A 144,179-nucleotide genomic window follows, 5' to 3' on the forward strand; every position below is an offset into this window, starting at 1 on the left:
GTGGTAGGTGGAAGATGTTCTTGCGATTAAAACACACTGGAGAGGGATTTAGGTGGCCACAGACCTTGGGAATGTTACTTAATATCTTAGTTCCCTATCTGTAAGATAGGGATAATAATACTCAGTTCTCACTATTTATCTCTTGTCTTTTAGAGCGCAAGCTCTTCAGGACGAGGGTTGCCTTGAATTACCTGAGTATCAGAGAGGTAGCCGTGTTATTCTGTATCTGCAAAAACCATGAGAAGCCCTGGGGTACCTTATAGACTAACAGAATTTTTGGAGCATAAGCTTTTGTGGACAAAGACCTGCTTCATCAGGTCCATTGGAGTAGAGATTTCAGAGGCAGGTCCAATTATTCAGGCTCAAACAAAAGGAAAGCCAGAGCTGATGACGTCAATTCAGTCAGGAAGAATTTTGAATTGGATGAATGTGCAGTAATTAGACCAATTGGTTCACACACTCAGTAACAAATAATAATGGAACTAGAGAGTAGACAAGTAATATATATAAACATGGGAAACTTCTCCGAAATACTTTGTTAGAAGTTCTTGAACTGTTTAATTACTCCCCTTACCTTTATTATTGACTAATGCAGAGGTGACTGAAAGTGCTGGACATAAATGATGGTACAGGTTGAACCTCTCTAGTCTGGCATCCTCAGGATCTCACTGGTGCCAAACGAGAGAATTTGCTAGACGATGGGAGTTCAACATTGTCTTGCAGCATTACCAACACTTCCACTGTTTACTGGGCTCTTAGAAGACATTTGGGGTAAATTAGAGTTAAATAACAGTATGGAACACCAAGAGCTAAGACTGGTGGCTGTAAAAAAAACTGTATGGGACCGCAGGAAACTTGGCCACACCCATGAAAAGTGGTTATCCAGTGAACTAAAATCATGCCACATTATGGATGTTGCCAGACAGGAGAGTGCAAGATTAGAGAGGTTCTGCCTGCACTATTTAATAGCTACGTTTAATGGCACATTCTTTCTCAGTGGAAAAAGGAAATCTCAATTGTTCTCACACTTTAATATTATAGATTCAATTTGATGGAGTTGTGTAGATGCCATCCATGGGAATTTAGCAGGTGACTTACTGTGTTGAAGATGTAGAGGAGAAACTGAAACAATTATTAATAGCGTTCCTATTGTCTCAGCAAGCAAAGTGTTTTTAGGATCTCAGGCCCATGATCCTACAGGAACTGATTTAGAATCTAACAGCTAGAACCTGATGTGTAACACCAGAGTGTGGCTTGATGTGACTTTGTGTGGCAGAGCGAGAGGGGAACACGCACTTGATTTATTGGTCTTCCTGTTACCGTCTGCGGGTGACGAGATTTTGTTCTGTATGCATATGGAGGAGTCAGAGGACTGGTGTTTATATTGCCAAGACAGTGATGGAGTAATATCCCTGAAGCCTTTGTAGATAGGAGATTTTTCTGCTGACTTTGACAGAATTTGATTTCAATATCTTGAGTCTACAACAGCAACACAGTCACAACTCACATACTATAAATATTTATAGCATGCAAAGCTTTTTCTGTTTTCTTGAGTTAACTTCAGTGTAGCCTTACTGGAGAGAAAGTCACTTACAGATGCTGTTGTATTGCCTTCCCAGGAGACAGGGGCTCGAGGCAGGATGCTGGGGGATACCTTCACAAAAACGTACAGTACCTTTAAAAATGTGTGCAGGGTGGAGTGCATGAGGTTTATGAGAGAAAGTTGGGGTGGGTGGGCGGGTGTTCTGGGCAGGGTGTAGGAATGTGGAGGCTGCAGGAGTCAGAGATGAGGGTGTGGGGGGGACTCGGCCCAATGTGTGTGTGTGTGTGTGTAGGGGTGCAGAGGAAAGGGGTTGGGAGGGTGGAAGGGGGCTCAGGGCAGGGAGCTGGAGACTATGGAGGGTTATAGGAGTCAGGTGGGGGTGTGAGGAAGAGCTTAGGGCAGGGCTATAGGGGTGCTGGAATCTGGGCAGGGCTCTGGGAGGCTCAGGACAGATGGTTGGGATGTGAGGGACACAGGAATCAAGTCTGGGGGGTGTGGGAGCCCAGGGCAGGGAACAAAGTCACCTTTTAGGGATGGGAGCTGAATCCCACCCCCTGGATATGTACCAAATGCTGCTTGTTGCTTTCCTTCCGTTCACTGTCAGGGTGTAAAGGAGAAACACACAGCATGGGTTACTCACTGTTCTGCTTCCTGCCCGCTCCCACCAGTTCTGACCTCTTTCTCCCTGGCAGAGAAGTAAGGGAAGCAGCAAGCAGCACCAGTAGGAAAGGAAAGCTTCTGCCCCCTTCCACCCAACTTCACCAGCCTTCAGAAAGGGTGCCTGGGGCGATGGGGCTTGGTATATGCTTCTAAGGCACCAAGTCCAGTCTGGACTAGAGTGGGGTGTGACCCCCATTAGCCATTTTCATATGCCTGGCTGCATAGAGCAGCAGCCTGCAGGAGAGCCCCGGGAGCCCAGCTGGGGGTATGCCCCACCTCCTTCAGCCTCCAAGGGCCCCAGCTGGCCAGCTCTTTCTTTCCAGAGCACCACATCGGCCTAAGCTCACCTCTGGCCTTCACCTAGTTAAATAAATGCAATGCAAAAGGCTAACAAGAAATCAAAATTCAACTGTTCTGAGAGTTTTATTTTTATTGCCATAACACCCACACAAGCCCCAATCAAGGACTAGGTCCCGGTTATGTCTGGTGCTTCACAGACACACCTGAAAGAGGCAGTCTCTCCTCCAGAGAGTTAGTAATCTAAGCGCTGGTCCTGCAATGTGTAAGTGACCTCTTGTACCCTTTGAAGTCAATGGAGACCTGGATTTGAGTCCTTTTTTGTGATCTTAATCTTGTCATTCAGTCTCTGTCTGCTTCAGATTTCCCAGCCATAAAATGGTGACACGGATATTGATACTCCTTGGCAAAGCATGCTAGGACTGACTGTCAAAAAGCCCTATCTAATGCCAGAGCCATTAACGGAAATGGCCGGTGAGAGGTACGTACCACAGAAATGGAACGCATCTTCTCCTAGTGATTTTACACACCTGGTTGATCTAAGATGCTCAGAACCCTCTTCTAGACAGTAATAGACTTAAATAAAAATGTTCTAAATTCCACTTTCTTACAGCCATGCTTGTGTGGTATTATGTCTTTGAGATGAGTTTTTTTTTTGCATTTTTACTTAGTCTGCATTTCTGCTAAAATGCAGTTGAGAATAGAATATTGCTCCCTTGATGCCATTTTCCCCACCCACTGGAAAGCTTGGAACTCTGAACATACAATTTGCTGTATTTATGCTATTAAAGGCAGAAGATTTTTGTGCTGTGTATAGGACATTATCTATAATATCGTTTGGCTATAGTAAATATTGAAATTACTATTCTCCCATGAGGATGCCCAACATGGAGGCTTCCGTGGGCCTCCAGGTAAGGGAATATGACATCTATCCAGAGGAAAAAGTCCTCCTCTGGCACATTTTGTGAAACCACCTCATAGATGTAGGTCAGATCCTGGGTTGGTTTGTGTCAGCACAGTTCTGGGCTGTCAATTGGAGTTACACCAGCTTGGATTTTATGCACATCCATCTGTCTGCTGTGTTCTTCTAATGGCTCTCATCACCACAGAAATATTTCTGGAAGCAGTATTATGACATATGTAGAGTTGACATCTAGAAAAGCATGTTAGGTGTAGTGGAAGGTAGACACAGGTAGATACATGTGCCATGCGGATGAAGTGTAACAACCGGATCAGGGAATCAGCAAAAGCAATCTTTAGTTATTTCCCTGACTCTGTTACTGAAAGTCACTTAACCTCCCTATGTCTGCATTTCTCCATCTATAAAGTGGGCATTCTGTAAATGTCAGGCACTAAAGATAGCCAAGATATTATAACTGATTTTAGTATAACTAGTGCCTGTAGAGTGCTGAGTGGTGAATGGGTTCTGGAAGGGGGCAGTCACCAGCCACATGTCTTTGCTCCTCCCCCTCTCTTTCCCTGCTCTGCCCCTCCCCTTTTTCCTCTGGAATCACCATGCCGCTTTCGGTGAGTGCATAACAATCCCCTCTTCCCCCAGAGTGACACAGCCTGAGAGCACCCCCCACAACACATCGTCCCATGCCCGTGTATGATTGGCTTTCACATTTCCGCTATTGCACATGAGAATGCTAAAACCAGCTACATGGCAGTTCTTTGCAAATACTTGAACAGTTTGAAGAATACTTGACTACTTTTCAACATGGTAACCCTTGACTGTCAAGGCTATTGATGGCAGATGCCCATCAGGTCCTGTTATTATGTAGTGTTTGATGCTTAAGACCATTAGCACAGCTATCACTTTCCTTCTAACGTTCTGCATAGTGACGCAGAGATAGCCGTGTTAGTCTGTATTCTAACATTCTGCTATGCATAGGTTCTATTGCTGTTAATCCTTAACAGGGATGTTCACAGTTACTTTTTACATCATGTGGGTTTGCCCCCTTCCAGCCTTCTGGCCCCCACCCCCAATAGTAGTTTGCATTCAGGAGTGGGGGCACAGAAGGCTGGAGAATGGTAGTAAAGGGAGAAAACATCTTTCTTTCCTCTGCTTTATTTTATAGGGGAAATCTCATTTGGTATGCACAGCTAGTCTGAATCCCCTGCTGGACTGAGTCAGCACAGCCATCAAAAGCAGCATGTCTTTAGGAGAAGAGCTATGACGGGTGTTAATTTGTGTGGCAGGAAGGTAGATTCACTTCTTCCACATGCTGGGTTTGCTCCATAGGTCCTATTAGCAGCCCATTTGTTCTCTGTAACACTTTTATGTTTTAAAGATTATCAGATTAAAGTTTTTTCCTACTTTAGTCACATCAGTTCCTTCTATTGTACAGCAAAACAGAGACTTTGCAATCCTCATCACTGTTAACCAGATAGGATGCCAGAATTTACTCAAATAAATGCTCTTTGCTCATGCACACCTCCACGACCAACTTTCGTTGTATGATATGTACGTTGCACCCACTGAAGGATGCCTCCTGCACCGTGTAATAAGAGTGTCTGTTCCAAATTGTCCTAGTCCATTTCCAAAATGAAAAAGTAGATCTAAAGTGAGTTCAATAAATTTGGAATAAGACAGTCTAGTTCTGGAATAAGAGCATCCATACATGCTCTTAACTCCCCATGCAGAGAAGTCATAAGGGAAGTAACCACTTGAAAAAGAAGAAAAAAGTTGATTTCTATGTAAGAGATCCCTTCCTCTTGCCCTTTGTGAGGCTGTTTTCCTACCCTTATTCAAAATGCACAATCATAAAGTATGGCTCCTTACTTCTGATGAGAACATGTTCTCAGTTTAATCTCCCATTTTCCATCTCATCTCACTTGAACATCTGTTCCTATTACAGCTTTTAATCGAGAGGCAAAGCAGAAGAGACCAAGCAGAATTATAAACTCTTACTGCACTTAGGCCATATTTTTGTGCATAAGGTTTCTTTCTCAAAGAATTCTGCATTAATGCCAGTTAAACATTTTAACTGCCTTCTTGTTTGGGGAAGGTTACAGAGAGATGACTAATACTTCAAGAGCTTTTTAAAGCTTACGCCCATAGGGCAAATAACTAGAACTTTCATGGAGATGTAAAATCTTATTGAAGCAAATACTGCTGTGAACTCCCTGGTGATTTGTTCGTAGAGTTGAATAATTATGACAAACTGTAATAAACTGTAGCTTCTGTGGAATCTGAGGAGCAGATGAAAAGAGGGGAGAAAAGAACTTTTAAATGTAATCTGAAAGTTCAAACTTAGAGCAGGTCATTCTTCTTAATATAGGCCCATAACTGTAGTATCTGAGCAACTCTCTATTTTAATTTTAGTTTATGTTAAAGGAGGGAGTTAAGACCTGGTCTCCATTCTCACCACTGGCCCATTTTTCTTCTCAGGACTTAGTTGTGTCAAGCAGTTCTTGACACAGCTGAAAGCGTTGGGCTGCAAAGATAGCTTTAAGACAGTGATCTCAAGGACCTCTCGCCACCACCTGGTCTCCAACATAAAGCAGAGCTTCTCAAGGATGTAGGGGCAAACTTGCCTCCTTTCCCCCAGCTGGTGGCCTGAAATGATTATGTTTAGGAGCCATTACCATGACTTCATGCCAACAGAGGACACCCCTAAGCAGCATACATTTTTCACTGTCTGGATCACTGCCTCTTTGTGTGGATGGCCTTGTATCAAGTGCCTGGGAGTTGGGGTCACTTGAGTCAGACCCTAAGCAGCTCTTTGAAAGGGAATAGTATTTCATAATGTACAGCACCTGAGTTCAACTCCAGTGTGTTTAGGTCCCGATCCTGCCATTTTGAGTCATGATGGATAAGCCTGGCAGAATCTAGAAAAGTCATGGAGTAAGCCATTACTCAGCAAGAGTAGGTGTGGCAGAATCAGGTCCTAATTAGCAGAGTCATCTCAAATTTTAGGTTAAACTAGAAAAGAGGAGGAAAGTGCTTATCCAGATACACAGTTTTTTGTATGTTGAATTAAACAAAATGAATAATAGGGTACAGGGTAGTCAAAGCAATAGTACAAGTCTCAACAGTAACAAATGTATCCACTTAACATAAATGAGCTTCAGCACAAAAGAGAGGTTTAAAAATATCAGTGTTTGGCAAGCAGCCCTTCTCAAGGCACTAACCTCTCGGCTAATTTATGTAAGTGTTATTGAGTAACTCATTTACAGGGAATAATATGAATAGAGACATGTTTGGTTTTTTCCCCATTGGTAAATACACTGTTTTTTTCGCTTGATGAAACATACAGTAAAGACAGCCTGTCAGTCCTTTTCCAGGCCATTAAGGCAGTCACTGTATACTCTACCTATTGTGCACCTGTACCAAACATTTACCATAAGTACTCACCAGCAATTAGCTCATCTGCTGTCTCATCCAGAAAGGTTCTCACACATCTCCTAATGCTGTATTTGATATCAGTTAAAAATATGACCACATGAAGTTGGACAAGTGAAACCCAGCCTCTCAAAACCACTAGGCTACCCCTTATGCTATGTCAGGATGTAAAATTACTACTCCTCCTGTGGTCCCAAGGGGTTTAGCCATCTCTCTGCTCACATACCTCCTTGTCTTGTCCACCCTGGGGAACTCAACAACCCCCTGCCAAACCCCTGCACTGAAGCAAGTACATGTCTGACCAAATAACAAGTCCTGGAAAAAGTTCAAGGATACATTGATCTGAAAGTTTGAACCTCAAATTTCTACAAACTGAGCGTGTGTTTTGCAGCCGTTAAAATCATTTTGATGTCACCTTTTTTCTTGTTTTGTGTACATGTTCTGCAGGCAAGATGAGATTAAATTTTCTGCATTTGCTACAGAAATATGTGTCACCTCAGCAAGTGCTTACCCGCTGTATATACAGTGCAGAATAGGTCTGATATTCATGTGCCTAAAGCTGGGGTCCCAAATTCATATTTAGCCACCTGCCTGGTTTTCAAAAGTGCTCAGCTCCCAGTGACATCCTCATTTTAAAAAGAACATCTCAGTGGGCAAGGATTTAGGAGCATTTTGATCTCTCTTTTTTCTCAGCTACTGTTCATCTTTTTTTTTTTTTTTGGCTGAATGGGGGCAGGAAGTTTTGGCTCCAAATTAACATTTGGCCTTTATCATAGTCCATAGAAATGGTAAATCGTAATTCTCAGTTGTGGAGGTTTGATGCCTTCCCCATGTTATTAGGCATGATAACAGGTAAATCTCTATCTGTGGGAACAAAGTCTGGACACCGTGTATGAAGCAAGCAGGCAGGTTTCTTACGCACAGCTGGTGGAATGCCTCATTGTCCATGAAGACTCAGTGGAGCACTGTCAAGCAATTAGTTACAATTGATTATATAGGATACCAATGGGCAGAGAGAAACAATGGGATAAGCCAATAATCTAAAAGGTTACAAAGGGACTCCATCCATAGCTCACATTTTATCCACACACAGGTGGTCTGTATTAACAATTTACTTAAACAATGCAAGCATTAGATTCTAATTACATGTTCCTGGGAATAATGATGACTCTTTCCTGACAGGTATGGTCCACAGGTGCATATCTGAGAGTATAAAGGAAAAACAGTGAAAGTACAGGCAAGAGTACTTATTTGTGACATTTTGTTCTTATCTCTGAGAGTCCAGTCTGGTAACAGTGGGAGGTGTATAACAGGCAGGACAGGCAGGATGCCATATCTTATTATTGACGGCCTAGGCCCCTCTCTGAGGTCTGAAAAGGCCTTGGAACTGCTGCTGTTATTTCTTTCTTCAGACTTTTAGGCACCCTTTTGTTTACAGCCTTGCCTAAGCCTGTAATATATGATAAAAGGCAAGGACAGTAGGTTTTTCACTAACTGAATGTTTTATGAACCATATTTAGCACGGCCTTACACCAGACTGAGATTTAGGAATAATGAGAAGGGATTTTAACAGAAATAGTGACATACATTAGGAATTTGTAGCCTACACTATCCTTTCACAAACCCGGCAAACCGATTGCAAGAAGGGACCAAATAAATGAAAGGCAGGGCATGGGGAGCCTGACAGGAAGAAAAAAAGAAAGTGGGGAAGGACAACATTGGAGAAGAGAGAAACTGTCTAAATATTAATGTGAAAATACTAATCTCATCCTTACCTAGAGAAGTGGTGGAATCTGCATCCTGAGAGCTTTTAAGTCCCAGCTTGATAAAGCCCTGACTGGGGTGATTTAGTTAGGGTTGATCCTGCTTTGGGCAGGGGACTGAACTTGATGACCTGCTAAGGTCCCTTCCAGCCCTTGGATTCCATGAAAAGTAAGGGGCGGGGTGGGTGGTGTAGAAGAGGGTGGATTATACCCTGTAACAAAAGCTTTGTCTGGTAGAGAAACTTGTCTGTCGCATGTTGCAGTTCTACTCATATGAATGTGGACTAATCAAAAGGACAAAGCAGAGTTTTGCAAATATGTTTATGGTGATGGTTGTGTATCGCGTGTCCTGAATCAGAAGAGGATTAAGTTCTTATCGGGGGTATAGGCCTGCGTATGCATGGTCTAGGCAAAAAGCTCCCAAAGAAATTTGCAAGCCAATTGAAGAACAGAGATTCTAATCCAAAACTCATTCAATTCAACAGGATTCTTCCCATTGCCTTCTGTGTGCTTTGGATCAGGCCCAGGGAGAGCAAGGAATTCCATGGGGCCATGAATAGCCTACCCATCGGCGTTTGATAAATTTCAAAACAGCCTTGGGTTTTCAGAGATTTACATGCAAGGATAAAAGTTTTTGGCTGCAATGGAATAACCAGACTTTTCAAGGGCAGATGTCATCAGTGCATGTAAACGCTCAAGGACTTTAAAATAAATAAATCCCCCATTTTCTCATCATTCTGAATGTTTTTCATGCTGTTATGATTAGATAAAATTCTGTTATTGGATAATATTCCAGCTTTCAGTTCAATGCAGTTTTATTGTACAATGAAGTACATTTGAAAAACCATGTCCTTGGGTTCTTTAATGGGGTTTTTCATCTCAGTCTGCAACAGAAGTTAATAACTACTGTGAATCTCAGTCTACCATGAGTGTGGGCTGAAGAGTCTATGCTATACAGTTAAACTTAATTGGAGTATTCTTGAATAAGAACTCTCCTTTGAACAAACACAGGGAACTTCCTTTCACTGCTTGAAAAAGCTGCTTCATGCAGCTTCACGAAATTATTTTAATTTCAGTTTTTCCATGAAAAAATCATGTTTAAATGTTGAATAAAAAGAGTTCACAAAATGTTTTGAAAAATGTGTTCCTGTTATTTTCCAGCTCTGTTTCATGTTTATAGCATGAAATACAAGAGATGACTCCAGTTTCTAAAGACAGGACATACAGTGATCTTCAAATCTGAGTTTTCACAACATTCAGGGTTAGTTCCAATTCAGAGTTTCATCTCATCCATTTCTGATAGATGCCACTGATATAAAGCTTGGATTAGATTCAAACTCTCCCAAAATTCAGGTATGTTTTCACGCAGTGTTATGGGAAAGACCTATCCCCTGGTATTTAATAAAAAGTGTACAGGCATTAAATAATTATATATGTTCAGTCAAGAAGAATAGTGTCTTAGGCTATGTCTACTCTAGAGCGATCTATTGAAAGAACTTGCTGTTGGAAGGTATTTTCCAACAAAATTACTTTTGACAGATTGCGACTAGACTGCAAAGTAGATCAAAACAGCAATCTACTCTGTCAACAGAGTGTGGCTGGACGGCCCAGCTGCTCTCTCAACAGAATGGCCAACCAAAAGCACAGCAGACAGCCACACGTTATAAAAGTTTGGTGTTTGGTTGTTCCCCCTCTCACACAGCCAACCACATGGAAGAAAAAACAAGCCAACCCAAACAAAAACCAAAACAATAAAATCCGTTCTTTGTTTTGCAGAGAAATTCAAATAATGTTCTGTGAAAATTGAACATTTTTTTTCACAAGAAGAGAAACTGTGGTTATTGTTTGTGATGGAAAAGTCTACAGACATAACTAGGCATCACAGAAAGGTAAAACAGAAGACTGGTATAGATCAGTGTGACAAGAAAAACAGAGTGGAAATATTGAGTGTATGGCAACATCAACACCCACAAACATCGTGGCACAACCAATACTACGCTCGGTGAAAGAGAAAATAATGACACTGTTGTCTGTCCAAGAACATAAGAGTGACCATACCGGGTCAGAACAATGGTCCATACATCCCAATATCCTGTCCTGCAACAGTAGCAAGTGCTAGGTACTGCAGAGGGAATGAAAGGAGCAGGTAAGTATCAAGTGGTCCATCTCCTGTCACCTATTCCCAGCTTCAGACAAATGGAGATTACAGACATACAGAGCATGGTATTGCATCCTTGCCCATCTTGGCTCACAGCTATTGATGGACCTATCATCCATAAACTTATCTAGGTCCCTGTTTAAGCCCTTTATAAATTTGACCTGCATAAAATCCCCTAGCAGGGAATTCCACAGGTTGATTGTACGTTGTGTGAAGTACTTCCTTTTGTTTGTTTTTTAGCCTGCCCTGCTGCCTGTGGATTTCATTGGGTGGCCCATGGGTTTTGTGTGGTAAGAAGTAGTAAATAACATTTCCTGATTCACTTTGCCCATATCAGTTATGTTTTTAGAGCTTTTTGTTATATTCCCTTTAAGTATTCTCTTTTGCAATCTGAAAAGTCTCAGTCATTTTAATCTCTCATCATACAGAAGCCATTCCCTTTCATTACCCTTCTCTGTCTTTTCTCTAATGAGATTAATAGTCAGCAGGTTTAAAACAAACAAAAGGGAAGTATGCCTTCGCACAACATGCAGTTAACCTATGGAACTTATTTCCAGGAGGTGTTCTGAAGGCCAACTCTCTAAAGAGGTTCAGAACACAACTAAGTAAGTTCATAGAGGATAGCTCCATGATGGCTATTATCCAAGAGGGTCACAGATGCAACGTCATCCTCTGGGTGGCCCTACACTCTGCCTGCCTGAAGTTGGGACTAGTGACAGGAAATGAATCACTCAATGATTGCCTCTATTCATAGCTCTCAAGCATTTGGAACTGGCTACTGTTGGAAGACAGGATACTGGGCTCAGTGGCCTATTGGTTTTACCTAGTATAGTTGTTCTTATGTTATAGCAAATCCTTTTCCTTCAGACTTCTGCAAGGGACAGGTATAGCATATCACAGAATAAAACACACACACACACACACACACACACAAACAAAAGTTGGAAGCAAATTCTTAAGATTTTTTCCTACAAAAAACTACATGAACTAATATGCACAGAATACATAGATTTGCGAGCTTTTATTTCACAGTTGCAGTTATTATTTATTCTTATGTTTGTATTATAGTCACTGGAGTTTTTATGAAATAATCCACAGTCTAGGTTGCCAAGATGGTTTGAATCATCAACAAACACTGGCCTCTACCACTTGAGCTAAATAAAAACTATCGCAGGGCAGCGTAAGTGGGACATGAATGTCTGTATGGATTAATCATAATAAGGTGTTGCAAGACATGGTCTACGACTGACACATTTAGTTCTGGGGAGCTCTCTAATGGGTTGCTCTTTATCTCTGTGGGCTATTTTAGACCCAAATTGCAACTTCAATTGATGACTTCAGTGAAAGCTGCAACCTGTTATATGAAGCCAGAAGTTATCTCATAGTGTACTTAGGGATCCAGTAACTGATTGCACAAGTAGAAAATAAATGCTTGAGTATCTATAGGGTGACATAACTAAAGGGCCATATTCTGCACTGTTTGAAATCCTTGTGAAGGCCCATTGAGTTCTGTGGACTTGCACTTGGCACAAAATGTGGCCAAAGGAATTAGCTCTTCTCTGATCACAATGCAGTTTAGAAACAGATTTTGAACAGCACTAGGGTAACTGCATGAAACCACTTTGCATCTGTATTTAGTGTCACTGCGCCACCCTTAAGCTGATGAGGGCTTCACAATGGTACTTTAAGTGCACTCAGAGCACAGAGAGCACTTATTTAATAACACCCTTAGGAAAGGGAAGCTGCTAAGAAAGAAGTGACCTGAGGAAAAGTCAGACCATGATGAATATTTGAGGTTACAAAGTTGTGTGGTACAAGGTGAAGGTCTAGCCTGTAGGATACACCTATAAAAGTGTGAGTTGATGCATTTAGGTAAGTTGCACCGAACGCAGCAGAAGAGAGAGAGAGAAAAATTGAAAGACTGTCTGTTATTAGCCAATAGATGCTATTCAGGGTAGCAGTCAGGGTTTCAATTGATGTCCAGTGACTACAATATAACTTTGAGATTTTTTTTTTATTTCACCCATTGGATACTTCCCATTCTTCAATTTGTTCACTTCATATTGCCAAAGTACATAATTGTTCTGCAATGAAGTCTAAAAACTTGAATAGTGAGTTTCCTGGAGCTCAGAGCTGGGGTCCATCAGTAATAATCATATAGAATCTTGTGAAAAGCAGGGTGGTTTATTGGCACTAAGATGCCAACCCCTCCCCTAAAGGTTCTGTTCTTAGTGCTGCCACTGACCAATTGTGTGATTATGAGGATAGTGTCTATTTCACTTCTCCTCCTCTTCCCAATCTACCTCAGCCCAGTAGCCAGGGTTGTCTTTTATAGTATGTAGTATAGACCCTAGGGTAGCTAAAGATGCTTCCATAATGATAATTTTGCACAACATCTATTCATTTATGAGACAGGTCTGCAACCTGTGGCTCTATAATGACTTCTTCATGGCACCCAACACCATAATTGCAAAGTCAAAAACAAAAACAAAATAATTTTCAATAAATATCTAAAAGCCCAATAATGAACGACTCATATCTAAATAGTAAATGGTATGTGACCTCAAAACACTGGATAACTCTCTCTTGAATATGTGCAGTGCATTGTGGCATATGATACTGTATCTGTATTTTGACTGTGTTGCCAATAAAGTCTTGTTCACATACATTATGGATCTTGAATTACTGAGCTTTTTTAATGAATTTTAAAAAAAAAAAGTCTCTTCTTGCTGTTTCGGTCACTGATCCCTGATTTGTGCCACGTCCTAGACGATGCAATGAAATATTGGTTGATGCAAAAAGCAGAGGGTTGTTGTTTAAAGTGTGTGTTCTTTGCCAGGCCCTCTTCTTACCACTGCCGTTAAATGTCACAGACTCATGTAAATCGTTGAGAAACAGTATTACATCTGGACGTAAGAGGTGGAAATTGACTGCCGTCTCACAGGTTAATTTTGATGAATTCCACTGCAGCTGCTAGAGAGCGACTATCCTACACATTTTAGAAATGGCAGTGTAGAAATATTTAACCACTAGAGGGCAATATGCCTACATGCCTCAAAATGGCAGGAAGTTGGCTATTCTCATGTATAACTGTGTTTAATACCTTGTTTGTGGGTAGTGTTTACGCCTGCATCATTCATGTGCGCAATTCATTAGGAGCATTTAGATTAATAGCTCAATGGCTAAGTAATTTGTACACTAGCAAATCAAGTAGTTAGCCATTCCATTGTTAATGGTCCTGGCCATAATCCGTTTGGAGCAGAAGCAGACTTTTGAAGGAATGTTTAAAATCTTGGCTTTATGATTACAAAAAGCCTTTAGTGTAATGTCTTTTGTGTTTTTTTTAAACCTGCCATATTCAGGATTGTCAACTGCCTGCTGCTTTATTGTAAAGGTATACGCCACAGGCCTACTCCTGCCATAAACTTCTACTACCTTATGATTTACAAGTCCCTGAACACCTATTATGCACTCATCCAACTGTAATGAACAGAATAGCAGAGGGGAATAGCCATCCTTGAACCAAAAGAATTCTTTAGTGTTTTAGCCTAGATCTAGTAAATTTAAGGAGCGCTTTCTATTAGGATGCCACAATAATCTGACATTAAATAGAATTTGTGTTTGTGAAGAAATATTTCAAGCTATCAGATTGGAATTGATCTGCAAATGGCATGCAGTTAGTAAGCGAAATATATTGCATTCTGTCGTACAAGTTAAAGAGTAATGTGTTCTCAGCCTCATAGTACTTTACTATCAATAAATGTGTTGCGAGTTTATTAGCTCATTGGGAGATAATAAGAGTTTATGCTCTCGCACTTGGTATTCATTTTTATTGTTCTTTACCTGCTCCTCCGTGAACTGAATACTCTTTTGGATGTATATGACTGGATAGGTTTTAAGCTTTGTGTGTAGATCTGTATCTGTTGAAAGAGTACTAAGGCTATTTATTTGTCACCACTTTTTCTTCACTGTTGACTAATGATAGCTGTGTCTACACGTGCACGCTACTTCGAAGTAGCAGCACTAACTTCGAAATAGCGCCCGTCGCGGCTACACGCGTCGGGCGCTATTTCGAAGTTAACTTCGACATTAGGCGGCGAGACGTCGAAGTCGCTAACCTCATGAGGGGATCGGAATAGCACCCTACTTCGACGTTCAACGTCGAAGTAGGGACCGTGTAGACGATCCGCGTCCCGCAACGTCAAAATTGCCGGGTCCTCCATGGCGGCCATCAGCTGGGGGGTTGAGAGATGCTCTCTCTCCAGCCCCTGCGGGGCTCTATGGTCACCATGGGCAGCAGCCCTTAGCCCAGGGCTTCTGGCTGCTGCTGCGGCAGCTGGGGATCCATGCTGCAGGCACAGGGTCTGCAACCAGTTGTCGGCTCTGTGTATCTTGTGTTGTTTAGTGCAACTGTGTCTGGGAGGGGCCCTTTAAGGGAGCGGCTTGCTGTTGAGTCCGCCCTGTGACCCTGTCTGCAGCTGTGCCTGGCACCCTTATTTCGATGTGTGCTACTTTGGCGTGTAGACATACCCTCGCAGCGCCTATTTTGATGTGGTGCCGCGCAACATTGAAGTTGAACATCGACGTTGCCAGCCCTGGAGGACGTGTAGACGTTATTCATCGAAATAGCCTATTTCGATGTTGCTACATCGAAATAAGCTATTTCGATGTTGGTTTCACGTGTAGACGTAGCCGATATGTGCTATTCCTTTTAGATCATTTACTTTCTAGTTAAGACAATTGCTTGCTTGTCTGCCCTGTACTTTCTTCAGCTCAAGATTAGTGAATCTTTCTCAGATTTGGTCAGTGTTGATGAGCTGCTCCTGATAACTCTTAGTTTTACTGCACTCTCACTATCTGTTACCAACTTAGGCTTCGGCTGTGTCTGCACTAGGCAAGTAAGTCGATTGCAGATACGCAATTCTAGCTATAGCAATTGAGTAGCTAGAAGAGAAGTATCTGCGATCAACTTACCTGGCTGTCCTCACCGAAGAGGATCAACGGGAGAGTTTCTCCATTGCTCCTTTGATATGTGAGGAATACAGCAGTCTACTGCCAACCCCTGATAGCTCAATTTTGCACGTCCTTACTAGACATACAAAATCAAACCCTGAGCACATCGATCTTCTGGGGTGGGCTAGACCTAACCTTTGTCTACATTTAAAGGTGCAAAGTGCAAATAAAGCAGCTGACCGCTTCCATAGGCCCTTGGTTGAGTTGGATGGGGTGCAGGGCTCAGGTAGAAGGGGCGGGCTGAGGGCTTGTTTTTTCCCAGTGGAACATGTGGGGTTTTATATTATTATTTTATGTTTCAAGAAAAAAAATGTCAATTATGATTTTTCTTGAATTTTTTCCTGAAGAGAAACCAAGCCAAAGGGAAGTTATTTTGAAATAAAAATGAACAATGCTGAAATTTCATTTGCATATTTCCACTTCAAATGTTTTCTGACTTTTTCACTCCAAAATATTTCAACTTTCCATTCCTAGTCAGAATGGAAACTAATTCTGAAGTGTTGAAATGTCTATCAGGCAGAATGAATTGTAAGTTGCCAGCTCTGCATGGATGTTTTCAATATTTACAAAAACACTACTAATTGAGGAGAGAGCAAACCAGAGCTGCAATTTTGAACCCTGCCAATTTAGCAAAATTCAGATAGAAATCATCTCACCTTTTTCAATTGTATTGAAAAATCCAGGTATTCCTGGTACACATTCTTCAGTTATCTCATAACTCAATAAATCTATGCAAATGAGGCAGTAGTCCCTACAGACCTTAGAAACTGAGCCCCACTTGGCAGAAGGACGGATGATCTTTAAAGGGTGTTTGATTTAGGCCCTAATTATGACAAATCAGCTGCTTCTCCACTGACATTGTGAGGCTAGACCACAGTTGGTAGATTGAAGATCAAGTGTTTTTCATAACAGCCACGAGGCAGCACATGCAAGGAAGAGCTGCCAGGAGTAGGTGGGAGACTCTGGTGGACTTGTGAGTGGATGGGATGCAGACTGTAACCCTGACAGCAGCAGGGAGGTTCCCTTTGACTTTTAGGCAAATGCCATGTGGGAATGTAATTACCTGGTTTGGCTTCACACCCCGTGGGTGTGTCTACACTAGGAACTAACTTTGAAGTTAACTTTGAAGTTAGGCACTATTTTGAAGTAGCCAGCAGAAAATCTACATGTTTCCCTTACTTCTAAGTTAACTTCAAAGTAAGAGAGCCCAATTTCAAAGTCCTTACTCCATTTCCAGGAATGGAGTAGTGCCCTACTTCGAAGTTCAACTTCGAAGTAGGGTGTGTGTGTAGACACTCAACTTCTAAGTGTGTTACTTCTAAGTTGTACTTCAAAGTAAGCAGCTTCAAAGTTATTTTTCTAGTGTAGACACATCCCATGGTAAGGGACCCCCAATTCCAGTTTATGACTCTGCCTTTTTCATGCTGCTTGACTCTCGTTTTTCATGTGACCCATCACTGACCTCCCAAAAACCCAACACTGCCTGCCTCTTGGGTTTGCCATCTGGCCCATTGTGGACTCTAGCCTTCCAGTACCTTTGTTCATCTGGACTTGATGGCAGGGGGGTGCTTCCAAATTTTGATCATGCTAATATCAACTATATTGTTTGCATTCAGCCACCAAGAATTAATAAAACAGAAGACCACCTAGTTAAGAGTTTACATAAATAGTGTTTTTGGAAGCAAGGCCAAAAGGAATTATTGGAAAGGAGAAGGAGCCAACTTTCTGAGACTGAAAAAAATTAGGTGGATGGAAACCTTGAATTTTGACTCCCTTTTCTATAGGACTGTGTTGTTACATCTAAGATTGTTAGGAACGTTTGTTGATAACTGAAATTAGGAGAGATGATGACCTGCTATGGGACACTCTGAGCTAGCTGTGTATCTTGTAAAAAAACATAGCTATAAAAAGACTAGATAATTGTACTTTGCAGCAGTCCTCTTAAACTACCCTTAGACACATTTTCCTCATTCCTTACTCTATGGTGGAGAAGACACCAGTGATTTCAAATCCCCTGTAAATTACTCAACACCATCTCAGATTCTAGGCAATTATTTAAGATGTCCCAAACCTATTGGTTTTGTCTGTGCTTAAATCTACTGAATTATAGTTTTAGATAAAAGCATGGTTACTTGTATTAATCTTTCCCCAGGCAGACTAGCTGTGTTTCCATTGATTCATTCCTGATGCCACCTGGAGTGAAACAATTGAAAGTCCAATGCTTTGGGATTTGAAAACCCAAAAAACGAGACTCCTGACTCCCACTCTGACCAGTAGGTTTGACTGATCACATAAATCAGTGTAAATGAAAGCAAAACCAGATTTGCTGTGTTCTATGAATCTTCTCTTAGATTGTAGTCTGCTCTAGTTGGTCAATTAATGGGCTTGTTCTTAGCTTCATTGGCTTGTGAGTGAGTCCTGGCTAGTTTTTTGCTTGTTATGTTTTTTGGGGGATCAGGAAGTGGCAAAGGAAGAGAGTTCAGGCATGCACAGTGGGACCACCACAGTCTCATAGTACATACTAGGACGATCTAGTCACATCGAGTGTCGGGGTTCATCTGGGGAGTGGCTTGGTTTGGCATTGTTTGGAAATAGAATTAGGTTGTACTTTGGTTTACTATGAAAAGTCAGAGTACTTATTCACAACATGGAAGTCAGCAGCAACCCCTTTAGGGAAAAAAATCCATCTCAATGGTCCTTTTACCCAAGAAAAGTTTCCACATCTCAACAGGAGCCAGACTCACTATTTATTTTTGCTTTGTGTGGTGACTCATATTTTACTTACCGTCGTAATTTTGTGCTATGAAATTTGTTCCTCCTAGAAAATGTAAAGGTACATTTTATGTCATTCCCTTGTCGCAAAGACAACTTTTAGTAAGAACCTAATTCAAGAGCAGTCTGGCAAGTCTTTTATCTATTGTGCATCTTTTTTTGGTTTGGTTGGATGGCATTTGAGCTATTATGAGCTTGATTTCACATGTTAAAATAGCCAAAGTGGGGCCAGGGGTGAGGAGAATGATCCCTGACATATAAATAGGTGACATCTATAAAAATATATCTATTGGAGAAAATCAGCTATTTGAATGGGTCATTGTCATTCATAAAGACACATGGCATTTTACAGATGTTAAATAAGCCACAGGAGATAGTTCAGATTCTTATGTGCTGTAATGCCTAAAAGGCCTCAATTGTACAGTCACCTCCCTTAAGGAGGAAGGAGAGAAGATGCCACTGATTTCCAATGGGAAAAGCTGCTACATGAAAGCAATGGGATTATTAATCAGCTGGGAAAGCAATGGATTTTTACTTTAACGTGTGTGACAGTTTAATAGGGTTTTGGTGAAATCTGATCTTTCTTGGGACTTTTTCTCTAGTAATACACTTTACTCACTGTCACCGTCACTTGGAAACTATTAAGGGAATTAGAAATGTGCAGGGCCAGGCTCTGTTTTGCGTGAAGCGTTTGTCAGAGAGAATGCAACAGAGTCAATGGGCATAATTTTCTGGGGGGAGGACTCAGAAAGCCAATAAATGGAGCTGCCAGAGCAGTAGAGTACACATATCTTCATGTCATCAAGAGAGTCCTTTCTCTTTGAGCTACTGGGTCTCAAGAGGGCATTGTTGTAGTTCCGCTGTTCCTCAGAGTGATCTGACTCTGACTAATAGCAGTGGATGTTTATTCTATTGCAACACAACTTCTATCATAGGAGAGCAGGTGGGCTACTAAATACAAGTTGAGGTATTCACATGCATTGCAGCTCTTGAACAATTGAGGTTTTTACCAAATTTGACAAAAATGGCTCCTCTTGTTCTTTTGCTTGCCAACCTCTGACCTATGTTGTTTTAAATTGACTGCGGTCTAAGTTCTGACACCGTATATGTTTTGGGGGAGTCTTCTCCACCCTGGGACTCCTCATGGAGTAAGGAAACATTCATTGTGCTTAACTGAATCAAAATCAATTCTGTTGTTTGTAGAGTGTTATACAAACCTCAGAACTCTCCGTAGTGGGTTAAGTGACATGACAAACGTCTGTCATGGGCGATCAGATTTTTATTTCAGCTTCTCAGGGCAAGTTGTGGAGACAATGTAGTGTTTGGTCTTTGGGCAGTTTTTTCTAAAAAAGCTGCGTGTAGGCAATGCTGCTCTGGGTTTATACTGGTGAAAGCTATCAACCCATAAAGGACAAAAGTATCTTAGAGAGTGAGTTTGTGACTTCTTGTGGTGTGCGAGTGAGAGTTTATTCTACACAGCAGCTTGAGACTGGGGGCTTTGTTAACAGTTGTAATTTCAGATGCACGACACTCCTGATCCTGTTATGGGTGTAAATGGAAGCACAGGTCTGCACTACAAGTTTATATTAATCAGCACAGCTGCCCTGAGTCTGATGAAGATGCTCGTGGGCGGCAGATGAAGACTCAGCTAGGGAAGGCAAGCCCCAGCCATGTCCTCCCCGAGGTTCCTCCCTGAGGTTCTTCCCCTTCAGCATAGAGTGACTATCTGGCCTGTATTTGGTGAGACGGTCCCAAAGAGATGTCCCTACTTATTTTTTAAAAGGGACTGATTGTCCCATATTTGGGCCCTCCCCCCACTGACCTTTTCTGCCGGCAGTTGTGCAGGCGCAGCTGCTGACTGGGGAGTTTGTAGGTCACTTTCCTGAACCTTGGGGAAGAAGCGGGACCATGAGCGGCTGCCATGTCCCAGGGTTCCTGGAGAGCGCTAGGGGCTGCCACTTATCCAGGGCCCCTGTGTAGCACTGGTGGCTGCTGCTTCTCCAGGGCTCAGGGAGGGCCGGAGGCTGCCACCTTCTTCCCAGCTCCCTGGGGCTTTGTGGAGCTGGGAGGAGCCGCCCTACTTCAGCACCTATCCCCTGCTCCCTTCCCCCATGGAGAAAAAGCCTGCCAAATCCCAGCCTGATTCTTCCTGACCACGCAGTGCCGGGGTGCCATAATGCACTGTGGCCTCAGTCCCCCCAGGCAGATGGGGAGTGTAAGCAGTTTTGGGACGATATTGCTTTCCCTTGCCTACATGACCATGAAGACCCCATGACAATGCTCTAAGCCAACAATAGAGAGCTCTCCTGTCGGCTTAACAATGCCTCTGCTGGAAGAAGCGGTAGCTATGTTGGCATGAGGGTGGGGCATATGTCTGGGGGCATAGATTGTGCTTGCAGATGGTGGATTAAAATAGAAACCAATGGCACAGAATCCTTTTCAAAGGACCCAACACTTTCTCTGCACTACCTACTACTTCCATATAAAAGGATCCCGTGTCAGTGGTTTCTGTTTTGATATGCCTCACCTCTTTGGAGATCACAATTAAAGAGCCCCCTGACTTTAAGGAAAACCTTGGCAAATACCTTCCTTGGGAACAATGATGACTCTTTATGATTTAAATGCAAAAAGCACGTGAAGATTATTCAGAATAAAGTAAACCCTCGAGAAGCGCAATTTTGATTTGTGCTTAACTCTCATTAATGTGAGTTAAGTGCAAACCAAAACTTACCCCTCCAGCCCATGGCTCCACCCTGCTGGGAGAGTCTGATGGGTGCACAGCAGCTTGCGGTGTGGTTTCTCCCAGCTGGGAAAAACTGTACCACAAGCAGCTGTGTGCCTCCCAGCTGGGAGAAGACAGGGGCGGAGTGGCTCTCCCCCACACACAGTCCCCCCAGATGGAGGAAGCTGGCAGATGGAGCTGACAGCCATGTCGCTTCTCCCAGCCAGAAGAAGTGAGCGATTGGAACGGCAGCTGGGGGAATTGTGGGGATCTCCCCAACCACACCACCCGCCAATTTACGCAAAATTTGATTTACGCGGAGGGTGCCCAGGATGCAACCTCTGAATAAATTGAACGATTACAGTATGAAGGTTGGGGACCTGATTCTCCATATGTGTACATCTTGTATTGTCACTTGAGTTAGTGCTGAGCAAAGAGCCAACAGTCAGTCTGGTAGTATTTTGCATCCACTCCCAGTCCTTGTAAGGAAAGAATGGGGACCTGATTACAGAGTTTGATTAAAGAGTCTTGCAGTATATCAAATAGTCCATTTCTGAAGTGTGGAAGACCTTTCTGTGTGACAAGCAAAATTCAATTTTATAATGTGTCATTGGAAAAGAGCAAGCCTCATTCTTCAATGTATTGTAGGAACAGCCTAATTCTTCATAAATAAAAATGCTTTGTGCTTGCTGCTGTTTGAAGAGAATGGTAAAATTCCCATCAACTCCCATGGAAGCAGAACTAGCTTTAGAGGCAGAGTGAGTTTTAGCCATGAGCACAGTACAATAAGAGAACAAGTGAAACTGTGCTTGAAAGAAGACTTCAGATGTTAGTCTCTGCAGTGCATTTATAGAGGAGTTACAATTTGACTTCTTAGGTTTTCAGTTCTACCACTGCTTTTGAACTGTTATAAACTCCTCTCTAAGCCACAAAAAGGACCTTAAATATGGAATGCAATCATCTTTGTCATCATAATTTCAGAAGAATGCAATTTCATTTTTAACTATGGAGAAAATATTCAGGTTTTCTCTGTGTATAAAAAACAAATGGGGTAGTTTAAAACACAATGGCAACGTCTACACTATAAGCATCTACCTGTCTACTGTCAAAAGAGATGTTCCGACAAAAATTCCATCGACAGATCACATTGACACATAAAACCAGGTCAATCTTTTGATCCATTCTATCAACAAAAGAGCCCCTCGGAGCATCTACACAGCTTTTTTGTCAACAATTTCTGTTGGCAAAATGTATCTTGTGTGTCGCTGCTCCGTGAGTTTTGTCTACAAAACTCTCTAGTGTAGACAAAGCCAATGTGACTGCTAATTTCTGTGCTTTGCCAAGCCACACAAGTACATGCAAAACCTAAATTATTCCAAAAAATAACAATACTTAGACACGGCATGACAATTGTTTCTGCACAGCAAAGAGTCATGAATATGCCTAATCTTCAAAAAAAAAAAAAAAAAAAGTAGGAGTGGGCAAAAATGGTTAAATGCAAAAGATACAGAAGGATGTTTAAGTCAAATACACATCCTTCTGATCAATGGAACTACAGCCTTATTAAAGCCAATGAAAAGAGCCTAAACTCCGACAAGAGATGGAAAGATGGGATATTGGATGTATGAAGAATTTTGAATGACAATTTACCAAAGCTTAGCATTGAACAAAACTTTTCCACTGAAACATTTTCATGATTAAAAATAGTGTTTGAGTGAAATGGAAATATTTGTGAAAATCCAATTTTCACTGAAAATTTCTTTTGGCTTTTCATCAAAACTTATTTGAAAGTAAGTCTCCATTTTCACCTTTGTTTAAAGGGGTTTTTTAGCAGCAAAGGGCTCATTTTCTGATCAGATATATTAAAAACACAATTCTCACTTGCTAAATATTTTCACCTGTGTTTTAAAAAACAGTTTATTCAATCTGCAAAGAAAGTTGACAAAAATACACATTCCTCATCATCATCAATAACCGTGGGCTCAGGGCCCATTGGTGTCTGATGCCTGTCTCACTATTTCCTTCCATTTATCTTTCCTTGTCCAGTGTGGAGTGGCTTAGTTTCTGTAGACTAGCTCCACACCAATCTACTATGTCATCTATCCATTCTCTGTGGGGTCTGCCTCTCCTATTCAAACTGTCCATTATGCTGAATACCAGAGTCTTGGTTTTTCATTCATAGTTCATTCTGCAAATATGCCCAAATAGTTGTAGCTTCCATTTTATAACCTTCTGCAGCAGGTTCTCTTGTGGCTGTATCTTTCTATATAATTCCACATTGGTGACCTTCTGCAGCCATCCTATCCTCAGAATCTGTGTATAACAACTCCTTTCGAATGCCAACATTCTTTTCGAATCTTTCATTATTACCCATGTCTTTCATCCATACAACATGTTGCTGAATACATACATTCTCAAGATGCTCAGCTTCATTTTTAAGCTACTTGCTTTGCTTTTCCAGATCTTATCCATTGCCTTCAAACTTGCTCTTGCTTTCACTATGCTAGTCACTATTTCCTTCTTACAGTCAAGATCGTACATTGTGTTGCTCCCCAGATATGTGAACTTCTCGATGTTTTCTAGTTCAATATCATCAACACTGATCTTCCTTCCTATTTCCTTATCTCCAAATACCATTGTTTTTGTTTTATCGATGTTCATAATCAGTCCATACTGCTTCCCTTCTTCATTTAGCTCCTGCACCATTTTTGCTAGCTTCGCCTCATCTTCATCAATGATAACTATATGATCCGTGAACCTCAAGTTGTTAATTCTTTTCCCGTGCACAGATACCCCTTCTACATCTTCCTCGATCTTGCCCATCGCTCTCTCCAGATGTGTGATGAAGATACTTGGCGATATTGGATCTCCTTGTCTCATACCTCTACTTGTTTTAAACCAAATTCCCAACTCCCTGCATGTTCTCACCGCTGCCCCTGCATTGTCATTGATATCCTTCAACAAACGTGTCAGCCTACTATCCACTCCATATGACTCCAACACTGCGCAAGTCATTTTCTGATCTATACTGTCAAATGCCTTTTGAAAATCAACGAAGCAAATGTATATGTTCTTGTTCTTTCATCAAACTTTTTCTGCTATCAGTCTTAGTGCCAATATCTGCTGTATGGTACTTCTATCCTTTCTGATCCCACTTGCTCATCTGCTATATGTTCTTCTATCTGTGATCTTAATCTCTCAGTCAGTATCATCATCAGCACCTTGCCTAGATGACTCGTTAGGGCAATCGTTCTGTAGTCCTCGGACTCCAATGTACTTCCTTTCTTGGATACTGTCACTAGCACAGAACTTGTTCATTCCTTTGGCACCTTCCCTTCTTTCCATGCTATATTACATAGTTGGGATATTTCCTGAATCATGCTTTCTCTGACGTATTTGATCATCTCTCCCGTGATCTTATCATTTCCAAGGCTGTTGTTGTTCTTTAGTTGTTTCACTGCTTTTTCTACTTCCTCCTTCAAAATATCGGTCTCAATCTTGATGCTTGGTGGAGATCTCTCTTTCAGTCCTTCAGTCAGTCTCTCTGAGACACTCGGGTCCAACTGTGCTTTGTACAGATCGGTGCAATATCTTGTCTATTGCTACACAATCTTCCCCCTGTTCATGAACACTTTGTTCTCATCTTTGATCACCATCTGCTTTGGTTGCCATTTCCTATTAATATTCCTAATAGTCTTATACACCTCTCTAGTCTTACATTCGCCATAATACCTCTCTATATCCTCACATTGCTCCTCTAACTGTTTGTCCTTATCCTTTCTGGCTGCTTTCCTTACTTTATTGCATTTCACCCTATATTGCTGTTCTGACATCTCAGAGACATCTCTTCTGATCTTCAACGCTCTCTTCTCTTGAAGCAACTTCAGTGTCTCCTGGGTAATCCACTTCTTATTGATCTTTTCTTCTTCTGGAACAGTCTGCTCAATTGCCTTTTCTATAGCAATGGCTATCCCTGTGACCCTCTTATCTAGGTCTTTCTCTGTGGTGATATTCTTAATCTTCTCTTCGAGTGCTGCTCTGTATGCATTCCCTGTTTCTTCCTCACATAGCCTCACCACATCTCTTCTTTTCTTAAACTGTGCCTTACATTTAATTTTGAGTTTTATCTTGGTGCTTGCAATCACTAGGCTATGTTCTGAGTCTATATCTGCTCCTTGGAAAGTTCAGCACTGGTCTACTGATGTTATCTATCTTGTTCTTATCAAAATTATATCTATCATGTTCTTGGACTTCCCGTCATTCGATTGCCATGTCCACTTCCTAACGTCCTTTTGTTGGAATCTCATGTTGCAGATCACCATCTCATGCTCTGTAGCAAACTCTAGTAGTTTCTCACCTCATTTGTTTCTTTCTCCATATCCAAACCTTCCCATGACTCTCTCCTAACCTTCGATATCTGTTCCAACCTTCGCATTCCAATCTCCTCCGATGATCGACACATCTTTCTTCAGTATCTCCTCCACTGTCTTTGTCAAATCTTTATAGCCCAATCTCTTCCTCTGTAGTGTCCGACATGGGTGCATACACCTGAATGACTGAGATGTTGAACAGTTTTGCTTCGAATCTCGCTGCCATCATTCTTGCACTTACCAGTTTGTATGCTAATCATGCTCTTCTAGCTGTTTTGCTACGAAAGAATCCAACTCCTGCTTCATGCTTCATTTAGTTTCCTGACCAAATGACTTCGCAACTGCATTTCTCTCTTGATCCTGTCCAATGCATCAGTCCAACTGTATCACATCGGTATCTCTCCATCTCCTTCCGAAGCAGCTCTGATTTTCCAGTTGCCCACAGTATTTAGACATTCCGTGTTCCAATGGATAGCATATGTGTTAGTTGTAATTTTCTTTTGGTACTCACCTTATCGACCCAACCCCCATCACTCAATTGGTATTGCAGACCTCGATTATCTGGATGACGTCTGAGCCAGCATCTTTTATCATTTAGTTGTACTGGCATCAGATTTAATTCGTATTGTTGTTTGACGTTCAGCGCATCAACACACATCTGACCAACCCTCCTCCTTCTTCCAGGCTTGGGACTGGCATGGAGCTCATAAAGACTTCATGGTGGAGTTAAAATACACATTGCGAACATATAACTGATGAGTGGGAATCTTTTCAACTCACTCCCACTGTCTTTTTTTTAATATCTTTTTTCATTTCCTAATGCATCCTGGTCCAGCAAGGATGTGTCCAACATTCTGTAAAATTCCACTAGGCCAAGACCACTCAGCCTCCATCTATACTGTCATGGAAGATTAGCCCACTTTTGAGGTTTTGTTTTGTGCATGCATGATATGGCACTCTCCAAGGTCAAAGTTGACCCCGTGACTTCTTGCAGGTGGTGAGGATTAAGGAAGGTCAGTGGGGGAAATGCTCCTGTCGACCTTCTTCCATGTAGACTGCTATAACAGTTGACTGCTGATAAGTCAATTTTAGCTATGCCAGTAGCATTTGTATCAGCAGTCGACTGCTATGTCTAGTGTAGACATAGCCATAGTAAGATGTGTTTTGCAAGTACCAGAAATGCTTTCTGGAGGGACTATCTTCAGCCATCAACCTTGTTATTGGAAGACAAATGACAGATTCAGTAGGGGTTGTTATGCCGATTTCAGTAATGGAAATTGCTTTGAGTACTGCCTCAGTCAAAAAGTATTTTGTTACCTCCCCTAGCAAATAAACAGCAGATGAAAGCAAACCTGCTGTCGACAGAATTTCTGCTTCCCAGCCTGAACCAGCTGACAGGGAATCTGCCTCCAAACCCTGCTGTGGCGAAGATGAGGGAGGATGGTGGAAACCTGTTGGAGCTGGGATGGAGTTTAAATGCTGCATCCTGGCTCTATCAGGCTGGCAGGGTGAGGAGCCTGCTTTCCATGGGTACGTGTTTACTCAACAGCCCGCACATGGTTTTCATCAGATTTTCAAAACGTGTCATTGCTCACTGTCTAAGATGGTGTAGTCTGTGATGGATTTGAAACATGAGTGCACTGATCCAAGTTAGCTTGTTGTATGCACTACTATGTTGCAAACCCTCTAGCAAGACTGTAACCACCATAAATGTGATGGGATGTTCATGAGCAATCAATGCAGCTGGAAAAAGTGGGTGTGCCGTGGAACTGTTTTACTGTGCTGTGTCACTGAAAAGGTTGGGAACTGCTGCTCTAGATAGAATGATTTACTGTGTTTTCTTATTGCACCAGCCTCCAAAATAACCTGAAGCATTCTGTATGTGCTGCCTATGACTACAAATCCGTGTGCATCGAAACCACAATCTGCTACTGAGTTCATGTTCATTACACAGCACTGACTATGAAGTAGGGTGAGTCTTCCTATTTAAAATGTGGGGGGTGCAGTTTTGCTCCTTCTCAGAGCCCTATTCAGTTGCATGGAGCTGTGTAGTTTCTCCAGGGTCAATTGGATGGCTTCAGGTGCAGGATCAGATTCAGGACTGCCTGTGGCCTAAGAGTTTGCTGAATAATATTTTTATGTGGCACATCTCTCCCTTTCTCAATATCCTTTCTGGAAAAAGTAGTAAAAGGATGTGCTGGTTGCTAAATTGGTGTGTTGGGCTTGAGTCTTGGGTGGCTGTTTTGTAATGTCTGCAGTTTAACCCATAGCCTACTGACTAGTGAGGAGGCACAGGAAATGGCGAGATATCTGAGAGCCTCTGAGATTGTCTTAGTGAGATGAGGCATCACAGCACAGTGGTAACCAGCGAGTGTTGCAGACAGCAATCATTAGTCACAAGAGTTCATTCGATTGTTTGAGTTTCAAGGAAAATTCTTGTCTGGTCTGTTAAAGTTAAGAGCAAGAAGTGAAACCTGGTTGCTGCTACTACTTTCCCTCCCCTTCCCCGGCACCCACAATTGTCTTCCACGTCCAGCTGAAAATAAGCATGCTGATAGTGGTAAGATTTGTTTTGACCTTATGTTAGCAGGGTGACATATCTACAGCTGTCAATCTTATTTTCCTTGAAAGAATCTGTACTATTATAAAACATGCTGACATGTGGTTCCAGGGCTACTGGGGTTCCCCCAGCCCCAACTGCATCCCTGAGGCTGGAGCTGCCAGCAGAGCTCCATGCTCCTGCTGGCTCCCACCCCCAAGGATGCTGCAGATCCCCCAGCCTCACCTGGATCCTCATGGCTGGAGCTGCCAGGCTTCTCCTGACCTGGTCCCCATGGCTGGAGCTGCTAACGGGACTCCTTGGTGCTGGCTGGGTCCTGGCCTGCCCAGGTCCCAAGGGTTTGCATTGCCGTGTTTCTCTTGGCCCCAGCCGCATCTTCAGGGCTGGAGCTGACAGCAAGCTCCTGGCTAATAGCCACAAAGGGGCTGGCCCTGATAGTTGCTGATAAGCTTTTGTTGCATAAGTTTGATGGGACGTAACTATTGTTTAGAGCTGGAACCAAAGTCAAGCAGAGTAAAGACCTCCATTCAGATTGCATCCAGCCCAAGTACAGTACAAAAGAATCAAGTCATCTGTCCCTCTTCATATAGTCCCAGCAACTGAACGTGAGCATCCTCCACCCAAAGCATGGGGTTGCATCCCTGACCGTCTTGGCTAATAGCCATTGATAGAACTATGCTCCTGCAGCCAATTACTGTGCGTATTTTTTTTTAACCCAGATATACTTTCCACCTGAACAATATTCCTGGCAATGAGTTCCACAGGTTGACTTTGCATTACATTGTATTTCTTTTTGTTTGTTTTAAACCTGCTGCTTGTTAATCTAATTGGTGATCCACAGGTCTGTGTTATGTGAAGGGGGATGTGCCTTGCAGCTTTTAACAATGCCTTTTTTTGCCTCTAAATAGACATTAGACCCTTTTTCACCTCTTACTATTCTTTCTTTTATTTTGGGACATACATTTAATTTGAACTTCTATTATTTGTTTGTAAGTTTCCATGCAGCTTGTATGCCTTTCGTTGTTGTTACCCGTCCTTTTAATTTCCATTTCACTAGCGTCTTCATTTTTATGGAGTTCCCTTTTCTGAGTTTAATTACTACTGTGGTGGTCTTTGGCAACCCCCATTCAAGGATGTTGAATGTAACTATATTACAGTCATTATCCGTGGACAGATGAGCTAGATTCACCTCTTGGACCAGATTTTGTGGTCCATTTAGGAGGAAATAAAGACATGTTCCTTCCCTTGCGGGTTCTGCTCCAAGAAACCATCATTAATGTTGTCTGCAGACTTTATTTGTAAATCTACAATACATCTTGGTGGATTCTTCGAAATTATGGCAGAGCATTCACTGCATCGGGGGAACAATTTCTCCCTCTCTCTGAAACATAAGAGAAACATAAAGCAGATGCTTGCTGAGGTGAATGAAGAACATGGAGATACAGAAGGAAAGAACTAAATAATTTCAATCTTACTTTGTATGACACTTTTGTGAATTACGTGCTCACACATTTGTAATTAGAAGGCTGAACAGATGGTGAAGGCTTAGTTAGAAAAGAAAATATTTATTTTTAAAAGTAATGCCGCCAAGAGATTATATATTACCTCAGATTATTTTTCCCCTTCCAAATGTAGCAGAGGGTTTTCTTTATTGAAATAGTAATGTGGAACGAGCCTTGACGTCCTTTAACTAGAGTTTTTCCGCTGGAACTGAATTCAGCTGAAATGTTAGGGCTTGTCTTAAAAGGCTTTGGTGGATCCCATTGCACTACATCAGGGGTTCTCCTGTGAGCATAGATAATCCCCCTCCTTTGGAAAAGAACTCTTCTGTCAGCCTAGTGCTGCCTACTTTGGGACTTAGGTTGATTTAAGCTCAGGGCTCCGAGGTGCAGATTTGTCCCATTCCTGACCAGGGTATATTGTGTACTGGGTTTTCATGCAGAAACTGAGGTAGGTTTTACAGTGAGAGGATGTGCCTCGGGCTGGTGGCCCTCAGTGCAGATGGCTTGTTTGGAAATAGGAACCACATGGTGTGTCACATATATCATTACAGGGAAGTTTAACAGTCATTTCCAATGTAAATACTTATGTGTGGGCAACGTGGGTAACATTTTCAAAAACACCTGCATGACTTGAGAACAGGCTGGCTAAAAATTATGAGGTTTTCTTCCAAAAATAATTTTTATTTGAATCTACATTATTTTGGTATGAATGGCATTTTTATTTGCATATTATTAGTCCTTTACCCACTTTCCTTTTAGTAGTCTTAAGTTGGCTGACAAGGTTGTTTTGAATTCTTGTTTCTCTAATTAGTCTCCTAACTACTGGTAGAATTCTAGATTTTACAGAGCGATTATATCTACTAAGACACTCACTGCTTATAATGCTTATTTATGCTGGAAGAGACATAGCCAGTGCCTCATTACTATCCTTCCTGGGAGAACAATATCAACACAACAATATCGCCACAAACACAAAATAGGCCCAAGGCCCATTCTGTATATGCGGACAGTACTACTTCAACTTGTCCCATACTGGAAGTGAGTCCACACACACAGCTGTCACATGGAACATATTGTAGACATGCAAAAGCAATTTGACATACAGACACTGTAGTAATTAATGTTGACACAATTTTGCAGTGTAGATATGACCTCCTGTCTATAGGGGAAAAATACTTCACTCCACCACACAGTGTAAAATTCGGTGGTGGTTCTTTCTAATGAATGTTGTTTCCAAGCATTTTTGCATGAGAGAGAATGAAGTTTTGGGTCATGCCCCCCACCACCAGGGATTTGTCTATATAGTTCTTTTTTTTTGCGTTGAGAGGAATAGTTGTTTAGGCGGATTTCTGCACACAAACATGGGGTAGATTTTTTTCTTTCCATAGAAAAGAAAAGAACTTGCTACTTGAGCGATAGCTCCTTAGGCAGAGATCCTTTGTTTAATCACATAACAACTACAGCTTGTATAAACGTCTCCACACTAAAGGCCAGATGCTCACATACCCTAAATGAAATCAGTGGAGCTATATCCATTTAAAACAGCTGAGGAGCTCTGCTCTTCTCCCTTTTTCTCTAGTTTGCCATAAAGTTGCCCGTGGCTGCTGTATCTGAATGCCGGCGGCTCACCCGGGTATCACCAGACACCATTGCCTTGATGGGTCAGCGCTGATAGAAAAGCACGAGGGTAGTTCAGTTTCCAGGTTGCATCAGTCCGCTCTGCTGAGGCTCCCACAAGCCTACACGTCATGGGAATAACTTGTTGATTGCAAAGTGGACTGAAAAGAAGAAAATAGCTGATGAGATGATCTCTCAGTACACCTCTATTGACTTAATTGCTTCACAGATCAGTGCAGCCTACTTTATATATGGCATTATGTAACTATCCAAATTCACTTGGTCATGCTATTTTAAACCATACTGCTGCGCATTGACATAGGATTTCTTGTGTCCCTAAGGCTATCAACCAGTTAATCTACAGGCTTATTTATTGCATGGCATGATTAAAGTTATATCAGCTCCACTTAACCCTAGTCCAGCTAAACAGCTACCTTTGTTTCACTGGTGTAATTGGAGAGGCTCAGGTGAACAGAAAATATTCCCCCACCAATGGCTAGGTATCAGGGGGGGGCGGGAGGGAGGAGCTCTAATGTTTAGAACTCCCAGATGTCCCTGGCTGTGAAAAGGGGAAGAGATCAGTGTGAGCGAGTGAGCGAGAGAGAGAGTACACAGTGGTCCATATCCTCGGTGGTTATAAATCAGCATCTCTCTGCTTTGGCCAGCAATCAACAGTCACTGTTGGCCTGGGAGCAATGGCCAAGGCCATAGATGGAAGGCTTAGGGCAGTCAGCTCTGACCCCCACATTCTCCTTCTGTGTAGCTGCATATGTAGCCAGACACATTGGACTCTTGATTTAATGTTTCCCTAAAGTTTGGTTATGTTTAATATTATGCCAGAGCTTTCAAACAGCAGGATAAAAGGTGAGACCCTGGCATGTCTGAGAGGAGTTCCCTCTCAGTCATACGCTCCTGATTCCCCTCTTATATTCAATTCACTGTAATTAAATTAACTCTAAATACCTAAACTAACATTCTCAGGAGGAAAAATAAATCTACAGATAAGTCTGCCCAACCTGCATGTACTCTGATAGTTTCAAATGACTGTGAATATATGACATGGGATATGGGCAATGTTTAAAATCCAGAATACATAATCATGTCCCGACAAAAATGTAAGGTAAAATGAAATTAAGGCTGAAAGTTCAGTGAGTCATTAACAGTATTTAAAAGATAATTGAAACAATAATGCAACTATTAAAAATACACCACAAAATGCAGACAATTCTGAATGAAAATTAAATTTGTGAGAAACTCTGATATTTGGAAATTTTGAAATGAGCAGTTTAAACACCCAAACATCTTTAGCTCTGCTGAGCCTTGACAGTGTACAAACCTTCTGAGGCTTGCTCAGCCCATCCACAATTGACCATATAGTCTCTGCTATGATGTCTAACTTTCAAAGGCCTTACTCTTAACTGCGCCAACATTGTATCAACTACTGATTTCTTTATGACCCTACACGACTCCTCAGACAGATATAGTCCACATTGTTGTGATGAAATAAAGAGCAGGCTGTAGGCAATCTTCCCCTACTCATTAAGATTTCACATTCTAACAGTTATACCAGTGTAATCTGGTACTAAGCTAGCACACCTACATGGGTAACCTTTTAGGCTCAGCTAATGAAAACACAGAATGTCTAGGAGAATGAACAGAGTACTAATCTGTTGATGAATAATCACCATGTATATGTGGAATCAAAAGATTGTGAACAATTTGACATTCCTTGTACAGGTGGTGCAACTGAGGTGGTCTTTTCAAGTATGAACTGTTGACAGTGAAAGGGGGAAAACTTCTTAAAGCCCAGATGCAAAGCAGGAGAGGAGACAAGATGACAGACAGGGGAATGGTTGTGATATGAGGATCCCATGCTTTTTTCTCCAAGTGTCTACAGTTCTATGTTGCAGATTAATGTCCCCAGAAAAAAATCTGGATTTTTAACAACCTCACCTTCAGCATTGTCACCTCCACAAAGCCAGTTTTGCCCATGATAACCAGAGGTTAGGATTATCCGTACGCAGATATATTTGGTGAACTATATACCAATGTATAGCTATATAAAGGTGAACATCCTTTTTTTTTTTTTTTTTGGCATCCTTCTGAAGAAGAAGGCTGTACTTGTAATGAAAGAACTGAAATCTGAGTTTATCTTCTTTGCCTTAGTTTCCCAGCTGGAAAAGGGAAGTGAGATTCCTTCTTTTCGTTCAGGTCTTATCTCTCTAGAGTGCAAGTTCCTAGGAGTGTCTCCACATACTTGCGTAGAACCAAGCACAGTGAAGGACCTGCCTCACTGAAGGCATTATTGCAATACACACAACACAATACTTCTGTCTCATGAATATTTCATGAGATTAGGAGCAGCAGGTTAATGGAATAAAATATATATATATATATATATATTTCCCGGATTGCTCATGGGACTGATATATTTGGGAGACGTGTAGGGGAAAGATAAAGGGAAGCAAATATTTCTCATTTAAAAATAATTGCATAAAAGCACATCAGGGTCCCTAATGAAATTCTCTCCGGGGGGTGGGGGGGAAAGTCCTCTGTCTGACACTGATCAGTAGTTTAATTTTCAACTGGACAATTATTTATTTAATTTTGCAGCTGGGGTAATTGGTTTTGGCCATTCACTTATATAAGACATCTATATGTTTCAAATGAGAACCATCTTACAAAGAAATGGAACTCTCAGGATTCTTCAGTAAAAAGAAGTAAGCAGCAATTTCCTAGACTCCCTCTTGTGCTTATCCTTCTGGGTGTTATTTCAAACTAGTCAACCCATCACACAAGCACAAAAATTCCAGCAAGCCTCCAAAAGCCAACAGTACCCAAAGTTCACTGAATCCTACTGATTCGTTTCTAGGCTATTAACATTCTTGCTTTGCTTTTATTTTTCAAGATGTATTTTTAATGAACCAGGAACCATTTTAACTGTGCAAGATGATGCCGACCTTACGAATATTTACAGATTAAAACCACAGCCTTGAGAGATTCACTGTCACTTGGTCACACACTGGCCCACAAGAGAGTAAGGGCTCGATCCTGCGCTATTCAAGTTAGTGGGAGATTTTCCACAGACTTGACAGGGCCCAAGCACTGAGTTCCCCTTCCACAGTTCACCTTATGTCTGACTCCTGGGCAGACTTGCTGTGACTGTGATGATCTGCCAAATATGTGTGTACAGATGGCAGAACAAGGAGCAATGTCAGGTTTCCCCCCTGCCCAGGCCAGCTCCTGTGGACTGGAGCTGCTGTCAGGGCTCCTAACCCTAGGGGCTGCCAGCTTCCCCTGGCCAGGCCCCTGCCGTTGGATCTGCTCCAGGGCTCCACACTGGAGCCAGCTCTCAGGCCTGGACCTGCTGGGGTTCCCTTGGCCCCCAGCCACACCCCTATGGCTGGGATTGCCAGCGGGGCTCTGCACCCCACCTTGGGGCTGGCAGGGTCCCCTTCCATCTGGCGGGGGATCCCGAGGCTGGGCCTGCTGAGGTGCTGGTACAGAATACCGATCCGTACCAGCATCAAAAAAGCACTGCCCATGACTAATTCTCAGTTAACTAGGAGAGACTATTTTTCCAAGCATAATGTGAATGGGACAGATGGAAAACCTAAGGAAAAAAAAAGTTTGAAGAGATGCAATTTCTGTAACTTTTATTCATCCTCCCTATGTTGCTTAATAAAGATTCTTCTATGTCAAAACTCTTTGCAATGAGTACATGTGGGTGGCTAAGTGATTTTGAGAGGGATGAGGAGCTGTTTTTATGATTTGAGGACGGTATGTCTTCGAAATTTTGTCTGTGCTGGTGCCAAAAGAGAGGCACTAGATGAACAAGACAAAACAAAACTAACTAACTAAAAAAGCTTAATCCTGTTGCCTTGGCTCTTGCAAATCTCATACTCATCAGGGATTTTCTCTCAGGCTTTCTACACAGAAAAAGCTGTGCACAGGCTCTGTTACCCAAATTAGTATGAATGTTAGCAAGGCAGATGAACAGTACTAATGAAGACAGTGCAGTGAGAACTAGAGATATGGTCAGTTCCATACAGAGTGTCTACCACAGACCTGTTCTGATCGTCTGATTGATTTCAGTCAAATTCTTTACCATAACCGTAAGTGAATGATTCTTTAAAAAGCTGGACTGGCCACAGATGACATCTAAAAAGAGCATGTGATTGTCCCATACCTAGCACAGGGTGGGAACAATATTTTTCCCAAAAGAAATAAGTTAATTGGTTTTAACAAAAAACCCCTTGACCTTTTCAGAATTGTTTAAGCTAATACTCTACTGTTGTTGTTTTTCCCAGCAATGGAGACAATTCTTTTTTTTTCTTCATTTTAGGTTTTTTAATTAAAACAACAACAACAACAACCACTCTTAATTATTCAGGAAAACCATCTTTTTCCACAAAAAAATTCATTTGCAGGAGGGCACGATTTTCCATTGTTGAGGATGGGAACAAAACTTGAGCTCTGCAGTCACAGTGGTATATATGTTTCTGAAAAGAAGTTGGGTTCATTGTCACAGCATTAAACAGTACGAAAGAAGGTTTGATATACAGGGACCTCAACCTATTTAATGCCATGGCAAATGCATTACTGAGGGTTTGTTTTTTTTTTACATTAATGATACAGAAGTAAAGGGAAAAGAGTTAAAGCATTTGAACTGTCATGTTTTAAGTAAGGCTTTTAATTTAACAGCATCCTTTATATTCTAATGTAGCTATAGGTTTTATGTGTGTTTTTAAAAGAAACACTTCTCTGTTCCCCATCCCACTAACTAACATGGAAATATTTTGGATGGGTGTTAAAGATGGTAACAGTTGTTATTTGAAAAAAGTTGAGATAGGCTGGAGTTGTTAAATTTAGTCTTAGCTGCCAGGGAAGGAGAGCAAACATAAGTGAGAGGTGGCAGAAAAGGCCCTTGCAAAAATACAAACTGCAATTTCTATTTCCGGTGTTGACCCTCGCCTGCAACCAAGCTGCTGGAAGAGCCCAGGCACTGCATGCGACTGCATTTCTTCGTTAATCACCATGAAGGTTCCACAATATGAGAAAGACAAGGTGGGTGTGGCAGTTTCTTTTACTGGCTTCCGAACTTCTGCTGGTATGAGACAAGCTTTTGAGCTTATGCAGTGTTCTGCTTTAACTCTGGGAAAGAAACACCATGTCACAGCTAACTACAATGCGAAACAGACTGTACAAACGTACATGGCTAACACATATTTCAAAGGTCCATTCAAGGTGATGTGGGCAATTAACACCCTTCTAGTGGTAGGGGGAGAGGAGGGAAGGAGGACAGCTGGGTCGGATGGTAATGAACGATGGATTGTTCTGATAAGCCATAAATCGAGCATCTTTTTTCAGTCCATGATGATTAGTGTCTAGCAAAGTTATGACTTTATACTCCCAGGCTCTTCTTTTGGAAGTGTTGTGCACTTTTCCGTTAAAGATGAGGACTGAAAAGTCAGATACAGAGTGATCGCCTGGTGAAAATGGATGATTAACGACCTTCCTTGGGAAATTAGTTCCATTGAATGGGTTTCTGATGTCCTTGTAGGAAAGAGGTCAGCAATCCCCATCACAGGTGCCAAGAGAGGCGTGTGAGCCAATTTTCGTCAGCATAGAAGACAGGAGCTCAGCCCCATCCCTGCTCCCCCATGCAGCTGGGAGCTTGCTCAAAGCCCATGGTTTAACAAAAGACCAGCTAATGCTACCCACCTCCACCTAAGTGGTAAAGCTCTGCATCTTAATGTATTTATTCATGAAGCTGTTGTAAGAAAGTGATTTTTAAATGGTATCACCAGCACTCGGACCGTATATAGAGGCTAAAAGGTCAAATTTTAGCACTCCACCTCAGAAAGGTTCCTGACCCCTCTTGTAGGACTCGGTTGAACCCTGCACCTTGTTGCTCCAGGTCATTGTGCTGTAGAAGCGATATGATCTGTGACACTGTGGAGAATCTTATGAATTCAGTTTGAAATAAGTAATGCTCAACTAGGCCTCTCCATCAGCCTGCAGGTTCCATTTTAATTGTAGGGCTTGTTTTTACTGTTGTGCTTTTACTCCCACTTTGGCCTGGAATTCCAGTGGGTACTGGCAACTGCCTACCACAAAAGGTGTATACAAACAGAAACATCCCAAATGATAGGCTGGAGAACTGGCATATTGGTCCATGCTGCTTTAGAGCACCTGACAATCTGACCTATTTTATACAATGTGTTGGTATATAAAACCTAAGGGAATGATTTGAGCGCCTCAAAATTTGAAGGCTATCTCCGGAAAGATCATTCTGATTACTAGTGTAATGTCCAATTCAGCATTTACTGATGTCAGTAGCAAAAAAGGCCCCATTGGTTTCACTGGTGAAGATTTGAGTCAAAAAAGTAAAGGGATACCAGAGTATATAGACAGTACCCCAGTACAGTGAGGGAAAGGTTGATTGTCCAAACCCTGAAAACCAGGGCCCTTAAAAATATCTCAGGGTAAGGATTCAGTAACTGCTGCTCCCACAGTATCTGGTCCCTTGTGTAAAGGTAGAACAATGCTTATAAAGGATCGATGGTGGGGGCAGCTGGCAGGTGTTTTGGGAGTTGTGGGATACCCAGGCAGGAGAGAAACTGGTCAGCAGGGCAGTTAAAATAAAAATGTTCCTAGTTAGAAAAATGATGACTTCAGTAGGACTATGTTAAGTTGCACTTTTAGTTTTCTCCCACAATGTCTGCGTGGGGAAGTTACGGCACCACGTGCTAGTGCTGTCTGCAGTCTGCACCCCGAGGTCTGCCGACAGAGCGGGGAAAGGGGACAACTGCCCAAGGCTGGGCATTTCAAAAGGGCCCAGGGCTCACTGCTGCTGCTGTTCCAGCAGTGGCAGTGCCCCAGCCCTTCTAACCACGAGTGGACTTCCTTGAAGCATACTCTGGGCAGCTCTGAGGGCTACCTGGGGTCATGGGTGATGCAGCATGGCACGCTCCATTCTCTGCTGAGGACAGGGGAAGGCGGCGCACCATGGGCCAAGCAGAACTGTAGGCTGGCTGTCCCCAGCACCACCCTCTTCCACCTGAGGCCTCACCCCTTCTGGGAGAATGGAGCTGCATCCTCCAACTGGTGTGACTGTCAGCTCCCCAGCACACCCCTGGAGTCTTGATGGTGGGGCTGTGTTGTCAAAGCCCCAAAATACAAAGGGAATACAGGGGTATGTGGTTGTGAAACTTACCATCAGCTCAACTCTAGCATCTGCCTTCAGCAACAGCCAGTCCCTCACACATATTTTTTAATACTCCAGCTCCCTCCTTAGGGGTGGGATCTCAGGGAATTCACCCTGACCCTCCTCCCTCATCCTGTGCCTTTGATTACATTATATTTATTGGCGTAACTGCAAATATTGGCCCAAAAGTTGAAAGACATTGTTCACTTTTTAATTGATCCAAAGTCAGACAAAAACACCCATTGTCTTCAATGGGAGATATGCGAGAGAAAGGTGTGACTAACTTCTGAGGGAGCAGTTGTACCAAGTGTAGCCAACCTAAAATAAAAGGGTGCAGGACTCTGCATCAGACTTTTGGAGCTCAGGGTGGAATTTTGACTCTGAACAGGCTTCCGGCAATTATTAAAATTTAATACTGTGTCCAGTTCTGTGCATCACACTTCAGGAAAGATGTGGACAAATAGGAGAAAGTCCAAAAGAGATCAACAAAAATGATACACTGACTAGAGCTATTAAGAAACCAGAGCTATTAAGAAAGCTTGGAACAGAGTGCTTTGATTAGCCTGGAGACATCAAGACTGAGTGGGGACATAAGTCTTCAAGTACATAAAAGGTTGTTATGTTGAACTGTTGTGATAAATTGTTCGCCTTCTCCTGTGAGGACAAGAGAAGTAATGGGCTTCAATTACAGCAAGGAAGATTTCGTTTAGACATTAAGAAAAACTTCCTATCTGCATGCGTAGTTAAGCCCTGGAACAAATTACCTAGAAAGGTTGTGAAATGTGTCATTGGAGGTTTTAATAACATATTAGACAAATAACAGACAGGGATGGCCTAGATATTACTGAGCACTGCCTCAGTTCAGGGGCCTGGACTGGAGGACCCATTGAGGTCCCTTCAAGTACAACATATTTGTGATTTCTGTTCTGTCAATGGCTGCTCATATATAGCACTTCGTAAAAAGCTGTATCGTTTGTCATTGCACTGGTGGGATAGGATGACAAAGGGCTTCTTTGGGCCTGGAATCTGTTAGTTTTGTGCCAATGGTATTTACTGGGGATCATCAAATTGGATCATTTGCTACTCTCTCACAGCTTGATCCTGGATGTCAGAGTCACAACAAAGCAAAATACCATTGAAAAATACAGTTGACCTTAAAAGTGCTTGAATACAGACCACCTAGTGCTCATGTAACCCACATACCTGCACTCCAAGATCACAAAGTAAGGAAGTGACTCCAGGCAATGGTGCTCTTGTAAATGCACGGTTGTGCTAGTTGCAGCTTGGAGTGAGATAGAATGCACCAGAGGAGTTTCGCAACTGTTCCCTGTACTATGGATTGACCAGTTCTAAGAGAAAAGAGTTTGCAGTGCTGGAGGTCTTGTATTTCTTCCTTCCTAGCAAAGTACAGATGTTTGTTGTTCCTCTCTAATTTAAGTACAAAATGAGGTGGGAAAAATGAGGAATGAGAGAAAAATGTGGTTAGATTACTCTGTTTTCTGTCATTTGCTGTTCTTTTTACTTGTTCTTACTGTCAACTCAGTCTGATGTTGGCTGGAAGACAAGGAGACTTTCACACCAATTTTATTTGCATTATATGCTATTTAGAAATTAGGGAAATGCAGTAACTCAAATAAGACTAAGAGGAATTGTTATCGACCTCAGAAAGTGTAACTGTCTAGGTTGTTAAAATGCAATCCTCAAACCATGACATTATTTGGTCTGTGTTACACAAGAAGTCAAATTGTAAGGCCAGAAGGGAGAGTTATGTAATCACAATTTTTTATGTGTCATCAAGCAAAGACTGAACTTTGGTCATTTTGCAACCAAACCCATTCTTAAGAGTGCAGTAGGACCACACAGTGGCAGAAACAACACAATCACAGAACACAACTACACAATCAAAAAGCAAAACACAATGCCTGAAAGCTTACAGGTGCTGTATGTTCCTGTTTTTATTTTGTTTTATTTTTTTTTTCAGCCAAGAGTTGCAAAACTGAGTGCCATAATTTTTGGGTGCCCCTCTTGAGACATGTCACAGTGGCCAGATTTTAAGAAGGAAGAAGAGACGCAAAGCCAGCTAAGAAAGAAGAGACCAAACCCAGGTAGGGATTGAGCTGTAGGGAGAGATCCAAAGTACAAACACGGAACTACTTCTACTCCCAGGAAATAAGAGATGTGATTCTTTCTCCCTTATCTTCAGCTTCAATAACATCACTTGCTGTCCTGTTCTGCTGAGAAAGTAGCATGAGACACTCACCTCAACTAGGCAGAATGCTTCTTAGATTGTGTCCCTTAGGCCACCTGCAACTAAGGGAGCCTGTGTCTACCCCAGCTTTTAGTGTTGGTAACACAACAGTTCCACAAGTACAGGTCAAACCTCTCTAATCCAGCACTCTCATATCCAGCAACATCCATAATCCAGCATGAGTTTAGTTAGCCAGATGACCACTTATCATGGGTATGGTCCCACAAAGTTTGTTTACAGACACCAGTCTTGGTTCTCAGTGTTCTATGCTCCTAGTTAGCTCTAATTTACCCCTAGACGTCTTCAAATAGCTCAGTAAGCAGTGGAAATGATGGTAATGCTGCTAGACAATATTGACCTGCTATGGTTTGGCAAATTATCTCATTCTAGACCAGTCAGGTCCCAAGGGCGCAGGACTAGAGAGGTTCAACCTGTAGTGGCAACAGCGAGAATTACTAGCAAATTCAGAGAAATCTCCTGAAATGTGCCCTGAGGTTGAAATTCCTAACTCTGGTTCTTTAAATGGTGGAAGGCTTGGGAGATAAACAAAATTGTGGAGGTTAGTGGCCAGGCTAAAACAGATTAGAAGTAGAACTGTCATATTAGCACTTTATCATGTACTAGTTCCTTTCTCCTAGCAAAGCCAAGGCCCAACTCAGGAACATGTAGCGGGAGCAGAAAACGTCATTAGGGCTAGATACTCAATTGCTGTAAATCTGTGTCATTCACTGAAGTCAGTGGCATGCTAAAAAGTTAGACAGCCTTCTGACTCATGTAACTCTTCACATACTTTATTATTATTATTATTATTATGACATCTGACTGCAAAAAAACAAAGAAAAATATGAGACGTGTGAGCAGAAGGGTTTCTAAATTGCTGCTGTTTCATTTTATTTCATTATGCATCTTTAATGATAGTCTAGCTTCTCAGTGTCATGGATTACAGCATGCACAAAGCCATGGATTACTGTTTTATTGGCTAATTTCTTAACCCCCTAATGTGCATTTTCAATGAAAGGCATCAGAAGACAGATTTGTTAGCTTGCAGACATCTATCACGAGCTTGTAAAGCTTGTCCATTTTGTTGGAGATTGATGGCCTATGACTTCTTGTTTACAGAAAAGCAAAGCAGGCATTCATGTCCGGGCAAAGGGGACCTAGTCACAAAAATATTAATCAAAGTTAAAGCCTCATTGTGGCTGGCAGCTGTACTCCAGTTCTCCGCTGCTGCTCTTCCTTTATCGTTACTCCTGTATTATTTTACAACCTACATCAATGCACATATATCAGTGTTCCATATTTGTAATGTGTAAATTGAAAAGGAAACAACAAAGGAATTTTTAAAAGGTTACAGAGTGGAAAGGAAAGGCTTTTAAAGATTATATATGTAACGTGCTCTAGCTTTTCTTGTGAATCCTATTTTCCAGTTGCTACATTTCTGTTGCTGGTATTGAATAATATGATTAGCCTTTTGAGCAGAGATATAACTAGTAAAACTATTACAGATGCCTTACAACGTAACATTTCCTCCTTCCAAATCTGTTAATTTTTCACCCTTCCCTTCTCTGCAAAACTCAGCATTCCATTTCTACCCCATCAAAGGCCTCTCAACCCACCATGTATACCACTACATGACCACTCTGTAAATATTATTACACTTAGCATGCAACATCTTGTGTATGGACAAAATAATTAACCCTAAACAATTCAACTGTTTTCCTGATTGCAAATTGCTCTTTAGCTTCAGTAGGACATTATGGGGTGAAATAGAAGGAACAAAATCAGGCTCCATATATCTTTTGATATAACACTGGATTCTTTAGCTGCAGTGTAGTTATGCCATTAATAAAAAAGAGCATGAATTTGAAAATGAATGGTTGAGTGTTATTTTTAAAATTTGTCCCATCACTGGTTAGTTATCCAACCTGAAATTTGCATTGCACAATCATTTGCCCTGCTACATTTTTAATATTCACAGCAAAGAAACTAGGGAAACAGGCATGAATGCAGTTCAAACCAATTCAGTTAAAATGTATGGTCACTTTGATGTTGCATGGCATGTTAGTATTCAGCTGACTTTAGGTATTTTGCAGACTCAGGGCCTAGCCTGTTAACTGTATGAGCAGTTCCATTGACTTCGAGAATGGTATAAGTGATTATTAACCCTACTGAATCAGGACCTTTTGTTAGGACCAAGTAAGCAAGCTTTCTTCAGATGAAAGGAAACATGGAAATTTCCTTTATTGCGTAGGCAAGATCTGTTTTAATAACAGGTTAATGTCTTGTTTTACATTACTTAGCACTGGGTCAAAGGTTGGAGGAGTTGGCAGGCTGAAAACTCACATTTTTTGGTTTTTGCTTTCACTTTTAAGCTCCTGGAGCCATCGTGTTCCATTTTATTTTTAATGCAATAGACTGAATACAGCCTGGCAAAGGGCAGGCGCTTCCCATGCACTTAATGTCTGATCAGCAAAGAGTGCTCAAACACCGGCTGCCTGCATTCTCAAGCAGTTCCAAATATAATTTGCAATGTATTTCCCTGGGGTGCTAGCATTACTTAAATGGAATAAATGTTATAAAATACCAGCCAATGTTCCCTGATTACACAGAAGCTCTATCAAAGGATGTCTACAAAGTACCTATGGGAAAATGACTTGATATGAACTAAAACTCAGTTTGGATGAGTAGCATTGCAATAATATTACTAGTGTGTGTGTGTGTGCGCGCGTGCGCGCGCGCTGAAAGTCACTGAAGAAAACCATAAATTATGTAAATGAGGGAAACCACTTCAAATCAGAGGAACCTGGGTGCATCCCAGCAGGCCTAGCTTCAGCACCTCAGCCAGGAGTGGAAAAGGTTTTTGAGGAAGCATAAACCAAACTCACTTTCTTTTTCCCAGTTTGTGCTTTAAATAAATACTTTTAATTTTGGTCAAATGCATGATTGTTTGGTCAGATACTGCCAGAGCCAGCTTTAGGGTAAATGGGCAAACCCACATTTTGGTGCCCTTGACCCCCTATGGAGCATGGTGTTCCCCATGCTCTTGACCCCCTACTCCCTGCACCCCCATCACTCCTAGTTCCTGTCCCCCCTCCTGCACCCAGCTGGGGAAACTGACCTGACTGCACGAAGCAGCTGGTATTGCTGCTTGCTCCCCGACTCCCAGATTGCTGCTCCTTTGCCCCACACATCCACTGGAGGCAGTGAGGTGGGAACCAAGATCAACAGCAGGGCTCCTTGCCTCCAGGCCACTTTGCCCATCTTGGCCCTCTTTGTGTGGTCTTCTTAAAGTAGACAAGGAAGAGAGATTCATGGCACCAGAGCAGATTAACTGGAGAAAGACAAAGCAGAAAGTCCCACATGTAAACAATTCACTCCTCACTGCCCAAATAAACCAAACAAGCATAAAAGTATTGACACTGTGGGCAATTTATTGAACTGCATTTTGATACATTGATCATGGCTGATATATAAAGGCCTAATTGTCAAGTGGACTATATAAGTTGGTAATCAATGACAACCTACTCCTCCTGAGTAGATTACCCAGACCTTCTGCTCGGACACATAGGAGTACATAGGTGATGGAGGCCTTGTGTTTCTCCACATCCTTGCATCTGTTGAGCATAAGAATGGGAAGAGTCAAAGGGCTTTCATGTGTGGCAGCCCATCCAGAAGAAGGTAGCAATCCATTGAGGGCATGGATCAGCAAAATCAGCAAATAATTATACATCTCTGAAGTATGATCCCTTCCCTGTGCTATTTGTGTGGTGGTGTGCCTACGCATGGCCCCAACTATGTAAGAAACAAGGCACTTGAGATTGTAGTAAGTAGCTTCATTGCACCTCTTTCCCACAGGATGCTATCAGAGCCTGTGGGTGCAGGTAGCTGCAATGTTCTTTGCATTGCTACCATTCCATCCATATCTAAGATGATGAACATGGGCCACAAGTGGTGATACTGTATCAATAAGGATTTAATAACATCCAGAGACTTTAGGATATTCTATAGGACCTTATGCAGGAACATCTCAAAGTATTGTTCACCCATTAACTAAACCTACTGCAGGCTCTGTGGGGACAGGAGCCCAGATGTTCATTTTAATAACTCTGCGAACTCAGCTTGATGTCATCCAGTCCCATAGGTTTAGCCCATGAAGGAAAGAAAATATGCCCGATCTATGGCCCAATACCTGCTATTGATTTGTATCATTAGCAGTTTGGCCTCATCGTTCTAGGCATTGTACAAATGCACGAGAAGACAAGACTGTTTTAAAGATTCTAGAATCTATATTACACAAAAGGACCATGCAAAGCCAAAGCAAGGCAAGACTATGGAGCTTTGGAAAAATTAGAACTCAGTATAATATTTAATTTAGGCTTCCCTGACTCACCAGTCAGTTTTGTATGGAAAAATTAGTTGGTCATTGAATGGGTGTGGAATTACAATGCAACCCTGACTCTTTGTGCCCATTGAAGACTTAACACAATAGCACTTCCCTCTGTAGCCCTCTGCTGTGGTGGAAATGCAGGGCTATAAACAGCTTCCTCTGAATATCTGTCTGCCCCGGGGGGGGCCCTAGGCAGTTAGTGCTTCAGAGAGGAAGCATGGTAGCTAGCTGGGAGGTAGCCTTGGATGTAGGTGTCAAGGGTTCAAGTCTCAGCTCTTTCACATTCCTTGTGTGGCTTTGGGCATATCACATAGTGTAAAAGCTTCACAAGGGATTTCCTGGAGTTAGACACTTGCCTCTCTTTAAATATATGAACCTAAGTAACTGAAAAGCCTAAGATGTATTTTCAAAAAATAACTTAGGCATGTAAATGGACTCGAAGACCAATAAGTCTTAAGTTCCATTTTCAAGAGGGACAGGAAAGTAAGATCTGGATTTATGGTACTGTTGAAATTTTACCTGTGGTATCTCTGTGCATGTCTCCACATCTATTGTAGAGAGACACCCACGCATCATTATCTCACAGGTTGTTGTGAGGAGTGATACACTGAACAAATGTAAGATGCTCAGCTACTGTGAGAACGGGATGTTGCAAGATGGATAGAAGACACCATGGAGAGCTGCTGTCTGTGTGACAATGTGCTGCCTCTGTTGAGTACATTGAAGTGCCTTGGAACTGCCAGTGATGCATGCACGATAGGGGAGAAAGTTTTTTTTTATACTGTAACCTTTTCCTGGTGAGCTGTTTTAAGCAAAACTTGAGCTCTTTATGCTGCAACAGTAAATGATTGTGTCCATTTTTTATTGCAATTTTCCAGCCTGTCAGCCCTTCTAGTTAAAAATTATTTCTTGTATTGCATCATAATATTTAAACATCCCCAGGAAATATGGTCCAGCTGTGACAAAAAACCCTGAGTTCCAGATAAAAGAAAAAATATCGACCTACCATAAAGGTTTGCGGGTACCCCATCATTGTTTCAAATCAGTTGCCTGTGTTGCGGAGGTGCAGCGTGTTGAGCGCATCTCAATTTTTGTAATGTATAAGCTCCTGCAGTGGAGTAAATCATTATTGTGACCTGCTTTAGAAATATTAATGGTACCAATGATTAACTGGGCCACAAAGCACAAGAAACATGTTTGAAATAAAGAGCAAAGCCAAACCTAATATATATATATATAGAGAGAGAGGTAGAACCTTGCAGCACGTGCCATGCTACTTGGCTGTCATCAACACAAGAGTCTGGCATGTTTAGGGTTTTCTAAAGGGAGACGTGCCAGTGTCTAGGAGAGCTCACCAGAGCAGATGACTGGAGTCAGAGGTTTCAGTGCTGATGGAATGCAATGAGTTTCAGGGATGCTAACAACTCCCACCATAAGAATTTGTTTCTGATTATAAAGGCCTGCTGATGGGGCAGGGGGACAGCACAAAGAAGGCAACTGCCCTGGCACCCTGTGACTCAAAAGGGGTGCTACCACTGCTACTGTGCTATGGGCTTGCTGGCTGAAGGGCGTACCATATGGTCCAAGCAGCAATGAGGGCTGGTTGGCCAAGGCCTGTCCCTTCAGGCTATGACCCCACCACTTCTGGGGGTGCAAACCCCCCCACATCCATACCCCTTGCCCAGAGTCTCGGCAGTTCTGTTGGCTCCTCTGTAAGCATTGGCAGGTGCTCAAGCTAACCAAAGGCTTGTCAATAAACTAAAGATTGTTAGGTGAGCCCAGACACTCCAATTAAAAGCTTATTCTGGACCTTTATGTCCTAAATAGTGGTGTTCACAGCATTGTGCTCCGATCTCGTGTGGCCTGAGGGCTGTTCAACATATTTGCAAATGATCTGAAAAGACGGGGAAACAGTGCGGTGGCAAAGGGTGAAGTTGAAGACTGTCATGCAAGAGAGTTAAGTTGAAAACATCCTGCAAATTGTTGCAAAAGGGATCTCAGAAAACTAGGAGAATCTGGGGAAAAAAATGGCAGGTGACAGTCAATGTTAAAGGCAAAGCAATGCACATGACAAACTATAGTCCCAGCAAGGAACACCAAATGATGGTGCCTCAGTTAGCTGGGCCCCATCAAGAAACCCATACTGGAGTCATTTGCATAAGAATCCATCTCAGTGAGCCTGTATCACCCTAAACTCACTCTCCAGCTGCAGAAGACCTGATTGTCTCCAGTAATCAATATGCTGGATGCAACTGACTAATGTAGCTCTCCTTAAACTGCAGTCAGAGCCGTCCCAGCCAGGTGGCCACCCAAGGGCCTGTGCTTTTGAGGGCCTGGTAACAGCTGTCCTATTACAGGGTCGGCTTTGGGGGAGGTGGATTACCTGGGGCAGGGTGCAGTGGAGGGAGGTAGGGCAGGAGCAGCAAGGGGGTCACCTACCCTCCAACTCACCATGTATGTGGCGCCAGCGGGAAGCTGCTCGGGTTCACTATGCTCCAGCCTCCCTGCCCACTGAGCGCTGCTTCTCCACAACAGATTGTTTACTACTATGTGGAAAAGCACACCTGGTTGGGGAAGGGATATAGGGGTGGGGGGCAGAGCAGGGGAGAAGGGGTTGCAACATGAGGGGGACACTGGGACACTGGAGAGGGTTACCCCAGCCCTGCCCCCCCTTGGGATGGCCTTGCCTGTAGTCCACATCGGTCACATGGCCTGTGCCCTGTAAAAAAAAAGACTTTTAAAAAGAAGTAGTGCACCAACCATCTCGGCACAAGTCTTCTGCATCATGAGCTTTGGCTCACTTGCCACATGTCGCACACAGGGCGGATCTCAATGGCTTACCTAGCACTGTGTGCACCTGCATAAGCTAGAGCCCCCAAAACAAATGTTTCAGTTAGGTCTATGATGAGCACACAGGTCATTTTCAGTTGTAGCATAGTAGTTAAAAGCAAGGGCAACAGAAGGCTTCTTCATATCTGTCTCTACAGTGATACATGTCTCATAGAGCTGGAAGAGACCTTGGGAGGTCATTGAGTCCAGTCAACTGCCCTCTTGGCAGGACCAAGCACAACCCCCCCACCTTTTTTTTTTTGGCCCCAGATCCCTAAACTGCCCCATCAAGGACTGGGCTCACAACCCTAGGTTTAGCAGGCCAATGCTCAAACCACTGCGCTATCCCTCCCACCAATGAAGTGCATCACAAGCGCTGGGCAAAATACTTCATAACCCTAATCATTTTTGTTGCCCTTTTTCCCCTTTTCCATGCCAATCTACCTTATTTGAGATTTTTTTTGACTGCTTCTCCACAACAAGTGGATGTTTTCAGCGAACTATCCACAATGACTCCAAGATGTCTCTCAAGTGGCAAGAGGTAGTTTAGACCTCTGTCCTTTCAGACCTATATTTGGCATTAAGTTTTCCAATGTGCTTTACTGGCTATTTATCAAAATTAAATTTTGTCAACCATTTTGTTGCCCTGTCACCCAGATTGAGACAGCCTTTTGAAGATCTTCACACTCTGCTACAGATGCTTTTCTAAGGAATTTCTGACATACTTCTCACATAAGATTTAATCCAAACCTTCATGGTAGTTGTACTTATCAACTTGCAATGTCCTATGTCTATTACAGAAAAGGTTTCTCTTTTAACTATACGTACATAGTCCTTTTGCTACATTTCTCAAGTCAGGAAGAGAGACAGAGCCCTGAAAATGGTGCATCTGTGACAAGATAAGGCTTGATTGGTGGATGTAATTTTAGTTCTTTCGAAGAGAAGAAATTCATTCCTTTTTCTTCCCCCTTATTTCTTATTTCCAAAGAGGAATTCAACACCCTCAAAAGTCAACCAGAGAGCTCAGAGATATGCCAAGTGCACAGCCAAGTCTCTGATTCACCAAGAGGAGTTGTCACTTGAGGCTATGTCATTCAGCAAATATTAATATATGAAAACGGGTCTTTGCTGGCGTTTGTTAGTTTGGGTAGGCAGGCAGCTGTGAGCCACCTACCAAACTCTGTTATGACATGGAGATTGTCTACCTCCACTTATGCCAAGTTAAGATGAGGTATGCTTGCATATTGATTCTGTCAGTTTTTATTTTCTAATTTTCTCTAATGACCTCGGGATAGACACAAGCTGCTGCAGAGGAACAGATGGAAAAGTTACTGTCTTATAAATAACCTGCCTACCTAATACTGCACAGTCAAAAGCTTCAGTCTTGACAAAGAGTAGCAAAGTTTTCTTTTAGAATTTGTTCATGAGACACAATCTATGTAAATTGATGCATGATTTATTGGGTTTCTTTTTTTTTCCAAAGTGAAAGGAGTACTTTTGCATTTTTCTGCTGCAGTCCTCCTTTCTTGCAAGTTTTCTTTGACAGCATGGGAGGCAGTGCAGCTATTGCATGGCTCTCTGTCTTCACTATAGGAGAATGTTGATGAGCTTGACGTCAAGATTTTGGTTGATAATGTGAGAAGAGTTTTGTGCTTGTGTTTGGTTTGTGTTTGCCTGCTCGTGCCTTTAGGCCATAGCTATTTGAGGGAGACGGGAAGATGTGTTTTTAATGTGTGCTGAAATGCTAGGGAAGACAAGGCCAGTTGTGGTTTCAAGTCACATTGGCAAAGGTTTTATTCAAACCCCAGTACTAGGCTCTAGGTTTTGCCTTGCTGGTTAACATGTGTTATGTCCTCCACCTTCTTTAGGAAAATCGGCTTGTGAATATGCATAACTCAAAGATTATTTTTAAGCAATACAGGTCATGTAACATAATTTTTAAAAGTTTTAATCTGATGAATTTGCATATCTTATTTTTGTTCATGTTTCATTCTTGTATGTGAAATTAAGAATGTAAAGTGTGAATCTGGTTTTAATTCTAAATGTGCTATGCGGGCCATTAGCAAAACTTTAGGAACTTAATGTCTCAGTACACAAACCAACAACACATGAACAGTTATATTTTTCCTGTAAGCCCAACTGGTGGTTGGCCCTAGAAGGACATGTGACCATACCACCTAATACTGGAATCTATATTGAATCTGGCATTTTTCCATGGGGATGTGGATGCTGAACAAAGGGTTCCTGCCCTGGGGAGAAAGTCTATTTAAGGAATGGAAAGCAATCAGGTCTTGGTCTGAAGATGGCTTTTGAAATTACCTCCCTACCCTAAGAAGATACACATGAGGAAACCTCAAAACAAAGAACTATAGGGAAAGGGAGAAGGCAAAACTGTTGTGCTTAGATCAGAGAAAAGCAAACTCTGTCCTGAACTAAGAACAACTGTTTAGGGTAATACCTTGCATGTAACAAATCTCTTAGTGGATTTGAATTAGCTGACATTTTGTTTATTTCGGCTTAATAACTTACTGTGATCTGTTCTCACTTGCAACCACTTAAATCTTGATTTTTGTACTTAATAATAAACAAAAGTGCTTTTATTAAGCCCCATGCAAACAATTGTTACCTGGGAGGAGCATCCACTGTCAAATTCTCTCTTTCTGTGGTAAAGGGGATGAATATCTTTATGGGCTTTCTTTGTGTAAAAAGCCAGTAACCATCCTCTCCCACTCCCCAAATACACCAAGAAACCTCTTAGCTGCAGGCAGACACTCAGATAAAACAGAATATGCTTTGAGAAGGAAGTCTGGGGACTACCTGTTTAGTACACACAAAACAATCTTCTCCAAAGGACGAGCCCAAGCTGTACAAGCACCTGTACTAAGTTTCGGAAGTTCCAGGTTCACGTTTACCTGTGGGCAGTTACAACTGAGGGCTTGTCTGGGATTTCAATTGGGTCTCTGAATCTCAGGGTGCATGTCCTCAGCTAGGGGAAGTATGTAACCCATGCACCTATGTGTGGGTAACTGTCCCATGTAGTGGTACCTAGAACACGTCACAGAGAAAGAACAGATGTCTTCTACAGCCCATGCTGAGAATCAGCCCCCATTCAGCTCAAGCTGTAAGGGTGCCTACACTAACTCCAGAGGCCCCAGGTTCAAGCTGATCTTTGGGCAGTTATACAAGCTCCCCACTGCCTAGTTCAACCAGCTAAAAGCTGAGCTATACCCTGCAAGAACAACAGACATAAAACAAGCAGCCTTATCTTCACTGCTACAATGATTATTCCCCATATGCCTCCCAGTATCCATGGGCCCTGTTAGGGCCAGTAACCCTGCTGGTTTTGCTGGGAGTCTTGTGAAATCACATCCTATCGCCCAGAGACTACTGAAGACAAGAGATTTTAAGAACTAAAAAAAGCACAGCAGGGTGAAGAAAGGCTTTCTGTATGCCCTGGCCACACAACACTCTCGCAAGCATCTGGCACATCCCTGCAGACCTGGCAGTGGGGAGGGAGGTTGCTCCATGCTCTGCCCCTCAGCACCAACTCGGCATCCCCCATTGGTCAGAGCCACTTTCTGATGACCCCACTTCCTAGGGTCTGCAGATATGTTCCTGCTGCTTACAGAAGCAGTGTGGAGGAAACCCCCTCCTGCATCCAAACCCCAGCCAAAAGCCTGCACATGGCACCCAAACTCCCTCCCAGAACTTGCCCCACACCAAAAACACAGTGACCCTGAAGACAAATACCATCTAAGAGTCTGCACCCCAATCCCCTGCCCCAGGTTGGAGCCCACTCCCTACAACGAAGCTCCCTCCCAGAGTTCACACTCCGCATCCTAACCACCTGCCCCAGCCCAGAGACAGTGAGGGTGTGGGACAGCAAGCAATGGGGGGAGGGATGAAGGTGTGAGGTGGGGGTATGGCTTCAGAGAAGTGGAGGTGCACAGCATAGCGAGGATGATTGAGTTTGTGCAATTGGTTATGGCTGTCCTGTGCATTATATCCCTGCTCCACCATTGTTTCTGCAGAGCTGGCTTCCACAAATCAATTGTCTGCAATGCACAGAAAGAATTGATTTCCGCAATTCAATCCTTTACCTTCCCAGGCATTCCTGGCCCCAGACTGGTTCTACTCTGGAGGTCATGTAATAACTGTGGCATGCACCCCCATTCACACAGCCTTTTAGAGACACTAGCCTTTGCATAGAAAACTATTATAAACATGCTGGGCCTCTCACAGCCTCAGCTATCATAAACAGTCTGTACATGAACAGAAAAGCAGAATAATTATAAGCCTCTCTGACAACTGCATTTCAGCTGGTTTGGGATCTGTCTGGGTCACTCTGGAGATAAAAGAGGTGCTCAAACCATTGCTAACAGCGAGGAACAAGGGTCATTATCAGTTTTGCCCAAATGACTTAAAACTGAATCAGTGTTCTAAACAGCAATTATTTTTCAGTAACTTACTTTTGCCTTTGGCTTCCTAAAGTGGGTGTGAGGGGTTCTAAAGAGGCTGGAGAGAGAGAGAGAGAGAGAAACTGTTCAGGGCAGAACAAGGAGCAACTGTCTCAAGTTACAGCGGGAGAGGTCTAGGCTGGATATTAGGAAAATCTATTTCACTAAGAGGGTGGTGAAGCACTGAAATGTGTTACCTCGAAAGGTTAGGGAATCTCCATCCCTAGATGCTTTTAAGACCAGGCTTGACACAGCCCTAACTGATATGGTTTAGCTAGGGTTGATCCTGCTTTGGGCAGGGGGCTGGACTTGCTGGTGGCCTGTCTTTTCCAGCACTAGGATTCTATGATTCTTTGAAAAAACAAAGGAAAATGTATTTAATGCTTGGTTTTCTTCCTAGCTCCAATTTTTTACATGGAAAGGGTGATTTGTGGTAGAAATAAATGATCTAGTAATTAATTAATGTTACAGGCACTGAAAGCTCATGTCTGGGCCAGCCCTAATAATTATTTCTAGTAGTTTTCAGCAATATATCTCAAAGGTCTTTTAAAAGGTCACAATCAGTACCCTCATTATTGAGGGGATGAAACTGAGGCACAGAAACGGTGAGAAGGTGATGTGTCTAAGAGCTTGCACCAGGTGCTGCACAATCAGACTCCAGGTCTTCCATGTGACACGCCAGTGCTCTATCTACTAGGAAACACTAACCCTGACTCCTATCATACTGTCTTTCAATGGAGGATCAGCACTGAAGCTGGAAAAATGAGTTCATTTTTTAAAGTACAACCCAGCCTGAAGCGCTCCAGCAGATATTAAAGCTATTTAACAGTACATGACCATCTTCTTTGGGACAGTCCATTTCCTTCCCCATCCCAACACCCACCGGTCAGCAGTAGCTGAAGTGAATCTGGATCCCTATTCAGAACCTCCTGTGAGGTCCCTTCAGCCCCATTCCACAAAGCACTGGCCTGAGTGCCAGCCCTTATTGCATCCCTGCCCCATTACAACATCATACTTAGTCTGGTGGGGGCAAGGTCCTTATCCCAAGAGCCTTTTTCCTGGAGTGGACTGTGATAAGCTCTGCCTCACTTCTCCCCACAGGGTCCTCTCTTTGGGTGAGGGAACCACCAGAGTCTTCTGTATGTAGGAGATAGTGGTGATGGTCTCCTGGGGAGCTGAGTCCTTTGCTCAGGTACCAGACAGATGTCCAATTTTCAAATGGAAAGTCCAGGCCAAAAGGAGACCTCACAATGTCTAGTCAGAAATACTGATACTGGGTACTGAGGGCAGGCGGGCAACAGTTCATCACCTGTGCCACCTTCTTCTAAGCCTGGGCCACCTTCTGCATGCGGCAGGTCACTGCAGCTCCTCGTTCCACAGGGGAACGTGATCCTGGGTGGTGGGACAAGGGAGGGAAGAAGGATGGACAGGGTAGGTGGCATGGTCTTGAGGGGAGGAGGCAGAAAAAATGTAGGGTCTGAAGTATATATTACTGGATTGGCCATGCTAGTGGTGGAAGGCAAACATGCTTCTATTTCCTGAGGTGCAGGCAGGAGGCTTCCAACACAGCCCCGCCCCCCCACCCTTGTTCTCCCAGCCTAACTCAAGGAGGAAGCTAGAGAAGGCTAGCACTTGTGGGCCTGAGTTAGTGAAGGAGTAGGAAGACCCTCATCCCAGTAATCTTCTCCTTCAGGTCAGGTCAGCTGATGGGAGGTGGGGAGGGAGGAGGGCAAATGGGGAAGTTGCTGGGCCCAACATTTCCAAGGAGCCCTGAGCTCCGGCTGCAGCCGCTGCTAAAGTAGTGGTGGCTGGAGATCTGGGTCCCTCTGAAATGCTGTGGAGCACTGTGCTGCCACTCTTCATGCAGCTCTCAGGGAGCATGAAGCGGGGCAGGGTGACTGCCCTAAGGCTCACCCCTTCTGACTGCCCCCCACATATTGACCCCAGGCCCTCAATGGCTGCTGGCCCCACAGCGTTTGGCACACTCTGTGTACGAGGAAGTCACAAAAATATCATGTCATTCACATGTAGGGTTGGGCCAAAAGAAATTAGATGAGGGTCAACAAAAAATGCAGAGTCCTGCACTTAGGACGGAAGAATCCCAAGCACTGTTACAGGCTGGGGACCGACTGGCTTAGTAGCAGTGCAGCAGAAAAGGACCTGGGGATTACAGTGGATGAGAAGCTGGACATGAATTAACACTGTGCCCTTGTATCCACAAAGGCTAATGACATATTGGGGTGCATTAGCAGAAGCATTTCCAGCAGCTCTAGAGAAGTTATTATTCCCCTCTACTTGGCTCTGGTGAGGCCATATCTGGAGTATTGCATCCAGTTCTGGGCCCTCCAGTAGAGAAAGTATGTGGATGATTGGAGAGGGTTTAACGAAGGGCAACAAAAATTACTAGGGGGCTGGAGAACAGATGACCTCTGAGGAGAGGCTGAGAGATTTGGGCTTATTTAGTTTGCAGAAGAGAGGACTGAGGGGGTGATTTGATAGCAGCCTTCAACTTCCCAAAAGGGGGAGGGGGCGCTAAAGAGGATGGAGAAAGACTGTGCTCAATGGTGACAGCTGGCAGGACAAGAAGCAATGGTCTGAAGTTAAAGAGAAAGAGGTTTACTTTGGATATTGGGAAAACTATTGCACCAGGAGGGTGTTGAAACACTGGAATGCAGTACCAACACTATGTCTACACTAGGGGAAAACTTCAAAATGGCCGTGCTAATGAATGAATATTCAGTGCCTCATTAGCATGGTGTCGACCGCGGCACTTCGAAAGTGCCACGTTTCACTCATATTCGGCTCGTCTAAGGCGGGGGGGTCCTTTTTGAAAGGACCCTGCAAATATCGAAATCCCCTTAGTCCTATTACTTTCAAAAAGGACCCCCATGTAGATGAGCCATGTGTGAGCGAAACTTGGCACATCTTAAGTGCTGCCACCAGCAGCGTGCTAACGAGGTGATGAATATTCATTTCAGCACCTCATTAGTACTCTCTGATTTGGCCATTAGCACGGTCATTTTAAAACTTTGCCCAAGTGTAGACACGACCCAAGAGAGGTGGTGGAATCGTCATCTCTAGAGGTTTTTAAGTCCCAGCTTGACATAGTTATGGGTGGGATAAGTTAGTTAGGGTTGGTCCTGCTTTAGGCAGGGAACTGGACTTGATGACTTCATGAGGTCCCTTCCAGCCCTAGGATTCTATGTTTCTTTGTAAGTCTTCAAATCAGGCATGAGCCCACAGTTTAATCTATCCTAGTTAGCAATCAAACCCTTCCTCACTGCAAGCCTTAGTAGACTATAAAACAGCATCTTCCACTCTCCACTCTTGCTTGTCCTCTTTCATCTGCAACTTATATTCCTACATGAATGCATGCAGGCTTGCTACCTTTCATGCCTCATCAGAGGCCAAGGAAGAAGGGTAGGGGGATTCCCGAGGCAGAAAAGCCCTGTGTTACCTACATGTTAATTCATCACCACTGGCATCAGAGAGATATTGCTCGAAGAATTCTAAGGCTTTTCAGAACCCTGGGAAATCAATTTAATTTTTCACAAGATTCATAATTTTAGTGAACCCTTATATCAATGTGTGTGTGTTGGTCTAACTATAGACAATGAAAACTAGCTGCTGGCAGGCAAAGGGACTCTTGGTTGTTTCCTTCATTGAAAATAATAGCTCAGAGGAATGTGACACAGAGGAGGCTGGTGGTGTGACCTTGTCTCTGTCACTGTTTCACAGAGCTGACACTATAAAAACATGTCAATCACAATATTCTCCAGTCACAGATACTGTGATTTTTGTTTAAGGAGGCCACAGCAGGGAAAAAAAGTAATTATTCCATGTACAGGCACCAGAGCAATATTCCTATATAAGAAAAATAAAATCCAGTCCCACAAAATCCAACCACTCATATACTCTTCGGTAGCTGGAAATATCAATGGTTTATGGAGAACAACCCACTGATAAAATAGCTGTGCTAAAAAACAACCACCCAATGTTTTTGTTCATCCAAGGAGCCTACTTTTGACAGGAGATGACAAGATAAAGGAGTTCGGGAAAGAAATACATCTCAGGCATAAAAAGTATTAGGATATTGATCTTCCAGCTACCTTAGAGACAGGCTCACTTCTTAAAACAGATTCTGTCCTAAACCCACCAGCCACCATCATAAGCTTTGCCTGTTCCTGTTCAGTTCTCAAAACTAAGAGCTTCCAGACAACTTGTGCTCCCAAACCACGGTTTAGGAACCAGTGACTTACAGTACTTGGGCACTTTTAGTAACTGCCCCATTTTGCTAGGGACTGGACAAACCTAATAAGTCACGTTACTGGCTGCAGTGCATGGGTAACTGTGTGACAGTCTCTCGTCTGTGCTATGCTGACGTTCAGACTAGACTAATGGTACCATCTGGCTATAAAAATATGTATATTACCACAAGAATACAGTCTAAGCTAGACAAAACATAGAAGAAAGGTAGTTGTATTATTTCAATTGTACAACTATAGAACAATTGCCAGGCCAAGTCATTACAAAATCAGAAGTCAGATCGCCTCCCCCGGCACTGACCAAATAAAACCCAGGCATTTTTAAAGGCAATGGAGTCTTTGTTGTTGCCCTCTAGGTCTTGAGCTGTCAGCATGCACTCAGGCCACATCTCTTCTGTGCACCTATGACAGCAAAAAATGTTAATGATATTTGTGATTCTTGTGTATTACTTGTCCCCAGAAGCCAGGGCTTTAAGTGAAATATCAAATGTTGCAAGGGTCAGTCAAAATACAGGAGTTGCAAACCCTAGTGTAATGGGGTCCACCCAGTCATGAGCACCCCTCTGCGGCCACGGGTACAGCATAACGTCTTGTTTGGTTGTCTTCAAGTTTCTAAGGGCGGGCTCTGACTTGCCCTGTCCAGGGTGCTGTCAGCTTCTGTATTAGGCTTGTGGCTAGTCTTTGGCCACAGGGCCTGGGTCTTGTCAAGGTCTATGTTCAACTCCCACACAGAGCTGTCCATAGTGCTGCTGGTCTCCCATTCAGGCCATGGACCTACCAAGGTAAAGCTCCTGTGAGGAACTCCCAGACCCTAGCCCAGCAGCTTCTTTTATACTGGCCTGCTGGATCCTAACTGGCTGCCACAAAGACAACCACTCTATCCTGCTAGAGGGCCCTCTCTTCTGCTCCTCTTGCTGGGTTGGGGTGTAGAAAGACCCATGGTCTACACCATCACACAGCACAGAAAATCTAAGGCAGAGTCTATCTTTTGGCTTGAGTTCCAGCTCAGTGTTTTCATCTACACACCCAGCCCTTTTTGCCTCTTATGTACTATACTGAAGACACGATTGCTGGTCTTCTCCCCTGCCCTGCCCTCACCACTGAAAATGACAGTAGAGTCAAAAATTCAAAGTTCTGGATATGGTACCTCTGAGATCCCCTTCCCTTTCCCAGCTCCCCATCCTGTCCTATAACAAAAAGATCATCCTACGGAGATCCTTTGACAGACTCAAAGCCTTGGAGGACAGAAGAACATCATTCTAGAACTGAGATATGTTGCAAGTCATATTAACTGAATGCAGCAGGTAGCAGGGGAAAGGGGATTTTTTGACACCAGTGGAGAGCGTCAATAGGGGAAGAATCCCCTCCAATTCTGCTATTATTCCCTCAGCTTGTTGCCAAATACAAGGAACAGTTGCGTACTTTTAATTGTGTAATACTTCCAGCCAGCCAGGTAATAGGCAGAAGGAAAAATAGGGGTGTGCTGCTGCTACCAGGGTCATACAAATGAGGGTACTCAACAATGCAAATGAGGTGCTAATTTACAAAGTGCACACCTCATTTGCACATGCTTATATGATCACTGTCTCAGCAGAGGCTTCTGTTGTCATAAAACAAGCCAATTTAGGTGGGGTGCTGTCAACAAAAATCCCCCTTGTCGATAGCCTCTTATCTCTCATTTTTGTCACATATATCCCCATATATGCCATGGTTTTTGTCAACAAACCTCTCCAGTCTAGATGTAGCCTAGGACTCTATGGAAATTGGAATTATGTTGACTTATACCATCTGCAGATTGGCCCAGCAAGTCCCTTGATATTGTTTCATTTCTGGTATCGGATGTATGCAACTATAGAATCAGAATTCTGCAGACAAGACTTGTGCGAAGTTTAAAATTCCTTTTCTGCAAATAGTCTGTCATAGTCAATTAAAACATACTCATTTTGTGAATATTTACTAGAATTGTCTTGAAAAAGTAATGCAAAAGGATTGCAAATGTACAAAATATGAATTTACTTTTTCACCCAGTTAAATATTTGTAGAGTTGTTTGTTGCTGTTGTTGTGTGTCATTTTTGGTGTCATTATTTTCCCATCTTTGATTCTTAATTGAAAAGAGGGTTGCTATTTTCCCAAGGGCAGAATGAATGGCAATGTTCTGACAGATGAAAAACACGGAGAAAAAAAGTGTCAGAAAGGATTTGGTTGCCATAATTTCTTACTTTCCAATATTTGTTTATTTTTATTAATCAGTTAATAAAATCCCTTGATGCCTGAGTGGTGACTCCAGCAACGGTATTTGTTTTAATCCAACACTTTTGCAATTAGTAACAATTGAAAAGAGAAAGCTAATAATGCTTTGGACATGTCCTGAGATTAAGGATCCCATGGGTGTTCAGAAAAAATATACAACCTTTAGTATTAATCCACTTTTGCTAATTAGTATTTGAAACATTATGTAAATTGAACTTGCAGCAGAAAATCAGTCACTGCTTGGAGGGCAGGCTCAATCATGGAAGAGGTAATTAGGGGTAGAATTTCAAAATGAAATGAATCATTTGATAATTTCTTTTAAACTAGATTTTCCTCACATGGCTTTGAATCCCTGCTTGTAATTAAATGTGCTTGGCGGGTGTGTTTATTAGTTAGATAGATCTATTCATAGACAATTAGTAATAATGGTGGCAAAATTACCATTATACTCATGGCTTTTATTCTTCACTGTTCATGTTTTTGCAGCCCTAGATGAGCTGTTAATCCATCTGTCCCTATGACTGATGCCATATGTTACTCTGTGCATACACAAGAGATAGAGGGAGGATCACAGGCATATTTCAACCTATCTTGGTTTTCCAAAAAATACTTTAAAAATTGTATCAGGTTAAATGTCAATAATAATAATAATAATAATAATAATAATAATATCTCTCCAAAGCTCAGCACCTGCTAACATAATTAGTACTACAAAGAGGTCTCCAGCAGCAGATTATTCTACTAGGATTTTAAATAAAAAATTCTCTCAAGTTAAGTCTATTGATGTAAAAAAGTTTTGCTTGTTTGCTGCAATGGAACACAAAGTGTCACACTGAAAAACTTTTAACCAAAATATTACACTTATTTTCTATTTGGTCAGACCATACGCCAAAAAAAATCTACCCACTCTACGGTATATTTCAGAATACAGCTCTGAAGCAGAATCATATGTCTTCCCCACGCACGATAGAGTGATAGAATCATAGGGCCGGAAGGGACCTCAGGAGGTCATCTAGTCCAGCCCCCTACTTCAAGCAAGATCAACCCCGACTAAGTCATCCCAGCCAGGGCCTTGATATAAGACCTGGGGTGAAAATTAAAGATCGTTCAATACTTGTACGAATTTAAACTGCTCATATGTCAATTTACAATCTCCTCCATTTAATCTGCATTTAATTCTGCTTTTCACCTTGCCACTGATCTCCTAAAACACCCCTCATGACTACCAATCAAACCCGATGCAAAAAATGTCTTTTAGAGATAATTGGAGTGGCAAACATTCCAGTTCCCAAAACATGCAAAGGATTCTCCTCTTCCATATTGGTACTCAAATAACAATTTAGCTAAGTGACCATCTCAGATTTTAGGCTGTTATATTATTCATATATACAAATGGTCACCTTTCAAAGCTGTGCACCATAATAATCATGGCCATGATCCAATGAAGCCTACTTGAATACCTGCTTAACTTTAAACATGATCTGGAAGTCAATGACACTGCTAACATGCTTCAAGTTAGGCATGTGCTTAAGTGCTGGGTTACCTTTCCCTAAAATGTAAATATAATCCAAGTGTTAGATAATGGTCCTAGAGAAATGGATTTTTGGATGCTTGTGATCAAAATTCTGGATAATCACTTTCTCCCAGGCCTTATGTGTGTGTCTTTTGAGAGTAGGGTGACCTTATTTCCCTATGCCAAATACTGGACACCTGGTAAAATTGCTTGGACGTCAGCGAGTTCAGTGGAAACCAATCAGACCTATAGAGTACAAATGTTCAAAATGATACTGTTTACTGAATATCCATTAAAAAGACTGAATACATTTTTGTAACATAATAGGTCAAAAAATTAAAAATATATATTTACAAGTACATGGTCATTGGTCTTTAGAAGGGCTGTCTGTCAGTCCTGTGCCATACTCCATTCCCCTGCTAAAGGCCCACATAAAAGTTTGGGCACCAGACCCAGTGAAGGTTAATCTGACCCTGACTCTACCCCATGGGCTCCAAAGGCTTCTCCTCCACAGGGAGCACATGGGAAATACAGGCTTAAGCCCTGCCACTCCCAGATGTTTCCCCACAGTGGGGCACTGGACACAGGGGTCTCCTGCCTTGCAGTGGTGGTCCTGGGCATAGCGGCCGCAGCTTCCCAGTGGTGGCAGGATACTCCTGGGAAGAAAGCTGCAGACTGCAGGGGGTCCTCCCTGCTGTGGGTTGGCTTGCCAGCCATGGGGCACCAGGAATTCAGTCCAGCAGAGAAGGGGGATGGCTGCGGGGTGTGGGGCGTTGCCCCAAGCAATGGGGACTCCCTGGCTGCCCCAATCAATGGGGCACAGTGGGCTTAGTACCCCAGGGAGGAGGCGGGGGGGGCTCCTCCACACTAAAGACCACCTCAGCTGTTCTACACTGGGGTTCCTGGGAACTGGCTGCCTCCCTGCTGCAGGGGAGCTCCCTGGCTGCCCAGAACCACTGGCAACAGGGGCTGTCATACTGCAGAGGAGCTCCCAAGCTCCAGGGGAGTTTGTCCTGTGGGAGCTACCACCCTGTGGGGCACTCCCTGGCTGCCCCATGCCTTGTTGCACTGAGCACTGGATTGCAGCCCCATGCTGCAGGGAGCTGGGATCAGGGCTGCAGTCCCACAGGTGCTGTTCCTGGCTTCCCTGAGCTGCAGGGAGCCAGGAAAAAGGCTGCAAGCCCTGCCTTGGGGGGGAGGGTCTCCCTGGCTGGAGGAGCAGCAAAAAGGAATGTAGGGGACATACATTGTCACCGCCCCCCACACAGCATACCCTGAGTTACCTATGGCACAACCCCTGCTGGTTCCCTCTCCTGCTGCCTGCACACCTATCCAGCCAATACATGCTACATGTGCTCTCTAGCCACCTGCAGCTGCTCTGAGCTCTGGGAAGGGCAGCTCAGCAGCATGAATAAGAGATAATTAGATCATTGTTAAAATAAGTTGGGACATCTTCTCAATGCCTGAATATGGGTCTGTCCCAGCCAAAAATGGGATGAATGGTCACCTGAGTAAGGAGTGATCCATGTGCTGCCTATCCAGTAGTGAGAACTGAGACCACAGCTCAGCAGCTAAGTAGAATTGCTTTAGTGGGGACTGCTTACCATTTTCTAGGGTCTTAGATGAAATCAATATTGCCAGAGCAGTAGCTAAGGGATATTTTTCTCTTCTGTTTAACTAGAACTTTAGTACTTAGGTTCATTCACTGGGGTTTTGTTAGTACTTGTGTTTACTTGGCAGGTTATCACAGGAAAGGGGAGCGCTGTTTATTCTGATGAAAGGGCTGAGGCCAGGTCTACAGTAGAGCTTAAAGCTGATTGTAGATATACAATTCCAGCTATGGCAGTTGCAAAGCTGGAATCAACTTATCTACAATCAGCTTAGCTGGCCGTCCTCACAGACGGTGGTCAACAAGAGGAATTCTCCCATCGAATTCCCTTGCTCCTTATGATATTGAGGCATACTGGAGTTGACTGTCAACTCCAGAGAACTCAATTTTGTACATCCCTCTAGGCACATGAAATCAAACCCTGGAAAATCGACACTGACCAGGTCAATCTTCTGGGTGGTGAAGACATACCCTGAGTATGCTGTTGTGTAGAGTTTGCTGCAAGTATCAGTCGTCAACCTTTACTGCTGTGTGCCCCAGTATTTATAAACTCAGTACTCCCTTCCAACAACTATCCTATTGGCTGCAGGCTCGGTGGGACTCATTCCAATGTGCTGGTTTATCCAGGATGCTATTGACAAGTGTGAGACTGTCCATGCAATAAGTATTAATGGGAAATATTTCTCTGTTGATACAGCTAGACCTTTATGGTTTTCTAAGGTGACCACTGAAATCCACCAACTATATTCTTGGCAACATGGAGGTGACAGTTACACACATAATTAACTTCTAAGCTTCACAACATGTATTTTTCAACAGATATGTTTGGTTGTGATAAGAATGATATAATGGTGTCAGAGAAAAAAATATTTCCTGCTCTAAGACATTATGCCCTGATTAAAGGACTAAGTGAAGGGACCCATGAATTATATCATTAAAAGCTCATTGCTCAGGACTACAGAGTGTGCTCCTCCCAGCCTGTACAGAGGGGACATGAGGAGGAGGGAAGGAGCATGTGATGAGGGTAGGGGTCAGAAGGGATGGAAGCTTCGAGAGCTGGATATTAGGAGAAACTTTTTCAGTAGAAGTGGGATGAAGCACTGGAATGTGTTACCATCCCTAGAGGCTTTTAAGTCCCAGTTTGACAAAGGCTGGCTGGGATGACTTACTTATGGTTGCTCTTGCTTTGGGTGGGGGGCTGGACTCAACAACCTCCTGAGATCTCTTGCAGCCCTAGGCTTCTATGATTCTTATGCATTGCCTCTCTTTTAAGGGGATACATTTCTATTTGGGATTTGAGGTTATTTACAAGTCTGTTTTTTTTCTCTGCTTAAACTGCTTCAAGACTTTTTCATTAGTCCTATCTTAATTAACTCACAAATCTACCTGCTGTGTTAATGGATATTTAAATTTATTACTATCGTTTCGCCTACATTCTGCTATCTTCCAGAGACACAAATTTCATTGTCCAATACATTCAATATGGAAAAAAAAAAACTAAGCTCCTACCATATGGCTTACAAAAGGATTTAAAGGTCTTTAACCAATGTTTCCATTTCTTTTTCTTTGTTTTGTTAATTTTAATTCAAAGGATGATTTTAAATAACACCAAACTTCATAAAGTTACTGATTGCGAAGGCCTTTCTCTAATAAAACTGTGCATTTTAAACTTTGGTGGGAAACCTAGTGTTTCATTTAGACATTTTGCTACATTTATCCTTTAGACAGCATGTATTGGTCTGAAGTGAAGGAACTGAAAAAAAATGTCACTCTTAGTTCATACACAAATTAATGATGATTTAACATGTTTTAATGTTCAAAAATGTAACAGTATTTTAATAATCCAAAAAGTCTTCAAAAATGTTCATCATGTGAATATAAATCTACATCTCTAGCTAATACGGTAGTTTCTCCATTCCTTTTCAACACAGCACTTGAATGCATCCTTAACTGCTTTGCTGAACTGAGGCTTATGAGAGTCCTTCTCGAATTGCATCTAATGAGTCAGTGTAGTTTTCCAATGAATGCACTGCACAGCACTTCCAAGCACTTGAATATAAAGTTCAGGAATAATTAACACCAACCAAAGATTAGATGTGAGGGACCTAAATCAAGGGCATCTTGACAGAAAAAAAGAAAGACTGTAATAAAGATTGAAAAATGCCATCATGAAAGCAGCTGTTCATTAGAAAAGCAAAAGGAAGCTGTTGATAAAGAACATAACTTACTGCTCTAATCCTTCTAAAATGACCTGTATTAGGAAGAGAAAAAGATGAGGCAGAAAAAATGTTGTTGTGTACTCAAGAAAAATAAAAGCATCTATAAAATAAGACAGAAGTCTTGGAATTTTCCTGCATAATGCTGCCTCTATATTTTATGTATTAATTCCATTAATTTTGCTGATGACATCACTATACCGTGACAAGATATGATAGATTCAGAGCATCTGGCAAAAAATGCCACTTCCTCCCCATCCCCGACATTATGACATCTTTTTATAGAGCGTCAGCCTCCCCTTACAGGAAATGTAAGGCCAAATGGACACAGGATCTGGTAATTTTCATTTAATATCATTGGAATAAACTCCAGCCATATCGGCTATGGTTACATTACAGTAATGTGTCGACAGAAGTCACTCTCAGAAGAGATTTCCTGACAAAACTTTTGTTGACAGAGTGTAGCCACACACAAAAGCCAGTTGGAGGAGTGCTCAGCTTTGTCTACAGAGTGGTTGGACTGCCCAGCTGATCTCTCGATAAAACAGGCACCCAAAAGTACAGCAGACAGGGCTGCCCATTCTCCTGGATGCCCTGTCTGTCAAGAGAAGCCTCCCCCCTCCACCGCAAGTGTCCACACAGCTGTTTTGTTGACAGGACCTGTTGACAAAAGGCACGCTTCCTCACCTGTGAGAGGCAGGAGACTGTTGGTGACTGTGCTGTGTTTTGTCATGATACTGTTGACAAATCCCGTTTTGTGTGTGGTCCCTCCCCTAATTTTGTAGACAAAACTGGGGTTTTGTCATCAAAACTCATTAGCTTAATTATAGCTGCCATGTTAAAGTCTGGTATTAGTCTACTTCTGCATGACAGCCCTATTTTAAAACAAGATTTTTAAATGGATACTTTAAATGTCTCATTTCAAAATAACACATCCAGATGGAAAATTATTTTCAAAATAGCACCCAGGTGTTTCAAAAGAGCATTTCCGGGTCCATAGCACTATTTTGAAATAGTGCCATGAGAGCCCATTATGGCCTATTTCAAAATGAGGCTTACCAGATTAAAAATAATGCACCCATTATTTAAAATTAATTTCAAAATAGCACTCTCATCATTTAGATGATGCCAAAGTGATTGCAAAATAACTGCTGTTATTTCAAGATAACTTGGCTATATGGAGATAGCCTTAGCACACATATTTGCTCTGCATTACTTACAGATTGCAGCACAAGGCTTTCAACATCTTTCGCTTTTTCTTTTAAGTCATCAATATATCCAGAGGGAGAATGTTGATCCCCATTCAACTTTATGAACTGAGCTGGAATCAGAGGATGTGTTACATTTCTGAGACAATATACAATTAATTCAAACAAAGAAAGGCTATTTCTCAGAAAGCTGTGTCTTCACTATATTGTTTTCAGTGCTTTAGCTACATTGGTCCCAGGACATTAGAGAGACAAGGTGGATGAGGTTATACCTTTTGTTGTACTATTGTCTGTTAATAAAAGAGATAAACTCTCAAGATTACTTGGATTTTATTTTCACCAAGTTCACTGTTCATTCTGGCTATCAAATTGCTATTCATTGGTTAGGTGGCACTTTTTTTTCTTTTCCTTGATTGGATGATTGAATTTATTGGGTGAAATGATGTAAGAATGTAGTTAAAACTATATATATGCAAGACAACAACATATTAACCATTATCCAGTAATAAATCCAGTAATTGATTTTAAATTGATGCCTTTGTCTATTGAATAAACAAAATCTTTTACCAAGGTGTATAGTAATCACTAGATTAATAATAAATAATAATAATAATAGAATATTAATAAAAATAGCAATCAGTGCATTAGAAGCGTATTCTTTTAGAAAACAATTTTGCATGTTAATTCTTAACAAGGTCTACTGAGCTTATGTTTTTAATAAATACACTAGTCTATGAAGGAAAGAGAGCAGAAGAGACTAAAACAACACTTCTGGATGCTTGAATTATAAGATATAATAGATGTTGGAGCAGGCTTGCTAACATAGTTAGGTTATTTTCCTCTTATAGCAAGCTGTAATTGGCTGTTTGGCGACTCAGATATCTTCCAGCTATGGATATTCTGGGTTGTTGGACCAAATGAGATCCTTTATCTCCTATTCTTCATACACAGGAGAACACAGGATTATGGACTGAAAAATAGGATAGTCCCAAATTTATTGAAGCTGTATACCCACAGCCATGACCTAGGGCTTTATCAAACTTTCGGCTCAGTTTAAAAACTCTTCTTTCATTTGCCGAGGTAAATTTATAACCTCATATGAAAAGCAGAAGCGCATTGCTTTTCATTCTTGCTCATTGGGAATAATCTTTGTAGGGGACTTTTTCATTACTGAGGATAGACAGCCAAAAACACTTGATGCCCATAAACTCAACACATCTGTTTCACCATATGTACATCTCATTACAGAAGCCAAATTTCAGCAGAAAACATAACAGTAAACAACAACTGTAGTGACGTTACTTAGCTCTTATATAGAGGTCTTTATTCACAGATCTTAAAGCATTTTACAAAAGAAAGAGAGAGAGAGAGATGCAGGGTTTTTTTTTTTTATTCTTTTCACACTTTGTGAATATGTTGTATGGGGTTGGATTTTTCAAAAATTCCTAAGAGCATTAGGAGCACAGGACCCATTTGTTTTCTGTGGGGCTTTGTACTCCTAAACTAACTAGAATGTCTTCGAAATTCAGTTGTCACAGCTGAGACAACTATAGGCAGCTTACAGTGAGAGAAATTGACAACAGATTTGACCAACATGCAAAATTCAAATACATATATGAATTCAAAAATAACCACACCTCCACCTCTGACCCGTTTGGTTCAAGAGGTTTGTTTGTCTAATGATAAAAGGAAATATAATCAGTGGAATTCAAATTAGATTATACATTGCTTAAAATTGTGAGGGCTCTCCAAATGCAGCATAGAATATGGTTTTTATATTATTGCGCACTTCATGGGTAAAACCTTGCTCCCTTTAAAACTGCTGGGAATTCTGAATTGCACTTCAAATATGGGTGTAATCTTAGAAGTCAGATATTAGGCACAAACTAGCAGGAAATACAGAGAGTTTTTGTTTGATTGGTTTCAATGTCACTGAACTTCCTCTCCAGTTCCATAGGATGCGTCCGGTAGGTTAAATGATTGAGCTTAGCTTGCCATTAATGTTTTAACCCACATTTTTTCAACCTCAAAACAAAGTTGGTTTTATTTTATTTCCAGTTTGGAGCAAAATTTTAACTAAATACTGAGCTGGCCTATCCTGAGTTACTCATTTCTGTTGTAAGATACAAACAGGCAGTAGCTCTATCAGCCAGTTGTCAGGAATATTTTCTGAGGAATGTCAGGTCAAACCTGTCCCATTTTCAACGTAACTGTGCCTATGATCCTTTCTCTGTTGCCTCTCAAAGGCACCCACTAGAGCTTTCATGTTCCTAGTTGCCACCTTCTTGGGTGGTGCTCTGCATCTTTCCCTCCTAACTGGTTTGTTTTTTAAGGCTGTGTGGCGTTCTGTGATATCGCCAACAAACTGATCTACCTAAAAGCCAGTATGTGGACTTTGCTTTCTCTCCAAAGGCTATGATGGGGGTGTGTGCCAGTTATCCATACAGCTCTCTTTAAGCAAGCACATTTATTCGTAAGGCAAAAACATTACCAGGAAAACACCTGTCACAAAAACTGTGGCAGAATCTTAGCCGCTGGAAATTAGCAGATCCTTTGATTTCAATGGAAATGCATCAGTTTATGTCAACTGAAGGGCTGATCCATAGGTTCCAATACAAAACTAAAAAAAAAAAAAATCTGGTTTTGCTCATTTTGTATATGCATAGCAGTTCCATTGGGTCAGACCAATCCTACTTCAAATTACTGTCCCATTTGGAACAGGTAGCATTTCAAGTACACTTCTCACTACTGTAAATGGGTAGACGAGCAAGGTAGTGGTGAAAGATTCTGTAGGTGAAATCCCACATTTATTGGTCTCAAACTCCCATTGACCTCAACACAGTGAGGTTTCCACTCTTTATTATTTAATCAGAACTGCCTGTGGTCTAACTTTCTGCAAAACTCCTCCAAGGTCATGTTTGTTGACCTGAATCCAAAGCAATGTTTCCTCCTTTCAAATACACCAGGAATATTGTGTTTCCCCTCAAAAAGCCTGTTGCTTTGCCAGAATACACTGCTGGAGAAAAAGCAACATAAAATACTACAGTTGTCAATTAGAAAAAGCATATCTTCAGAAACTCCAGCTAACAGAGAAACTGCTAGAAGATGAAGCACTCTTCTCTTACTGCTAGTAGCTTCTGCAGAGATCATCTTGGAATCGTGTCAAGGTGCCTATGTTCTTCCTATTTAATAATTCATTGTTTTATCAAAGGATCTATTTTTCACACCTATGGCATCTTTTCAGACATTACTCTCCCCTGCTTTAGAGCATGCCTGGTAGACTGAAGAACGCTCATGCTCTATAATGAGAGGCAAGGCATTGCTTAAGGCTAAAAGGCTCATTGTGTGGAAGTGCAGAGATGACAAATTGCAGAATTTTTGTTACATGGATAAACGTGTTGGCATCCCTGTATTCCTCATTGGGGGAGGATGTTGACAGATGCTTCTAGTGCAGACATAGTCTTAAAAGTGTCGAATATAAAAAATGCAATCCAGCAGCTTGCAACCCACCTTGGTAAGATATACAGTCTTTTAGCTGTGACACTTGCCATAATATCCCCTCAGATCTGTGCAGATGGTTTGCTTTACGGATTCTTCCCTCTGCTATGAGTTTTCATTTGGTTTCTCACACTTTTTTTTTCCCCACACACCCGCTCTCAGGTTGGGATCTAATGATAGTTTCATCTAACGCATATGCATGTTAAGGAAATACCTTCAGATCAAAAGTAGCTGAAAACAGAAGGCTGTTAAGATATGTTTTTTCTTGTGTTACTGGTTTGATTTCTAGACATCTCTCTTAACCTCCCTGTTGCTGCCTTTGCCAGATGCAGTGTCATGATAAGTGATGGATCTCTTACGCCTGCAGTCTAGAGAGGCAGCTCCAGTGTCCGTTTCACCTCAGAGATGGTCTTCTCCAGACTGAAAGGTGATTTGACTCAAAATGTCTCTACTTCCTGGGAAAACAAGAATTCACACAAAACAGGTTCTCAACGGTTGGTCTTCGGACTTCCACAATTGACCTTGTTTTCCCCCTTTTACAAAACAGGGGCCACAGAGAGGCCTTTTGGAGAGGTGAGGGGGCTTAGTCCCCTAACTATAGGGCCTCAAGCTCCCACCACCACTACCTTATCCCAAGTCTTTTCTTTCATGTGCTTCATCCTCCTACCCTGCTCAAGGGTGAATCCTTAGCATGGGTGCGGGGACAAATTCTCCTGAGTGATTCTCACTGTTCACCATTAAAAACTAATGGCTTAGTCCGGATTTCAAGCAAGTTATGTGTAAGTTATTATCCCATTACCAATTCTTTGAATCATCTACTGATTATACTGTCTGCAGAAATTGGTATAAATACATATATAAAATACTCCTTCTGGGATACACACACACGTGTGTGTGTGTGTAAGAGGAAGAACATGAAAGAGAAGACGAAAGAATATGAATGGGGGTCTGAAAATAAAAAAAAAATAACAACAACAAAGAATGTCAGTCAGCTGGTGTAGTTTTTTCCTTCCTTTTTGCTTCTTTCACCTTTTGAAAAAGTTTTTTCAACAAGTTTTCTTGTGGGTGTATTTATTTTCTTTTTCCTGCCAGCAGAAACTTCAGCCTGAGGCCGTGTGAGTTCCAAGGAGAATGCCTCAGATAAGATAATTAATTGGGCAGAATATTCCCTCTCTCCCATCAGTATATATAAAATTATATGATATTTTATAATTTCATGAAGAATAATCATTATGTAAAACTGTTTCATATTTGTTACAATTTCACTTCTACTGACTGTTTAAGCTTGACAGGACCATGCCAATTTCAAAATAAGCAAGAAGCTACAAAGGTCTGCGTCAGATCAAAGGTGGGAAATTACTTATTTTTTCTCCTATCCTGATTTGCTATCTCTAACCAGTGTAGAAACTTAACATTGATCATTTATACAGTAATGTTAATGCGGAAATGGCTTTTATGGTCTAACCTTAGTTCTGAAATGTAACACCAGCAAGGGCTACTGCTGTTATAGAATGGGAATTTCAAAAGTGGCTAAATGACAAAGGCTCCCAAGGCGCAGATCAGTGATTTCAGTGGGAGTTAGATAACTAAAGAACTTTGAGGCTCTGGGTCATGTGTGCTTAAACCACTTCAGAGTTGACCCTCCCATCCCATTATATCAGCATTAAACTACCTTAGATTAAAATATTAACTATTAAAAAGCTTGTGGTTCAGCAAGTCTTTGACTCTCTGCTCAAATTTCTTTTAAAATAAAAGTACTGATGCTCTGGAGCAGATGAGCTTTCCATTTTTCTCACATCCTGGTGAGAGGACTGTGAGGAACAATGCTATTTCCATTTCGGAGTCTGCAACACTTAAGCACCTGCTTACATTTACTCATGCAAGAAATTTCAGTGACATTAGATTTGCCATACTTTACTGTTTGCCATACTTTTCTGGGAGAACAGACTCTCCCTAACAGCTACTGAAGATTAGTTGTATAGCCTGTAGCATAAAACTTCATATACTTCAGAACTTGTTCACCTAACTACCATAATTATATCTGCACTTTTATTGGTAGAAATGGCTATTCCTTTATTCCAATAATGTTTTGCATCACTGAATTACTCAGGTCGATTCTACAGTATTTAAAAGGGCTACTTTGTCATTTTGATCCCTTATAAATATGGTTATTAACATCTACTTCTCTCTTGGGCCGTGCCTACACTAGCCCCTGCCTTTCGACAGGGGGATGAAAATAAGCCACTTTGGCAGATGCTAATGAGCACCTGCATGAATATGCAGCACCTCATTAGCATAATAGTGGCCTCGCACATTTCAAAAGTGCTGCTTTCAAAACACACACTGCTCGTGTAGATGGGACTTTCAAAAGGACCTCCGGACTTTGAAAGTTCCTTCTTCCTATTTGGTTTTAGGAAAAAGGGGCTTTCAAAGTCTGGGGGGCTCCTTTTGAAAGGCCCATCTACACAAGCAACATGCATTTCAAAAGTGGCACTTTCAAAATGCGCATGGCCGCCACTATGCTAACGAGATGCTGCATATTCATGGCAGCTCCTCATTAGCGTCTGCCAAAGTGGTTCATTAGTATCCCCCTTTCAAAAGGCAGGGATTAGTGTAGCCACAGTCTTGGTCTTTCAGTTGTAGTGCCTGGCTTGGCTTTCACTATAGCCAGTGATACAGTTGACCTTCAGTTGATACAGACCAATCACAGTCCCTCCCTCCTACTCCTTTTCCAAACAAAGGGACTCCAGGGTATGCCTTCGCTACACCAAAGATCAACTGGGTCAGAGTCGATAGTCTGGGATTCGCTTTTGCATGCATAGTGGGGATACACAAAATTGAATTATGCAGGGTTGGTAGTTGACCCCTATATTCCTCAATATCGTGAGGAGTAAGGGAGGTCAGATAAGTAAATTGACTGTAGATTAGTCAATTCTAGCTATGCAATTGCCATAGCTAGACCTGCATATCTATAATCAACTTTAATGTCTGGTGTAGACCTGGCCTTAGTTTCACACATGCAACTTCCACTGAGGTCAGTGGGAAAGTCATTAAAGGGAAAATTGACCCGGAATGACTCTGAACATTTTGTGCCATAGCCTGTGATCAATTCAGTATTCCGGGGGGTTAGTGTATTTGCAAATAGAAGGGCTGAGAAATAAGTGTCAGTTATTTGAAATAAAAATGCTTGATCTACAGCTACATACAGCTACTTTATCTTTCTATCAGTAATAGGAAAACACTCCAGAATTGGACTGGGGAAGATACATAGCAGAACTTTCTAAAGTGAACGAATAAGAGAGAAAGCAACTTTAGCAATATAACCACTTAGCTATTCTAATACTGTTCCTTAATATTACATGCAACCTCATGCTGTGCTTTTGTACCATTGACATGAGATACTGTCCAAGGACACACTTTTTGTTTTTTTAATACCTGCTGAAATCTGGTATATTTCAAAGACAAAAATAAATTAAATTAAAATACAAATGGTTGTCTGGGAGTCACAAGGGTAAGTCATCTTTTTGACATGAGTGACTTAGCAGGATCTAAGCAGAAGAATAACTTCATCAGAGCCAGAGAGTTATGCAAATCTTTCCTTTTGAATTCTAACAAGGACCTTCAGAGAGCCTTCTTCATTTATCACATTGTTACATTTTTACTACATGGTAGCTGAAAAGTACAATTGCATATCATGATTTTCATATTTTCTTCTGAGTTAAACATGTTTTATTTTGCTGTCTCTCCCAACATTATACCTTTCTCTTCCTATAATACAATGCTATAAAATCAGCCTGCAAAAGCAAATCTTTAATGAGCAGCAGGAGGTTTGAAAGTGAGAAATGTGTGAAATAATGCTTTGATCTTTAATAGACGTGTAAATGAGGGTACTACCCTTGAGTAGCCTTTCTGGAACCAAACCTTTAGGGAACATCAGAATTTAATCGCCAAGGTACAGGGCTTTGTATAAGTGATTCACATCTTGAAGGAATCAGCACACACACCAAATTAGGAAACTAACACTTTTTTAAAGCAAACTTGCCCCAAATTATTCACTTGACACAAGTTTTGTTAACGCTTGTAGGCCTGGCCCAAAAAAAGTCGAGGTTTCTCATCACAAACCACTAAAAAAGATGGGATCAGCTCTAAAGCACTACCTGTGCTGCCATCGGACATGATCTCTCTTTGACCAGCATGCAGGGATAGTTGGGATGGGTGTGGAAGAGGAGGAAGGTATGAAGGATGGGTATTACCAAGGAGAGGGTTTGGATTACAGTAGCTCAAGGAATATGGAAGCAAACTCTGTTCACCTGCCAGTGGGAGCAGAGAAGCCAAGGAAGGGGCTTATCATCGGAGGGTGATAGGCTCTTGCTTTCTCGCTCACACCACCTCTCCTTTTTACACCACACTATGGCTGTGGCCACACTTGCCCCTCCTTTTGGAGGAGCCGTAGTAATGAGGCACTTCGGCAGACGCTAATGAGGCGCTTTGATGAATATAAAGCAGCTTATTAGCATAATGGCATCCATGCACGCTTCAAAAGTGCTGCTTTCAAAACGCATGCCACCGATATTGCCAGGGGCCTTTCAAAATGACCCTCCTGGTTTCTAAAGCTCCTTCCTCCCAAAACCAAAGGGGAAGAAGGGGCTTTCAAAATCAGGGGTTTGCTCTGAAAGGCACCTGGCTACATGGGCAGTGCGCATTTAGGAAGCAGCACTTTCAAAGCGTGTGCAGACGCTAGTATTCTAATGAAGCACTGCATATTCATGGCAGTGTCTCATTAACATCTGCCAAAGTGCCTCATTACCATGCCCCCTCCGAAGAAAGGAGGCTAGTGTGGCCACAGCCTATGATGGGGGGATCTTTAACCAACTGGCTTTGCTGCCATTATTTGACAGCTTCAATTTATGGCTGTCAGATAGAATCTCTCTTTGACCCATGGGCCATGTCTACACTGGCACAAATCTTCAAAATAGCCATGCTAATGGCCATTTTGAAGATTATTAAGGAGGCACTGAAATGAGCGCCGCATTAGTATCCACACGCCTCTGGCCACGGCTTTCAAACGTTCGCAGCTCAGCGTGGCGACATGGGGGGTCCTTTTTGAAAGGACCCCACACATTTCAAAATTCCTTATTCCCCTCAGCTGAAGGGAACAAGGGAATTTTGAAATGTGCAGGGGCCTTTCGAAAAGGACCCCCATGCAGCTGCGCCGTAGGTGTTCGAAAGCGGTGCTTTCAAAGCACTGCAGCCGGAAGCGTGAGCATGCTGATGAGGCACTGAATATTCAATTCAGCGTCTCATTGGTAATCTTCAAAATGGCCATTACCATGGTTATTTCAAAGATTCGTGGCAGTGTAGCAACGGCCATGCTGTGTAGTTCAGTCCCATTAAGGATCACTCAGTCAGGGATGAACTCCAGACAGTGTGCTTGGATTTTTCTACTTGGCTGCAAAGGTGCCCTGCCTCCCCACCACATCATCTCCATGTGCCCTCGTGACAAGATGGACAAGCTCTGTTCTTATTTACAGAGTTACATGGATCTGAGTGAAGCACCCAGGCAGACATGGGGGACTATGAGAACCAAACATGACTAATCACCACCACTGCTTGAGAAGAGTTACAGAGGTTTAGCCCTATCGTCATCTCAGCAGAATCATAGAACACCAGAACAGGAAAGACCTGGAGAGGGCATCGAGTCTGGTCCCTGTGCCCTCATGGCAGGACCAAGCACCATCTAGACCCTCTGTCTCTGAGAGATGCATTGCTGACTGGGCTGTTAAAAGTCTATTCTGAAGTGCAACAGGACTAAAGCAGGCTCCCTGCCTACTATTGCTCCTGGAGGCAGAGGCATGTTTCCCCTCTGGCTCCTACACACAGGGGCAGCCAGAGGGCTCCACACACAGAATCACAGGGCTGGAAGGGACCTCAGGAGGTCATCTAGTCCAGTCCCCTGCTTCAAGCAGGATCAACCCCCACTAAGTCATCCCAGCCAGGACCTTGTCCAGTCAGGACTTAAAAACCTCAAGGGATGGAGAATTCACCACCTCTCTAGGCAGTGCATTCCAATGCTTCACCACCCTCCTGGTGAAGTAGTTTCTCCTAATATCTAATCTACGCCTCTCCCTCTTCAACTTCAGACCATTACTCCTTGTTCTGCCATCTGACACCACTGAGAACAGCTTCTCACCCTCCTTTTTAGAGCTCCCCTTCAGGAAGTTGAAGGCTGCTATTAAATCACCCCTAAGTCTTCTCTTCTGTAAACTAAACAAGCCCAAATCCCTCAGCCTATCCTCATAGGTCTTGTGCTCCAGACCCTTGTGCCGAATAAAGAAGAATAACTACTTCTCTAGGGCCGTGTCTACACGTGCACGCTACTTCAAAGTAGCGGTGCCAACTTCGAAATAGTGCCCGTCACGGCTACACGTGTTGGGCGCTATTTCGAAGTTGAAATCGACGTTAGGTGGCGAGATGTCGAAGTCGCTAACCCCATGATGGGATGGGAATAGCGCCCTACTTCGAAGTTGAACGTCGAAGTACGGCACGTGTAGACGATCTGCGTCCCGCACCATCGAAATAGTGGGGTCCGCCATGGCGACCATCAGCTGAGGGGTTGAGAGACGCTCTCTCTCCAGCCCCTGCGGGGCTCTATGGTCATCGTGTGCAGCAGCCCTTAGCCCAGGGCTTCTGGCTGCTGCTGCCGCAGCTGGGGATCCATACTGCATGCACAGGGTCTGCAATCAGTTGTCGGCTCTGTGGATCTTGTGTTGTTTAGTGCAACTGTGTCTGGGAGGGGCCCTTTAAGGGAGCGGCTTGCTGTTGATTCTGCCCTGTGACCCTGTCTGCAGCTGTTCCTGGCACCCTTATTTCGATGTGTGCTACTTTGGCGTGTAGACGTTCCCTCGCAGCGCCTATTTCGATGTGGTGCTGCCCAACGTCGAAGTTGAACGTCGACGTTGCCAGCCCTGGAGGACGTGTAGACGTTATTCATCGAAATAGACTATTTCGATGTTGCTACATCGAAATAAGCTATTTCGATGTAGTGTGCACGTGTAGACGTAGCCTAGGTCTGCTCAAAATGCTCCTCCTAATGCACCCTAGTATGTCGTTAGCTTCTTGGCTACAAGGACACACTGTTTACTCATATCCAGCCTTTCATCCACCATAACCCCTAGGTCCCTTTCCATCATACTGCTGCTGAGCCAGTCGGTCCCCAGCCTGTAACAGTGCTTGGGATTCTTCTGTCCCCAGGTGCAGGATTCTACACTTCTCCTTATTGAACCGCATCAAATTTCTTTTGTCCCAGTCCTCCAATTTATTCAGGTCCCTCTGGATTCTCTCTCTACCCTCCAATGAATCTACCTCTGCCCCGAGTTTTGTGTCATCCGCAAACTTGCTGAGGGTGCAATTCAGGCCCTCATCCAGGTCATTAATAAAGATGTTGAATAACACCGGCCCCAGAACCTTGCAGCACTCCACTTGAAACAGACTGCCATCCAGATATGAGCCATTGACCACCACCCAGCTTTCTATCCATCTTATAGTCCAAGGATCCAATCCATATTTCCTTAACTTATGGACAAGAATGTTGTGGGAGACCGTATCAGAAGCCTTGCTGAAGTCAAGGTATATCACACCCACTGACGTCCCCATGTCCACAGAGCTTGTTACCTCGTCATAGAAGCTAATCAGATTGGTGTCCCTACCCCAAGAACTGGCTTTGCCACCCCCTTTGGCTGGGAACTGTGGCCGATGGGAGAGTGAGAGGGATAGATCAGTGGTTTGAGAATTGGCTATGTAAACTCAGGGTTGTGAGCTCAGTCCTTGAGGGATCCTTTGAGAGTCTGGGGAATCAGTTAAAAAAAACCTTCCAAGAATGGTGACAGGTCCTGCCATGAAGGCGGGGGATGGGACTTGATGGTCTCCTGAGGTCCCTTCCAGACCCTATGAGGTATATCTCCATATTATCTACTGAGTGGAGGTGGTGCCTGGGGAGGGGGGTGGGAATGCACACAGCCTCTGTGTAGGAGCTTGAAGAGTGATGAGATGCCTGAGATGGACACTACCTAAAACCTGAGTACAGCTCCTTATCCCAACTTCATGCCCAAACCCTGATTCCCCTCCCACTTTTTAAACCCTTCAGTCCTTGTCTAGAGCACCTTACTGCACCCCTAAACTCTTCCATCCCCCACCACACTCTGAAAACTGCAACCCCAGGCCAGAGCCTCTTCATCTTCCCACACTCTCAGCCCAGAGTTCCCTCCCATAAACCAAAGCCCACATCTCTAGCCCCAGCCCAGAGCTCCATCATGTATGCCAAACCCTTGTCCCTGGCCCTACCCACAGCTAGATACCTCAACCTCTAGAGCTATTCTGGAGAAAATGAGGGAGGGAGGGCAGAGTGAAGTGACAGAGGGAGAGTTGGAATGAGCAGTGGGCAGGGTCTCAGAAACAGGGAGGGAAGGCTCTCAGAGGAGGTGGGGGTTGTGGCCATTTTTTTGTACAAGTAGAAAGTTGGCAACCCTGATTCAGCAGCAGGGCTCACTGAAAAAAGATCCTAGGCTAGCATTGGTCACTCCCTTGGCCAGGTGTTTTGCTACCTTCAATTATGGAGAGGCACATGCAAGACACAAAGTAATTTCAAGCTCCATTGCAAACACGGCCAAAAAAATCAATGGTCTATAAAGGTTAAGGACAAAACAACTAGGGAAAGAAATTTTATTTCAATATATAAAACAATCAATAGAAGAGGTAGAAACTATTTTAAAATGACTTGACAATGCAGTTTCAAATACACATTTCTTTCACCTAGTTTTTGTAAAATAGGGTAGATGGCTAAGAATTCCTTCCTTTCCTTGTATAAATTGCAATGACGTCCTTCCCAATCTACCCGAGACACCTAAAGACATACAATTACCCCACTCTCCTTAAAAGATAATGAGAGTCTCAATCAGGTACTTTTGTACACATTTCAGAACTCTAAAGGGCTGATTCTTTTCAGTTGACAAAAATATACTTTCATTTTTGTCCTTGCATATGGCGTCTTTCTTAGCACAAATGGTTTGTCTTACACAAGATTTAATTTCAGAAATAACAATCTACCTTTGATGCCCACCCATTAAATATTTGCAATGGGTTTCTGCTTCAAGCAGCATGTTTTGAATAATAGCCTTTTCAGAAATCTGTGTTAGCACCAGAAATTCCCTGGAAGTTTAAGAATGGTTAAGTAAGCTATGTGTGATTATATGGAGAGTGAAAGATTGATTGGATGTTGGTATGGGAGTAATTCTTGAAATTGAAAGTAAAAGGAAGTAGTTACTGAGGATACAAAAAAACTGCAACAACATGATAGTGAAGGAAATGGAGGTGAGTTGAATCTAAGGGAGTTAGAAGTCTGTCCAATATACAAAGCATCTGGGCATTGTTGCCACATGTATATTGTATGCTATGCGGGCTTTGTTGCAGGGAAAGGTTCCAGGTTCCTCAATTACAACATGCAAGAGATACATTTCCTGGACACTACAGTACTAATCAAGGATGGCCTGATCAGTACCACACTGTACTGAAAACCTACTGATCGCTATACTTATCTACACCCTTGCAGTTTCCATCCTGCACATGTGACTAGATCCATTATTTACAGTCAAGCTCTTAGGTACAATCACATTTGATCCAACTGACAGAGACCAAAAACTACAAGAACTTTACCAAATATTCATAAACCTGAATTACCCACCAGGAGAAGTAAAAAAACAAATCAACAGGGCCAGACAAATACCCAGAGACCAGCTACTCCAAGATCGGCCAAGAACAGAACACCACTGGTCATCACCTACAGCCCCCAACTCAGACCATTGCAACAAATTATTAAAGACCTACAACCTATCCTTAATCAGGATGCCACACTCCAGAAGGCCCGCGGTGACATGCCTGTTCTCTCCTACAGACAACCTCCCAACCTCATGAGGATCCTCACTAACAGCCACAGTGTATACCCCAGGAATACCAGTCCTGGAACCTTTCCCTGTAACAAAGCCCGCTGCCAGCTTTGTCCACATATCTTCTCTGGAAATACCATCACTGGACCTAATCAGGTTACTCACAGAATCACGGGCACTTTCTCATGCTCCTCTACTAACATCATATATGCCATCATGTGCCAACAATGCCCGGATGCTTTGTATATTGGACAGACTTCTAACTTCCTTAGAGAAAGGGTCAATGGGCACAAAACAGACATCAAAACACTCCAGATCCACAAACCAGTTAGACAACATTTTAATGGAATGGGGCATTCTGTCAATGACCTAAAGGTATGTGTGTTACTGAAGAAGAATTATTGCACCATTCTGGAAAGGGAAACAGCTGAGCTGGCTTTTACATTCAAATTCGACACATTAACACATGGTTTAAATCGTGATGGGAACTTTCTGAGTCACTATAGGGGCTTGCCTGCATACTTGGCTCAATCTAATTCTTGACCTTCCCTCCCACCCCCCACTCTCTGATTTGCTCACCTTGATTATCTTTTTCTGATTTGTCCCCCTTGCTTACTGTTTTTGGTTCTCTGTGCCTTAAATATTGAGTCTGTTCTGGTCTGGCTATGGTCTGAAGAAGTGGGTCTGTCCCACGAAAGCTCGCTTAATAAACTATTTTGCTAGTCTTTAAAGTGCTACTTGACTGCTTTTTGTTTTGATAGTGTATAGACTAGCATGGCTTCCTCTCTGTTACTATTCACCATATTTAAGGTTTTTGTTACCATTTCTCTCCTTTCCTTATCTATGTCTAGCTGCTAGCTTGATGGGCACTGGTGTTGTGGTCCCCTAGCTCCCACTGGAAATTGTCTTTTTTTTTAATCTTAACTTTCTATCTAGAATCTCTTCTTTGTCTAGTCTCTATTTCACTCTGTCCTTTAGATTCAACTCACCTCCATTTCCTTCACTATCATGTTGTTGCAGTTTTTTTTGTATCCTCAGTAACTACTTCCTTTTAGTTTCAATTTCAAGAATTACTCCCATACCAACATCCAATCAATCTTTCACTCTCCATATAATCACACATAGCTTACTTAACCATTCTTAAACTTCCAGGGAATTTCTGGTGCTAACACGGATTTCTGAAAAGGCTATTATTCAAAACATGCTGCTTGAAGCAGAAACCCATTGCAAATATTTAATGGGTGGGCGTCAAAGGTAGATTGTTATTTCTGAAATTAAATCTTGTGTGAGACAAACCACGTGTGCTAAGAAAGACACCATATACAAGGACAAAAATGAAAGTATATTTTTGTCAACTGAAAAGAATCAGCGCTTTAGAATTCTGATCAAACCTAGCACCAGCAGGGTTTATCGCATGCTCTTAAACAGGATACAGATCTCAAGATAGTGAATTCATTTGGGAGAAATGGGGAAAATATTCATTAATGGTCATAGGTGTGTTTTAAAGCACAGGTGAGGTACAGTTTTCTAATGAGATAGAAGAGCTGTTTCCAGTTCTGCTATAGTTCAAAAATACTAATGGTTTCAGCATGAGTAGAATAGGAGCTATACTGAATGAAAAATGTGGAGTCCATCCTTCAGTCCTTAGCTGGGAATGTAGATTCTATAGTGATGAAGGTTTTAAAAGGATACAAGGTAAGACATTAGTCAAAGATCCTATTGACTTCAACACAAATTGTTTCCTTCACTAGAGTTTCGCCTCACAAAGGTCTGCATGAAGTTAAAGTCTGTTTGCAAATTCCCTCTATGTATAAATTTTTCACCTCCACTGTATCTCATCCTCCTTTTTACTTATCTAGCTATGACCACATTGATACAGGATTGCTTAAAATGGAGAGAAGTCCCCTGCATTTTGAACTTACCTGTCAACAAGGTGAGGAAGACAAGAGGTGCAGGAGGAAGGAGAGACTGGCATCCACCCATAGTCAATAGCCCTCTGCTGTACCTGGAAACATCTGTCCTCACTGTAATAGAAATTGTGGTTCAAGAACAGGCCTTATCAGCCACCTGAGGAACCACAACACCCATGGAAGATGATCATACTCAGGAACGAGTGAACATCCATCATCATCATCAGGAATATATTAATCAAGGTACTTAAGCATATGCCAAACTACAAGCAAGTGAGCTGGTCCCACTGAAGTCAAGCAGGTACTGTTAAGTATCTTGCTGCATTAAAGCACTAGGGCTGTGTCCACACTACAAGAACATAAGAACGGCCATACTAGGTCAGACCAAATGTCCATCCAGCTCAGTAGCCTGTCTGCTGACAGTAGCCAGTGTCTGGTTCCCCAGAGGGGGTGGACTGAAGACAATGATTAAGCGATTTGTCTCCTGTCATCCATCTCTAGCCTCTGATAATCAGAGGCCAGGGACACCATTCCTACCCTTGGCTAATAGCCTTTTATGGACCTAACCTCCATGAGTTTATCTATCTCTTTCTTAAATTCTGTTCTTAAATACAAAAATAACTTTGAAGTTGCTTACTTAGACATACAACTTCGAAGTAAGAAACTTCCAAGTACAGTGTCTACACACACCCTACTTCAAAGTTAAACTTTGAAGTAGGGCACTATTCCATTCTGGGAATTTGTGGGAAGTTAACTTCAAAGTAAGAGAAAATGTGTGTAGACTGTCTGCTGGTCACTTCAAAATAGTGCCTAACTTCGAAGTTAACTTCGAAGTTAGTGCCTAGTGTAGGTGCTCCCTAGGAGTTCATCCAAAGCCCACTCATTCAATGAAAGACTTATTGACCTCCATGGGCTTAGGATAAGAACCTTAATAAACAGAGCATAGCTCCTGTCTTGATCACTGTATTGTTTTCTGTACCATATAACATGAAGCTTGTCTCCTTTGTATCCTCCAGTTAGCCATGGTGGAATCCTAACATTGCTCCTTTCTAATACAATCCTTTCGTAACATGTCTCACTGTCTACAGCCTGTGCTAAGAACATTGCAGTGTTAACGTTATAAAGAGGTGAGTTGCTGCTGTTGTTATTGCAGAACTCCAAATTTTACCTGCTTTTCTTGTCAATTCACATCAAACATTAATGGAATGTCCCCTGCCTGCCCCCCAACAAGTCCCCCAATACACATTTAAAAGAAAAATCAGATCAATGTAATGAACCTGGAATTCCTGAGCAATTTAATCAAAACAAAAATAGAAATACACTTAAATTTTAACTTTCCTTAGGATGATTGTTGGGGTCTTAAGTTGAGTTAGGGCCATGGCGCCAGACAGAATATCCCAGATTTTTAGTTAGGTGATCACTGTTGTGTACAGCACTTCTAGGTGTTACACCAAATGCTTGCTGTGCAAATTTGTGAGCACACTGGGTTGGTTTGATGCCTTTTCCCCTCTAAGGTGTGTGTAACACTGACAGACCTGGGTTGCTGGCACCAGAGATAGAACCTGTGAGCCTACCATCTAAAGCCCTGGACTCTACCATGTGAGCTAAAGGCCAACTGGCTCTCAGCTGAGGCTGTAGAGCAGAGACTTCACACACCCCAGATGAGGTCTCAGTGCCTCTGGGTACTGCATGTGCATGAATACTTCTCTCATATATGTGGGCACCTGCACTGGTGGTACGAGAACGTAGCTGTGCAATTTTGTGCACTTCATTTTTAAAGCCTAACCTTAATTTTCTCTGCTGGGGAGGTCCAGCTTGGATACAGGCCATTAAAGCTCCTCTGTGTGGCAGCACTCCTGCTTTAATCGTGCTGTATCAGATCCCCAGCCAGCGTACATCACCACAGTGTTCAGCTGATTAACACCAGCTGAAGATTTGCCTTTTTTTCTGAAATAACCATTTCTAGGCTTTAAAAAGGCACTTCACATCCCAAGCCCTCAGTACTCTTGCAGTCCTTGGTCTCTCTCTTTTGAAATTAACAAAGGTACCTCTTAGGAGTATGGTGGTGTCCACATTATCCATTAATACATTTGCTAATATCATTCAACCATTTCATTCAGGTTATTAGAGAGTAACTATGGCTGCTTTCAAAAAAGCAGTGAAGGTTTCTGCCTCACGTTGCCAGGCATTTGAGCTCTCCCATTTTTTGCCTCAAAGGAAAACAACAAGCTAAATCTTTCTCCCCCTCCACTTTTACATATGCTTTAATAAAAGGAACAAAATATTTTCTTCCAGATTCCAGACTTTGCCTCATATTTATAGTCTCTGCAACAGGGTGGCAACAAAAATAATGACAGGTGCAAACTAGAGATGTCAACTACCAAACCCATGAATAAAGCACAATATGGGTTAGTGCCCTAATGCACTAAGAGGACAGAGTCTGAAAGAAATCTTTCAATATACGGCAGGTGCAGGCAAGATCCAGCCCATGGGCCACATCCAGCCCACCCCTGCACCCAGAGCAGCGATAGTCAAAGTGGGCAAACACTCCTTGTGGCTTTGTGTGCGGCAGACGAGGGCAGGAGAGGCTTTGTGTGCTGCCTCCACCCATAGCAAAATTTTTCAGTTCCAGTTAGCTGGTTTCTGGCCAGTGGGAGCTGAGAGATTTTGCCAAGGAAAGGGACCACATACAAAGACTTCCCCACAGCACAGAGAGACACGTGGAGTAGTCTACTGCAACTAGCAAGCCTGGAAACTTGCCTGAGAGTGTTGCTGGCTGTGAGCTGCTTTAGGAAAAAGTCTGCCTATGGAAGCCCAGCCCCACTGCCTATATCCCTCCCAGACCCTGCAACCCCTCCTACACCCCTCCCTCAGGCCTGAATCCTTAGTGCATCCATGTCCCCTTCTGGATCTCTGCGCTAATCCTCCGCTCCAGGTCACAACCCCCTCTTTCACCAAAACTCCTTCTCAAACCTCCTCCCCGACGCTGCCCCATGCTCCCTTGAACACTGAACCTGCATCCCAGACCCCACACACCTTCCATGGAAAAATGTGGCCCTTGACCACTTACCAAAATCTTGGATTGGTGCCCCCAGCAAAAATTATTGCCCACCCCGAGATAAGGCATCTCTGTGCAACTAGATATTCCTATGAATTCACCGCTTCTTCATGCATATTGAAGTCCAATTATCCTGCAATAAAAAATCCTGACACCAAAGTGCTGAGTGAGGCTGCACAGATTTAGATAACGTGGGTTTGTACGTGCATTTGAAGCTCATGCTTTTTGAAATAATTCATTAGGTAGACTGGAAGAAAGTAAAGGGATTTTCCCATGCAATTTCTGTCCTTAACATTTGGATTCTAATATATACATTTTTCATGCTGCCATCTGGGACAGACAACTTCATGCTGTCTTTCAAATCTTAATGGTATAGAAAGCATATACCCTAGCAGTTCTTTAAAAGGTCATGATATAACAAAGGAATTTGTACTCCATTAAGTCCAATGGAACCAATTACTGGGGTTAGACTGGCATATAGCATATGTCAAAGACACCCATAGCGGTCATATTTTCAATTTCTCATTACAGAGTGGTTAGAAAAATGGTTATGGGACCCTTATACCCCCATTCAGTCATAGATCAGTGCCAGCACCACTAAAGACCTAAAGGGTGAACAAGTCCTTGGTTTGGTTGTGAAACTCGGCTTGTATAACATTTTCCAGGAATGTGTGGGAACCTCAGTGATCCATACAGATTTTGTTCTCTCAACATATTGTTATGAGCTGGGTGATAACCACAATGTTTGACTGATAAGATTGAGAAGTCTTGCCAAAATAGCGTGCCTGGGCTGCGTCTACACGTGCACGCTACTTCGAAGTAGCGGCAGTAACTTCGAAATAGCGCCCGTCACGTCTACACGTGTTGGGCGCTATTTCGAAGTTGAAATCGACGTTAGGCGGCGAGACGTCGAAGTCGCTAACCCCATGAGCGGATGGGAATAGCGCCCTACTTCGACGTTCAACATCGAAGTAGGGACGTGTAGACGATCCGCGTCCTGCAACATCGAAATAGCGGGGTCCTCCATGGCGGCCATCAGCTGGGGGGTTGAGAGATACTCTCTCTCCAGCCCTTGCGGGGCTCTGTGGTCACCGTGGGCAGCAGCCCTTAGCCCAGGGCTTCTGGCTGCTGCTGCTGCAGCTGGGGGTCCGTGCTGCATATACAGGGTCTGCAACTAGTTGTTGGCTCTGTGTATCTTTCACTGTTTAATGAAAGTGTGTCTGGGAGGGGCCCTTTAAGGGAGCGGCTTGCTGTTGAGTCCGCCCCGTGACCCTGTCTGCAGCTGTGCCTGGCTCCCTTATTTCGATGTGTGCTACTTTGCCGTGTAGACGTTCCCTCGTTGTGCCTATTTCGATGTTGGGCTGAGCAACGTCGAAGTTGAACATCGACGTTGCCAGCCCTGGAGGACGTGTAGACGTTATTCATCGAAATAGCCTATTTCGATGTCGCAACATCGAAATAAGCTATTTCGAAGTTGGGTGCACGTGTAGACGTAGCCCTGGTGTTTCAAAAACCATTTCAACATACCGAGCGCATATCTTAGATGCAGCATTACTATACTGGGATACCTCAGTATCCTGAAATAACTCCACAGTGTAAACATAAACACAGACGCTATTAGAGATGGAACATAGCCCTAGCTCCATTCTGCCTGGTGACCTGAAGCTAGCCAGCATTGCTGTGGGCAGTGTCAGCTCATTGAAGAGATTAATCTTTTGGGAGTATATCTCCTGGGGATCTCATGACGAGTAGTTGACTATGAGCTTAAAGCTTTTCCTAGAGTAATGGTGTGGGAAGAGCAGTTGTACCGTCTGCTGACTCCCCCTCTACTCACAGGCCTCCCCTGCCTCCACAGTAGTGAATCATACAGTGTCTGTTTGCATCTGAAAAACTGTTGCCCCCCTTTTTCGACCTGTCCAGTGAGTCAGAATTCAGAACTTTGGGGACTAAAGCAGAAATTGAGGGTGGTTTGTAAACAGACAAGATGACATCAAAGATAAATGCCACGAAATGTTCAAACCAACAGTATTTCAGATGCAAACACACACTCAAAGTCACATTTAAGGCACTTTGGTCTGCAATTAGGGTCAAATCAGCTTTAAAAGTATTCTTGAGTGCAAATACTCATCAGATTATATTTATTGGAACAGTCAGAATTTTTTAAAAACATAATTGACAGAAAAATTAGCTTTCCCCATTTTAAATCAAGATTGTCATCTTTTCGTCACTCTCAAGCCATCTCTAATATTTGTACTTAAACAATCCACCAGGCAGATGACATTTTAAAATACAATCACTAGCTTCATTATAAGCCATCTCAACAACAAACATTTGTTTTTCCCTCTGCACTTTCTTCCGTCTACACATTATATTTGGCTCAAAGAGTATGCCTGAATCTCTGCCGGCATTAACGACAATGCTGAAACAGAAAATACATTTGAAAGCTATGTACATTTGACCAGGGAGATTAGAAATATATTAACAAAGGGGAAAACATAGCTACAGAACAGATGGGCACACAGGGTTAGGACAAAGATTTACTTTCAAATTTCTAATAATGAGCAGAATGCTACAAATATATGTGACAATATTTTCAGGGCTGTCACTCATGGTGTGTTCTCATCTACTGAGTGAATGGAGGAGGTAAATGAGTGACCAGTAAATAGAGTTATGTGAATTTTGCCTTTTTTTCAGTATGGAGAGAGGGTTTGAATAACACCAAAATGTTTAGCGAATTTCATGTCAGTTTAGCTGAATTGTTTCTGACAAGAATTACTGAAGAATAATCAAAATGTTTTGTTTTGAGCTTTTTTTTTAAAGAAACATTTCACGGGTTTGCCCAGTTCAGAATGACCTTCATTTCACATATTATTATTTTAAAATTAAAAATGTCTAGAAATCAAAACAAGATATTTTGTTCAACCTGCAATTTTGTTTTATCAGTTGCTTAAATTTCAAAAGTTGGAGTTTTGATTGAACTCAAAACAATTTGTCAAAATTGCCAGCAAACCTCCTCTGCCCTCAAAAAAATCTCATATTTGCACAGCTCTACTACCAAGACTGGAAGGAACTGGCAAGAGTTTTCATAGAAAGTTTTGCCAATGATCATCAGTCCTAATCAATAATATGGTAGACCAGGCCTGGGACAACACCTTTTTCTCCTCCCCCTGCCCCGACCTTCCCCGACATGGGCACATAAGCTAGGCTTCAGAAACGTATTTTTCATTTGTGAAATGATGGAGAATTTGAACGCTTGTCTCCAGAAAAGTGGTCTTCTACAATGTTAAGCACAAGATCACTTTTTGAGTTTGTCAATCCAGGATCCACCTCAAACCCAAATATCCTTGCCCTGTCTCCTTCCCGTCCTCTTCTCCAAGAGATGGGGGTATATGGGAGATGGGAGGAAGCTCCCAGGAAGCAGCTCCAAGGCAAAGGGCAGACACAGCACAGAACTGGGGTGAGAGGCAGCTGAAATGCCACCACTGGGTAGCCTCCCAGCCAAACCAGTCTTTATCACCTGCCAGAGGCACCAGGATATGCCAGTAGATCTCTGTCTGCTGGCTGATGACCACTGCCCTAGAAGTTCATAAAAGGGTAAGACACTAAACCAGCAGTTCTGTGGGTCAGAATGTTGTAATGGGGTCACCAAGGTAAGCATTAGATTTGCTGGAACTCACAGCTGAAGCTCAAGATCCACCTGCATCTGTGGCACTTGGGTGTGGGCTCTTACCCCGTCCCCTGGGGTCAAGTATTAACTGTGTTATCAGATGAGGGGTTGTGATGCAATGACGTTTGGCAAACTAGTGTGCCACACAGGCAAAGTGGGACCAAAGTAAACAACTAGAAAATGAGAGATTATGGGCTTTCGGGGCCATGGACCCTGCATGTAGAAATCAAACATGCCATTGCATCAAGCAAAGAGAATTAGCATCTGTTAATTATAGTACTGGATGGGTGTGTGTGTTCGTGTAGGTGCAAGTGTGAAATCCTGCCCCTTACCAAAGCCAATTGCAAAGCTCCTACCAAATTCCATAGAAACATGCTTGATTGGTTTTCCACACACTTTTCCAGCTCTCTGGATACGATGGACATTTCATTGACCTGAATGGAGTTACCCAGATTTACTCTGGCATGAATGAAAACACAGTTGGGCTCATTCCCATCACAATTTGGGATCCAGCTACTCTGAGGTATTGTTTATTTTGATGGTGAATGAAGACAGAGGTAGCGATTCCTAAAAGCTTTGGGAACATGGAGCTGGTCCCTCAGAACACGTTTAGTCCCCCAGTCCTTTACAAAGGTACATCAATGACTGGAGGCAGCCTTGTGTGGGGACATACTGGATTTATATACACACAAAGGACAAGAAAGGTAGTGTTGCTACACAGGATCAATTCAGGAGCAAATAACTATAGCCAATTAGATGCACTGTTTAACGCTGAAATGAAGCAGTTCTTTAGATGAGACTGGATGCCCTGATTAAAGTAGAAGACTCTTTGCTGAACTGTGTTTATTTGGTTTAAACACAGTACGACATGCATGTATTGTGACCAAATCACCCTTGGACCAATTTATCCTGAACCAATCTACAGCAGTGTTCTAAATGAACTGAGGAAGCATGATTCCTTATCCCAATAGGACAGGATTTTAAGGCAAAATGCTAATATCAGATACCAGGGGATGATGATTGGGTACATAGTTTGAATGAAGTATTTAGGGGAATGAATATGTGAGTGGGACCCTCGCAAATCTCTCAGGCTGAGAGCAGTGATCTGTTCCTGTGTTTTGTTTTGCATCTTGTATCTTCTCAGCTGGGGTATAGTTTTGGGGAAAAAATTACGGAACACCCCACTAACAGCAAACAAATTCCTCCAGCCAGAAGCAGGCTTAAATCTCAGATGAAAAAAAAATGTATTTTTAGTCATTAGTAGAAATGAGTGAGGTGTAACCACCACCTCAGCTGTGGAGACAATGGACAAATGGCTGGCTCTGTGAATTTACACGTATCTGGAAAAATCCAGGTCCCAAAGCAAGCACCAGCACACTAAGATATTGGGTGACCTGCTGTGTCCTGGTATTTGGAGGAGTTTTATTAATTTTTTTAAAAAAAGCTGTGGAGGGAAATAATCCTGTTTCAATATGTTTGATGCAAAAACTATTGAATTTTCCATCAACCACAATACTGACATTTAAATAGCAGGGACCATTTCAGTAATACAAACATATGGAAATACACAACATTTGCTCAAACTAAACAAGTTCTGGTGTCATTTCTCATTTTAACAATACTTTTCAACATCTGTAACGTCTCCGTTAGTCTTGTACTTAGCACTGAAATAATACAGTAAGGGACAAAATAGAAATGCATAGACACAGAGAAATCTCAAACTCTTGAACTGATTGAACACCATCTAAGACATCCTAATAAAATCTACATACAAAAAAACTGGAACTACCTTGTATCTTATTATGACCCTCCACAATCTGTACACCCATTTAAAATATCTAAGGCAGAATATACTCTCTCTCTCTCTTTATATATATATGTAACAAATAACAAGCAAACAAGCTTTCTGGTAGCACCTTAAACACTAACAAATTTATTGGAGAAGGAGCTTTGTGGGTAAGTCTACAGGTTGGGGGAGACCTGTTATACTCCCCCAAGGTATCGCCCCCACCCTGACAGTTGGCAGGCTGCAGGCAGGTGGGGGCCCTGATTCCTGGGGTCCACTGGAGGCCAAGGGCAGTCCCCAGATCTATACACACTCCTCAACGACCTGCAGGTCATATGAGGGGTGAGGGTGCTGGCGGCTGGAGGCAGCCCCTGAAGACTAGCTGCAGGGTGGAGGGTGCAGCTGGAGGCCAGGGCCAGCCCGGAGGAGCACTGCTCCCTCCAACAGCCAACATCCGGGCAGTGCCGCCTTGGTGTCGTGGGAGGAGCCAGTGGACAGGGCATTCTGCCCCAGCTGCCTCATAGAAGCTGCTGCCACAGCAGTGCCACCCTGTCACCAGCAGCCCCAGCAACCCCCCACCCCACCTCCCAGCTCCTGTCCTGAGCCGCCTACCCTCTCATGTGCATTGGCTTCTGCATCTCCAACCCCTACCCTGAGCCCCCCCATCTCCTGCCTTGAGTCCCCCCCATGCCTCCCAATCTTCTGCCCTAAGCCACCCACCCCTCCTTGCCCCTAAACCCTCACTGCAGCCTTCATTTTCCTTGACTTCAGAAAAATCCAGCCATTGAAAACAAAGCAGGTACCGCTTTCATTTTACAAAAATTACTTCAGTTAACAATCCACGCAACACCGAATACATGTGCTAGTGCAGACTACGTCTGAATGAAATCCAGTGCAGCCAGTGTATTTACTTGCAATTCAGACCACCATAGACTAGCTAAGAGCAGAAGGTGGCCTCTTCGTGCCAATTTAGACTGAGGGCTTGTTCACACACCAACCTTTAGCCTACAGAACATTTAAAACTGATTCTGTTAATCTGGCAGAAAAAAACATATGGACCCGCTAAACACAATATAAATCTGGCTTATGTGGTGTTAGTTGTGAATATTTGGAGTCAATATTCAGGCTGAAGAACATATGGTAAGGAGGAAAGAGTGTGTATAAAGGGGATATGAACATCCTGTAGCGTTAATCCCAACCAGTTTTCTGAGTCTCTGTCATCCCTAGTGTTTATCCCATTTAACTTAAATTGATTAGACAGCGCTTGCATTGAACTGAGCCAAGTCACTCTGGAACTGACATAACAGTATTCCTAATAATTAACAAAAACACCTATGTACAAGTTTTACACTAGTTTAACGAAGTCAATTAAAATAATTAAATGAGTACAACTTCTGTGTGGAGGCAAGGCCCTACTTATCAAGGGCACAGAGCTGCAAACCTTATTGATAGCTAGCTAAGGGTGGCCCCATAGTTGTGGTACCCAAATGCAAAGCAATTGGAATGGGCCCAGCGGGTCAGGAAGACCCCAGCTTCAGTGAGGTCATTCCTCTAGCATCTTTGGTATGCCAAGGCACAAGTCTCTAGAACTTGCTGAGCTGATGTGTAGGTGCCTGTAGATTAGTCTACTCATCTAGAGCAACCTCAAGTCTCAGGGATAGACTCAGGTTGGTGCCACTGCACTAAAAATATATGTTTAGCCATCGAGGCTCAGACTTTTAGGGCTAGGAATGGGATTGGCCCTGAGAGCCTCAGCTGAAATGGCTGTTTTTAGTGTTGTATTATGAGTCAGAGTCTGTCGTCTCAGGCTCTGAGACTCACTGCTGTGGGCTTCTGCTCAATGTATGGATGTACCCTGTGCAACTACTGGCTCTGCTCTTTTCCCCATAAACATACACAACAGTGCTGGATCCTCAGCGATTATCAGTGGGCACAACAACATTGAAGGGTCAGAGCTGATGAGCTGCATCCATTGGCATCAGCTGATCAGATCCTTCTCATCACTACACAAGGAGTATATAAAACTCCAAACAAACTTACTGAGGAAAAGCACTCACAACCAAAAACCTACTCCGGCCTTAACCATACGCAAAGAGAAACAAAACCAAAACACTGCTGAGAAAGGAAAGCCACCCTGGACTCAAAGCATGAGCACTTTGCTTCGATTGTATTCAATACATCATTTCAGCTCCCTCGTGCTTTAATTATATTTCACAATTACCCACCCTCACTCCAACCTGTCCTTTCCCAACACTGTAACAGAAGATAACAAAGTACATATGTATTCTGACTGGAATTTTCCAGTAGGCCTAAGGAAGATTGCTCCCATATCCCCATTGCCTTCCAGTACAGCTAGCACCTAATGCTTAGCCATAACTGAAAATCTCAACCTCTGCTTTTTTATAATATATGGAGTCATTTTCATCAGCTGCACACCTATTATTTGTGTGCTACAGGTGGGTATTCTGTGACACTAGTGGTTGTTTGAAAAAAATGAAAGTATCTTCTATCCTTATGTTATTTTGTGACTGTTAGATGGACAACCACTCTGCTGTCATTTCAGAAAAATATATTTACACGTGACACTGCCAATGGATAATGGCTAAACACCAGTCTGCACTGACTGCTGCTTGCGATTCAACATGCAATGCTTAAACTGAGGTGGAACACATCTGTTGTGCTCAGAAATCTATTAATAGGACATGCATTTCAGTGGCATCTTGGGAAAACACTGACAGTACCCAGAGGCTAAAATGGAGGAGCAGCAGCCAAAAGTATCATTTCGCACACAGTACTAATTGTCTTTGCTGAGGGTTTGTTTTAGATTTTAATTAAGAGGAAATTCTCTGATGAGGAAATTGCTCTGGTTTCACACTGCTAGTTTTTAAGCCAGACGTATATTAATGCAAACCAAACCCTATTGCTATATAATGGAGTAACTGTACATATCTCGGGTTGGATGTCTACAGAAATGGATGCTTTTGTAAGAGACTGCTATAATACACAAGTTACAGGACTCACTGGATAAATGCCATGGCCTGAATTCTGCATGAGGACAGACTGGATGAACACAATGTTTTTTCTCACATAAAACTATATGAATAAGTGCTCTAGATATTTGCCAGATTTTTTTTTTTACACACGCCTTAAAATCTGCTTTGGCTTCATGTAAAGGAGGAGTAAATCCGGGACGGGTGGTGGGTCGAAAGTGATCCAGAATTTGCTCACAAACAGGAACCACTAAAAGCGGTACTGAAGGCACGTAGTGGTCGCTGAGAGTCAGGGTTTCAGAATCTGGCCCTAAAGGTGGAAACTCCCATAGGGCTCATCTCCCCCCAACATCTAGAACTAGACTGAGGGCTTGTCCATCCTTAAAGCACTGCACTGCTGCAGTTGTGCCACTGTGGCATTATAGTGAAGATGCTACCTAAGCTGAAGTAGGTCTACTAGCCTAATATACTAGTGGAGGCCAGGCCTGAGCCTTTGGAGCTGTCCTGAGGACATGTATAATTTCCTATGGCCCAGGTGCAACTACAGAATGCAACTCAGAATCTCAGTTCCTTCCTTTTTTCTCTGCGTAGATCAGTAAGTAACTTATTTCCCATCTCAGGGGTGGACAGTTACACTGGTTGGTAAATAGGGTGGGTACAGAGCTAGATCTCTTTTCCACTCCCAATCCTCTCTCTGTACATTTGCTTATACTGGCAGTATCTGAATATCAGAAGTGCCACAACAGATCTGGACCCAGGATCTGGATAGGCTGAATACGGGAGCTGGGAGGTAGGTCTCAAACCCTATGCTCCCCTGCACAGCCAGGACATAAATGATTCCTGTGAAATACACCAAAGTGACGAGAGTTATTCAGGGGCAAGAAGGGATAGAGTACCACACCGTGAGCACTTTTCATTGGTATTGATGACCCACGAGGCCTGTAAAAGGGAAGAGACGGTGATCTACAGGTTGACATATTCTTCGTATAGTTATTTTACTTGTTTTCTGTTTAGAGTTAATTTGCATCAGCTTTCACAAGGGGCACTACGAAAGGGTTGACTCAGCCAGAGAACCAGCCAGGCGACCGCAAATAGACATTTCCTTTTTCTTTTATCCTCCAAACTGGATTTTAATGTGATGCACTGGCATACTGAAAATTAAACAGTTTCGCCCAGGAAAGTTCCATGTTGAGGCAGGCACATGCCCTCTGGAGTTTTGCAACTATCATAACCGTGGTAGGAGACGAATCAAATTTCCCTTGTCTTACCTTGTAGGACAGAAGAATGGGCAGGTCTGCAAACACTAAAATATACCCAGTCTGTGCAAGGCTGCAAATGAAAATCAGACAGAAAAGAAAGCTTTAAAAGTCTCCAACACTGAGTGCTCTACATAGGCAGAGGAGAGAGAAATGCTGCATCTCGAGAGTCAGAGAATGGCAAGAAGAAAATACAGGCTATTGAATCAGACGTGCCTGCTGACTGGTAGCCAGCAGCTAAAACACTGTATGTGAGTGCCAAACTTGACAGAGCATAGCAGTTGCACTCTGAACATTGGCTGATAATTATCTTTTGCTGATGGGTAAAGATCAGTGCTGACATGACTCTCTAACTGAGTAGTCAGAGGCATGGTAGGGCCTGGGGCATCCCCCACAGGGGCTGATGTGCAAGACCCAGTTCTGTTCCAGCCCCTGCCCGAGTCACAGCTCGCGGTTCAACCTGAAAAAAAAAATGTCCAGATATTTTTCAGTGCCAGTGATCCAAAAACTCCCTCCTTCACTCAGCTCCATTTATGTGCTGTCTACCAGTCAGTCATGACCTCTTCTGTCCTGTTCTAGGGGGAAAGTGCATTGGGAGTCGCAATACTTTTCTTTAATCTGTTCACTTGGCAGAATAGCATCAACAAGATGCTTAAGTGCCATGGGGTGAGAACTAACAAGACAAGAACTCGTCACTGTTGTCGCCAGATTGTTGTTTAACAATTCTACAGGCGACCTTCATGGGCTCACCAATGCAGTGAAATATAGAGCAAAGGGAAATTAAAACACTCAAGTACCTGGCAGAGAAGGGCCATGCTCAGGTCTGTATTCTGCTTTACACAAGATTTCTGAAAACCAGTTTCGGGTGTTAGATTAAAATCACTGTTGGAGCATTGCTCCACACACTGAGAGCTGGGGGATGCGGGAGAGCATGATCTCAGCTGTGCTGAGGGCTGGCTGCTCATTGCCCCGCCCCTTCCACATGAGGCCACACCCCTTCCAGAAACACAGATCCACACCCTTTTGCTCCGGTGTCCGGGGGAGCTGTTGGCTCCCCTGCCTGGAGTTGTGTGTTGTAGAAAAATCTCAGATAAAAAAGGAGCAATGGGCAAATCTGATTTGAGATCTTAGAGGCAGAGGCAGTACATTATGTACAAGACTAGAGAACCCCTCACCTTTTCTTACAGTACTGATGAGACCCTATGTAGGAGCCAGGTATTCAGCTAGTATAAACTGGCATAGCTACATAGCAGACTTCTATACAACTATGCTAATTTACACCAAGTCCTGGTTCCCAAACAATCTGTACAGAGTTATTTGGACTTCAGTGCCAGGAAGCTGCATTAAACAAACTGGGGTAAGTTCAGAGAAGATGGGATGGGAGTTTTCTTGGGTGGGCTACACAGGAGGCACTACAATTGAAGAAATGGGAAAATTCAATGGAAGTGATGGAAGCCTTTCAGGTTAGCCTTTAACTGTACTGGACAAAACAAGGAACTATATTCTGTGGGATAAGCCAGCCTCAAACTAGCCCACCTAACCTCAAAGTGGTGTTAAATGGACAAGACAATGCGTGTTGATACTGGGGCACTTGCTCTTCTTTCATTAATAAAGTGAGACCTAGCACATTGATTACCTAGTACAGTTTATTTTTAACTGAAGGTGAAAAAGCATTATTCTGCTAACCTCAGCAATATTTTAAAGCAGTCACTCAAGACTCTTGGTAATAAACCTCACTGAAGATTGAACCATTTTGAAAAGCACTTTAATCTCCTGGATGAAAAACCTATAATTTCCTAGATAAAAAAAAAAAACTGATAGATGTGCAAATGATGATAGTTTCCTTAATATGCTCAGTTATATCAGGACTCCTTACTTCTCTCCAAATCCTTTTGAATTGTTTCTCACTCTGGGACAGTATGATAAAAAGTAGCCGCTTGGCTTTGTGGAAGATCAAATAAATATACAAACACAACACACACACATACAGCAAAAAGGCATTTTGCAGCTGAATTTAAATTAGTTGATTGCTGGTGCAGAAACATTTGAGGTGTCGTGTTATTTTGCTCATCCTATTTGAAATTTAATGTGACAGGAGCTATCTTAACTGCTTTGCATGCTCATAAATAGTTTGTGTTTTCTTTATTCCTTTTGCAAAAGGCTACAGATACAGTCTCTAATGAGAAAATTATATAAAACAGTTGCTCTCAGGTGCTTTTTCTGATATGTTAGCTGAGTTCACTGATCACGTTGAATGCCATCTAGCTTGATATTATTATGTAGACACCTCAAAATATTTTGAATTGATATTCTCAATTGGAAGGGGAAAGAGAGGCAAAAATTCACATAAATTATTATGCAAATTTATATTTCAAAGTCTCCCCATGGGCTATTACCAAGAAAAAAAGATTCATGGAAAGATTAACTGTTCACAAAACTTATTTCTTAAAAAATCGGTATAATTGGCTCTCTCTCATAAAATCACTTCAGGATAGTGTTGCTAGGAGTATTAGTTTTTAAGCAGAAGGAATGAAAACCCCAATATCATACACATTTTTTTTTCTTATTCACCTGTTTTCCTGTAAGGTTGTCATCTCTATTACGGCAGTGTAAAATTACACGTTAAATTCTTGCGACGCAACAAGTCCAGATGGGCATAATAGTAGCTGGAGTGAAATAGTAAAAAATGTGATTGCTGCCCCACCTGTTGATTTATTTCATTTTCTTTTGCTGTTGAAATTTTCATTACCATATGCCTGGGCTAAATTCTGTCAAGCTGGTAAGTGTGATACTGTAACAACAAGGAACTGTCGTTTGCTTCTCCTGATAAATGTTAATGAAGAAGTGGGTCTGCCCCATGAAAGTTCATCACCTAATAAATTATTTTTTAGTCTTTAAAGTGCTACGTGACTGCTTTTTGTTTTGATAGAATACAGACTAACATGGCTATCTCTCTCTCCTTAATTTAAATGTACTCCTTACCAAAGGAACAAGCCTGCATGTGTTGATCTGATTTATCCTTTTATTTCCATTTTCAAACTTAGCTGCAGTTGGGTTGCTGGATCAGTCTTTTCATTGCTTGCTGATCCACATCCCCTCCACCTAGTCCCTGGTGAGACAATGTGTATACCAGAATCGTAACTCCTGAAAACTGGTAACTCTTCCTGCCCTTCTGAGTACAACCTGAAAACAGAAGAGAAATCTAGTCAGTCACTAGCACCACGATCTAGCACTTCAAAAGAGAAGACCCAGGACCCGGTTACCACATTCCCTTTATAGGTGCTACCCCATCCATCTGGTTCTCCAGAACCTGGACAATGTGGTTTCTGATGTCTCTCCTGAGCTCAGTAAGAATACTTCTGCTTTCTATTACTCTAATTCTCTTCTTCTATCATAAGACAGTTTAATTCAGAGCTCTCTTTCTCCTAAATGAGTTTCCTGCCCTAAGTACTCTAATTTCAGGGCACCAGTCACTAGTGTTTCACACCCCAGTTTTCATTTGGAAAACCTCCTCTGGAAGGCAAATGGCAGGAGGTTGTTTTTCAGAAGCTGTGTGTTACATGGGCCATTGGGAGTATTTTTAAAGGCACTGAGCCTTCATCCTCAGCTCCACGCCAGGCAGTAACAACCCTTTAGGAAGCACATTAAACTCTGCCATTGGGGACCAGGAGTTTGCTGGATGTTAAAATATTACGGATAACACAGGGGATCCCTTCACTGCCAGCAGTTCTCCTCTCCCTGAAGCCCTCAGCAGCCAGGCTTCTGGAGTACCACCCACGCAGCCTGCTCTGCACTCCTCACCCAGGGTCAGCAGCTCCCAGTCACTCAAGCCCCACCCTGTGCTGCCTCCCCATACTCCAGCCATCCGTCCCGCCGCACTTCCCACTGGAGTTAAGCAGCTCTCAAAAGTCCAGGTCCCGACCTGTGCTGCCATGCGGGGGGCTGGCATGCAGTGGACGGACACTCTCCATTTCCCCTTACCCCTCATCACTGGCGGCAGTTGCTGAGTAGCCTCGGAGCCTCCTCAGCCCAGGCCCAGGGATGGATGGGGAGCTGCGAATGCAGCAGCCTCATCTTGGCTCCCCACCCATGCCCCAGCACCAGGCCCTTCTGAAGAAGGGGAAATGGTATCAATGGCTTGGGTGGGACTAGATCCCCTCCCTCCCCAGAAAAAGAAACTTAGACACTGGGACAGCGCCTGGTGGCAGTTATTGTTAATGCCGGTTATTTGAGAGTACTGGTTGACTGAATACTGGTTAAAACAGAGTTTACTGTAGACAACCCTTCAGAAGGCAGTGAACCTCGACCTATCTGAGTTAAGGCCAGGAGTGATACGAAGAAAGTTGCAGCACATTTGCTATGCAGAGCCTCTTAGGTCCCAGTCTCATCTGTGCCCGTGGACCCTTGTGGTTAATGTGGCTCCATGAGGTCATAAGTGTCTGCTTCCAAGTTCCACGTGTAGGATCCAGTTGTTAGGCTCTCTAGGAAAGAGTCCATTGTTTTGCATGGCTTCTCGCACAATGAAGTTCTGATCTTCTCTGGGGTTTCTGTGTGCTACCATAGATAAACTCAACTTTTCTTTTAAAAAGCTTCTCAGACAAAATCCCATGAACATATGAAACCTACCTACTTGCTGCCAACTTTCCAATAGTCCCCTTAACTCTATTTACTTATCACCATCAGTAATATCATTTGCAGTTCAGCAGCAACTAGAGGGCCCAAATCGGGGATTTCCACCACACTCTGCTGGACACGGTGCATGAATGAAGACAGGACAAGCCTTGTCCTAAAAGTCTGCATACTAAGTAAAGGGACACCTCTCTTCCAGTCATGCGCCAGCTGGCTTGGAGAAAATGGTGCTGCCTCCAAAATGACAGCAAATCAAGGGTGCTTTCATAGCAACATAATGCACCCATATCCCAGTCAGTGAAGTGCCTTCCATGTCATCCCGTCCCTGCAGTCGTCCTTGTTGGGAACAAGAGTTATAGGAACAGAAGAGGATTCTTAGTTTTCACAAGCAGATCCTGAGCATTCATGTGGAACCACATTGCAACTGAAGTCCTCACAGTTGCTGACATATATGAGAATGGGAAGTTGGGAATGGGAAAATGTGGGGCAACGTTAACTCTTGTGGATGCTGACAACTCAACTCATAAAGAGGAAGAACCAACCAAAAGTCCTCCTTTTTGAGTTCTGGGTGGATTCAAGGTCCTCTGTGTTACAGTCAGTCTGTAATCCCAGCAGCACTACATCAAAACACATAATCGATCTTTAGTACCTGGCAAGCTGGAGTGCTGTAGGCATAACTTGCCTCACAGTAGGTCTATGTGTAGAGGTGCCCGAAGTTTATCTGGGATTCTTCCGTAAGCAATATCCAAGGCCACATGAAAAGTCTTGAATTAAAGTTGAATACAAAAGACCCCAGGGAGATACACACTTCAAAGACAAATATAAGCAGTAGTCCCCCAAAATGTATTTTCGATGCAAAACCTAAGTTGCCTTAGCAACAAGCATTTTCATGTCAAAGATGGCCTCTCCCAACACTTAGCCACTATAGATCATTTATCCCATTATCTTTAAATGTTATGGGCTAACTAAAGACAATTATTATTATTTTGTTCCTACATTTGCATATATTTATAGCTTTTGATGATGCCAACAATCCTAGCTATACCAGAGGCTAGTGTACATTTTTAATTACTGCAGTTAAGCTAATACATCTAGATATAAATGGAAATGTGTTAGAAAGCCGTTTGAAGCATATTAATTTTTTTGTAACTTCAACTGAATCTAAAAGTTTTCCTAGTGGCCTCATAAGAACTGTACATCCTGTTACTGTTTAAAAATGCATCACAGTTAGCTAAAAGCCATCTATGCTATTTGTTAAATAAAATAATTATTCATTTCTCCTTAAAGATAATGCTATTTTAATTACAATAGCTAATAAATATTGACTTTCAGATGACTCACTGCAAGGTTTGTCTATTTGAATATCAAATATAATCATTCCCTATCAGTTAAAATATTTTATTCAGCCACATCCACAGTCCCTAGGGTATTATTTTTTTATCTTTGGTGGATTAGGTGTGCTGCCTCTTGACTAGAGATTCCTCCAGAATTTTACCTTCACTGACATCTGTGATTTTCATTGTGGCCAGAATATGCAGCATAGCTAACAATTCAGAGATTCTATACAGGCATATGGTCATTAAAAGTCACAGAATTGCTTCAATATACGTAGGCTACGTCTACACTAGGGGGAAACTTCAAAATGGCCATGCTAATGGCCAACTCGGAGAATACTAATGAGGCGCTGAAATGAATATTCTGCACTTCATTAGCATGCTGCTGGCTGCAGCACTTCAAAAGCGATGCATGTCACCCACCCACAGCTTGTCTACATGGGGGGTCCTTTTCCAAAGAACCCTACAAACGCTGAAATCCCCTTATTCCTATCAGCTGAATAAGGGAATTTTGACGTTTGCAGGGTCCTTTTGAAAAGGACTCCCATGTAGATGAGCTGCGTGCAAGCGAAACACGGCACTTTCAACTGCAGCCAGCAGTGTGCTAATGAGGTGGTGAATATTCATTTCAGTGCCTCATTAGTATTCTCCAATTTGACCATTAGCATGGCCATTTTGAGGTTTTCCCCTAGTGTAGACGTAACTATAGTGTCTTTTGTGCTGTCTACAGTGATGCTACTCTAGTGCCACTATGCCATTAATGTTCTGCCATCACTTTACTATTTACATTGCTCTTGAAAACCACAATAATGTTTGTGGTGGTTAAGGACCCAGAAGATCAGCAGGGGTCCTCCTAAGAAGCCCTGCTCTCCTTTACATTTCTTATCCTCTCCAACAGGCTTCTGTACATTACCATTCTTGATGTCTGATTTATGTCCATTTATTCTTTTACGTAGAGACTGTCCAGTTTGGCCAATGTAAATTGCAGTGGGGCATTGCTGGCACATGATGGCATATATTATATTAGTAGTTGTGCAGGTAAAGGAGCCCTGATGGTATGGTTGATGTTAGGTCCTGTGGGAGACCACTTCAATCTCCCTGGACACTCAGTAGCAGATTTAAGGGGGGCAGGCCTGAAACAAAGAAATTTCAAAAAATCAAATGGAGAGAGAAATCTCTGAGCTGCAATTTATTTGTAAATTTCACTCAATTAACCAAGGATTCAACAGAGACTGGGAGTGGCTCGCACCTTGCAAAGGAGCGTCTCTGCCCTAGGTGTTAACATCTCCACATTAGACTGACTATCCCTCCATCTTCTCTGACCTGTTTTTTCCTCTCTTCATACATACTACTGATCATGGGCCTTTTCCACCCTGACTGAATAGACCTTGTCAGCTCCGGCCTTCCCTTTTACTGGGAACCCACTCTTTAAATCCCCCTCTGAAACCACCTCACCCCCCACTCATGCATCTGAGGAAGCGGGTCTTTGCCCGCGAAAGCTTATGCTCCAAAATATCTGTTAATCTATAAGGAGCCACAGGACTTCTCGTTGCCTCCAGCTGAACATCAAAGCACTGTTTTTCCTCAGCTGCAGTCATACTGCTCATGGTGAATAACGAATGTAACCAATTACATTGTTTGTATCAGCACAGATACAACTGACAAAACAAAAGCTGAAGAATCTGAAAACCAACAGTTCAGGTAAATCTAAACCTTTTGTTTATATGTCAGCTAGTTTTATTTTAGAATTTTGTGCAAAATGGCAAATGAAATTTAATGTGGGTAAGTGTAAGGTAATGCATGTTGGAAAAAATAACCCAAATTACACGTACTACATGATGGGGTCAAATTTAGCTACGACAGATCAGGAAAGGGATCTTGGAGTTATAGTGGATAGTTCTCTGAAGACATCCACGCAGTGTGCAGCGGCAGTTAGTAAGGCAAATAGGATGTTAGGAATTATTAAAAAAGGGATCGATAATAAGACAAAAGATATCATACTTCCCCTATATAAAACTATGGTACGCCCACATCTCGAGTACTGCGTGCAGATGTGGTCTCCTCACCTCAAAAAAGATATATTGGCATTAGAAAAGGTTCAGAAAAGGGCAACTAAGATGATTAGGGGCTTGGAAAGGGTCCCATATGGGGAGAGGCTAGAGAGACTGGGACTTTTCAGTTTGGAAAAGAGGCGATTGAGGGGCGATATGATAGAGGTATATAAAATCATGAATGGTGTGGAGAAAGTGAATATAGAAAAATTATTTACCTTTTCCCATAATACAAGAACTAGGGGACACCAAATGAAATTGATGGGTAGTAGGTTCAAAACTAATAAAAGGAAATTTTTCTTCACACAGCGCACAGTCAACCTGTGGAACTCCTTGCCCGAGGAGGCTGTGAAGGCCAGGACTCTATTAGGGTTTAAAAAAGAGCTTGATAAATTTTTGCAGGTCAGGTCCATAAATGGCTATTAGCCAGGGATAAAGTATGGTGCCCTAGCCTTCATAACAAGGGCAGGAGATGGATGGCAGGAGATAAATCACTTGTCTTCTGTTCTCCTTCTCTGGGGCACCTGGCATTGGCCACCGTCGGCAGATGGGATGCTGGGCTTGATGGACCTTTGGTCTGACCCAGTATGGCCATTCTTATGTTCTTATGTTCTTATGTAATTTACCCTCATTTCAAAACTGTCATTTTTTACCATGAAAAAAACAAACAAACAGAATTTATAAATTAGAAAAGGTCAAGATTGGACATGCCAAAAATAGATTTTTTTCAGTAAAATTTCAAATTAATAACCAACCATCCCCCCTATAGCTGGCTTCTTTTCTCTGGCTGTGAAAGATACTCAACAACCCTTTCCCCATTGGTCATTAAAGGAAAACATTTCAAATATTCCCCTCTTTTCTGTTAACCAGCATGCTTACACAACCCTAGGTATTATTATAACTGAGTATGCATTGGGTCCGATTCTCCAGCATGTTGCAGCTGTTTTGACAGTAAGAAAAGACTGTAAACCTGGCATAACAATCTCTTAAAATGGGCTTTCAGCTGTTTTATATTGTTGGTATGGGAACAAGTAGTTGATGCAGTCTTACTGCCTCTAGTTTCCGTTCTGGGCACTTTGTGTCTTTGGCAGTGCTTTATATACAGCTAATTTAATTTCCCTATCCCAGTCTGTTAGCCCCAGTTCTGCAAAGAACTTTTCCATGTACTTAATTGTATCTCTGTGCTGTCTAGCAAAATACATTTCTTAACCTCAAGCGCATACATACATCTTGAACTCAGTGCGATCTACTTCACGTCAAGCACATGAACAAATAATTTGCTAAATTGGGCTCTTACTCAGTTCACACTATTATCTAGCTTGTGTTTTGTTTTTCCCAACATACAGACCCTAGGATTCTTATATTTACATTTCCATTGGCATCAACATACTTCAGTGTAACTTCCCGGAAAAATGTGTTTCCCCCACAGTAGAAAATATTAAAATTGTCAGAAAAAGTAAAAATATTAAACATTTTCTTCATAAATTAAGATGGTTGAAGTTGGAAATTCTGTCTTAGTGTCTTAGTGGTATCAATGCCTCATTCTTCTTTGTGATCTAGACTCTCTGATCCATCTATACCCCTAATGATACACCAGGGACTCCCCTACTGGTATGAGGAAGCTGTGCATCAGGGGAATTCACAGAGTTGTAGTGTATCTTAAGAGACAACACTTAGACAAGAAGGTTGGACTATAGAGTAAAATGATAATATACTGCATCCGTTTTTCAACTCCTACAAGGCATGGTATATGCATTGCCAAAGAGAAATATTTCAACTTGGGGGCTTTGGTTTTGTTTCAATGAAAACTAAAATTTTCCAAAGAAAGCCAGCCACTTTTTCTTAAACTTTCATCTTGTCAGAAACTGAACTCTGTTGAACCCAATTCCAAGAGACAATAGTCTTCCAGCACTATATTTTACTCTTCTCTTTTAATGTCTTTGTAGATTTTCTGAGTTCAGATACCTGCAGCCTCAGGCTCATACTTTGCCAATTATCTTATAATAAAACACAACCATTCCTACTCAATGCGATGCATCAGCTGTAGGTGAGTGAATAAAGCTATTTTCCTCCAGTACCAATTGACATTAAAATTAGACTGAGGCCAAATTTGGATGCCTGTTATTCTGCTTTTCGCAGTGAGTTTAGCTCTCAGAAATGGTGCCCAAATGACAGCATGGCAACACAAAAAGCTTTGTTATCCTCTCATCAGAGGCAGCAGCATAAGTGGGAATATAAGCTCCTTCACAGTGCCCCATCCTCTACCATACCCTTTTTATAGAATTATGTAATTTTGTCCTTGGGCTCTTAGAGACTGAAAAAACAAGGTTAGACAATGCAATGGATTATTCTGCAAAACTAGAGCCACCAAATCAGACCGTCTTCAATTACAATGACTGCTTCTCCATCTGCACTTAATCCTTTTGTTTGATAGCTATTGGTGCATTAATGCCCTAGCTGCTCTTGTACGATCCAGGAATTTCTGTCCTCTAATTATGTTACAATGCAGATCCTGTATGTTCTTCTGACGATGAGAAGCACAGCAGATTCAAAATATACAGTATTAAGACTATTATACAGTATCTACACTTAAAAACTCAACAATTACCCTAATTAAATGGCATTCCTTTGGTAGCTGCAGCATTACCCTTGACCCTTCCCACATGTCATATGTATGACAATTAACAAGTTCTTATGGGTGACTGCAGTATTATCACTTGACAAATCAGTGGGACTATAGAACAAATATCAGAGACTTGTCAGCGATGAGCTACATGGTGCCTGGTCCTGTGGTGAAGACAGCGGATTGAACCGCTGTACTCCAGCACTCTGCTCTGGCAACATCCATAGTCCAGCATGATTTTTATTAGCCAGATGCCCAAGCACCATGGTTGTAGCCAAGTTTCCCATGGTCCCATAGGCTATGTCTACACTTGCCCAACTCTTCAACATGGCCATGCAAATGGCCATTTTGAAGATTACTAATGAGGCGCTGAAATGCACAGTCAGCACCTCATTAGCATGCTGCCAGCTGCGGCTCTTTGAGATTGCTGCTTTTCGCTGCCACGTGGCTCGTCCAGACAGGAGTCCTTTTCGAAAGGACCCCACCAACTTCGAAATCCCCTTATTCCTATCAGTAGATAGGACGAGCTGCGGGGCAGCCATTTGCCATTTGCATGCCCATTTGCATGGCCATTTGTATGCCATTTGCATGCCCATTTCAAAGATTTGGGCTAGTATAGAGACAGCCATAAAGTTTGCTTACAGCTACCAGTCCTGGTACTCAGTATTCTGTGTCATTTAGCTCCAATTTACCCTTGAATGCAGTCTAAGAGCACGGTAAAGTAGTGGAAGTGTTGATAATGCTGCTAGATAATATTGACCTCCTGATCAGGTCCCAAGGGTGCTGAATTAGAGAGGTTCAACCTGTGTTTTAAAACGCATGTCAGTGAATCAGAGTCCAAGTCTACCAACTCAGACTTCTGCTACTGTTCTAAAATAGCTGTGTAACCACTGCGTTCCAGCTCTGAGGCCGGGAGAGAGAAGTGGGCTCCAAACTGAGATACAACATCTACACTGCTGTTTTAAACATATGAGGCTTGGTGTACACTAGACCTTAAAGTCGACTGCAGATAAGCAATTCTAGCTATAGCAATTGCATAGCCAGAATCAACATCTCTGCAATGGACTTAGCTGTCTGACCTCATTGATGGAGGTCAATGAGAGAGTTTCTCCCATCAACCTCTCTTATTCCTCATGATGGTGAGGAATACAGGGGTCAAATTGGCAACCCCAGAAAGACCAATTTTTTGCATCCCTACCAGAAGTGTAAAACTGAACACCAGAAGATCAGCCCTGACCCAGTCAATCTTCCCAGAATTGTAGACTTTGAGGCTTTGAGACTCACTCGTATGGAGTTTAAAACATAATGTAGACATACCTATTGGTAATATATATATGTGTGTGTGTGTGTGTACACACACATTGTTAGCTGGAGGTCTCCATTATATGTACGACAGCACCCAAGCACATTAAAAAATGGTACATTTGAAAATGAAGCAACTTTTTAAATTCAAGCATTAGGGTGTCTCACATTAAAACTGGTTCTTTCAGTTTTAATTTGGCTTTCTGATGCACATGAATTCTGATATGGTGTTTCATTAAATTCTCATACTATTTTTTTTCCCCACTGTATCACTGCATCATTCTGCGCACATGTTCTGGGATTTGCTTTTTCAAGAAACAATGCACTAACAGAATATATATGTTGTTTCCCCACATCATACCTTAATTTTTATTTTTTACAGTTGCTTGTATTTGGATAGTTCAAGTCATTCAATATTAATGATCTGATAAGTATTGTACACATTTTCTGCAGAAGAGATGACAATTGTGCTCATTAGATATTCATTCCCTCATGTAACAATCTCGCCAATTTATGAGTAGGCACAAAGACACGCTGGCAAAGTGGCATGAATGTAATATAGCTGAGAAGAGATGAAAGGATATTCTGCTACTAACCCAGCTCTTATCTCTTCTAAGAAAAAAAAAAAGCATGCCTTGTTTCTATGACATTATAGGATAATGTTTTGACTGGTTTGAGTTAAGAAGTATTTAGGACTCAGGATACAAAAGGAGGCAACACAAAGGCTCTTGAATATGGACACAATTTGATATTTAAATATTTACAACAGAAATTCAGAAATATAAGTGCCAGTGTGACTGGCCGCCATATTTTCCTGTCCTGCTGAGGTGCTCTGGCTTAAAATGTGGCCTTGAGTAGCCTCCGGCATTCATGTTAATGTGAACCAATCAGGAAAATAGCTGGGGATGTTACCAGGGGCCTTGCAAAACACAAAATCCTATAAAATTTATTATGAAGCCTTTGCAGAGCACTAAAGTAAGAGTTATGGGATAGAGACATTTCCTGTTAATGAACCTTTCCCCTTGAAGTCCATTTTATACTGTCTGTCAGCTGAAAAAACAGAGCTATAACTGAAATGCTGGCTAACATCTGGGTTGTAGGAAAGAGAAAAACTAGCATTCAATGTAAGAGGCATATACATTCCCTTAACAGAGGAGGAAGTACAGTATGGTGCCTCAAAATGGAAAGTCTGTCATTCACGTAAGTCTCCCCAAAACTAAGAGACTTTATTCAGATGTATTGAAGTATTCCTCGTGGCCTATGTAACGGGTCTAACAGCATTAATAGACTGTGAGCACAATTTATTAAAGTGAACAATAACAATCAAGAATGGTAAAGTAGAACCACCAAGTAGAAGATCATAAGGTAAAAGTAAGACAAATATACAAGAACAACTCTGATAGTATGTGGCATAATTTAATAAACTTTTTTTTTAATTTAGATGACTGTATATTTATTAGTCCATTGGGTTGCTCTTTTATTTATTTATTTAACTCTTTCAGTCACGCTGGTCAGATTATTTAACATTTTTTTCTAACCATGGCATTAAACACTGAAATTCTGGATGACAATTTTGATCTGCTCATTTCTATTGGATTCATTAGCAGGACAGATGAACATTTCCAAATAGACATTTCTTCCATCTTTATTCTTCATTCTGTGATGGCTTTCCAATGAATGACACTATGGGAAGAGGCCATACCCAGCTTCTAACCTTTTGTGTGTTTTAAGATGAAAAAAATCATATCTCTTGCTCTGGTTAGTAACAATTTACATAGGAAGGATGAATGATGTTTAATCTGGAGAATTTATTCTTCCCAGCAGTTCTGGATTGTCCTAGACAAGTAACCTCCAGCAATAGCTGTAGTAGGTTAAATCTTCAACAATTATAAATTAACATTACTCCATTAACAGGGTCTGACTTGAGCAGCTGCTGGTTGTTTTCTTTTAAGATTCCACACATCTGTTGTGATATTTACAAGGACAGCAATCTTGAATCTTTAGTTTGTTGAAAAACGAGATACAGTGCTTATTTTTTTCTTCATGATCACTTTTTAATCTAGTGTTGGAACTTTTAATCCAATCACTTTTATTCCAGCCTTGGCCGTAATATAATAATCAGCTCAGACGCGCCATTAGGAACATAATAGCTAACACAGATTTTCTCCAAAGTGTCCATTTACTTGCCGAATGATGCATTTCAACCCATTGAACTGAATCACAAAATTCATAATTCACTTAAACAGATTTAAATTCATTAAAATGAATGTCATTTACTGCTGATAAAATTAATATGAACTGGGGAAAATTAACAGATGTTAAAACATGTATAAGAGACAGACAGATGCAGCAAACATTTATTCCTTTTCTGTTTGTTTTCCACCAGAAAGAACAGATTTTCATATTGTGAGAAAAGAAACTAAAACTTTACTACTACCACCTTTGGTTCTCTGTGCCTTAAATAGTGAGTCTGTTCTGGTCTGGCTATGAAGTGGGTCTGTTCTGGTCTGAAGAAGTGGGTCTGTCCCACGAAAGCTCACCTAATAAATTATTTTGTTAGTGTTTAAAGTGCTATTTGACCGCTTTTTTGTTTTGATGCCTGTTAGGGTACGCGTACCACCAGTTGAGAAACACGGTCCTAATGTAATCTGAGGTCTTGAAACAAATGCCATTCAACTTTCCAGGTTACTTTACCCTTTTCAGGTGTCAGATTTGTTTTGCAGATCACCAAGTTCCACCTCACTTAAAAAAAACTTATTTACAAAAACATGCAAAAATATCCCAGAAGACTACAACTGAAAACTTGCTGACTTTCTACCATCTTATCATCAAATAAATAAATTGGAATAGAAGTATTGTACTTACATTTCAGCATAAGGCATATGAAGGAGCAGAGACAAGTCACTGTCTGAATGAATTTTTAGATTGTACTGACTTTACTACTGTTTTTTATGTTGCTTGTTGTAGACTAGGCCAGGGTCACCAGTCTTTCCGAGATGGAATGCTGAAATTTGACCTTTTGACCTCTATGTACGGTCTGAGTGTCAGTGATACTTTTTAAAGTCACTAATAGTCCTACTTACAACAGCTTCATTAATAAATAAATGAAGATGCGGAGCTTTACCATTTAGGTGGTGGTTGGTAGCATTAGCTGGTCTTTTGTTAATCCACAGGTGGATTGGCTTTGAACATGCTCTCAGCCACATGGGGGAGGTTGGGCAGGGCTGAGCTCCCTCCTCATGTGCTGATAAAAACTGGCTCGCCTGCCACTCTTGCTACCCATGTTGGTGGTTGCTGACCCTTGTACTAGGCAAATATCTAGATGAGTTAATGTACCCCTGGTTGAGAAACACTGACTTAGAGGCTCCCTATCAAGAATCAGCGTCATACCATTTTAGACACACATGCAACTCATAAGGGAATTCGTAAAAGATTTGTCTTGGCCCCAAAGCATTTACCATCTATGCCTAAAATACAAGAGAATGAGTGGACACTGGGGGTAGGGAGGGGCATAGAAAGATAATGTAATAAGCAGCAATCTCACCACAGCAAGCGCTTAACCCCTTGTCAAGTACGCTGTAGGTAGAATGGCATTTAGAAGCTAAATGTGGATTTTTCATAGTGACTCCCTTCCAGGAAGAGGGGGCAGCAAGGATCATGAGTAACTTGACTGAAATATAGAAGATGCTCTGCTTGTGTGGGGAGAGAAACAGGCACCAGTGTTTTAAGAGCCTTCGCTTCCCCATAGAGAAATTTAAAAGGAGTGCAACAAGGAAAAGCATGAAGAGAGAGATAGATGGAGATGCATATTTTGTAGAACTGGAAGAGACCTTGGGAGGCCAGTTGCCTACCCTCTTGGCAAGACCAAGCACCCCTGCCTCTTTCATTTGTGGCTCCAGCTCCCTAAATGGCCTCCACAAGGATTGAGAGCACAGCCCAGGGTTTAGCAAGCCAGTCCTCAAACTGCTGAGCCATTCCTCCCCCTATTCCTGCATGCTTGTACATCTCCTCATATGATGGGATCCTGACCAGCTTAAGACCACTGAGGATAGGTGGAAACAGAAATTACACTCCGCAGGTGACTAGTCCCAGCAGGGGAAGGGCGGCAAGGACCACCACCCAGAGGGGCAAGGAGGGGGCATCCAATTTTGCAATTAAAATTTCGTCAGGGGCACAGCCCCTCCTAAGTGCTAGCATGAATAACCTATGTTAAATTCCCCCAGGCTGGCCGGGGCAGCTGACACAGGGCTAAGAGGCTGTAAATCTGTGGTGAGCAGCACCAACAGGCTCAACAGGTTCCAGGGTGGTGGGGCTCAGCTGTGTGCTTCAGAAGGGGGGCAGAAGAGGGGCAGAGCAGAAAGGGCGGAGCCGGGGCAATTAGCTCTCAGTGCCTCCTGGACAAAGTGCTAACCCCCACTACCACCACCACCACAACACACACTCTCTCTCTCTCTCACCTACGCGCAGCTGAAACAGCACAGTCGCAGCACTTCACGGGGGCTCGGCCCCTTAGCCACCAGTGCCAAAAGAACAGTGTGGCAGCCAGCGAAAAGGCCGGGCCCCTGTGGGATAGACATTCAGTCTTAGCCTGAGGCCTGAAGTCTTTGACCCTCCCCTCCTCACAGGGTTCCTGAGTCTGGTCTCCCACCTGAACCCAAATACTTACAGCAGTTGTAGCAGCAGAGACCAGCTAGGCCCATAGACACAACAAGCAGCCAAAAATCAAAGTGCCTGGTGCTAACAGCTAAGCTGCAAGCTCCTCTCCCTCAGCTTGAGCGACTAAGCCCACCCAGCTCTGGCACATAGCTATTTTTAGCACTGTAGCACGCGCTCAAGCCAGCAGAGCTCAGCTCGGAGACCCGCTGTGGCAGACTGCTGCTTGCTATGCAGGCACACCTTAAAGATTTTAGTCATAGCTATGATAATACCTTTTATATCCTCCCTCCTGCCTCCAACAGCTGGCACACACTGTGCTCTGGAGAAGGACACAGGCACCACTTTGTACTCCCAATCTACGTTTCAGCAAAGCGTCAGATCTTCTTCACCCCCTGCCGTGGCTGGGGGGAAACAGGCAGTTGTTCGTATGTATCTGTCAGAGTGAGAGAGCTGTCTAACGGCACTAGCTGCAAGTGATGCTTCCCTCTACTAAGCATCTTCCCTGCTAACAGATGGTAAGAGAAAAAGGGACAGGATAGGTAGAACCACCTGCTGCTAATTCCTTAGTGCGTCACAGCTTGAAAGCAGCTGCTGTTCTCTGCCTTTTCACAGGCCATTGGCTAAAGGAGAAGCACATATATGTGGTGGGGACGGGGAGGGGAGAGCATCTGTTATGTAGTGGCGGCCTCTTCCAGGTTCCAAGCCAGGAGTCACACTCCGCTGTGCCTCTGAAGGTGTGACTTTGATGGATAGTTCCCCAAGCACATAAGACAAGGCAGAAGGATGACTAACTGGGAGCATAGCAACCTGAGACACTGGTAGGAATGGCAGCCCATATGAAGAGCAGTGGGCAAATGTGTTATACAGTTTTCCCTTTCTCATTACGTTGGCTCTTTCTGAGGATGCAAGGAGATGGACCTTATCCAAGGTAAGCGGGACAGAAACCAAAACTAAAATTATCAAATTATCAGTTTCTCGTTCAGGTTGCTGCAGCAGGACCCTGGTTTTCAATGCAGTAGTTATTTTATTGGAAAGCAGCAACATGAAATTGTTTCCAATTTGCTATGGCACAAAAGCTTTTGTAAAGCACAAAACGTAAATAACTATTACTTCTTTGCTAGTCTAACATGCGAGGAGACTCACCACCAGTGTATTGGAAGTAATGAGTTGATAAACACACTCAGAGCAGGAGGATGTTAAAAAAAATGCAAACAGCCAATAAATAACTTTAAAAACAGGGGAATTACAATCTCAGTAGGTCTTGGACAGGTTAATAAGGGTAGGAGAAGGCCATGGGGGAGAGGGATCACAGCCTCTGGCTATCTGGAATCCACTGGGTCAAACAGAATAGGGGGTGGGCAAACTAAGGAAAGAGAAGATGCCAGAGCTGAGCTGGGGCACAGAGTGATGCCAATCAGAATAGCAGAAGCAGTGCAGAGAGCAGCTCCTGTTCTGGGCTGTGAGCTGCAGCCACCAAGCCAGAGAAACAGCCCAGAGAGCAAAGTGGGGCTGGGAGTGGGGCTGCAGCTACAGAGCCAGAGGAGAAAGAGCAGCAGAGAGTGGGGAGCTGGGGTTGGAGCAGTCTGGGGCTGGGTGAGCAACTGGGCAGCAAGGGGGGGCTCTGGGCAGATGGCCCAGTGCAGAGGGACATCCCCAGCCAAAGGTCCTTGCAGCCAAAATGGAGGGAGATCATAACCCTGATGGGGGGAAGTGGGGCCTATGCTGGGATGAAGGGTCCCACCACCCACAGCATGAGGGTATGTGGCCACTGCCAAAGCAAGTGTCTGACCCACAGCATCCCAGCATAGGCAAAGGCTGCACAGGAGGCCTGGGACGTATGAGGCACTGACGGACCTGCCTAAATCTCCAGAGGTGTTATTTGTGACGTTCCCTGCCACAGAGCAGGGGGATATATTTCCCTTTTAAAAGCGTCGCCATGTTTCTTTTTTTTTTTCTTTTATAAAATCAATTGCTGGCTAATAAATTGCACTTACCCATATGTGCGTTTCCCAAAATATGAGGGAGGTGGCATGTATATGACATGTTTCAGGCTCATCTTCACTTATGAGAAACACAAATGGTCAGGACTGGACCTTGAGTTTATGCCTCATTTCCGACATAGCAAATCCAGCACATAGTTCATGCAGGGGCCAGAATTCAGAAGGGATGGACTGAGAGATTAGGTAAAATAACATAGGCCAAGCAACACTGAATAGTCTAGCGCAAGTTGTTTTATGGCTGCATTTATAACTAATTTATTTGAACAGAGGCAGCAAAGGCTACCTCTCCCTGCACCCCACCCCTCCAAAAAACCCTCTTCAAAATAATAAAGCAAAAAATCCTACCACTCACTGGCTCCAATAGAACAGCTGCTGGAGCTGGCTGGCTGGGCGCACCTGGTCATGCGGCCAAGGGCGCCTACAGGGTGCATGCTTGTCCATGGGCATCTGGCCCCGCGCATGGATCCAGCACCCTGCGGGTGGGGTGTCTGGCTGCATATGCAGCTTCAGATGCCCGGCCATGGCATTCCTGGCCCTGCGCCAGCTCCAGCAGAGCGGCAGTGGGGTGCCTGGCCCCCATGCCGACTCCCTGGCCCTGCGCTGGCTCCAGCAGCCCACTGGCAGGGTCTGCCCACGCATGCAGCTTGAGATGCCCTGTCATGGGGTGCCTGGCCCCGCACCGAGTCAAGCTGCCTGGCAGTGCGGTGCCTGGCTCCACACACAGCTCCAGCAGAGGGGAACCTGGCCACACATGGCTCCTGCCTGGCCATGCACAGCTCCAGCAGCCCAGCAGAGAGTGCAGTAGCCTGGGCAGTTTCCCAGTTCCCACGAATAGCAGGAAGCTGGGAGCCAGGTGCAGGTTGCACAGCTTTGTGGGATAGATAGGGGATACCTCTGGAGGCCAATAAATTTGATTTTAGGACATGGCACTTCCACCCTGGCCTTTAATTGAACTTCTGAATTCAAGCTTAATGCTATACCTGGCAGGTAACTACAGTTTTGTAATGCTGAGATTAGTGCACCCCAGATCAAACTAATGGCATTTTCAGAGAAGATGGTCAGCTGGTACTATCAAACTAACTGCCTTCAATTTGAATTTATTGCATAGTGTAGATACAGCCAAAGAGATTTGTGTTGCCATATTACGCATTTATACCTGGCTGATTCACATCCCCAGGATGTGGAATGGTTCCTCTCGGTTTGACCAAAGAAATGTAATTTATTGGCCACAGGGCTGGTCTAAAGCACTGGGAAGGCAGTCAAATCCATGCCCTACTGGTAGGAAGCATAAACATGCCTTACAGCCATCTTTATTCCTTCAGATGTGGGGCGTGGGAACTCAGTGTAACTGAGAATGTGTCCCTTAATCATAAAGGATGGTACTTTTCCAAGCTACAACATTATCTTTTGGGGCATTATTTTCCTGAACTTTCCTGCTGAGGCTAACACTGTGAGTTATTTGAACTGAAATTCTACAAATCCTGTTAATTCTACACATGAAGTAACATAGCTTTTTCACAAAATGCCTCTATAACATTGTTAAATCTTTTAGCTAACATATATCCCCATGTATAGAGTGAGAGAAAGAGAAAAGATACAGATATACATACACAGATAGTGTTGAAATCAGCCTTAGAATAGAATAAGATTTACACTTTGGTGGGATTTGAAAAGAATGTGGATAAATCCTTTATTTATGGGACAAATACAGACTGATTACAATGATAGTCTCCAGGGAGTAAACAGTTAACTTCTCCATTCAGATGAGAGTGTCCCGGCAGCAGGACCAGAACTGTTGCCTCGTCTGTCAACAGCTCCTAAGAAAAACACATGTCCGCTGTTGGCTTCTGGGGAAAAGGAAGGAACCAGCACTGGAAGACAGGCAGCCAGATGGTTCTTGGAGAGGGAGTGGGCTTACAAAAACAACATGGAACAGGGCGTCATCGCAAAATACTTTTGTTCCAACAGAATATGGGCTTGATGCCAAAGGCACTTGGTGAGATTCTGGTGCCTGTATTGGGTCTCTTCTGGCCTGAAAAGTCTATGAATCCATATCAGGGTGGCCAATCAGTTAGAGACAAAGAACCAAAATAGCTGTGGATGGAGTGCAAAGAGCCATACAGTATAGCTTTATTTTTATCTGTCTATAAGTATATTGTATGTGGCTCAATGCCCTGCCCCTCCCCAAGAGCCAGGCACCCCCAGCCCCTCACTCTAACCCAATGCCCATTATGCCTGGGACTCACCAGAGCCACCGCTGCCACCACCACACACTTCTCCCTCCAGGCACTGAGGCATGTGAACAGAGAGACAGTGAGCAGGCTGAGTGTGCAATTCCAGCAGGAGCCATTTTTTCATTGAATAAAGAGCCTGATGTGGCTCAGGAGCTGCAGGTTGGCCACCCCAATCTATATGATTTTTCCAGCTGTTGAAAAGAGGCCCATAGCCACAGAAATTGCCATTTGCAGAAAAGATGATCTCCCCCCGCCCAACGGCGCTAAGTAACTGGAGTGAACTGGCAGTAGTCCAGCAAAGTGGGCCAGAAACAAATGACTGAGTTAGTTAATACTCATGTTAACATGCAGTTGCAGCATTGGAAGAATCCATCTAAGACATGTAGAACAATCTAGACAGGTGCAGCTTCTCTGCTTAAGAAGGTATGTGGAGAAAAATCCAGACCACCTCCCCAAACCCTTCTGACATAATTTGATCATTCAGATAAAAGGTTCAGGGATTCAAAATGGACTTCACCCCGATAATAAAATGAAAGTATGGCCCTTTGTTTAGGTTTCAGTTAATAACATGACAAAGTAGGCCTGGCTTGACATGACTAACTGACATAGATGAGTCCTCATTTCTTGGTAGACAAGGCTAGGGACAAAAAGGGCTTGGCAGGCTGGAGACAGAATGTCTGTACTGGCTAAGATAATGTGGAATATCTAGGCAGCTGTTTACAAAGGGAAAGATAATAATGGATAAGACTGAAACAGAAGGATGAGCTAGAGTGGGTTGTACAGGGACTGATCATGGAAAAGCATACAGGGATTGGGCTTGCAAAGTAAGACAGCCCACCTCAAAATATATGATGCTGTGCATAGTAAATGCAAGGTAATGTGCAAAAATATACCAAAGAAGTTTGCTGTATACCTTTGGATGTGTGGTATCATAGCGAGAAGGACGGACAGCAAGAGTAGGTCCCAGGGCAACATGGGAGGGGGCTGGGCTAAGGGCAGAAGGGGCAGGGCCTAGGGCAATGAGCTCTCAAGTGGCACCCAGACCATGGTGCTGAGCCCTGTCACACACAGTGCCTCACAGCCAGAGCAGTGCTACCACAGCACCCACCCCCGTTTCCTCCCCTGGTAGCATCAGCCCTGATCATGCCCTGTCGTTAAGCCTGATCAGCTCAAAGGGTGACCTGATGATGAAGAAACCTTAGTGGTGAGTTTAAAGCCTAGTGGAGTTCGAAGCAGATAAAGTCAAGAAGCCACCTCAACATGCTGCAGCTGTGCTCAGAATGCCTCGTCAGGAGCAGGCAATGCCCCCATAGTGTGAGGGGCACATGTGGCATTACTGGAAGTGGCATAGAAGGGTTTAAGGACCTAAATATAAAGAAATTGTACCACTCTGGAAAAGAGTAATAGAATGTAGAATGGAATGTAGAATAAATCCCCAGAGAAGAATTCAGGACCAGGTAAAAATAAACCCTCGAAGTGTGATATTAGAGAGAAAAAATAACAAAAAGAACGCTTGGCCAACCAGAACAAAGGCCTGTTGAGTGAATGCCACAGAAGTTTACAATAAATGGGACCCATTTGCAGCGGAAAAAAAAAACAAACCCACACACTCCTAGTTTTGCCTTCCTGAGGCAATGAAAGCGCAAATCAAGACAGCAGTTTCACCAGGTTAAGTTCTATTGAAGAAAACATTTACAAAAAAAATTGCCACCTTGAAAGATGAATGTAAGAAGAATAAAGAGCAAATAAAATTTGTAAAGGACAAAAAAGCAGAAAAATATCCTGAAAAGTCCAAAAAATAAAAAAAAGTCTGATACCTACTTGCATAACTCCAAAGTAAATAGCATCCATCCTTCAAGGATGGTGTTTCATGAGTATAGCTTTGCAAGCAAAGACAGCTCAGAAATAAGCGCAAAAAACAAAATAAATCAAAAAATGCTTAGAGATATTAAAGAAAAGTCAGCTGAGAAAAGGGGTTTACTGAAAAATAAAATAAAACGTTATGGTGCCAGAATTTAGTAGCTAGTGATATCTTGAGAAGTATCTTATTAAATAATAACATGCAAAATAAGTCATTTAAGACAAAATATGTTCAGTGATTCCTGCCCTCCCCACCCACCCACAAAAAAAAAAAAACCTGCAGAGCTTGGAGGGTACTAGATAGAGTAGTGGAAGTAACACAGTGTTACAGCGATTTATTTTTTGTTTAGGAAAAGAATCTTTATGTTAATAATGAAACCCAGTTATAGCCATACAACTCAGTGTAGCTGTGCATAATAAAATTCTCAGTAACCAAGAAGCCACGCAAAAGGGAGCTCAAGTGATGACAGCTCCCAGCTCTATATCTTCTCCCATGGAATTGCCTATACTGCCATTTTGCAGGAAAGGGGCCCATCCCAACGTGTCTTAGAAGCGACCCCAAAAACATGAAGAGTTTTCACTGTATCTCTTAATACTTGAAACTGAATCAAGTGGTTAGGTCCTGTATTCTGTAGACTTGGGTAGTGCTTTCTTGGCTTTCTTTCCTGCAAACCATAACTGGGCAATCTTTACACACTATACCAAAAAGAGAGTTTACATTAAATGAGATTTCATGCAGAGTAGTATACTCAAAATGAGATGCACTGCTTAGCTGTACATACATCCTCCTTCTACCATTTCTACCTGAAATTCAGTGACAGTTCCTGATCCTGTGGCAATTTGCACGTGTTCTCATGGTGCATCATTAATTGGGCGGTAACTGGGGCTGTCATTCGTCATGACCAAAACATTACCATATTTTACACCAGATACTAGGTACCTTTCTGAAATTCAAAAGTGAGCTTCTCATAAGCACATACCATGTCATGCAATTCTAAGATCCAGAGGTCTGTTCAATAGATCCGCTATACAGGATTTCACAGAACAGTTTCCTATAGGCTAGTGCTCCTTGGCCTATGTAATTTTCCATATGCAATCCCACAGTATCAGTATTGTGAATTTGCCTCTAGAGATAATAATAATAAATGAACTAAGCCAGTTGTTAGAGCCTGGCTAAATTACTTTGCCTCGGAGAAGCAAATATGATGAGAACTTTATCTGCAGTGCAGTATTTCTTTGTAGAATACACAATAGGAATTTGTAATTGGTGGATTTTCTCCAGGAATATGCTTTGTGAAATATCAAAGCTACTCTGTAATAACGACTGTCTCTGAGCCAAGACAGGTTTGCTTTGTAAATCAGTTACTTGAAATCAGTTACTTGAAGAAGATTTAGATCACATGACCAAACATTGACCTTGCTCATTAGAAATCTATGTTGTATTTACTCTTGTCATTATGCTTTATGATTTTTCCCTTGGAAATAAAAATATGGGCAAAATGATGCAGAGAATGAATTTTCTCCACCCTTGCATCTTATGTACTCATTTACATCTGTGCTCCCAGAACCAGTATCATTTTACATCCACACTGCATAGGTGTAAGTTACTCACAAGAGAGAGGGGACGAACAACTGATTTGTTCTTCACACTGACCTGCAAGGGACTGAGCAATTTCAACTTGCATAGAAGTCAGCAGGAATTGAAGTTGCGATCCAAATCATAGGAGGAAATTTGCACATACCAACCCTTTATTATTCACTTCTGTTCACTCTGATCTTGTACCAATTTTACTACTGTAGTATCTGAGCTCCTTCTGCAGTAATTTAATCATGATAATAAGTATCCATTTCATGGGATGAGCCCTTTTCCCCAATCCTTGCCAGAGGGGAGAATTGTATGCGCTGTGGTGTATAGAAATATACTGCTGCTGTTGGGTTTGATTTCTTGGTATTAGGTACACATTACTCAGTGTTAACATTGGAGAAGGCACATTGAAGAAGTGTGCCTTGCACTTGGACCAGAGCGTGCCACCATTTGTGATGGTTCTTTGTTCCTGTGGAAATTTTTTCCTGTGTCTCAGAGAAAGCTTTGTCTCCCACACTGAAGAAGTTTATAGTAACAGAGAGAAAGCCATGCTAGACTACATGCTGTCAAAACAAAAAAGCAGTCAAGTAGCACTTTAAAAACTAACAGAACAATTTATTAGGTGATTGAGCTTTTTCTGGCCCACGAAAGCTCATCACCTAATAAATTATTCTGTTAATCTTTAAAGTGCTACTGGACTGCTTTATTTGTTTTGAAGAACTTTATCTGTATGATAGTGTGTCTCATTGTGTCTCGTGTGGAGTCGTCAACAAAGGTCTTCATCCTGGAGCTTTAGAATATGCTTTAGTTATGTTGGGACCATACCATTGACAGAAAGGACAAGACCTTGAACTTGACCATGTTTGACATGGAACCAATGAAAGAAGGGGAAGATAGATTTGATGTGCTTACACTAGCTCATATTTCTGAGACAAGCTGCAGCACCCTCTACTACTACTAATACTTGTAGTTTCCAGTGGGTTGATGGCTTCATATCCAAATGGCACTTCAGTGCCATAATCCAGAAATAATTAAATGCATGCATAACTGGGCCCAGGTTATCACCCACATGGATGCGTGGTTTTCTATGTCCAGCTTGCTCATGGACAGTGCTTTATCAGTGGTCAGTATAAATGCTATAAAGACATCTTAAAGGTTATTGTGAAGTCAGGTGGCATCTCTTCCAATGATCTGAAAACTATACTTCAGGACAGATTGTTCTGGTGGCAAATAATTGTACACGCTCCAAATCGCTTTGAGAGTCAGCACATCAAGGCACTACAGGAAAATTATAGGATTCAGAAAGAAAGTACAGTGCCTTCAGTTGGGGCTTTCTATGTGATATCTGTAATTGGTTTTGCCAATCAAGGATTGGTTTATTCACTCACCAACAACATCATAGAAGATGAGATCTGTCAATCAACAGCTCAGTCCAAGAAGAAGATCATCCACCAGTAGAAGGCAGTGCCCTGGCCAACCAAAGATGGCAGAAAGTGAGACTTTCAAAGGCTGCTATGTGAAAGCTTCATGTGAGCAAGGAGCCCAGGAGCAATGAATTGACCAGTTCTGGGTGTGAAACTTTCCCTCTGCCCTCCAATACAGCTTCTTGCCTGAGTTAGGCTTCAATCAGCTGTTATTTCCTTCCAATGACATCTACTTGTCCCACAAGCCCCTGTGGCACTCTACCCCTACAGAGAGCACCCTGGAACCCCCAATTTTCTCATATGTATATAATTGCTATCTGAGGTATCCGTGGACAGGCTGTGAACTACTGAAACCCACTGTTCTACCTAAATATTCATATATTTAGCACACATGAAGTTATGATGTTGTGTTATACAGTAAAAAATGCCGTAAGTTGAGGAATAAGCCAGCTATTCGTTCCCTGAGACAACCACAAGGGAAGTAACCAAGGTTCAGGCAAGAGTCATCCCACCAACAGCCTTTGACCAGCAATGGAGCTACAATTCATTGACTCGCCTACATGAGACCACACCAGGGGAATTGCTCAATGTTGCATGGAGACTCCACAGTGCCCCAGGCATGCCCCAGACTCGTGTTTTCCAAGCACACAGACCATGGGTGGCCAACCTGCGGCTATTGAGCTGCACGTGGCTCTTTGAGCAATTAAATGCACCTCATGCTTAGAGCCATGTACTGAGAGTGCCATCCACCACTCTGTGCACATGCCCCACCACTTGGTGCGAGGCGCACATGGTGGTAGTGGTGGTGGCTTCAGTGAGTCACCACCATCAAGTTTGAGCAGGGAACTGTGGGTGCCTGGATCTGGGGGAGTGGGAAGACAATATGCCATGTATTATTTATTTTCATAGATAGGTAGGTAAAAATAAGTATATAATGTGTGACTCTTTGCACTCTGTGCACGTGGCTTTTAGTCCCTAACTGTTGAGCTTCCCCAACAAGACTAAGTGTATAAATCAGAACACTGAGGGCCTTTGATTCACCGTCCTCCTACTCCACCTATTCTGCAACCAGCAGGACCCTCAGAACACTGCAACAGAGGAGGTTGACCCAGGTTTAAGGCGCTATCCTGTATATTAGGGGCTGCAGTATCTCATGGGGTGAGGATAACTCCTTCACCTAGATGTTGCCCAGTCTAATAGAATAGAAAGTTTAGACTGTGTACTTATATTTTCTTTTTATTTGATAACTTACTCTGAATTTTGCCTATCTGCTATAGTCATTGAAAATCTCTCTTTTGTTGTCAATAAACTTGTTTTACTATTTATCTTTACCAGTGAGTTTGCCTAGAGCATAGGGTAAATTTGCTCTGGTTTTACAAAGGCTCTTGTATATCCACTTTTCACTCCTGAAGGTGCAAACTCATTAATACCCTGGCACAGCAAATCTTGAGCAGTACAAGACCTTATTTTCCTGCAGGAGAAGGCTGAGAGTTGAGGAGATTTGGCTGGTGCCTTCCCCTGAATGATTCCTGAATGGCTCTGGGAGCATTCTTGCAAGTTAGCTGCATAAGGGGACTTCATATGCAGTTGTGCCAAATGATAACACCACCTAGACGGGTTGCTGCTTGTCACCAGCAGTTCATCGTGAGAGACAGTCCAGGCCAGAGTCTTAGAGGGGCATGGTTGTCCCACAATCTCAGGCTACCCTACAGGACTTCTAGCACAGTCCATTACTTTACCATTCACAAATGTTGGAATGATGGCCAGCGTTTAATGTGGCTCCATATTGCATTTGTTTACTGGACACAGATTTTGTTAGACTAGCTCTTCACTGAAACCTACAGCAACTCTCCCATTATATCTCATAGGTGTGGGGATGAGGTTTATCATAAATGGTGAGTTTGGAGTCAATGCTGATAAATCTGGCAGCCCTAGATCCATAATTAAGAGTGGCAGATTCATTTAAAAGCAGACAGCTCTTTCTGCATAATTTTGCATATTTTACATGGAAAGACTAGGCAGTGATGTTTTTCCCCCTTCATGATTCATTAACCTCCATTCTCAAAGCACAGTGTAAAATCTCATTTTATGTAGTTCAAAAGAGACTCAAGTTCAGAAGTGCCAGAACTTAAATGAAAGATCAGATGTTTCTGCTTCTAAGTCACTATGATTTCACAAAGGTAAATTATGAGGGTTCTATTGCAGTGCTGTTGTAATTTGAGGATGGGGACTGGGGAGGAAGGCCAGAGTGGAAATAAGGAATGACCAGAACAGGGAAGGGGAGGTTTAGCACTTCTTGTCTAACAATTAATTTTAACAGCTTAGCAAGAATTGTCAACAATTCCCATGGTCTTTGGATGCAGCTGAGCCCTGATCCCAAGCAGACTCTCCATCTTGAGATCCATCACGGGTTATGTGGAGTCTCTGGCCTGACACAGTGGAGGAAGAATAGAGACTGTTTAAAGAAAAACTCTACTACCATGATGAAACAATGTAGCAGCACAATTGGCAAGTTGGGATGCTTTCAAGAAAAGGTGGTGGTGGAAGACTGACTTATAAAAGAATTAAAAGAATGACTAGCTCAAAGAGTTTGACCAAGCAGATCAGGATAATGATATAATCAAAAATTCATAAGCACAGGACAAAAAGGAGGCCAAAAAGCAGTTGGCATGGCAAGAGTGGAGGCTGAAGAGAAGAAAGTGCATGGATTGCTGGAAGAAGGTGTCAGGAAATTGGGCTTAAGGGTTGGCAAAAGAGGAATGGCAGAACACACCATCTGAAAAATACCTTTGTGTGTGAGGGATGGGAACTGTGAGGCAACTAATGCTAAGGAGGTGGTAGGTATATGGAGAAAATATTTCCAAAATATGATAAATGAGAGAAGGAGAGTTGCAAGGGCGAGCCTCAAATATGGGGAACAGAAAATCAGAAAGCGTTGAATTCTGTCAGGGAGGGGAAAGATGCATTCAGTAAGATGGAGAATGGAAAGCAACTGGTGAGGAGATAAAGCTGTTAATTTGATCAAAGCAGCCGGAGATACTGGAGTAAAGAGGCTTCACAGAGTCCTATGTGTTTACTGGAATCAAGCACATTTACCAGATGACTGGATCATTGGCATAACACTTACCCTTCCAATGGGGTTCAATCAGCTCTGGTCCCCAAACATCTATTGGGGCATCACCCTGTTAAGTCAAAGTTTCCAAGTCTCTGACAGTTTTGGAGGCAAGACTGGGGGACAGACAGGTGAGGCAGAGGAACAACTGTGTTGTAGGAAGGAAAAGAGTGCTATGGACAGAGTATTTGCAATGAGATGGGAGAGCGATGACAAATAGAGAAATAGATACTGCTTATTATTCACTGAGAAAGCATATGACCTGGATTAATGAGAATTGGTGTTTGTGCTATAAAGAGAGATGGAAAAGAGACTGAAAGAAGAGATGATTCAGGAGCTGCATTGAGGGAGAAGGGCTGAGGTAGTAGTAACAGTACCTGGAATTTCAGACTGTTTTGAGGTAATAGTGGATGTGAAGAAAGGAAACACTGTCAATTCACTTTTCTTCATCCTACGTAGAGAGTTAATTAGTAGGAGGCCAAGTGCCTGGAGATGGAGAAAAAAACTAATTTATACCAATTATCTTGCCCCTCTTAGCTCACAAGAAAGAGGAACTGGTAATATGATAGAGTGGTCCTCTGTGTTTGAAGACCATGATTTGAATGTGTAAAAAGCAAAACAAAACAAAAACTCTGAGGTCATAGATGTGGGAAAGGTCAAAGAAAAGCTTTTGATTGAAATTTAAGTAGAGAAGGTGAATAAGAATTTCTGCAGTTGGAGATTATACTTGAGGTCACAGAGAGATCTGAAGAACTGAAAAAGCTGGCAGGAGTGCTGTGGGACCCCAACAGTTAAAGAACAAACTTGAAGGAAATGTTGCATAGTGCATGTGTTTGTCCCTACCTTCTCTATGGTTTGAAAACTCTAGATCTCATGGAGACAGAGGAAAAGAATACAGAGGCAGTGGAACATAATATACCAAGGAGAATGGCTGACAAGCAGACAGTACATGGAAGACACATGGAAGATATTACGCTGATGGAGGTCTCAGTGGTAGAAAGAAAATAATGGAAGATGAATGACCAGCAAAGAATGCCTCAGGGCAAGAAAGGACATAAAAGACTGAGGACAGGCTGGAAAACCACTGCCAAGAGCTGTTTTAAGAGGAAAGAACTGGTATTTCAAGAACTATGACCCTATGTGATGTGGGAGGAGGAGTGAAGAAGAATCACTTGCAGTTCTGAGCTCATATAATCAGGAAAAGGATTTAGGAAGCAAGGTAATATATAAGCCATAGCTATAGAGTTATGAATAATCTTAATTCCTTGCAGTATGACATCATTCCTAGTTTAAGCGCTGCTCTGGGGCTTTAACTTTGCTGAACAAAACCAATTAACTTCACAACATGCCCTTGCAAAAATGGCCCCTACAGATATTGTTGTCAAGTGCACATAGGCCCAGACATCAATGATACACCATCACTTATCCTCACAATTTCAGATAGGTTCTAGGTGTAAATCAGGCAAGTTCTTCAAATCACTGGAGAGATGCTAGTATCAGCATTGTGCCAGCACTTGTGTCATAACCTCAACCAGATATAGCAGCAGAGATCCTCATGAAACCCTACTGCCAGGGGGATACATGACTGAAGAGTAGTGGCAGGAGGCTGCCTTCGGGTATGCAGGATTTCTCCAAATATTTTGGTACCCCTCAATATTTGGAGAGCTGGGCCCCTTAACTCCCTTTACAGTTGCACATCCTTCCTTCCAGGGAGAGGGAAATTAGACGCTGTTTTAGCTCACTTAGTTGACCTTAATTGATCACTTACTTCTGTGGGACAAAGTTAATGCAGATTGGGATGATTATAGCCATAAAGGAGAACAATGTCTCTGTTTTGAATATTCCAGTGCAGTATATGGTAGCATATGCAGGATACTATAGCAATGCAAAAGGTTGGCTTGATGTAGATCTGCCATTTGACTGTCACTCTTCTAAAGCTTACTGCTAAAATATCAGCAGATATTGCTATCCCATGCTGGGGCATACTCGAGAGAGACCATTTGTTTTATGCGTATAAATGGGTTAATGAAGGATTTGAACTTAATGTAATTAACTATTGATCTTTTCAATGAAATGTTGTCTATGGAATAAAAACAATTGGACATTCTCAGAAAATAAGTCAATGGTCTTTGAATATATTTCAATGAATAAGTCCTCAGTGAATACTTATGTTAAAGACAGATATTGATGTAGATAATTCCCTCCTGCTGGAGGAAAAATAAATCCCACACTTACTTGAGCTGGAAGTGTTCCCTACAAGCATGACAGGGAAAGATCCAAAGACATTATGCATTCTGGGTTATAACTTGCAGAAATATGGAAGGGCAGATAGCGGGTTTCCAACCAAAATATGTCCCAGGGTTTGGGAAGCGATCTCATGAATGATGAAACATAGAGCAGAGACCTTGAGAGCACAGAACATGGGTGTATTATTGTCCATATATTTAGAAAGGGAAAGCAGTCACAGTAGTGTGTGTGTGAGAGAGAAAGAGACAATTTGTGTAAGAAGTTGAGACACACCCGACAACACGTCAGGCGTTTAGTCAACTCCCTTAACCCCAAAATTCCATCACAGCAGGAACCTCACCCACCTAAACCCCAAGCCACGGGCAAGTTATTCTCAATCATAGTCAATGGACATCCAGGAGTGGGTCTCCTCTGTCAGTCTGCTCCATCCCAGAAAGAACCGTTCCACCAGAGCCTCACTCCTGTGTGCCACGATCAGTTATTTCAACTCTGCTTTCATAAAGACAGCTGATTCAGGGCACCATGATGTCAGCTCTAAATTATTACCAGTTCAAACAGCCTCCTGTGCAGGTCAGCTCCATTCTACTTGCAGCCAGTACAAGCTCTGCCTTAGTGTGGATTCAGCCCATATAGGGCCCAGTCCAGATGAGAGAATCTCCTGAGAGGGAAACCAAAGCAAAAGTGAGTCATGTATGGAGATCCCACTGCTCCTCTACATCAGGGGAAAAAAAAACGCTCCCTTTTACTGAGCTCAGGATTTGTTACCCAAACAAAATGTACTTCTCTGAAGACCCTTCACAATTTCCATTTCATTGTATGTGTTCCCTAATAAGCGGTCACCTTTACGCACCTCAAAACAGAGGAATTCCAGCCCCAAATAACAATAGCCAATATGTGGAATGATGGAGAGACAACTTTGTAATTCACGTAAAATGACGTTAGCCAGAACTGGCTTCCCCTCCCCACAACAGGGAGTAGTGAGGGCCATTCTTCTCAGTCTTCTGAACCTAAGGCTTACGCAAGGACACAGATGATTTGTGGGGTATGCTGGGTTATGTCTCCTGGCCCCCTATGGGTGGAAGGCAACAGGCAGACACCAAGTCTACTGTTCTTCCATCTTCACCCAAAGCTCTAGAGCTGTAGGTCATGTAGGTGGTGGGGGAACTGTGGGGTGGGGGAGACAAAGTCTCACATTCCAGGTTGTGTTATGGATTTAGCTGAAGCCAGTTATCATTTATGCCCTATTTCTGGCTTGGTCTAGTTAGGACATCTCCCATGATCAGCACAACAAATGCTCAGTAAGATCCTAGGGACTCAGAAGATGGAGGGGGTGGCAGCAATGACGGTAAAGCTCACTGCGTCCTCCACTTTCAGTCAGAAATTGTTGTATTTCTCCCCCAAAGTCTCTTTTTGAGACTGCCTGAAAAGACTGCTGAGTAGAGTAGGCCATACCTCATTATATTGTCCACCAATTAGGTGTAATTTTAGAAAGCAAATACTGGTTCACTGGTTTCTGGTCTCATACCTTTTCCCCCCTAAGGAAATCCACACTTTAAATTGCACACTAGAGAAAAAGGTGAAGACACTTGTCCTACAGGTTGAACAGGAGCCTGATCTAGCAAAGCACTTATGCATATAAATAGCCCTATCAGCTTCAAGTTAAGTGTGTGCTGAAATGTTTCACTGTATCTGAAAGGATGGATCAGAGTGCTGATTCAAGCCTGGATCCTTAACAGAATTATCAAAATCCTGCAAATAGATGCTCAGATCCACACCCATTACATTCTGTTTTTAAAAGTTAGGACCACAATTTCAAATCACAGCTGGTTTGCTTTCCTTTATTAGAGACTCAAACATATAGCTCATACTCTGTTGTACTGCTGAAGTTTCTAATGTTCTAGAATCCTCAGAACAGCCTAGTTCTTCTACTTGTAGAAGCAGATATCATTGTCTGGTATTTCATACTAATACTCTTATTTTAAATGCACCCCTCTAAAATTCAGTTTTGACAACCTCTGTCTCTACATGAATCCAATGGATATTATTTTGTCACCAAACCACACTTGTATTTTAACACATTCTGGCAGTAAGATTTTTAGTTGCTTTACAAATCTCTTTTCTTATGGCAGTTATGAATTTTTAGACTCCACAGGTAAGATCGCTATCTTCAGCATTAGCTAAGCATGGGCATATTCCATTCCTATTCTTGTGTTCTCTGAAACAAGTCAGGCTCTAAATTCATTCTGTAACCATCTTTGTTCGGTCTCAGTGGTATCACAGCAGAGAAAATACACTGTCACTCTACTGCTGTCTCCCTTGATTTGCTCTTTGTTTACAGCATATTTCAAAGGTGCACCAGCATTTCAATACAGTACGTATCACTAAAGCTCCTGGCTGTGGTAAATCTCAACACTACATTTATAACACCCCAATAATGAAGGGACCATCCCACAAATCATTTAATCAAGTCCGGAACCACGAGCATGTGAGTAGGCCCTTTTCAGTCAGAGCTACCTGCATGTGTGGTTAAGCTCACAGAATCCTAGAACTGGAAGAAACCTTGAGACATCATCAAGGCCAGTCCACAGTGATCATGGCAGGACCAAGCATCAAGAAGACAGTCCCTGAAAGGTGTTTGTCTAACCAGCTCTTAAGAATCTCCTCTGAGGGAGGTTCCACAACCTCCCTAGGCAATTTATTCCAGTGTTTAACTAACATGACATGAAAGCTGTCCTCATATCCAGTCTAAATCTCCCTTGCTGAAACGTAAGTCTATTGTTTCTTGTCCTATCATCAGAGGTTAAGGTGAATAATTTTCATCCCTCCTCCTCATGCTTCAATGTTACGTGAGACTGACGTATAGCTATAAAGAATAGGTAAAACATATAGGTAACATTTCTCAACAACCACAGTGAGGTAGCTGTGTCAGTCTGTAGCTTCACAAAACAAAAAAGCAATCCTGTAGCACTTTAAAGACTAACACAATGATTTATAAGGTGATGAGCTTTCGTGGGACAGACCCACTTCTTCAGACCCACTGGAAATACTGAACAGCACAAAACATAGGATCATAAGGCTGGAAGACACCTCAGGAGGTCATCAAGTCCATTCTCCTATCCAAAGCAGGACCAATCCTGTATAAATCATCTCAGCCAGGACTTTGTCAAGTTGGGACTAAAAACCTCTAATCATGGAGATTCCACCATCTGTCTAGATAATACATTCCATTGCTATGCCACCCTCCTAGTGAAATAGTTTTTTTTCCTAATATCCGGATGAGGTATTACAATTAGAGTAGGCAAGAAATTCCACACAGATAGGGCGATCGCATCTCCCTCTCCCAAATACGGGACAGGGAAATATGGGGTGAAGGGCAGCTTCTCCTGGCTCCACCAAGCTCCGGGGAGCTGGGAAGTAGGCAGCAGCCACCGGTGCTCTTCAGGAGCCCTGGGAAAGCAGCAGGCCCAGTCCTCCCCAAGCCCTGGGGTAGCGGCAGCCACTGGCACTCCCCAGGGAAGTGGCAGGGACACAGCAGCTGCCCACGCTCCCCACACTTCCTCGAGACTTGGGGAAGTGACCTATCTGCTCTCCTGCCAGCAGCTTCACCTGCACAGCTGCTGGTTGAAAAGGTCAGCAGGGGAAGGCCCAAATATGGTATAATTAGTCCCTTTCAAAAAATATGGGACTGTCCCACCACATAGGGGATGGATGGTGACCATACACACAGAAGAAGTCTGCACCTGGTACGCGAATACGCTGTGGTACACTCCTTCAGGAAAAACAATGCACTGCAATGGGGAAATTCAACTCCTTTTATTTCAGTTATGGCCACCTACCAGTTTCTGATAAGCCAGAATGATAATTAGCAAGTGCTATAGCTCCTATTGCTTTAATAGGAAGCCCAAGCAAAACTAACCTTCCCACATGGCATTATAGTTGTCATACCTTAAATGTTTTTCAATTTCCACTTATTAGGGAGATACTGTTCTGCAGATATACATTGTTGCTGCTTAGATTTCCCTATGCAATTATAAGGAAATACCTACTTCACTGCAAATAGTGACAAAGTTACTTAGTTCGGTATAAGCTCATTGGCATGTTTAAGGCAGAGTATTATTTATATGAGTATTCTTTTAGTTATGTCTCCCTTGTGAATGAAGTGCCCAAGAATTTTCAGCCATATGTGGAAAATATTTGAAAAGGCTATTATCTGTACAAACAAACCTTTGCAGTTGCCAGCTGGCTGCATCAAAGATTTATTAATGGAATTCAGAAGTTGCTAGTGCTCATAGCTGTTTATTAGAGACAAGAAGTGTACACCATGAAACAAGAAAAAGATACAACACATACCATTGACAGCAAAGATGTGATGTATTGGATGGGATGGGGACTAAGCCTCTCTCTCTCTCAGGATCAAAACAAAAAGCAGTCAAGTCAAGTCTCAGGAGAGGATATATGTGTTGTTTTGGGAAATGATTGAGCTCACTTGAGCAAATGTACAGAAAAAACTTTTGGCCTTCATAACCCTTATTATACAGCAGAACCTTACCAACAACAAGCAGTCCTGTAGTCCTTAAAAGTTCTGAGCTTTCATGAGTACCTAATAAATAAATATGTTAGTCTTTAAGGTGCTACAGAACTGCTTGTTGTCTGTAAAGCTACAGACCAACATGGCTACGCCTCAGAGTCTAAGATAACCTTACTGTTTGGAACACCAGAGCTATGAACCCAACCAGTCAACCACACTGTACTTGGAACTGGAAGTACACAATCAGGCAACAGAAACCAAAAGACAAAGAAAAGGAAATACAGCAGTTATGTTAAATGTCAACTACTATCACAAAAAAAAAAACAGCAATTTTTCAGCACAATAAAGTTTCAAAGTGGTGATGAGCCAGTATGCACATACCCAGTAAACAGCTAAGGGATAAAATCACTGTGAGGTCCTGCCCGTAGCTGAGTTTCACCAGGGGCGCTCAGCCTCAGGAGCACCTCGGACTTTTCCACAGCTGGAGCAACGTCCACCATGGCCCTGAAGTGAGGCACTTTGGGAGCAGAACTTCCAGCAGCAGAAAGGGCTGTACATATGCCATATAACCTCTGTTCAGACCTATACATTCCTGTTGTACTTTGCCTGCTAATATATATACCTTGTAAATAATTTGCAGTAACTTAGAGTAGGTAAGTTTAATAAAGTACAATTATCCTTAATCAACCATGTGTTGAAGCAAATCCTATAAATCCTGTCTGGCCTTGACCTTGTCAGTTGACATCTGTGCCGTGTAACTCAGCCCTGGGAGGCTTTGCATGTCCCCAGGAAGATGAACAATGCCTCAAATTCAATTGCTGGTGCTCAAATGAACAATAAGGTAATATGATGCTGGGAGGGTGTTAGCCTGTGGCCAGGTAATGTGCGGTGAGGTACTCCCCTGGGTCCTAAGCAACCCAGTTTTTTACTGTTAGAGGAGGCAGCTCCTAGCACTCTCACCCACGGCCAGGCTGTAGTAACCAAACGGTTAAAGTTCTTTTTGTTGTGCCGGCTGTGTTGCAGTGACAAAAGGATAACCGGGTCAGGCTCAGAGCTTAACTAGTTACAAGTTTATTAAGCTACAGATATAAGCGTGCGTTTATAAAAAGCTATTGTTTACTTCTTATATGCTAGCAAAGTACAGGTGTTAACAAGTTACGTTACAATCCAATACAAAGATATCTGTTACCATCTAACACAATGATATCTTGACACAATGACATCTAGTTACAGAGCTCTAATTCTTTAGCTCTGCACAAAAAAGTCGGAGACCTAGCATGGGCGTATCTTACCCTCTCTGCGTCTCTCGATACCAGCGTAGCCAAGCCGGATCGGTCACTCAATTCCGCGGAAAGACGAATATGAGGTTGGGCGTCCCCAGTTGTGGACCTCGGGAGGCAATCACCTGACCCGACCAGCAGGTAGTTGGTGGAATGCACTCAAAGTTAGAGTTCTGCTGGGCCCATCTTTTATACCCCTCTGGGTTACGTATTCTCTTTCTTATCTATGGTGCCAGATCATACTGGTCTGTCTTTGTGACGCCAGTTTGTTACAATGGCATTTCTTACTTAATTTGCACTTGTAAGACAGGAGATAAGCAATTTGAGAGTACAGGACATTCTTTTGTGCGGGCAGGGCACTTCCCCTTCTGGGATGGTTGTGTGTGTGCATCATATTGATCAATGCCAGCTGGGGTGATTTCTTGAGGGTCCCCCCCCCATGTTGATGGTTTGGCCTGTTAGCCTTCTATCTGTACTTTCTGCTTCTCAGGGTCACGATAATGAGGGCATCAAAGACTGTGCTGTCAACAGCCGTTTCTGTGCCCTGTGTGCTTCTCAGTGTGGGGGGGCAGTGAGCAAGCTGGCTTGTAAGGGGGAGACTTTGTCTGGCTACATTCCACCCCCGATGCACCACACTACATCCCAGAACGCAAGGTGGTGGTGATGCCAGCATCTCTTGCCCTCCTTGGAGGAAGTCTAAAAGTACCCAATGATCCAATCAGTATGTGGGGAATCGCGAAACTGGCGAGGATCACTTGTCAGCTCTATGTATCGGATTTGCGTGGAGAAGATAGCCACATCAATCAGTCTCCTAACGATGCACAGTGTTATGCAAAACACAACTACTATGATAAGAACAACCAAAATAGTGGTTACAATAGAATGCAGGAATGGAGTGAGAGAAAATTCTAATTGTTGAGCTAACCATTTTAACTATGAGATCTTTCCATTCTTAGTTACAGCATGTAAGATTTTAACTGCATCTTTGATGGCAGATACATCCTGTTTAATCTGTTCTGAGTGTTTACCTAAAAGCAGCAAGACTGGTTAATTATAGCACAAACTTTTCCTTGTTGGGCCAGGACTACATACTTCGAGACCCACCCATCCCTTGCTGACACTTAAACAGAGAACAATTAGACAGGAAGGCAGATGGGAATTATGGTCTAATCCAGAAAGTTCAAACCGGTTACCTCTACCCACACCAGCTTGGCTAGGAGGACGGGACAGAAGGGCCCAGCTTAACCTTGGAGCTTCCTCACATGCAATGGCTTCCACTCCGAGGAATTACAAGCAAGACACTCAGTTCCGCGAAAGTTTAAACCGGTTACCTCTGTACCCTGTGTGCTTCTCAGTGGGGGGGAGCAGTGAGCAAGCTGGCTTGTAAGGGGGAGACTTTGTCTGGCTACAGAGGGATTGCAAGAGCTTTGGAGGATAGGGTCAGAATTCTGGACAAATTGGAGAAATGGTCTGAGGAAAATAGGAAAAGCTCAGTAAAGACAAAGGCAAAGTTTTCCACTTAGGGAGGAATAATCGGTTGCACACATAAAAATGGGAAGGAACTCCCTAGGACTACAGGGACTACAGAAAGGGATCTAGGCATCACAGTGGATCACAAGCTAGAGTATGTGTCAATGGTGTGTCTCTGTTGCAAAGAAAAAAAAAATTCTGGGCTGCAATAACAGGAGTGTTGTGAGCAAGACACAAGAAGGAATAATTCTGCACTATTCTGAGCTGATTAAGCCCCAGTTGGAGTGCAGTGCCCAGTTTTGGGCCCCATGTTTTAGGAAGGATGTGAAGAAATTGGGGAAGGTCCAGAGAAGAGCAACTGAAACAATTAAAGGTCTAGAACACATGACCTGTGAGAGAGGATTCAAAGTGGGTTTGTTTAATTTGGAAAAGAGATGGCTGAGAGGGGAAATGATAGCAGCTTTCAAGTACCTAAAAGGGTGTTACAAGGAGGAGGGATAAAAATTAATCTCCTTAGCCTGTGATAGGACCTGAAGCAACGGTCTTAAATTTCATGGGAGATTAGTTTGGACATTGGGAAAAAAATTCTGTCAGGGCGGTTAAGTACTGCAATAAAGTGCTTAGGGTAGTTTTAGAATCTCCTTCACTGGAGATATTTAGTAACATAGACGTAGCCATCACAAAGCAAGCCAGCAGCCATGTACCACTTTGAAGACTAACAAAATGATTTATTAGGTGGTGAGCTTTCCTGGGATCTGAAGAAGTGGGTCTGTCCCATGAAAGCTCATCACCTAATAAATCACTTACTGTTAGTCCTTAAAGTGCTACATGACTGCCAGTTTGTTTTATTGGACTGGACTTGATGACCTCTTGAGGTCCCTTCCAGTTCTAGTATTCTGTGATTTTATAAATAGAAGTAAATTCACTGCTGGAAGCCTACCGTGACCCTCAGCAAGACATATAAACCAGACCTCCACTGTACCAAGGTCCCAAGTCAAACACAGGGACTTTGCAATAGACACAAGAATGTCTGTGAACTTAGGCAGGATGCTGACAGAGGATCAGACTGAAGCGGAGACAACCTGCCTTACCCAGAGTGGTCTCTGTGACAAAGGGGCCCTACCTAACCCTGCAAAGGCTAAGACTTAGTTAAAACAATACACATCCTGGCCTTTGTTGTTTAAAACCATTCCTCTTTTTTGTTCCTGCAGATAGATAAATGATATTCTGCTTGACACCGGCTGTTCTCTGACACTGCACTTTAAGCTGACCGCAGGCTCCAGGAAGGCAGTATATAGCAGGGCCCCAAGCCCAGAGAGACAGGCTGAAGCCAAGGTTGGACAATAGACAGAGAGTTTATGATCTGCTGTGTCTAAGATTGATGGGATTGCATCCCAAGCAAGGTACAGGTATAAACATGGGTTTGTCTTCTGATCTATGGAGGCTCAAAGCCTGCAATTTCTCTGGGATTTCAATGCTTAATTAACATTAAATTTAATGGACATTGTAAATCATATCCCTTAGGCACCTGTGAAAATTGCATCCACATGCTTGGGAAGACAAAAATGCTGCTTCCCAGGCTGATGTGGTATTCTGGTCTATTCCAGAGCTCAGCCTAGAGATACACAAGCAGGAAGAAAGTCAAAATCAGCTCCTTTGCAGGCAACAATACCATTCCCTATCCTCCTTTTGTCCTTGTCTCCCAATGTACACCACATGGTTATTGTGATAGGTCTGTAACAACCTCCTAGAGTGGCTAATTTAAGGGAAGAGGAACTCATCTGCATCTCTTTTGGTCTTTAAGGAACACACATAACTTCATTATATGGGCACTTCACTCCTAATCAGCTATGAATGGATGTACGCCCCTGTATACTAGCCCAGTACAAGGTTATTGAACATAGGGGAAGCCTTGTAAGTCTCACTAGGGTTGTCAGATTTTTCGGGAGGGTTTGTAGAATAGTCAAGGGGATAGGGGACCCTTGTAGCCACAGAGCAGGGAAGCTACCTTGGCTGGAGACTATCCCCAGCTGGGGCAGGGGACCCTATGCCCCAGCTGCAGGGGTCTTCCCACCCCTCTGGCAAGGGTTCCAGCATCCTTCTGCCCATGGATACCATGGCTGGGGCTGCTAGTGGGGCAGTCCCAGTAGGCTCCCAGCCATGAGGCTGCTAGGATCCACCTGCACAGGGATACCACCAGTGGGGCTGCCGGCAGGGCTGTGCACCCCAGTTGCCTCCCAGACACAGGGCTGCCAGGATCCCCCCCCGAGGTTCGCATGGGTAGGAGCTGGCTGGGGCACAGATTCCTGCTGGTAGACCTGTTGCAAGAATCCCAGCTGGGGCCCAGGAATTTCCATGATAAGTCCCATGTCCCATATTTATGCAAAAATATCCCCTCAGGATGTTTATGTTTAAATATCAGAAGGGTAGCCGTGTTAGTCTGGATCTGTAACAGCAACGAAGGGTCCTGTGGCACCTTATAGACTAACAGAAAAGTTTTGATCATGAGCTTTCGTGAGCACAGACTCACTTCATCAGACGCTGGTCATGAAAATGTATGTTTAAATGTGGGACACGGGACTTCTCATGGAAATTAGGGACTGCCCCACAAATTGTGAGATGTCTGGCAACCCTACTTTTTATACAATTTTAGCTCCTTTGTGTGTTGGGTGTCAATGTGTGTGTGCCTCAGCCCAGACCCACTCAGACAAACCACGAGGAAGAAGCTTTATTCTGTTGAGAACACAGAATAGTATTACAGGTCAGCAGCCTCCTCTCTGCATGTAGCCTACATGCTCCCAGCTCAGTTAGTGCTGAGACCCTGCTAGGGGGCAGAGGGCACATTCTGGCAGGAACCAGGAAGTTCTCCCAGCATGCCACAGTTTGTAGTTCACAACTTGTTGTTCCTAGGGCTGCTTCCAAAGCACAGTAGACCTTAGGTGCTACACAGAGAATTGGGTAACGGTCTTGCTCCAGGTCAGAAGTACGTGGTTGTTTTTGAGGCTTTGCCCAACTGACAAGGTCCTCTTTGCCTGGCTAAGCTCCATTGTGCATCACCACCACCTGCTAGAAGCATAACTCCTTTTAAATTGAAATTGGTTAATTGATTGTCAGACCCCCAGACAAGAAACTCATCTTTGCATTGGTATGGTGGGAAAGAGGCATTCGCCTGGCACCATTACCTGCTAGTCATCCATGTCTCCTAGGCAAGACAAATTCTTACTCCTTAGACTTCATCAACCATGTAGCAGCTAGACAGGCTTAATGCAGTGACATATAGAGGGAACATAGCCATTCAGAACAGGAAGTACCCTCTGTGGCTGTTTAATCTAGATGGAATAGAGCATCTGCTGAATTTATAGCATTAGAAGCAATTCTAGATGAACATAGTCTATAGTAATAAAGACTGACATGGAATACTTTGTCCTGAATGGCTGATAATGAAGCCATCAATATTTTTAGCTGGTTGCATGTTCCTATTCAATCTCTGCAAAATTGATTTCGGTGCCTTTATTAGTTTCAGTTCTTCAGGCACATTGCACTGGCTTTAAAGGCACTTGAAAATTTCCCATTTCTAGAGCAAATTTCTGAACATAATCCAGCTTCCAAAGCTCCTGCTCCTTCCATCTGATGTATTGTGAACATTCTTCTGTTTCTCTGTTGTGTCTTCTTTCAGTCATTTCCTATTGCAAATTTTCTGCCTTCAGTGCAGTCAATACACCACCAGCAGCACCTGCAGGATCATGAAAGTGACAGTCAGCAGTGACAGTGATTTTCCTATCCCTTTCTTTTGCTTCTGCATTCAGTATGATCCCTGCATAAGACCCGGAAAAAGAGGTGGAAAAATCCCTGCCTAACTCCACTTTTATTTTCACTTGGTCATTTCCTTTGCTGTCTCTGCTTCTAGTCAATATCTGACAACATGTCAACAGAACATGGCCTTAGATAGCCTGTGGTGGGATGATGTGATACATGGGAAGGCTTTTAATGTTTTGTCTTGATTTATGTATAACCAAGAAAGAGGATATTTCAATACTGAATGCTCCAGGAAAGACAAAAATACGAACCAATTAAATGATTCCTGATGGCGACCACCCACATTGTGTCTCAGTTTTATAACTAGTACTTTTTCCCTCTTACTCAGGGGAACCAGAAGGCAGAGAATGCAAAAACAAAAACAAGTAACACAGATAGTGCCATGGTTTCCTACCAGTCCAATGTTTGCTGTTTATTAAATTTATCTTTGCAGGAATTCTAACTTTTTCTCCTGTTAGCCATTTGAAATCAGCCGGCAATGTCCCCATTCACAAAGGGGAGAGCTGTCAGGGACCACAGGCATGAAAAGAAGTAGATGGCCCTTCCAGGCAGCAAGGAGTTGATTGACTTTTCTGTTTTAACTCTTTCCTTTCTCTGTTAACTTTTTGCAACTCAGCGTGTCACATCAGAGGTTAGCGGAGGTTCGTAGTGTGTGCAAGTGGATTTGAATTGAAATTTACAACAATTAAAGGACTGGTTCATAAAAGGAGCTATTGTTTAACCCTTGGGCTTACACTGCAGCAAGGGAGGTTTAGGTTGGACATTAGGAAAAAGCTCCTAACTGTCAGGGCGGTCAAACAGTGGAATAAATTGCCAAGGGAGGTTGTGGAACCTCCATCGCTGGAGATATTTAAGAACAGGTTAGATAGATGTCTATCAGGGATGGTTTAGATAGTACTTGGTCCTGCCATTGGGGCAGGGGCTGGACTCATTGGCCTCTCGAGGTCCCTTCCAGTCCTAGTGTTCTATGATTCTATGATTCTATGATTGTTTAGACACATAACTAAGTCTCATACAAATTAAGTGATGCTGGGTCTGTCTCCATTAGGTCTATTAAATACCACATTTTGACTAAATTAGCCTGCTCGTACAAACTCCTAGAAAGTGGCACAGTGTTAATTTGAAACTTTGTAGAAAGGTCTGGACAAGGAACATACCTCCAGCTCTGTAGGCCCTGGTCATAACCTTGGAAAACACCCTGGGCAAAACAGCATAGGAGTTTCAGATTTCTCCCCACTCTCTTTTTTATAATTTTAATCCCATTATAATTAATGGAACCATTAAGAAGACCATTTCTTCCTCTTCAGATTTGAACCTAGTTTTATCTTCTGTAATTTGTATGCTGCAGTTTCCTCATTTTGAACCACTGACAAACATCGCCTTAGTATTCATGAGCTTAAAGCAATATTCTTGGTGGTAAGTACCTTGACCTGAAAAGCAGCATTGTTGTGCCAAATTTGCTCCCTTATTTATTTAGTAATCAGCCAAGATAAACATTTCTCTTATGAAAGTTTCAGTTAAATGACAACAAGAAATCTTGTGGCACCTTATAGACTAACAGATATTTTGGAGCATAAGCTTTCACGGGCAAAGACCCACTTCATCAGATGCATGAGTGGGGGTGGGGGTTTCAGAGGGATGTTTAAAGAATGGGGTCCCAGAAAAAGGAAGGGCCAGAGCTGACAAGGTCTATTCAGTCAGGGTGGAAATGGTCCATTATCAACTGTAGGTATCAAAAGAGGAAAAAACAGGTCAGATCAGATGGGGGATATGAGCCATTGTCAGAGTCTAATGGGGAGATATTAACAAGCAGGGCAGAGAAGCTGTTTTTGTAAGATGTGAGCCACTCCCAAGTCTCTGTTTAATCCTTAGTTAATAGAGTCAAATTTGCAAATAAATTGCAGCTCAGAGATTTCTCTCTCCATTTGATTTTTGAATGTTTTTTGTTTCAGGACTGCCACCCTTAAATCTGCTAGTGAGGATCCAGGGAGATTGAAGTGTTCCCCCACAGGCTTCTATACATTACCGTTCCTGATGTCTGATTTATGTCCGTTTATTCTTTTACGTAGAGACTGTCCAGTTTGGCCAAGATAAATTGCAGTGGGGCATTGCTGGCACATGATGGCATATATTATATTAGTAGATGTTCAGGTAAAGGAGCACTGTTCACATCTAAAGTGATTTCAGTTATTCCCACCATGTTGTATTATAGTTAGTGGTCATTTATTTTGGTGCAACTCCTATTGGTCATGGGACACCAAGGAAGAGTTAAGTAGGTAAAGACAATAGTGGCAAAAAATCTTTGGCAAGTAATGCCTTTTTCTGCAGGTTCAATGAAATGAAAAGAACTCAGACTCCCTCATCTAACCCCACTCGTCTCTGTAGCTTTTAGCTTCCATGATCCAGCTCTTCTTCCCTCTCCCACCCTGCACCAGCCATGATGTTTTGACATTCAAAGCTTGTTTCAGAGTGCATAGCTGAGTCATTTACTGCAAAGGTAGGTACATTATTTCAGAGTATTTCAGCCCCATGAAGGGTCACATCCTCCTCAGACAATTTATTCCTGTGTTTACCCACCCTGACAATTAGGAAGTTCAGGGTGTTCGGTCCATATAACCATGTTGCTCAGGAGTGTGCTAACACTGCATCTCCTTCTTCCTAGGTTTTTAGTTACTATTCAGGCATATAGTTCTACGCCTAGAGATGTGTTTCTCTCTCTTTCAGCTACCAGATTTCTTTGGATGCACTAGACTAAATAGACTGCAGTCAGGGATATTCTTAACGAGTAACGCAAAGCATACATGCATAGAGACTAACACATTTATTAGGTCATGATCTTTCATGGGTAGGAAGCTCATGACCTAATAAAATTGTTAATCTTTGAGGTGCTACAGGACTGCTTGTTATTTGTGAAGGTACAGACTAACACAGCTGCCCCTCTGAAAATCTGTACATAGATTTAAGACTGTAAATGCTTCGAGGCAAGCAGCACATTTTGGTGGACATTTGTTGCGTGCCTAACACAATGGGGTCCTGACCCAAGACTGGGCTCCCTAAAGGTTATAGGGATACCAAAAGTAAATAAGCATATTTATGTGATTTCATTCTTTCTTATTTGTACTTCAGTAATGCCTAGAAGCTACAGTCATGGAGGTGAAACCCATTGTAACAGGCACTGGAGAAACAGAACCAAAAGCCAGTTATTGCCCCAAAGAATTTATAATCTAAGCGCTAACAGATAGGTACAGAGGAACTAGCTCCTGTCTATTACAATCCATTTGTCATTACCAGCAGTAAGATTTTAGGCCAGGTCTCCACTAGGCTGAAAAGTCAATCTAAGAAATGACGATTGTATAGCTGGAATCAATGTATCCTAGATAAATTTTTCTGGCCATCCACACAGAGGGAGGTTGACAGGAGAAACTCTCCACTGACTTCCCTTACTCCTTGCACTAATTTGAATCCTGAAGGATCAACCCTGAAGGAGCCACTCTTCTGGTACCTGTAGACATGGGCTCATTGACTAACCCTGCTCCCTCTGTGGTGAATAGTCACTACTCTTTCTGGTATGTACACCTGAAAACCTGTTTATCTGGAAATGTTCAAGCAGTTCCTGCTGAAGCCCTTAACACTGAAGGTCTCTCCTTACTGAGTTTTCAGATGCTCACATCTCACCTTCACTTACCCAAGCAATTATTTCTCTTAGGACCTTCTACAATGTGTAGTAAAGAAAAAGCCCCATCTCCAGGTCTTCCTCACAAGAATCGTAGCTTCTTATTTTCACTGCTGCATTTTTCATTTGTTGCGTACCCTTCTCCCTCTCATAATTAAAAGCTCTTTTGTGTGCCTCTTCACTGGCACTCTCTCCCAGGGCTCCCAATCAATCACCACCTCTTTGTTTAGTCTCTTCTAAAATGAAGGTTCATCACCGTAAATTTTCTGTAGGCCTGCAAGCTTCGCTTTCATTCCACTTCGATTTCTTTCTTGGACATTGTTTGAAAGACTCCCCATGGAGCTGTGTCACACATCACTGATTTCTCTCTCTGCCTGTGGAGATTCAGAGAAAATGAGCAGTCTTTGTCACTGCGTCCCTCTGTCTTCCTTTTGCTGCATCCCTCCCCCTTCACACTGGCTGCTACTTGTAAGCGTTCACCCTGCTGCCACAATACCATCTGGAGCCTGAAAAATGTGTTGTAAGCTATAAAATAAGCTTTTCTTTTCCATCCTCATCCCAACTGCTACATGAGATGTGGCCATTAAACATTTTAAACAAAATAGCAAAATTTTTGCTTATCCAGGCAACAGAGAGCTTGGTCAATAATTCCTTTATTTGCTTTTCTGCTCCCTAGCTTCAAAAGATACAGCTTGGATTCTTCTACCTGCCCTTCAATAACAACACCAAGAGGTTTGCTGTAACTCTGAGAAATGGCATTTTATTATGAAATATGTGAATGTATCACACTGTGCACACTGAGTGTGAAATAGAAGTTAACTTGGAAGTTTTCCCCAATCACATGCAATAAGCTGAGAGTCTTTGGTATGCCAGAAGGGGGTGCTACAGTGAGCTGGTTCTGGCCCTCAGAGGCTCAGAGTTGGTGTGCACCATGCTGAGACACTGTCAAGGTGACCAGATAGTAAGTGTGAAAAATAATGGCAAAGAGTGTGTGTGGTGGGGTGGGAATCTAAGGTGTCTATATAAACCAAAACCTTAAGTATTTGACCTGTCCCTATAACAAATCAGGATATCTCATCAGTCTAGTCCCTGCATGTACGACACCAACTGTGAGGCTTATAGTAAAGAACTAAAAGAACTAGCTGAAAGCAGTAGCAGGCATATGAAAGTGGACAAGCCACCAGAAGAGGGTGACAGACACTCACAAGACTCCGCTGTTATACTTGTTCATATTTTGAAGCAGTCCCCAAATGCCTTCATCTCTTTATAGGGCAGTTATACACTAGACCTGAAAGTTGAACCTAGATACGCAATTCCAGCTATCTCTCATCAACTTATCTGGCCATCATCACAAAGGGAAGTCGATGGGAGAGGTTCTCCCACTGACCTCCCTTACTCCTCATGATAATGAAGGTTGCAGGGGTTGGCTGTTGAGTCCAGATAGTTTGATTTCACATGTCCCCGTGAGGTGCACAAAATCGAATCATGGAAAATTGACCCTCACTGGGTCAACCTCCCTGCAAGTGTAGCTGTACCCTTCATTGCAATCTAGCCTCAATTCCTCCTACTCATGGCCATCATGACTCTTAGTTCTATGTCTCCACAACTTGGTTATGAACACACAGGCACACCGATTCCTTATAAATGTATTAGTCTAGGGTTTTACCTCAGCATTCACCGTGTACCCTAGGGGCTATTTCTTTCAATAATATAAAATGTTTAGTTCCACTGAGATTTAAAAAGAGCCTAAGTGATCATCTATAGAAATTATGCACTAGCTAGACAGCTCTTGAGCTTGATGAGTAGGTATATAAGGTAAAGATATTCTAACACATGTTCTAAACTTTGACATTGGCATCCATGGAATTATTACAAGTTTTCATCTTTGTAAATGAAACCAGAATTTGATGTATAGACTTCAAGTAAAGTTTACTGAGAGAGGAATTAACTCTGAATGAGTCAGATTTACCTTTATGCAGATATTAGGAATACATCTAACTATGCGGCTTTATGCATGAGATAGTATATTTATTAAAGAAAATGTGTTCCCTAGATTTAATTAAATTAAAATTCATCAATAAATAAGAATTTTTTCAATGTGCATTCAGTGTCAGACAAATCACTATTTATGAGACAAAACAATATTTATTATTGTTAAATCTCTCCTGTTGGATATATATTTAGAGAATAAAGATACCAGGGGTGCATAAGTTAATAAACTATACACAAAATGCACCAAATGGAACTCTAAGCTTTCAAATTATTCAAATCTGTAGACTCTGATTTCTCCCCCACTTCTTCCTCCCTTCCTTAACAGTGATTTCAGCCATAATTATTGTTATTGCTTGAACCATAGACACCTTTATTAGTGCTTGAACCATTACTTTCTCATTAGTTCTCTCAAGAATGCACTGGGAGTTAGGCTGTTAAGTCTTGAACAATGGACCTCCTAAAGCCATGTGCAGTTGCTAAATAGAAGAGTTGTTTGCATTGTGCTGTTTGGACCCACTTAAATAGCTTTCCTTATCCATCTAACATTTCCACTTTCCTTTTAAAGCCTGAGCCACAGCCCACCAAAACTAATGGGAGTAATTATTGTGAATGCAATTTAATTTTGAAGCTGGAGCTTAGGACCTGAGTTTTAAAGGGATTTAAACACCAAATGGGATTTTCAGAAGCATCCAGGCATTTCACTTACATGGGGTCTAGAGACCTCGAAATCCCACTAGGAACTAGATTCACAAAAAAAATTTAGAAGCTTAGATGCCATTTGAGGCAGCTAAATCCCAGAATCAGAACCCTCACTAATCCACCGTTAAACACTGTACACAGTTAAACTTACTCAGCAGCCAAGTTGTAGCAGTAAAAGTTCCCGAGATGCCTACATTTCTACCTGTGCAGCTCCATTCTAGGCATCCAGATTTTGATCCCCTGAGACACAAAATGAACTAGGGGAAGTCACGTGAAGGACAACCTGCCTCACCTGCAGGCCTGATTCAGGAAAGAGGCTCAGCTGTTACCTATTAGATCAAGGACATGCAGCCAAAATAGTTGGGATTGGAAGTCGGAAATAAAAAACCCCTCCCTTTACTCTAACTTGGGCTAAAAGTCCTCAGCCATGAGGCCAGGACCCAGTCCCCCAGCTCCAGTGACTTTAAGTTATGTGTTCATACTGGAACAGCTTCAAAATAGGAAAAAAGGAGTGATCCCACATCAAAATATTCCACAGTTCATCCGTTAGGGCACTGAGTTGTTTAAATCCCTCCCCTCCAGCTGTAGGGTGGATATGAACCAGGCATTCTCTCCCAATGCAGAAGAGCACCTTAACCACTAGACTAAGGAAGTTGCATGGAAAAAAATAGAGGGAACATTGATTGGTAGGAGAGCAAGCTCCCATTGGTTATGTGCACCCAGGCAGGTGTGAACGTGCAACACTAACAGAAATACATTTTGCTGGCTGTGGGCAGCTAGCGGTGCTTCCACTCCATTTCTGTCCTCCAGTCAGCTGCGCAGCACCTGATTCTCTGCCTTCTCCTTGGGATTTTCAGTGGGAAACCCTCTCTTTGAGTTACATACCTACAATTTGGCAAGGGATCAGGAGGGAGTGGTAGGAGGCAGTGTTCTCTGTGAGCTGAGCACTTGGCTCAGAAATGCTTGTCAGTGTTTTTGAACATCAGCTGATGTTTAATCAACCAGGATTTGCCTACTTTTGTTGTTCTATGAATCATCCCGAGTTCTGTGATGTCAGACTGAGGGAGTGTTTTCAAGTCTGTAAATGTGCAGGGTTTTTTTTTCCACCCTCCGTTCTGATTGCTGAGTTTTGTATATTTGAGGAGGCCAAGGTCATTCAAAGCATTGTGTTATCATCCCCTTCCCCTCACACATGCCCTTTGTGTCTTTAGATTTCTGAAATGCATGGGAACTAATTAAAAGCTTCCAGACTGTGTAAGAAGTGCCAGGCCCCGATTTTAAAGATTGATTGCGTGGTTTGAAAGAATCATATTTCACAAGACTACAAGTTGAAGTTCAACTGCTGCTTATGCTAACTTGTGTCTGCCTCCAGAGTCTGGGTTACTCTCGTAATTAGAGGAGATCGCCTGTGCATTAGAAATATGTCTTTTCTTCCTGGGGATAGGCTTGATGCTTGCTAATGATTGGGATATGGTCCACATGCACAGTGGCTATATCTACACTAGAGAACGTTATCAACAGATCAATCTGCTTTCATGTGTGTCCACAATCTGTTGACAGAAGTTTTGTTGGAAACTGTTGGAAGATATCAACTTCTGTTGACAGATTGCTGTAGTGTAGACGTAGCCCATATGTTTATTACATAGTCATGTGAAAACTTCAACATTTTGTCTTACAAAATCCAACAAGTAGGAGCCTTGTACCATCAATCCACTAGGTGATATTTCTTACCTACTTTACTTTTACATACTACATATCCAAAGTTTTTAATCAGCCTTGTGGCCATTTTGTTATGAGCCTGGTAAACAAAGAAAAGGATACACTTGAAGACACCATCTCTGTCTTAAAGAGCTTCAACTGCTTATACACTGACCACCTCTTGTTGACCAGAAGGTGGGAGTTTGATTAGGAGTATTGTTCTGGGTGTCGGCTTGCAAATCTGACCTAAGAATCAGGGTTCACCCTCCTCCCTGGACTATGTAAATTAAGAGTTAAAAGAGCTCCATGCACACTGTGGGTAATCTCAAAATGAGAACAATTTTT

At 42.6% G+C, this 144,179-nt stretch overlaps 1 long non-coding RNA gene across 3 annotated transcripts; it reads right to left on the reverse strand.

Annotated features, from left to right (window-relative positions):
• Nucleotides 1-29,483: 29,483 nt before the first annotated feature.
• LOC142013359 (uncharacterized) lies at nt 29,484-110,326 on the reverse strand. 3 transcript variants are annotated; one of them, XR_012645616.1, is made up of 9 exons: nt 110,227-110,326; nt 96,604-96,804; nt 93,634-93,694; nt 80,877-80,978; nt 65,531-69,471; nt 46,177-46,278; nt 43,902-44,114; nt 31,338-31,486; nt 29,484-29,587 (listed from the first exon to the last, which is right to left on the reverse strand). It is a non-coding gene; the product is annotated as an uncharacterized LOC142013359 (long non-coding RNA). The 3 variants fall into 3 exon arrangements; XR_012645617.1 differs by lacking the exon at nt 29,484-29,587 and adding an exon at nt 96,193-96,287 and having other exon boundaries at nt 29,961-31,486; XR_012645615.1 differs by lacking the exon at nt 29,484-29,587 and having other exon boundaries at nt 29,961-31,486.
• Between the last annotated feature and the right edge of the window lie 33,853 nt (nt 110,327-144,179).

This window comes from Carettochelys insculpta, chromosome 5, assembly GCF_033958435.1.
Source record: "Carettochelys insculpta isolate YL-2023 chromosome 5, ASM3395843v1, whole genome shotgun sequence".
Taxonomy (NCBI): Eukaryota; Metazoa; Chordata; order Testudines; family Carettochelyidae; genus Carettochelys; species Carettochelys insculpta.